Source organism: Glycine soja, chromosome 10, assembly GCF_004193775.1.
Source record: "Glycine soja cultivar W05 chromosome 10, ASM419377v2, whole genome shotgun sequence".
NCBI lineage: Eukaryota > Viridiplantae > Streptophyta > Magnoliopsida > Fabales > Fabaceae > Glycine > Glycine soja.
This window is the reverse complement of record NC_041011.1, coordinates 6,901,941-7,039,124: the sequence shown is the minus strand read 5'-3', so window position 1 is coordinate 7,039,124 and position 137,184 is coordinate 6,901,941. Positions and strand designations below refer to the sequence as shown.

General features: G+C 32.3%; 10 protein-coding genes and 3 pseudogenes across 14 annotated transcripts; 5 read left to right on the top strand and 8 right to left on the bottom strand.

Moving 5' to 3' along the window:
* Positions 1-9,038: 9,038 nt before the first annotated feature.
* On the top strand, positions 9,039-16,140 carry LOC114372004 (lysine--tRNA ligase, cytoplasmic-like). The gene is made up of 17 exons (XM_028329366.1): positions 9,039-9,196; positions 9,285-9,360; positions 9,521-9,589; positions 9,697-9,862; positions 9,951-10,044; positions 10,739-10,824; positions 11,327-11,445; positions 11,531-11,590; positions 13,098-13,223; positions 13,306-13,588; positions 13,683-13,782; positions 13,871-14,027; positions 14,675-14,818; positions 14,894-14,962; positions 15,057-15,200; positions 15,391-15,484; positions 15,820-16,140. Exons 1-16 carry the CDS (start codon positions 9,138-9,140, stop codon positions 15,427-15,429), a joined length of 1,791 nt encoding a protein of 596 aa, XP_028185167.1. The 5' UTR covers positions 9,039-9,137; the 3' UTR covers positions 15,430-15,484; positions 15,820-16,140.
* Positions 16,141-26,101: 9,961 nt separating this feature from the next.
* Positions 26,102-29,455, top strand: LOC114370904 (WUSCHEL-related homeobox 9-like). The gene is made up of 5 exons (XM_028328307.1): positions 26,102-26,578; positions 26,797-27,171; positions 27,510-28,382; positions 28,860-29,062; positions 29,170-29,455. Exons 2-5 carry the CDS (start codon positions 27,042-27,044, stop codon positions 29,173-29,175), a joined length of 1,212 nt encoding a protein of 403 aa, XP_028184108.1. The 5' UTR covers positions 26,102-26,578; positions 26,797-27,041; the 3' UTR covers positions 29,176-29,455.
* A 12,088-nt stretch (positions 29,456-41,543) lies between these two features.
* LOC114369160 (ras-related protein RABA1f-like) lies at positions 41,544-44,406 on the top strand. Its single transcript, XM_028326347.1, has 2 exons — positions 41,544-41,995; positions 43,749-44,406. The coding sequence occupies exons 1-2, from the start codon at positions 41,775-41,777 to the stop codon at positions 44,179-44,181; spliced, it is 654 nt and encodes a 217-aa protein (XP_028182148.1). The 5' UTR covers positions 41,544-41,774; the 3' UTR covers positions 44,182-44,406.
* A 4,963-nt stretch (positions 44,407-49,369) lies between these two features.
* On the bottom strand, positions 49,370-58,819 carry LOC114372358 (probable leucine-rich repeat receptor-like protein kinase At5g49770). Its single transcript, XM_028329864.1, has 18 exons — positions 58,127-58,819; positions 57,091-57,211; positions 56,911-56,982; positions 56,106-56,180; positions 55,940-56,011; positions 55,382-55,546; positions 55,234-55,308; positions 54,814-54,885; positions 54,635-54,706; positions 54,451-54,519; positions 54,160-54,234; positions 53,724-53,858; positions 52,917-53,404; positions 52,286-52,441; positions 52,053-52,189; positions 51,391-51,610; positions 50,504-50,739; positions 49,370-50,130 (listed from the first exon to the last, which is right to left on the bottom strand). Exons 1-18 carry the CDS (start codon positions 58,209-58,211, stop codon positions 49,657-49,659), a joined length of 2,799 nt encoding a protein of 932 aa, XP_028185665.1. The 5' UTR covers positions 58,212-58,819; the 3' UTR covers positions 49,370-49,656.
* A 5,584-nt stretch (positions 58,820-64,403) lies between these two features.
* On the bottom strand, positions 64,404-67,921 carry LOC114369854 (interaptin-like). The gene is made up of 8 exons (XM_028327121.1): positions 67,769-67,921; positions 67,612-67,681; positions 67,443-67,533; positions 66,810-66,871; positions 66,151-66,416; positions 65,954-65,990; positions 65,731-65,862; positions 64,404-64,935 (listed from the first exon to the last, which is right to left on the bottom strand). The coding sequence occupies exons 1-8, from the start codon at positions 67,814-67,816 to the stop codon at positions 64,745-64,747; spliced, it is 897 nt and encodes a 298-aa protein (XP_028182922.1). The 5' UTR covers positions 67,817-67,921; the 3' UTR covers positions 64,404-64,744.
* A 1,457-nt stretch (positions 67,922-69,378) lies between these two features.
* LOC114369360 (28 kDa heat- and acid-stable phosphoprotein-like) lies at positions 69,379-72,551 on the bottom strand. Its single transcript, XM_028326578.1, has 8 exons — positions 72,302-72,551; positions 71,039-71,076; positions 70,765-70,842; positions 70,549-70,632; positions 70,417-70,451; positions 70,044-70,129; positions 69,789-69,854; positions 69,379-69,665 (listed from the first exon to the last, which is right to left on the bottom strand). The coding sequence occupies exons 1-8, from the start codon at positions 72,366-72,368 to the stop codon at positions 69,631-69,633; spliced, it is 489 nt and encodes a 162-aa protein (XP_028182379.1). The 5' UTR covers positions 72,369-72,551; the 3' UTR covers positions 69,379-69,630.
* A 9,966-nt stretch (positions 72,552-82,517) lies between these two features.
* Positions 82,518-88,193, bottom strand: LOC114372472. Its single transcript, XM_028330037.1, has 8 exons — positions 87,754-88,193; positions 86,695-86,898; positions 86,054-86,545; positions 85,320-85,430; positions 84,816-85,001; positions 83,178-83,381; positions 82,961-83,081; positions 82,518-82,874 (listed from the first exon to the last, which is right to left on the bottom strand). Exons 1-8 carry the CDS (start codon positions 88,144-88,146, stop codon positions 82,762-82,764), a joined length of 1,824 nt encoding a protein of 607 aa, XP_028185838.1. The 5' UTR covers positions 88,147-88,193; the 3' UTR covers positions 82,518-82,761.
* Positions 88,194-93,058: 4,865 nt separating this feature from the next.
* Positions 93,059-95,153, top strand: LOC114369278 (transcription elongation factor 1 homolog). The gene is made up of 5 exons (XM_028326473.1): positions 93,059-93,204; positions 93,723-93,845; positions 94,018-94,088; positions 94,620-94,641; positions 94,741-95,153. Exons 2-5 carry the CDS (start codon positions 93,733-93,735, stop codon positions 94,805-94,807), a joined length of 273 nt encoding a protein of 90 aa, XP_028182274.1. The 5' UTR covers positions 93,059-93,204; positions 93,723-93,732; the 3' UTR covers positions 94,808-95,153.
* Positions 95,154-96,000: 847 nt separating this feature from the next.
* LOC114369196 (transcription factor VOZ1-like) lies at positions 96,001-99,651 on the bottom strand. 5 transcript variants are annotated; one of them, XM_028326389.1, is made up of 5 exons: positions 99,512-99,651; positions 98,786-99,036; positions 98,326-98,475; positions 97,344-97,833; positions 96,001-96,959 (listed from the first exon to the last, which is right to left on the bottom strand). In XM_028326389.1, the coding sequence occupies exons 2-5, from the start codon at positions 99,011-99,013 to the stop codon at positions 96,430-96,432; spliced, it is 1,398 nt and encodes a 465-aa protein (XP_028182190.1). In that variant the 5' UTR covers positions 99,014-99,036; positions 99,512-99,651; the 3' UTR covers positions 96,001-96,429. The 5 variants fall into 5 exon arrangements, with proteins under 5 accessions (XP_028182190.1, XP_028182191.1, XP_028182192.1 ...); XM_028326390.1 differs by having other exon boundaries at positions 98,786-99,032; positions 99,512-99,631; XM_028326391.1 differs by lacking the exon at positions 99,512-99,651 and having other exon boundaries at positions 96,001-96,392; positions 96,579-96,959; positions 98,786-99,239.
* Positions 99,652-101,444: 1,793 nt separating this feature from the next.
* LOC114369809 (OPA3-like protein) lies at positions 101,445-105,249 on the bottom strand. Its single transcript, XM_028327065.1, has 4 exons — positions 104,896-105,249; positions 104,663-104,797; positions 103,609-103,695; positions 101,445-101,959 (listed from the first exon to the last, which is right to left on the bottom strand). The coding sequence occupies exons 1-4, from the start codon at positions 105,022-105,024 to the stop codon at positions 101,801-101,803; spliced, it is 510 nt and encodes a 169-aa protein (XP_028182866.1). The 5' UTR covers positions 105,025-105,249; the 3' UTR covers positions 101,445-101,800.
* Positions 105,250-108,589: 3,340 nt separating this feature from the next.
* LOC114371283 lies at positions 108,590-114,766 on the bottom strand (annotated as a pseudogene).
* A 1,065-nt stretch (positions 114,767-115,831) lies between these two features.
* LOC114371282 lies at positions 115,832-123,768 on the top strand (annotated as a pseudogene).
* Positions 123,769-125,054: 1,286 nt separating this feature from the next.
* On the bottom strand, positions 125,055-129,688 carry LOC114371281 (annotated as a pseudogene).
* Between the last annotated feature and the right edge of the window lie 7,496 nt (positions 129,689-137,184).

The window sequence follows — 137,184 nt, the reverse complement described above, 5'->3', positions numbered from 1 at the left end:
CTTGACTAGGACTAGAAGCACTCATCTCTACAACAATTTAAAAAATAAAAAATTAATGTAAACAATTTCTAAATAAAAAACAAACAACAAAAAGCAATTTGTAATCAATGTTGAATGGGAATGTGAAAATAAATACGTTCCAAAAACATGTACATGAAAAATACATAACAAATTTATCTCCAGCTTAACCAAAAAGAATAATAAAGATTTAGAAGCTCCTCGTGCTGCATAGTTCATGTATGGTTTGTTTGAAATTTGAAATAAGATGGATAAATAACTAAATAGTGAAGTTGACTATTTCACAACAAAAAAGGTAAATGCATTTCAAAATTTTAATTTTCAGGGTGGAAAATAGAATATGTAAGTTTTGTAACTCTACAACTTGCCATGCACGTCCAGGTGGCACCACAGACAGTGAATTACTTGGCACACAGGTAACCCAAGTTTACTTAGAGCGGGAACAGCGTGGGACCCATGGAAAGGGTAAAATCATCTTTGAAACATTGTAACAAGGGTAGATTTTTCATATTGTGTTGGACAATAATGATCTCGCATTCACACATTATTCATTCATACGTACGAATACTATAAAACAATAATAAGAAGGAAAATCAGAAAAGCATTTTCATGGGGTCTTACACAGTGATCATGACGACGTTGGCGTATGTAGCAGTGGTCATATTCTAATGAATAAGTCTTTGGAGAGAGAAGGGAAAAGTGGTATGTGTGTGTGAGAGAGAGAAACAAAGGTCAAAGCGAGGCAGTTGAGTAATTGCAACACCGTGGGGTGGGAAGGATAGTACTACCCATTGCAATGCATAGGTGTAATCATTTCGTGGAAGGGTCAGTGCAAACAAGATCAGAAGCCTCCTCGTGATTTTTTTACAATAAAATAATATTTTTCTCTTAATAAATAAATAATTTTTTAAAATAACAGTTATCTTCAAACAAAGAAATCAGACTTTACTATTTATCCAGTATTTGCAATTCAATTACTACCTATATTATGACTAGGTTGGTGATGTAGTTATTCATTAATGAAAAAAAAAAAACTAGTACTAGTAACTCATGATCATCATTGTCTTCCAAGTTAAAGAGAAGGAGGGCACACAATACAGATGACAACTACTTAACTCCATGGAAGATTTTGAAACGAAGAAGCTGCAAGGGCAACAATAATTTGGAGTTGGTTTTTAAAGAATATTTAAACCATTACTAGAAAGTAAAAAAAGAGTGAAACAGAAAAGAAAATCTGGAATGCAAAATAAAGGGGAAAGAAAAATGAAAGTGGTTTAATTAACTTTACAGAACTTGCAAGTCACTTCCCCTATTATTATTAAAAAATGTTTGTATGTGTGTGCATGAAAAAAGATGCTCCAATGCGTGAGAAATTTCACTTGTGCCACTCCTTTACTCCTCAAAACCCCACCATTAGTGTCTCATACACAACAAACCAAAGCAAAGGAATCCTCATTCCTTCCATCAAAACAGTGCGCTTTGCTCCCTCTTTCCAAAACCAACACATACTAACTTCTCCTAAGATCAGAAGCCTCCTCGTGATTTTTTTACAATAAAATAAAGTGGGGTACATTCAATGGCCTACGTGCTTTTTACAATGAGAATCTTGTTTTTTACAATAAAATAAAAAAAATGGAGAAACATGTAATACCCAGCAGATAACAGCCAATGGATAACAACAAGAAAGAGAGAGAATGTGTAAATGTTTAAAGAATAAAGTGGAACACCACAGTCCACACTAAACGAAGGAAAACCAGAGGCATCAAGCAGCAAGAAAAGAAAAACCAGAGGCAGCAAGAAAAGAAAAACCAGAGAAGAAATAGGAAGCAAAGCCTACCTGCGCGGGGAAGGAAACGAATACGGCAATGGAGGCGCTTACGGGAACAAGAAGGAGAAGACACAGAATGATAGAAGAGGTATTTTTTTGGTAAGCATTTTAAAATAAATAATAAAAAAAAACCTAAGGCTCTTAATGGGCTGCGACGCGCGTGTCTACGTGGTGGGCCGTGTCCAACCAGAGGTGTCTTCCTGTTCAACCGCGTTCGGTGACGGCGGAGGCGACGGACATTGCGTCACACCGAAGTCGTACGCGCATGCGTGTCCAGTGCGAGTCCGATGCGGGACACACCGGTGATGAGCTGCGTCCGTGCTTGTTAGTATATCACTGAAGCATATTTATTTATTGTGGAATTGTTGATCTATCCCACACTTGTGATGTACATTACCTTATGTTAGGATACATATTGACTTCCCCAGAAACTTGTAACATTCCATCTAAGTACAGGTGATACAAAGGAAGAAATAGCTAGCAGAGGCAACAAAGATCATCAAAAAGAGGTTCAAACACAGAACAAACGGGTACAAATAGCAGCAAAGGCAAAGAGGACCATCACAAGGCCCTCTTACATCAGGGACTACGTATAAAGAAAAGTCATGGAGAGGAAGCTGACCTAGATTTGCGCTGATATTGCCAGATGAGGAATTGTTGGTCATGGGGGGACAGTGTAGTCATAATTGATGATCCAATGATTTCCTAAAAATATTCCTTGGCACAAAATGACAAAAACCGTTAGCAAGGAAACTAGTATAAATAAAGCAATTGTAATTCATTGAGATATATGGAAAATATCAAAGCTTCCTTCTTCCTTGCCTTTCTGGAGGTGCTGGCCTCGAATCCAGTTTCTTTAATCTAACAATTTTGGTGCTCTCGTCGTTTTCCTCCCTCTATGGGCTCCTCTGATAAGTTCGATGAGGTTCTGCTTCGACTTTCCAACAATCAGCTGTCCTTGGGCGAGTCTATGAATACCCTAACTTAGAAAATAAATGCCCTCCTTAACAGAGTCACCCTCATCCTCTCCCCATCACCTTCTCCAACTCCTTCACCCTCTTCACCAATACCTGCAAACAACCACCGAATGAAATTAAAAGTACCTCGATTTGATGGTACAAAACCACTTGGCTGGATTTTTAAAATAAATCAATTTTTTGAGTACCATGGCACTCCTGAGAATGAAAGGCTTACCATAGCTTCATTCTACATGGAAGGCAAGGCACTTGCATGGTTCCAGTGGATGACTGGAAATGGCCAATTTACTTTGTGGCCGGTTTTCCTTCAGGCCCTACAAACAAGATTCGCACCATCACAGTACGAAGATCCAACAAGAGCATTATTCAAGCTTACGCAGAAAGGTTCAGAGGCACAATACCTTTTAGATTTTGAAGACCTCGCCAATCGCATCGTTGGCCTGCCACCAGCCTTCCTCCTGAGTTGTTTTGTCTCTGGTTTGACGTCGGAGATCCGTCGGGAAGTACAAGCACACCAACCATTGATGTTGGTCCAGGCCGCCAGTCTAGCGTGCTTGCAAGAAGAAAAGCTGCTTGATGTCCATCACCCACCGTGGTCGCGAGTCCTTCTGGTGACGATAGTTCCGCCATACACTCCATCACCCTCTCCACGCACCGTGACCCTTCCACCACCGTTACCTCCACCTGGTCGTCCGGCACCACCCCCGTTGAAGTGCCTTTCCCTGAAAGAAATCGCATCCCGCCGGGAGGGCGACCTCTACTTCAACTACGACGAGAAATTTCATAGAGGCCACCATTGTGCCTCTAGGGTTTTTCTTCTGATCGCAGAAGAGGACGAGAACCCTGACCCTCATATAGTGTTGAATGACCCGCCCCCCGACCCGCCAGGCCAAGTGGACTCCCTTGACCTGTGCCCGACCCAAATAAGTTTTCATTCTTTGGCGGGTCAGCTCGCACCAAAAACACTACGTATGTTGGGCTCGCTTTTCGGCCACCAGGTCATGGTGCTGGTGGATAGCGGAAGCACCCACAATTTCATCCAACAAGAGCTGGTGACCCACCTGAATCTTCCATGTCGCATGACCTCAGTTCCCTTATGGGTCATGGTGGGAAACGGTCAACACCTTCAATGCACAAGCTTGTGCGAAGAAATCGTCATCGATGTCCAGTCTTCAAAGTTCACTGTTGACCTCCACATTCTTCCCATCTTCGACGCCAATGTGGTGTTAGGCATCCAATGGCTTAAATCCTTAGGACCAGTCCTAACGAACTATAACATGTTGTGCATGCAATTTATCCATGATGACCGTGTGGTAGAACTCAAGGGCGATACGGATGACACTCTGAACATCATCATCCCGTCACAATTCCGACGTCTAGCGCGATCCCAAGCACCGGGCCTGTACTGTCACATATCCCTTCTTTCGGAAGCCACGACCATCCCACAGGACCTTCACCCAGCCATCCAATCAATTCTAACTAAGTTCGAGCATTTATTTCAACAACCTAATTGCTTACCGCCGGAGCATGACACCGATCATCACATCCATCTTCTTCCTCAGATAGCTCCGATTAATGTGTGGCCGTATCATTACTCGCACTTTCAGAAGTGCGAAATCGAAGCTCAGGTGGACCTCATGCTTCAGAAAGGTCTCATACAACCAAGCACAAGCCCTTTTTCTTCCCTGGTGTTGTTGGTGAAGAAAAACGATGGGTCATGGCAATTCTGTGTGGACTACCGCACCCTGAATACCATTACCATTCGAGATTGTTTTCCCATTCCAACAATAGATGAGCTTCTTGATGAACTTGGCGGTGCCAGATGCTTTTCTAAGCTTGACCTACTTCAAGGTTATCACCAGATACGAATGCACTCCGAGGACATGTCCAAAACAACATTTTGCACCCACAATGGGCATTACAAGTTCAGAGTGATGCCTTTTGGGTTGTGTAATGCCCCGTCATCGTTCCAAGCAACGATGAACAACATCTTTCGACCATACCTCCACCATTTCATCATTGTGTTCTTTGATGACATCTTAATCTATAGCACGTGCTTTGACGATCACTTGCACCACCTTGAATTGACCTTCCAGGTACTGTCCGATAATCAATTCGTTTTGAAAATGACTAAGTGCTTCTTTGCTCAAAATCAGGTGGAGTACCTTGGCCACTTGGTCTCACATAGAGGGGTAGAGCCAGTAGCATCTAAGGTCAACGCCATTCACTAATGGCCAACACCGAGAACAATCAGGGCAGTACGCAGCTTCTTGGGGTTGGCCGGATTTTATCGCCGTTTTATTCGCGGCTACGCCTCGATCACAGCTCCCCTGGTTCACGTCACCACCTTGGCGAAATTTACTTGGTCTCCGCAAGCTCAGATTGCTTTTGACCAGCTCAAGCAAGCTTTATCCCAGGCACCGGTCCTGGCCTTGCCAGATTTTAACCTTCCTTTCACAATTGAGACTAACGCTTCTGGGGTAGGTATGGATGCAGTTCTCTCCCAAAGGAACCACCCCATAACTTTCTTCAGAAAGCCATTTCCTCCCAAACTGCTCCACGCCTCAGCGTATGTCCGCGAACTATTCGCCATTACAGCAGCGATAAAGAAGTGGTGGCAGTACGTGCTTGGTTGTCGCTTCACCATAATCACAGACCATCGAAGCCTCAAGGAACTGTTGACGTAGGTGATACGGGCGCTAGAGCAACACATGTACCTCGCACGGTTGATGGGTTATGATTACCAAATTCAATACCGTGTCGGCACTCATAATCAAGCGGCGGATGCACTCTCCAAGTGCTTTGATCAGGATACTGTTTCTTTGATAAGCCTTTCTGTCCCTTGCCCTCTTTTCATGGAGGAATTGCGTCGTCAATTGGAGAACCATCTTGCATACCACCATCTCCGACACGCGATTATGGAGGACCCCGACAAGCATTATGAATTCACTCTAGTTTAGAACTTGATTTTGTGGTAGGGCTGCATTTGGTTACCAAAAGACTTGGTGCTGATTCCTACATTGTTACTAGAGTACCATACAACCCCCACCGACGGTCACATGGGAGCTGTGAAAACGACAGCCCGCCTGATGGAAAATTTTGAGTGGTTTGGCCTGTGACAGGACATCATGAACTTTGTCTCCTAATGTCTCAATTGTCAGCATGTTAAGTATGAGACAAAAAGAACCGAGGGATTGCTCTGCCCTTTGCCAGTACCCCATCGACCCTAGGAAGACTTGTCCCTGGATTTCATCACCGGTTTGCCGCCATATCGTGGCAACACTGTAATCCTGGTGGTAGTGGACAGGTTCTCAAAGGGGATCCATCTTGGCATGCTTCCAGCAATGCACACAACCCACATCGTTGCTTCTTTGTTCATGAAAATAGTAGGGAAGCTTCACGGCTCGCCTCACAGCTTGGTCTCTAACTGCGACCCCCTGTTCGTAAGCAAATTCTGGCAAGAACTATTTCGTCAGAGTGGTACTCAACTTCGGATGAGCTCCGCCTATCACCCGCAGAGTGACGACCAAACGAAAGTGATAAACAGGGTCATTAAACAATGTTTGTGAGCTTTTATCCATCGTCGACCACAGGAATGGGGCAGGTTCCTCCTCTGGGTGGAGTGGTCACACAACACCTCCTGGAATGCGGTCACTGGCACTACCCCATTCGAAATTACATTCTGGTGCAAACCCTTTAACTTTCCCGAATATATTGCAGGTTCATCGACTTTGGGTGCTGTTGACGAAATGTTGACCAACATGGAAGAAACGTTTCAGGCAATACGCAAGAAACTTCTCAGGGCACAGGAACGTATGAAGCTAACTGCAAATGCCAAAAGGAGAGAGGTGTCTTATCAACCTGGGGAATGGGTGATGCTCAAGTTAAGACCTCGCCGACAAGTTTCGCTTAAAGGATCACTAGCAGTCAGGGGCAAGCTGGCTAAAAGGTTCTATGGGCCATTTCAAGTTCTCAAGCGCATAAGACCTGTAGCCTACCGCTTGAAGTTTCCAGAAGAAGCTCAAATCCACCCTATGTTTCATTGCTCCTTGTTGAAAGCTTTCAAAGGGTCTCCAGACCACATTCAGAAAGTAGACTTACCTATGCAATTCGTTCAACACCAACCAGTCATTACTCCCTTAGCCTTAATTGATTATCGCCGGTCATCGGAAAACGCACCCTGGGAGGTGTTAGTGCAATGGGATGGACTGTCACCTGATGAGACTTAATGGGAGAATTGGGAGCAATTGTGTGAGGACTATCACCTTGAGGACAAGGTGAATTTTCAAGGGCCAACGAATGATACAAAGGAAGAAACAGCTAGCAGAGGCAACAAAGATCATCAAACAGAGGTTCAAACACAGAACAAAGGGGTACAAATAGCAGCAAAGGCAAAGAGGACCATCACAAGGCCCTCTTACCTCAGGGACTACGTATAGAGAAGAGTCGTGGAGAGAAAGCTGACCTGGATTTGCGTTAATATTGCTAGATGAGGAATTGTTGGTTGTGGGGGGACAGTGTAATCATAATTGATGATCCAATGATTTCCTAAAAATATTCCTTAGCACAAAATGACAAAAACCGTTAGCAAGGAAACTAGTATAAATAAAGCAATTGTAATTCATTGAGATATATGAAAAATATCAAAGCTTCCTTCTTCCTTGCCTTTCTGGAGGTGCTGGCCTTGAATAATAAAGCAATCTGTCACTACAACGACCTCTTCCCCGTCGCTTCGACGTCGTCCATCGGTGCCACACACAGCCGATGTCGCCACTGCATCGAGAGCAGGTGGACCTCGAACCCGACGTGATCAAGAGGCAGCAGATTGTTCTGCACCAAGCGTCGTCGAGGTAAAACCACGCGATGTAGGAGATGGAGTGATGCATCTGCCTCATGTGTGCAACTGAGGTTTAAATCACTTAAGCTTTGTTTATTATTTTGTTTAAGATGAAGTATATCCCTTTAGGCTTTAGCAAAGAAAAAGAAAAAAAATGGGATGACAATGTATTTATGTACTTCACCATTTTCTTATATTTTTTATTCTGAAAGAAGAAAAAAATAAATGATATGACAGGGTATTTATGAATTTTATTTTATTTTATGTTCTTGTAAAAAAAATTATGTTGCTTGAAAGTTAGGTCTAAAATATATTTACTAACTTGATTATAGCTTTGTATTTTTAATCTCTGTAATGTATGAGTTGTGATTTTAATTCCTATAATTTTAATTGTTTCAATTTTGTCTGCATACATTTTTTTTTAATTGTTAAAAATTAATCTTTCGTTTCAAAATTCATCAAATAAATTTTCTTTGGTTTGTACTGAGAATATCTTCTAACTAACAATTTGAAGATTAATTTTTAAGACGTAAAGTTCGTTGAAATGAGTATTATCTTCTTTTTTTTTTTTTATATGATCATAAATTGAACCTTTGAAAATATACTTAAAAAACTCAATTATCTATTATTATGTTAGACTTTGTAAATTTCATCTTATAAATAACCAAAATATGACAAAAGTTTGATATGACATATATTTTTATAATTTATAATAAAAATTTAAAATATTTAAATAAATTTGAGAAAAACAAAAATATGTCTATATTTGATACATTTTTATTTCTTATTTCTTATTTTAAATATTTTATACATAGACTAACATTATAACTAAACACTAATGATTATGTGAATCAATTAATATAAAATTATTTTAATTAATTAATAATTTCAAACAAACTATATTAAAAATTCTGGAGAAAAATTTAGCTGCTAACTCAATCAAAACTTCGATATGATTCACTTTTACCAAAAAAAATTATCTCAAAACTTTAGTTACATAACTTTAAAAAGTTGAAACTGTTGTGTTTGGTGGAAGACAAGATCAAAGTAAGAAAAAAAGTTAAATAATTTTAACTCTCTATTCTTAAATCAAGATATTTAATTTTTATATTATTTTAAAAGATTAAATAAAATAAAAAATATATTGATACGAATTTAACCAATAAACTTTTATACAAGATAATATTGCTTTATTAATATTATTCTCATCAGAGAAAAAAAAAACCTTTTTAAGTTAGTGTTTGAATTTAAGTTAAAAATGCAACACACGTCATCTTATATAAATCCAACAAATAAAAATAAATTAAAAATAATAATAATTAAAAAAAAATATTGATGTTTCAACAAACATACGTTTGCAACTTTTTAGTCAAACAGACAGTAATACTTTAACTCCACCTCAGTTACAACAAACACGCGTTGGCAATTGGACTGAGTCAGTTAAACCCTAGTTGTTGTCCTCACACTCTCCCAAGCAATGGAAGTTCCTTCGGAAGCGCCGTCTACCGGCATCGCCGCCGAAACCATAAGCAAAAAGTCAGTGCTCCAAACCCTTTTCTCAATCAAATTTCAATTCGTAATAACCTTACCTCAACTGAATTGATTTTTATTTTTTTTTGCGCAGTGCGCTGAAGCGCGAACTCAAGAACAAACAGAAAGAAGAAGAAAGGAAACGCAAGGAGGAGGACAAGGCCAAAAAGGTAAATCAAAATTCCATTTTCCCCAACGATAGTGCAGTGTTTTTGTACGTTTCAGTAAGATTTTCCGGGATTTCATTTATTCATCGCATTAAGATCCCAATTTCTTGTAAAAAATGGAGTTTTATTTATAATGTAATTCATTTTATATATTTTTTTCTAGGCAGCTGAAATGCAGAAGGCTAAGGATAACAAATCTGCACCTGCTGATGAAGATGATATGGACCCAACTGTGATAGCACCACTTTTGTCATTTCAGTGGAATTCTTGATGAATTGCTATTAATTATTTATTTATTTTTCTGTTGTAATTTTTGGGGTGATCTCAATTTCATTGCAGCAATACCTTGAGAATAGGCTAAAGTATCTTGCAGTTCAAAAGGCAGAGGGGAATAACCCCTATCCTCACAAATTCTTTGTCACTATGTCTCTTGATCAATACATCAAGGAATATGGAGGTTTAAGCAACGGGCAGCACCTCGAGGATGTCTCTGTGTCTATGGCTGGTAGTTGGCAGTTTCCGCGTTGATGGTTTGGTTGTTGCTTCTGTTGCTGTATGCCGATGCTGATTCTAATAATCTTTCTGCGTTTCAGGCCGAATCATGCACAAGCGCACCTCTGGTTCTAAACTCGTCTTTTATGACCTGCACAGTGGTGGCTTCAAGGTCCAGGTTATGGCTGATGCGAGGTACCCAAAATTGTTGTTCAACTTTGTGTAACATTATGTATCAAAATAATATTAGATCAATTATTAGACTTCTTACACACGTAGGGATGTTGTTGAACCAGGTGAATAAACCTTTAGTATTAGACATGGTTGAACATTTTTGTTAAATAGTTAAATTAGAGGAATAATCTGAAAGAATATGTACGGCATATAATCTGAAATAGTCTCTCATGGAAATCCATTTGATTTTTTTATGCTCTAGCATAATCTGCACTATCCTTTTGAGGCTTTTATTATAATTTTATTACACAAATACCGTAGGCTAATATGTAGTGAAGTCTTTTGATATTGTACCATTGATTTTGCATAGTGTTCTTTATACTACTTTGGTTAGGTGCTACAGTGCATTATAAAAGGATAACTATTTAGTGGTAATAATTCAAATATTGAAAATGTAACATTAAGAGGTTACTTTGTATTGCCATATTCTATGGTACTCCTTGTTATAATGTCATGTTCTGTGGCATACCTTGCTACCTCGGTGTTTGACTTAGATGTAGCTGTTTGTATTTTCAATTTATGAAGATAGTTTTTTTGTAATTTTAATTCTTTCATAATGGTGCTTCTTTCTTATTGTTGAACCTCTATTTTCTTTTCTTTTATCCTATTTGATTCTAGTTGGACAGATGAAATAACTGATATCTTAGCAATGCAGTAAATCAGACTTGGATGAGGCTGAATTTTCCAAATTCCATTCTAATGTGAAGCGTGGGGACATAGTTGGTATCACTGGGTTTCCAGGTTTGTGATGTTATAAACTTTCAGTTTAATCTTTTTTTAACTGTCTTTCCCACATATAAGGTCTGTGTCCAATTCTATGACCTTGACAATAAATACATGCAATTAGGAGAATAGAGATTTTCTTAAAATGAATTAAGTCTAGGTAAATAGGAAAGTGTAAAAATATAAATTCTGTTATGATTATTTCAATATTATTAAATGATTTCTGTCTCAACTAGGAAAGTCATGTCACATTGTAGCAAGCAATTGGGAACCATTTTAAGCCCTAGAATCACTCTGTAAATATTAGCTAATTGCCAAAATTTAGACATTAGAACCATATTTCCTGTACGCTTGTGCTTTTTATTCATTACAAATGGCTAAATCCTGCTAATCATGCATATGTTTTTCTATTCTGATTCTCCATAGTTAGGATGCATTCTACAGTATTATATTCTGAATTACAAGTTTATTCACTCTATAGTCAGCAACTTTTTCAGTTCTCCCTTGTTTAATTATCCAGGCAAAAGTAAGAAGGGTGAACTTAGTATTTTCCCCAAGACTTTTGTGTTGCTGTCTCATTGTTTGCATATGATGCCAAGGCAAAAGTCTGCTGCTGCTGCGGATAATGCAAATTTGAAGGTCAATAGGATAATTCTTTTATTTTATTTTATTTTATTTTTTTGGTGATCATATGCAATGACATTGTTGCTTTAATGATCTGCAGAAAAATCCATGGGTACCAGGAAGTACCAGGAATCCTGAAACATATATTTTGAAAGATCAGGTATTAACCATATTACTGTTAGACACGTTCATTGTTTTTAATCTTTTAAAATGATTTGTATGTACTCTCATGTTGTTGGAACCAATCTTGGGACAGTGGTAATGGGGTGGATGCACTTTTGCAATTGAGAAAATATAGGAATGCAATTTACCTTACCCCTTAGTGGTTAGGGTTAAGGATAGGAAATGAATGAGATTGGTGGATGTTAGTCATTATTATTCACACTTATCCTGTGTGCAGTGTGCATATTTGTGTCTTTTCTTTTTGAAATGTATAGTTGTTGCTGTTAAGTATATTCTATATTTCTTCGATTCTTCTGATAAATGGGCTTTTTTATGTTTTATTCCATTCCTTCCTTTTGTGATTTTCTTTATGAATTAACTTTCTAGCAACTTGCAAGGGCCCCAGTGACACAAAATCCACTGTTTTTATTGATTTGTATGGCAGCTTTGATTGGCAAGCAATTTTCTAACTGGTTTGCTAAAATGAAAATTTTCATTTCATGTTGAATTAACGTAGAGTTTGAATGTAATCTTTTCTTCTTTTTTTTTATATGGTTTGCACATTGATTTCAACGTGAAATCAAACCAAAATTTCCTATGTTTTGGACCAGCAAGAGTGAAGTGAATCATATATTTTGATTGAATCACTAACCGATAACAAAGGCCCATATGATTGTAGGATCCAGCTCCTCTACAGTGAGTTTTCTCACTTTACAATGTAAATTGAGCAATCTTTGCCATTAAATATATGAATGGCTCATTTTGAAAATCTCACTAATAGCTCGTATTGAAAATCTTAGCCATTAGCAACCTTGATCAATTAATCTCGCTATTTATTTTTAATTGAAAATCTTATAAACTAAAAAAAGTTAATGATCTATGTCCCCAGTTTCCTGAAAAATTGACTCACAAATTCGTCTTTTGATATTTATGACTGGATTGTCGATGGGATCTTTATTGGAGATTTATCTCTTTTGGTCTAGACAACCTTGTGAATGTGGCTGAGGGCAATGTACTTCCAAAAACAGGCAAATGTCAATGGATTCTTTGTACATGAACTTTACAGCATCCCACATTGCATCAAATAAATGATTCTAACCTAAGAGGGTCGACAATGAGGTTCCTCATACTTGACAGTTGACAGGGAGAATAATTTTTTTTCTCTTTCAGTTTTTGAATTTTTAATAAAAATAGTAATGATGATGTAATAATCTGAACCATTCATCTATTCAATGATTAAGATTTCCTCTCACTTTAGAGGAGCCTGGTCCAAGATTGTACAAGGGCATCATAAATTGTAATTTTGAAACTTGTATTGTTTTCTTTTATGGTCTAGATGATCAGCTATATTTTCTGCTTGGTATAATAAACATTTTTTATTACTGTTATCTGCAGAAGCTGAAGAGACAATCTTCTTTTGCATTATCTCCTGTTTGGTTAATCTGTCTCTCAATATTCATGTACTGACAATAATATGTTTTATTCAATTAATTGTTGTTTTTTAGGAAACTAGGTATCGGTTACGCCATTTGGATTTGATGCTTAATCCAGAGGTTCGAGAAATATTTAAGACCCGGTCTAAAATCATTTGTTACATTAGGAGGTTCCTTGATGACCTTGATTTCTTGGAGGTTTGTTCTATGTCCGAGTATTCTGATGCTGGATTCTGTGGTTTATGTACTTCCATTCACCTAATTTTTGCATCACTTTCAGGTTGAAACACCAATGATGAACATGATTGCTGGTGGAGCTGCAGCCCGTCCATTTGTAACTCATCACAATGATCTTAACATGAGGTTATTCATGAGGATTGCTCCAGAACTGTATCTTAAGGAGTTGGTTGTTGGTGGACTGGATCGTGTTTATGAAATTGGTAAACAATTTAGGAATGAGGGCATAGATTTGACCCATAATCCTGAGTTTACTACCTGTGAGTTCTATATGGCTTATAAGGACTACAACGACTTGATGGATATAACAGAGCAAATGTTGAGTGGTAAGAATTTAATGGGTGTTTTAATTTTAATGTTGATATTGATTCTCTTTCATCATCAGCTTCTTAATCTCTTGATGTGAAAACCATTAAACAGGTATGGTTAAGGAACTTACCAAAGGCAGCTATAAAATCAAGTATCATGCTGATGGGATTGACAAGGAACCTATTGAAATTGACTTTACTCCTCCTTTTAGGTGTGTGGCATACATTATCTGGTCACTGATGGTCATTATAATTCTATTCTATTTTTGAATGATAGATTTGGATTTTTGATTGTTACAGAAGGATTGACATGATTGATGAATTAGAGAAGGTGGCAGGCCTAAGTATTCCCAAAGACTTGTCGAGTGAGGAAGCTAATCAATATTTGAAGGACACATGCTTGAAGTATGAGATCAAATGTCCTCCCCCTGAGACAACTGCTCGTTTGTTGGATAAAGTAATCTCCTTTCTTTAGTTATTATATACTTTGTTTTTAAATATTGTTTTTATCTAAAAGATTGTTTACATTCCTTTTCCTTGTCAGAATGTATCAAAATTTTTAATGGCCTTGTTTTCCAGTGGTATTTTCTCTCACACTTGTTTTGTTGTTGCTGGTCTGATTACGACCAGGACAAGAGTTCAGATGTTGGACGTAAAAGCATTAGTTTTGTGTGTTATGGTTGGGAAAATGAAATATATATATATATATATATATATATATATATATATATATATATATATATATATATGAAGGTTGGGAGGGGATAGAACTATAGTCTGTAGACATTCTAGGCTTTGTAAAACAACAGCTAGCCATTGTAATAATATAACTGTAATTTCCTTTCCAGTTACCCAACGTTTGTATTTAGTGAGCTGTAACATTAATTTCTATAATGTGGCTGCAGGTTTAGTGAAGCTTGGGTACTATTCTGGTCTACTATTATTTTTTCCCGTTTTATATTTTACCTCTACTTGTTACTTAATTATAGAACATAATTTCAGATTAAATTTTGCACAATTCTAATTAATGTATTTTTATTCGTTGTTTTGAGCTTCCTGTGAGGTGTCTGCTGGAAATATAATTATATTCTTTTCATATTGCAGCTTGTTGGTCACTTTTTGGAAGAGACGTGTGTAAATCCTACATTCATCATAAACCACCCTGAGATCATGAGTCCTTTAGCAAAGTGGCACAGATCAAAACGAGGCCTGACTGAACGTTTTGAATTGTTTGTTAATAAGCATGAAGTAAGACCATGACATATAGGTGATTATTATTTAAAATAAAATGGAATCATGCTTCTGACCACTGTTACTTTTCAGCTTTGCAATGCATATACTGAATTGAATGACCCTGTAGTACAACGACAAAGATTTGCAGAACAACTCAAGGTAATGAAATTTGATATGTACTATTCTCTAATTGTTGGGGTTTTTGATAGAAAAATGTTAGTAGTAACTGTTTGTTATTTGTTTTACATGTCAGGATCGACAATCAGGTGATGATGAAGCAATGGCCTTCGATGAAACATTTTGTACGGCTCTAGAGTATGGTTTGCCACCTACTGGTGGTTGGGGTTTGGGAATTGATCGTTTGACCATGTTACTGACAGACTCACAGAATATTAAGGTTTTTGCTCTTTCTCTATCTGCATGCTTACTTTGTTTTCACGATTTCTTACTATCTTTTGTCATTTTGGTGACAAGCTTACTTTGTTTTCACAGTTTCTTTTCACGATTTCTTACTATCTTTTGTCATTTTGGTGACAAGCTTACTTTGTTTTCACAGTTTCTTACTATTTTTGTCCTTTTGGTGACAGGAGGTTCTTCTCTTCCCTGCCATGAAACCTCAAGACTGAGCCTTCAGTCAAAGCTATGTTTAAATCTCAGCAGTAAAATCATACACTTCAACAGGTATGTTCTTCCTCAAACTGTTATATTCCACATAGCACTAACTAGGTTTTGGTATTTCTGTAAGCTTCTCAACCACAATAGTACTGCTATTTGCCGCAATTGATAAATGATTATTCAGCTCTGTACATATTTATTTTTAATTTTTAATGAAAATGACTGTAGAAAATTGTTATTATTTGATTATCCAGAGTTCAGGTGTTAATTCATATCTACTTGTATAATGTCAATGCTTCCTGTTGGTATTGATTAGTGTTTGATTTACTAATGTTGGTTATGACTTAAAATCTTCTCTTTTTGTGGAGTTCAAGTTTCCTTTTTCCTTTTAATGGTTTCAGGAACATGAGAAAGGCAAGATGATTAACATGGGATCTCAATTTTGATTTATGTACTTGATTAGGAGACTTGCCATCGACTGGTCATGCATTATCCACATTTGTTGATCTATTTCTTAAGGGCGGTTGGGAGGGACGTTATTCTAGATTTTTTTTGTTGTTGTGATCGCATTGAATGTGATGTCATATACCAGCTTTTTTTTATTACATACTTTGAGATTTGAGACAACAGAATGGCTAGATTTGTTATCAACTAACGTCCATATTGATGAAGCTCAAAATTAGTCTCTAGTTCCACAGATAAGAATGAGTGAGTTAGCCGGAGCCTACATTCTAAAATCTAAATGAGCTTATATTTTGTTAGGTTGGCTTTAATCTTCGGGATGGTAGGCCAATCCGAATACACTCTTTATTTGAAAATGAGGGCTATTCATACATAAGATAAAAAAAAAAAATGTTATAAATTGACAGCATAAAAGGTTTTATATGATAATCAATCATGTATGATAAATTTGTTAATTTTTAAAATAATTATCTTAAAAAGTATTTCAAACCATAATTTGTGATTGGATGATTTTATAAAATTGTTTATACTCTATTCATAAAGCTAAAAATGACATTCCAAATTAAAATGGTTTTTCTTAAATAAGAATGAAAATACATTTAGTTGATCTGTAAAATTTCGAGGTCAATCTGATTGACTCTTTTTGTTTTGGTTCTGATGGGTTATGCGGGTTAGTTTGTGTAAGCTCTCAATTAAATATTGTTTGGTTTTGCCTCAAGAACTAACGTATTTGACAGGGTTAAAGTAAAAAAAAAAAAAAAAAAAACGTGATTTTAAAGGCAAGCTGATGCAGATCCCAACATGCTCGAAGTGTCACTATTGTTTTAAGCTTTGGTTTGTAATTTTAACGGCATTTGTGGGCTAATTTGCGGGTCAAAACCCAATTAAGCCAATCAATCTGTCTGGCAGCAGCAAAGGCTGTGAAGTGTGAATTTTGAATTTAATTAGTGGCTTGAACCCTGTTTTTGCTAGACATGATTACAGTCAATTGTATATTGTTTACCCCAAATTTGTCTGAGAAATTTGGCGCTGACCATATTATTAGTTCCTAAGAAAGTAAAAATTCGATCCTCGTTCGTGAGGGCTACAAATGTTGGATATATCAGTTCTTAGGCAACAAGACACATTAGTTTTAAAATTGACAGTTGTGGTACTTAATAGATTTCGGGTAAAATTTCTGCATTTATATTTGGGTTTTCAATTTTCATCCAGTGAGGAGTTTGCCTGTGCAGGCACCCAATTTTTATTTTTTATTTTTACAAGAAATCACAGAATTTTCTTCGGATGAATGAATGTTGGATTTTTAACTTTTATTCATAATCAAAGAGATGTATATGGTTTTAATTCACTGATGAGAGCTTTTGAGAACTTAAATTAGCAACCTGCAAAACAAAAATGTACCTTTGCGCCTCCTCTTTCCAAAGGCCATCGTTATCGAAGTATCACATTCTAATTACATTTATTGATATATCATCATGTGAAATTTCAGCTCATTTAAAAAACTAACTAAAAATAATAATCAAGTATATCTGCTGTACATTTTTATAATTGGTTTGTGTATATGTTAATCTGATGGTGATAGATTTAGTTCTAGACTTCTAGCGTCCTAACTTCTAACAATAGCTTAGTATATATAAATAATTATGCCAATTTAAGATGATGAAAGACAAGATAGATCAATATACTTTGCATTTGCTGGAGACCTACAAAAGCATTGAAGTGACTTTTATTGGATAATTAAATATGTTTAAACCATTTGAACCAATGTTTGATTTTCGTATATTTAGAACTTACAAAAGAATCAATCATTACAATTTATGAAAAAGTTGATTCTGTCACGCTTATCTTTTAATTTTTCTTTTTCTCATCACCGAAAGGTCAAAATTAAATCAAATTACACTATTAATTTATTTCTCGTATACTTCTCTACATATCATCACCATCTTATGCTTCTTAGCGTAATTTTATGGGATCACCCTCTGCATCTTCTACCTTGGTGACGAACCTAGATCCTCTAGCCGCCTCTGTCCAGCATAAATTTCAGCCATTGATCACATTCTCTCGTTTTTTTAACCACTGTTGCAATAACTAATCAGGGGTTCAGATTTTGCAGGATGGTAGCTGGAGAGGATTCAAGTTGATCCAGTAAGGAAAATAATGAAGAAACATAATTCCTTATACTGAAACTACATTGTTATACAATAAAAAATAAACAGAGGATACCAACATTAAAATAGGGTGTGAAAGTGATTAATTTAAAGAGTAAATAAATAAGTAACTTCCTAATTAGTTCTACTATTATTCATCATCCGTATGCATTTTGTTCCTTATATGTATGTACTTTAAATTTACAAAATGCTAATATAAACTCAATCCTTTCAAAAAAAGAATTTAACGGTAATACACAGACAATAATAATGTAAATTAATTTTACACTAATGTATAATTTTTAAAATAATTTTATAAAATCATCAAACTTATCATACTATTGTATTTTGTGATTGAATAACATTACTATTTTACGAAATTATTACATAACCATTTTCCTCATCTAAAAAAGTGATAAGTACTTGGTAGTAATGTTTGTTTAAAAGAAAAAAGAAAAAGAAAATTGATTAGCCCTTTAATAGAATAGAATTACTTTTGTTTTCTAGTGTAACAACATGTTGGGTTAACACTTAACACCCTTACTCTTTTCATATTCACCTCTGAGTAAACAATGGACTGAGTTGGCAACTTCAAATTTTGTCTCCAATCATTTACAAACAACCAACTTGTATTAATTTGTCTGATACTGAAACTAAAATCATAATCATGGACATGGTTATCCCAGCAGTAAGAAACCTACAGAAAGCTTTTAACACAGCCCCCCATCAGAGGGTGGTCATCACAGCACAGTGACTTTGTCAGAGGGAAAGAAAGAAACTGTGGTCCAGCAAGAGATTACTTACTGATTTTCATCTCATTTTTGGTGAAGACAGAACGGTGGGAACAGACAAAAGGGAAAGATGATTAGAAAGGAAGAGCAATAAATAAACATACGTGGCCACTGGTACTGCAGAGAATCAAGCCCCTAGAACTACAACTGCAAATCAAAGAGATATAACTAATGCCATTATTATAGGTGGTAAGGGAATGGGGTATCTGCTGCACTGCATTCTGCAATGGCTTGACCTATGTATGTGGAATTGTACGGACACACTTACTATATATATAATATAATTTTTATTTTTTAGTAAGGTATTCCTAGACTAAAAGCCAAGTATTAAGAAATTGATTTCTTTTAAAATATGTTTTTTTCATACACATAATTATAAATTAAATTTATAATCATATATTTAAGGAATAAAGTTATTTATCGATCATATTACATCCTGTTGGTATTGTTGATTTTGTTTCATATATATATATGTGTGTTAGTTATTGTTCACAAATGTGCACTTGCTCGGGCACGTTGCTAGGGTTATAGTATTAATTAATAAATAAATAAGTGGAGTGGAGTTATGGCCAAAACGCCAAATAGGGTTTCCAAAAGTTGTAGCCACTACTACACTAATGACTAATGCAAGCACAAGTATAGTAATGCTACCACTCAGGAAGGTCTACTTCAGTTGCTAAAGTTGTTTGATGCGATTGTAGTCCCAATTTTCTGCCTAGTTTCCTGCCTGTCTGCCCTAAACAGAGAGCATGAGATGAGAGAGGTATCAGAGAAAGAAGAAAAAGTGTTGGCCATGCATGGTCCCCTTGTCATATGTCAGAACCTATGAAAAGATTTAATGTAGATACTATGAAAATATATAGTTTTTCTTGCTTTCTGATCACCTAACTTTGTATTAAATGCCATTCGATCATACATAAATAATGCTACCTAGCTAGCTAGCTTTTTTTCACTATGACTTGTTTATAAATAATCACTTATATATCTTGTGTTGTCTTGCATGAAACTTGAAATTTTCGTTCTGTGAACCTTCTTATAGGAACGGAGAGAAACTCAACCCATTTGATTTTGATTCTGTACTTGGGGTAGTTGCATGTGAGAGCTTCATGAGTTGAAGCTTAATGCTAAAATTGCTTGGATCCACTTTCCCATATGTTAAGAATGTTACATTAAAGTTGCATGAGTAATTTGAAGGTCTCAGTTAGTTTAATTGATTAAAAAAGAGTTGAAGATGAAGAAAATTACACTATTTCTAAAACGAAATCAATTATTGCAATATTGGCTATAAACTACAATTAAAGATTGAGATTCAAGTTTTATTCTCTTTCTATTCTCTTCCGTCCTCTCCTATACAGGCAAGATAGAGATCAAGTTAGCACAAGATTAATATATAACCCAACAAAGTTAATTAATTAATCAAGTATAGCCAAAAGCAATTGATTTAAGGGATGTAATATATAACACCAGCAAGTATAAGTTTAAAGCCAATAATTGAAGTTTTAAGAACGTTAGTTTAGGACATAGTACTAGTTGTTTTTCCGATCCTTAATTTAACTGGTATCTGCACTTGGGATTAAACTAGTGTTGTTTTTATATAATTAAAATTTATAATAAATAAATATTTTTAGATATATAGATTATATTTTAGATTTACAACGAATAATTTAAATTATAATATAAAATTATTTTTAACCATTAATATTTAATATATAAATATATATATATATATATATATATATATCAATTTAATTAAAAATAGAAATAAAACAGTGCAATAAATTAAAAAAAAAAGATGACTAAAAACATCGAGCATATAGATGAAAAAATAAAAGTAAAATTACATTTTTTTTTTCCATATTTGTCTCCAATTTTGATTTTAGTTCCCTTATGTCAAATCATGTAAATATGGTTTTCAAGTCCAGATTTAAATATTGACTGTCACAAAGAAACAAACGTTGACGGTCAGATGTCACGTTTTGATTGGACGATAAACAAAAAAATATTAAAATTAATTTTTGGACGTATTTTTTCATGTTCAATCAGAACGTGATATGTGATCGTTAACGTTTAAATCTGTGTTTGGAGACAACATTTACAAGATTTGACATAATTGAAGAACTAAATTTGTAAATAAATTTAAAGGGAGACTAAAATTGAGATTGAAAATCACTATCGGGACCAAAAATATAATTTTGCCAAAAAAAAATTGGGATGATTGAAATAAAACATTTTTTTGCCCGTTGCTGGGATTTTATGTGAAATGAAAGTACTTCCAAAAGAGATAAAAAGAATATCTAATTAAAATAGTGAAGAGAGTGAATTATATAATATAATTTATAATATAAGAGTGGATTATCCACATATTTACACCATATAACTTAATCTTTTAAAAGACATAGTTTATGACAACCAGCGGAGTTGATAAAATATCATTCATTTGATGGTTTGCATAACCATTTTTTTATAAAGAAAAAAACCTTGAATTGGCTATGTAATAAAAAAATTATTAATTAAATAGTCCACGTACATAACATAGGAGATAATATGGTGCAGAAGAAATATGTTTCTTCACAATATCTTTTTTCAAAGTATATCTTAATTAAAATTATTGATCGGTAACATCTCCATCTCAATTGATTAAACAAAATACATGCCTGAATTGTTATAAATCTAAATACTTGTCTTTGATGTTTATAAAAAAAATCATTGAGTATGTGAATTAGTTAACATCAAATTGTTTAAGCTTAATCAATGCAAGATAACAGTTTATTAAAAAAAGTGTATCCTAATTAATTAAAGCAGTGAGCTATTGAAACACTTTTTCTGCAAAATAAATAACATATTTTTTTATCTTTAATAATCAAAGACATGTATCATAAAATTTATAATAAGTAATTGACTCTCCTCAATCAACTCAGCTACATCTCGTTCTTTACTATTTTCCCTCCATTTCTTACCTAAAAAAATGTAAGTTGAATGCATAGTCCCATAATATATATACATTGTATCAAAATTAAATTGCAACTAATAAGTTTTTTTTTATATACACAGTACTTTTATAATTTTTAGTAAGTAGTAGCAATAAGGACTAATTCATGCATTATCAGTGCAAGTTTTTTTTATGCATTCAATCATTTAAAATCATTTTAGATATGACTTTTTATGTAATATTATAAAAATCAATTATATATATATATATATATATATGATAGAAAAAGAAAAAGTGTTTTCTCTTTTTGTTGAATAGAAGACAACTTAATAACTGATTTTTTAAAAAAAATATTTTTGTATTTCACATTTTTATAAATATATAGTTATAAAATAATATTTTCTTATTTTTCTTTTTCTTTTTGCAAAAAATTGCATAAAAATGTGAAAACAACGAAAATATGTTTTTATGTATAAATCTTTTAAAACACACCATATTAAAAAAAATATTTTTATAATTATTTGTAAAATATTTTGTCAAACTACTCTTATTATTTACTGTATTAATTTTGCTTTTCTTGGTAAGACATAAAGAAAGAAGAAAAAAGGTTAATGATGAAAAAAGAAAGAGAAGCAAGGTATGATTTCATGCTTGTGCCGATTCTTTTCTTGACGTCTATTCCATCTCATGCCACGATTTTGCATAAAGAGTATATATAGGGTCTTAATTAACCTACCTATGCATGCATCTTCCAAAGCCAGTGTATGGTCATTCAGAAAGAATGACAGCTGAATGACAACCTTGTATCATACATTCAATTTTTCTACAAGACAAAGACAAACAAAACTGATTAACTTATTCCCATAGTCAAAGAAGATGTGGAGTACTATATATGCATTCAATCTCTTAAAAAAAAAGGAAGAAAATAAAAATAGAAGTTTTTCTTTACAACACACCTTCTTTTAATATATCTAATAATAATTGATACAAATAATAATAGTTTGTGATTAATTTTAATTAAGTAGTTTAGGTTCAAATTTGAATCTTGATTATAAAAAAATTATATTAAAATAAAAATACTTATCTTATATGTATTTCTAATTTTTAATTTTAAAAAAGTTATTTCTTATGATCATCATAATTTCTAATTATGTACTATACATATTCATAGTTGCTTTTACTTCGTCAATCATGTTAAGTTAGCATCTAATAAATTAAATGTATTTTTTTTCCGAATATTCTTGCTCCTTTGAATTAGGACAAATCAATATGAAATATATCTACATTTTTCTGGTCTACGTCATATCACATTTGTCACGAAGTGTTCACTCCAGTGGATATCTTGGCGGGTTGTTTTATTTTGTACGTACAGAAATTTTCATGTATTACTTTTTTTTTTTACTTACATGAATAAAAAATTGTAAGTGCATATTAAAATGCATGTTTTTAATTTCATTATTTCAAAATCAGTGACTTAAAAAATGTAATGAAAATAAGATAGTTTATATATATTATGGCCCCAAAATCAAATTTTAATTTGGATAGTTGCATTTGCATATGTATAGTAGATTTCAGTACACTGTTTAAGATCAGGATTCAGGACTTATATCAGTATCATAAAACACTGATAATTTAATTGGATAAAAAGGAATGCATTACCGTTGCTAAACTATCAGAATGCACTGAACTCCGGATATAGTTTTGGGTATTGAAAGCTGTTATTATAGAATTTGTGAATGGTCTTGTACAATGTTATCAAACTCGAGAGTTTAGGCAGATTCGTGGGAGTTCTATAGACTCGACTCGTAGATTCGTAAGAATCTACTTCATATAAAAATAATAACAAAATATTTGTAAAAAAGATACTAATTAAATATTTCAACAATATAATAAAACAAAACAGTAAATCATAAAGTTCTGAATATTTAAACCAAGTCTAGTAATAATATATCACTAGTAGACAATAATTTGTAAATGTTATACTAGTGATAGATCATTCTCATCGAGGGTTTGATGTTATTAGAGAACAAGAGGTTTAATATTATTAAAGGTGAGAATTTTGTATTTGAGAATAACATGCTCAATGAAAATATGTTAAATGCTAAACACATATAAAACAATAAAAAATGACTTACATTTTGGTCTAATTTTTTTAACTTGTTAACTCGTTGACTCGGTGGTAAACTCGAGAGTCTATCGAATTTACTTAGAGTTTATAGAGTTTACCCAGAATCTACTAAAAAAAAAGAGTTTACTCAAGAGTCAACTCGCAGAGGACAAGTGGACTCGTAAACTCGTAAGAGTTAGCGAATTAACTCCAGAGTTTGATAACCATGGTCTTGTCTTCGTGAGTGCGAGAATGAAGTAATTTATTTGTTTAAAAATGTTTTCATATTTTAAATTCATGATCATTTAATTTGTTTGTTTATATGTAGTATTTTTATTTTATATAGACTTGTTCTCTAACACTCTCTTAAAAGTTTAATTGGTTTGGTTAATTGTTATTTATCTTTAATTTTCAATTTAGACTTATATATTATTTTTTCTTAAGTTTTTAGAAGTCTTAGTTCTATTTTTCGTATATAGCGAGTCTCATTTCCGGCCTTTAATTTGCACTTTTTTCGTTGGGTCTTTCAAATTCATTTATTATCTGTTTCTTTTCAATTAGGCTTCAATAATTTCTTGAATAAGGGTTCTGATATCGTATTAAAAACAGGTGAGTGATCTAATTTACATTTAAAAGTTAAATCAAATAAGGATGATTACTTTAGTTTTGTAAATAAATTGAATAGGTTTTGATACATATTAGAATTTGTATATGATTCCTTGTCTAAGATTAAGAGAGTGAGTTAGTAAACTTTAACATTGGAGATTACTTTTACACTACCCTCTTTTACTAATTAAATGGCATTATCACTTGTTTTTTTAAACTGTTATTCCAAACTTTTTCTTATTTAAATTAGATGCGTATGCCATATTTTTTTTTCCAAAATTACCAAGTCATCATCCCCCAAATTACGAATTAAACTTTCTGGAATTAAATTTCAAAAAAGAATTTAAAACATTTCAATTTCAAAGTGATTGATTCTAGAATTGAATTAATTAAATTTTTAGAAGAGAATAGACTAAGTTTTAGAATTAAATTTATGAATGTGACAAAGCACTTCCCGAATCATTTTCAAAATTAAATAGGAGTAATTTTGAATTAACTATTTAAAAAATAATAAAGAGCAATACCGTTTACAAAAAAAAAAAGTGCTGTAAAAAATAGAAATAGCAATCCTAACTATTTTGAATTCATAATCGTCTTATTTATATATTTTTGTTTATTTCTATCCAACTGACGTGGCACTTATCTCCGAAAGTCTAATGATAAAATAAATAAATACAAACCAAGTTCACACACAACAACTCATAATTCATGGACTAAATCTATATCAGTATTTTACAAACCATTTCATTTGTTATGATATTTTCTTTCCATCTTCTCGGTTTTGTGAACTATTTTCTTAAAAAAAATTATATAATGTCATAAATGTAAACTATTTGTTGATTATATACACCAATAATAAATCTCTACTAGAAAATTTAGATGATCGATCACTTTTTCTGATGCTTGTATTCTGAATCGTGTTTTTTTCCATTTCATATACCACTTGAACTTGAAAATTTGTTTAAAGAAGCCAAATCTACAACCACTAAGAGGGTTTAAGTTGTGAACCAATCCATTTGAATTTGTAGTTGTGGAAGAGGATTTTAATTTTGGCAAAATACAAGTGTAGTAGTATAATAGATCATAATAAATATGCTCCCTCGAGTCAATCAAAACCTCTTCGCATCCTTTATTTTCTTTCCATCTTCTCGGTTTTGTGAACTATTTTCTTAAAAAAAAATATATAATGTCATAAATGTAAACTATTTGTTGATTATATACACCAATAATAAATCTCTAGTAGAAAATTTAGATGGTCGATCACTTTTTCTGATGCTTGTATTCTGAATCGTGTTTTTTTCCATTTCATATACCACTTGAACTTGAAAATTTGTTTAAAGAAGCCAAATCTACAACCACTAAGAGGCTTTAAGTTGTGAACCAATCCATTTGAATATGTAGTTGTGGAAGAGGATTTTAATTTTGGCAAAATACAAGTGTAGTAGTATAATAGATAATAATAAGTATGCTCCCTCGAGTCAATCCAAACCTCTTCACATCCTTTCTTTGCCTAGAATAATAAGCCAAAAATACTTGCAATTACCACCACCGTTTTCCAATCCAAACACTTTCTTGACTTTGAAAGTTTGAATCACCCCATATCCTATCCTCCCAACCCCAACCCCTATTTATTTCTTCAACCAACCTCTTCCATTAGAATAATCCCGCACTTATTTCTCTTCACTCACCCCATTATTAATACTACTACACTGCTAGCACTCCCAAGTGAGCAAGAGAAACAAAAAAAAAAAAAAAAAAAAAACCCTTCCTTTCTCCCAAAGAAATTGTGGTAAAAAAAAGAGACAAAGTGATCAGAACCCCAACCCCTTCCCCTTTAATTTCCCTAGCATTAAGAGCCTTTTTTTTTCTGTCCCTTTCTCCCTGTGCCATCTCTGAGACAACAAGATTCCTAATTAAGTCCCCAGCATGTATTCCTTTCCATGTTTCATTTGCTTCTCGTCCGGGGGGGATTTCCTTGGACTTTAAAGAACCTCTCTCTCCACACACACACATAACATAACCTAACCCTTTTTTTTTCTTCCCACTATTAATGCAAAAGTTGTGTGCATATATGCAAAAGCTATAGCTACAAACATAGCAGGGGATGGGAGACATATGGTACTCTCCTCTCTCTCTCTCTCTCTCTCTTTATTTATTTGCCCCTTTCCTTTCTAGTCCATCTTTCTCACAGGCGATTCCTGTTGCCCTTTCCTCCATTTTTATGTATTTAATTTAATTTAACATAAGAACCCTTTTTTTAATTATCTTTCATTTTATTATATGCTAAGTTCTAATGCGTGTGAATAATTTATTTTGTACCCTTTTTTTTGTACTAGATGTCAAGATGTTACTAGTATTTACATTATGATCGATAAGATGGGTGAGATGCACAGTTACTTACACGGAGAGGGTAGTAGGGTACGTGAAGCTGAAGAGGCTATATAAGAAGGCACACGTTATGCTGGTTCAGTTCAGACCGAAAAGCAACAGCAACAAAAAGTTCTGATACTAGCTTCTAGATCATTGTTGTTTTTTGATATCTATCAAACTTTCAGTTCAGTAATTTCCCATCATCACCATCATGGCTTCTTCTAATAGACACTGGCCAAGCATGTTCAAGTCCAAGCCCTGCAGCCCTCACCACCAATGGCAGCATGACATCAACGCCTCCCTCATCTCCACTAGCTGCCACAGAAGCCCTTACTCTTCAGGTTAGTTTAATTTCTCACACTCATCAAAAAAATCTCTCTCATCACACTCACCTTCTACAACACGAAACCCTTTCCAGTTATATAATTCTAACCCTACCTATCATAATCTTCACATTCCATGCACTTTAGTTAATATCAGTTTGTATACTTTAGGTTAGGTCTCTTCTCTTCGAGTCACGACTTAACGATAAGAACAATTACATACATAAAATATAAGTAGCTAGCTAGACATCATATATATCATGCATGATTTCTAATTAATTAATTGTTATTTATATGTACAAATATATGTGTCCTTTTTTTAAATGTTGTTGTGGGTTAATTTTTAAACTTTATAGGAGGTGGTGGTTGTGAAGAGAGAAGTCCAGAGCCAAAGCCAAGGTGGAACCCTAAACCTGAGCAAATCAGAATACTGGAGGCTATATTCAACTCTGGAATGGTGAATCCTCCGAGGGATGAGATAAGGAAGATAAGGGCACAGTTGCAAGAGTATGGCCAAGTGGGTGATGCCAATGTCTTCTATTGGTTCCAGAATCGCAAGTCAAGGAGCAAACACAAACTTCGCCATCTCCAAAACTCATCATCAAAGAACATGAACCACCATCACCACATGAATGTTGATCAACAAAATCATACAATTCCCACTAATTCTTCTCTCCCTCAAACCACTACTACTGCACCCTCTTCCTCGTCATCTTCATCGTCTGAGAAATCTTCCCCAAAAGAACTTATAATACCTACCACCAAGGTGTTCTCCATTGGATTCTCCGATGCGGTGCCTAATTCTCCAACAGCTTCTGTAAACCAGACCCGGATTAATGACATCATGCTTCCACCACCACCACCAGTTGAGGCTTTCTTCTTCCCAGTGCAACAACAACATGATGTGCATCATGGAGTAACATCATCATCACAAGGGTTTTGCTTCTCTGAGCTGTCCAATGTTGTTCATGCTCAACAGAACAACGTTGGCCCTTGCACTAGCCTCTTGCTTAGTGAGATCGTAGGTCATGGTGCTGCTTCTGCTGGTGCCTCAAAGAAAGACAAGTCTCAGATGAAAATAATGCACCAGCCCTCACTGCTTAATTTCTGTGTCACTACTCCAACAACAGCAACAACATCAACTCCTACTACTACCACCACTGTTGTTGTACCTCCCATCACTACTACCTCTACTACTGTTTCATCCCCCCTCATGCCTCAGCTTCAAGGTACTTAATATATTTCAATATTTTCTCAAAAATAATTTATGATATTATAATTTTTTATCTAACATATGAATTGAGGGTTAACAAGATAATTTGTCAGAAGAGATTATAAAAACATTAATTACTAGCTAGTTAGTTATTTTATTATTGACTTTAGTTTTGCATGATGATTTTCAGAAATGTCATCCACAATGCTTTTTTTTTTCTCACCTTTAATTGCCAGTATTACATTCTTAACAGGGATTAGTTGCTTATCACTTTCACACACAAGAAAAAAAAAGAGTAGCATATTAATTAATAACAATAGTATTTTTATTTTTGAAACACTTTATATGATAGAGATGAGAAAAAGAAGAGGAAAAAATAGTAAAATAAACTTGAGAATTTAGGTTGAATGGGAGGGCACCATGGCATGGGATTTTGGGTCACGTGTGCATGACTTTAATTGCACATGAGAGATGATGTTCTGGTGTATCTCAGGTATTGGAGATCCAGGTGGTGCGGCGAGATCAACGGTGTTCATTAACGATGTGGCATTCGAGGTAGCTGTGGGACCCTTCAACGTGCGTGAAGCTTTTGGAGATGATGTTGTGCTCATCCATGCCAGCAGTGGTCAACCTGTGCTAACAAACCAATGGGGTCTCACTCTTCATTCACTCCAGCATGGCGCATGTTATTATTTGGTGCGCACTTTAGCCCTAGCCCTCGTTTAATGTTACTTTTGTCTTTCTTTTTTCTTATCATAACTTCTTTTTTAATTATTATTTAATTATGTTTCATCATTTTGCAGATATAGGAAGTGGAAAGCTAAAGAATGATGATGATGATGATGAATGCGAGGTTCTCTGTCTTGTTTTTTTTTTCCTTCTTTTTCTCATCTATATCTACGTGTGTTTACTATTAGGGTACCGGTTATTAGATAGGGGTTTGTAGACACCGCTAATTATGAGAATGACTAAAGATATGCTCTATGTTGTTTAAGTAATAGTATGGGAAATTATGACTTTCTTGACCACATCATATGTAACTTTTCTCTTTAATTTAGTTTAAAGCAAATTAATGATCGTATTATGACATCCCTATATGATATGATATTTGCGTGGGTTATTATGGATGTGATTTATTCATTTTTACATTCGGAAAAAAGTTATTGGTAACTCCAAAATGTAGTTAAAAATATTCGTATATTTTAATTTGCGCCGACGATATATACAGTGATTTAGCACGTGATGTACTGTTTCTCATACTAGTAAAAATGTATGATTAATTACTTCATGACGCTGCTTTATTCAAGCCAGCTACGGCACTGCCAATGCTACATCTCAGTGAAAATGTAAACTTGGCTTTGTTCATACATTGAAATTTTACAACGAAAGAAAAGAATCACTAAAATTGAAATGGAAGAAAATGTTTATTTAAAACTACACTATAATGTTTTTCTTTGTATCCAAAAATATTCAAAGATATTGAGTTTTGTCACCCATATATTAAGTCTCGTTGGATCGAACAAAATTGTCTCTATAAATTTGTGGTCTCTATAAAAAAAAATATAAATCAATTGCAAGATGAGAGATTTATTATTTTCACATAAACATGTTTTGGTTTAACGAGTATTATATTAGTAAGTTATAATTTTTTTTTTAAATGCACCTAAAAATAAAACTTGCCAATATGTTTTTTTATTAAAATAAATGAGTATATCGTGATTGCTAACATGCATCCCTTATTGTTTTAGGGAAAAAATGTATTTAGAAGTTATAACTTTATTTTATAAAAAAAACACTTGATATATAATGTGTTAAAATACTCTTTATAGAAAAGTATATATTAGCAAATCTTGAAAAATAATTGGAAGTCAGTCAAATATTTTAAGTACACATGCATACATGAAACTTTTAATAAATATTAAATTATATAAATTTAAAATTAAATAGATCAAGTTTATAAAGTTCTTTTCCTAAGTAAATTTATTTTAATATGTTTATGAATATCAAATTTATTTAAAAATTAATATATGTATATATAACATTAAACTATTATTATATATTTTTAATAACTACATTACTCCTTCCGTCCCAAAAATAAATGTCATATTAAGAGAAAAATAAGTGTTGATATTTTAATTTTTTAATATAATATTAATTATTTTTTTATTTATATCTCTTATAATATTAATGATAAACAATAAAAATTATAAAAAAAAATTAACGATGATAAGATTAATTTTAAAAAAATAATTTCTCTTTTTCTTTTATTTAGGAAAATACTTATAATGGGACAGAGAGGGAGTACAATTTATTATATGTGTATAAGTTTGTCAATTGGTGTAATCTGTCACTCGGTATATATTATATTATAATTTTTTAGGATATATATTACATTAGAATTCAACATACAGTGTTACAGAATTTTTTTAAAGCGATGAAACTTTGACTTCGTTTTATTGACCATATTAAACTATCAAAATTGTCCTTTATTAGCATATAAAATGATAACTTTTATAATTATATGTACATTAATATATAGTTTTCATTTAATAAAAATTAAGCATTTCATATAGATATAATTAATCTGTATTATATTAATAATATTATATATTATATTTTAATATTTGATATATTAATAATATTAATATATAAATTTTTATGCTAATAATATATATATATATATATATATATATATATATATATATATGTGTGTGTGTGTGTTATAATTTGTATTATATTATATTATTAATATAGACTTTCAATTTTAATATTATAATGAATGAGTAATCATACGGAGTTTTTTTACCCATTTAATAAAAAAAATTAACCTAAACAATACAAGTGTAAAACTATTTACACAAATCATACAAAACACTCTTTAAGTTGAGGAATCAATTCCTCAAGAAATCAATTTTCCAACCTCAACAGTGTTTTTTTTTTCCTTAGATTAAAAATTGATTTCTGGGAAACCAATCTCTTAAGCTAAGGTTTTTTTTTTTTTATACACGTTTAGAAATCGGTTCTTGAGGAATTAATTTCTAAACGTATTTTCTTTAAAAAAAATCGATTTAGAAATCGTTTATTCAAAATTGAGTTTTTTTTTTAAAAAATGTTCTTGTATTTTTTATTGTCTTTTATTTTAATTATTTTATTTTTTTAATTATCTATATTTATGTTTTGTTTAAACCGAAAATAATATTATTTTGTATATGTTGTTATTTTTTTGCATATTTTTTGTTTTATTATTTTTTGAAAAGTTGAAATCCTTTGTGTTATTGAAATTATTTTTAAAGTGAGTGATAAAATATCTCGGTCAAAAGATAGAAAGACTAAAATTACTAATTAGAAAAAATATGAATACAAAAATAAGCATGTTTTTATTTCTTATATCTTCATTTTGTAGTAGTTTTACCAAAAAATACGATAGTAACTAATAATAGTGACTAAAAATCCATACAAATTACCCACATAAAAATTATAGAATATTTTGATATCCAAAAAAATTAAAAGAAACAGAGTGAAAAGACAAAATAAACCAAAAACAATTCATAATTAATAAATAAGGAATTATCTAGAGTTGAAATCCTTTGTATTTTCATTTTATTTGATTATTAAAATAAATAATTGAAATTAAAAATATATATATATTTAACCATCAAGTTGAATTGGACTAAAATATTTAAATTACAAAATATATATAAAATTACAAACGATAGAACAAAATATTTAAATTTGAATCAATAAACAAAAATTTTAAAATACAAAGAATATGACATAAATTTAATGTTGGTGGCTTAAGCCTACATGGTGGGGGCAAATTTTCTTTGAATGGTCTGGGATGTGACACATGGAACATCGCTTTAGTTTACCCAATTCTTGGATATCCATTTCAGTGTTATATGGGAGGAGACAAGACGATCCTTAAAATTTCTTTTCTTCTCTGGGTCGAGGCAGATTATTGGCTTGAAACACGGTGACCAATACACTTTGTTGTGCAATTCTCTAAACAACCCTATGTATACGTTGTTGGAGACACTTCCAACATATACAAGGGATGTATATAGTTCATGTACTCATGGTGAGCTTCCTTAACACCAGCAATAACATGAGAACAAGACATGTGCAATTTTTGAAATTTGTCACAGTCACACCACCTTTCATCCAGTGTGACCATGAAATTTTTAGCAGGCCAAACCTCTCTTGGGTTAATTGTCTCCTAGACCAAGAACTGTGTGTTACATCGATCAAACTTAAGAACAATGTGAGTGTTTGTCTCTCTCTATGTGTCTTCCATGGCCTTGCTTAGTACCTACGTATAAACTTGATTAGATGTAAGCATTGTTGCGACTTCTCTCCCTCTTTGGTTGAATAATGCATTACACCTTATATATGTTGATTTTACTAACACACTTATTGGCAGATTTCATGTTTTTTTTAGTATCGAATTAATCGACTCAACAAGATTGGTGGTCTTGTTTTCAAAGTTTAATAAAATGCAGTGTCAAAGTTTAATAAAGTTCAAATTCATAACTAACATGTCATAATCAAACTAAAATAAACAATAACCAGGAGTCAATGGACCTTTGACATGTCGTGAGGATGATCAACCTGAGCATCGTCAACATGGTGTTTAGTTCCATCCGTTGTGGTAATTGATGGACTAGGAGTTGGCATGATAAACTGAATATGCAAGTGTTGTAATATACGTTGCATTTGCTCATTTTGTTGACGAATTTGCTCATTTTGCTTTTGCATATGTTGTCGCGTCTCCTAACTTTGCTGGTCATAATTCTCCATTAGCTGCAACATCTTTTCCTCGAGTGTCCTCTCCTTATTTGCCTTTGCCAAAAGCTCAGCATTCAATTTAGTAATTGCCTCATACATTTCCTCTATTTGGTCCTCCACAGGAGCAATAGGAGTAGATAAAGCTAATTTTGAGCAATTAAACCTTTTTCTCAAAGTACCTAGCCCATACACATTCCCCTTGTAATTTAGACCTCCAACAACATTCAAATATATTTCATTATAATTAATAGAAGTAGTAATATTACAGGAATCCTATGTAGATGTGTCTTCCTCTGTCGAATGTTGTTGGATTTCCTCTCGGTGATGTTGATATTTCTCGTGTAATATAACGTGAGATATAAAGATAAATTATTAAATGTGTAGACATATAAGGATTAATATTCAAGAAAATCACCACTAAAGGAAAAAAAAAAAACTGATTTTAATCTACTATAGTAGTCTTCAAAGTTTATACTAGCCAATCACAAACATTTAACATTAGCTAAAGAAAAGCAAACCAAAATATGTAAATAAGATCAAGAGATATTAACCAAAGGTAAGAGTTCATTTATAATATCAGCCACAATATATCAAATAAAGTGATATAATTAGAAAAAACAACTTATAACAAATGTGTGGGACTTATCATTGACCCATTCTCCTCACTTTAATTTCTTAGTTTTCTCCATCACCTCCCAAGCAATTGGTGGTCTTTGAAACTCCTTTGACTACATATATTTAAAAATTTAAAATTATAAAACATTTAATTAGTTACATTGAATTGAAAATCAATGAAGTATAACATATATATATATATATAAAGTGAAATTACCAGCTTTTTGAAGTGACCTGCCTTAGATATAGAACCACCACAATATGCTAAGGCTCCTTTATCAATAGTTCGATTCGCCTTGGCAGTGAAACTCTTGTTTAGGAAATATGTAGAAACCCAATGTTGGTCCAAGGTTGCTCAAACATTGGCTAGTATCCAAGTTCCTTTATCTTGACCATTTCTGATCTTGTTCATTACATTTTTCAAAATGAGCGAACCTTTTATCTCAAAAAAAACTCTAATGGCTCGCTCTTATATTGGGTACCACTTATACTCTTTGCATAAAATAGGAAACAAGAACTAAATTAGAAATGATATAAGAAACAAGACATTTTAAATTAAACCACAATTCAAATTACCTTAAACTCTCCAAACCACCTATTACGAAGGTCAACTAATACCTTTAACCAACTGGCAACTGGTTCATCAAACTTTGCCCTAATAATCCCTGATATATGATATTAAAACATCCATATATTGGTTAAAACCTATGTATAAAGACATTGTCAATACCACATTTAAAAAACATTTTAAGAAAAATTAATAGTTAAATAAAATGCACTTACTCTCTTTTATGTGCAAAAATGAAAGGCCTCCGATTAGCAATATGTTCACAATTTGAATCACGTGGGTACTTAGGTGTAAGAGAATCATCTGGTGCTAAAGGTGAAGCATCTCTAACAGGGGTAGTGGGAATTAACTCCTTTACAAAGGTCAAATTTGGTTGATCTTGAGTTGTAGGAAGTGTGTTTGGTTCTGGCGCAACGACATGAATCATCAACTCTAAGGTTGATATGTGAATGGAAGAGGTAGAAGGGTTGGTGGTAACTGAAGCTCCCAAAGTAACACCACATCTTCTACCACGATTAAATGTTCTGCGATCACCACCTCTACCTTTGTCTGCCATATATATATATATAGTATTCAATGAACATAAGGCATGAAATCAACTTTAATGTACGAATTACCTTAAGAAATATTTGTATAATCAAAATCACTTTCAATCTCATTCTCACTTAATATGCATTCATCCTTGTATGGTTCAACCAAGTCTAGTTGTTTAAGTAAATCTACATCTATCTCTTCTCCACCTCCATCAACATTCGCAAGAGATTTATTAATGACACCAAGATCAACTTCCAAAACTTCTTGAAGCCCTACAATCTCATCCATCTTGGTATGGAGCCTCTTGCTCAATTTCACTTACTATATTGTCAGTGATTCTCTTGCGAGCTTTAATTTGTCTACATTATGACCAACCATCCTCGATGTCCCTCGGGATATGTTGTGTAATAAACTTGTTCTTCTTGTAGTGCAAATATGAATGAGTCGTATACTTTAGTATATCTTTTCGATTGTCTTACTTCAACAATCTCAGACTTTTTATCTACTCATGTCTCTATATTAGGATTATTATCAAACCAATCACACTTGAATAGAACTAACTTCATCAATGGGATGCTAGTATACTCCAATTGAATAATATTAGACAACATTCCATAAAAATCATATTCTAGTTGGTCATTAGTTCCCCGTACATAAACATCATAATTAGAAGAATTCATGCCTTCATTCTAGCTAATTGTTTGAAATTTGTATCCATTTATAATGTAGATAGGCCATGATTCAACTTTTCTCTTAGGTCTCCATGCCAAATTAACCAATATTGAATCTTAAATATTATTTTCTAGATTTAGAACCTATAAAATTTAACAATTAACATCGTATATAAGACCATATCGTTATGGAAGAAATATTATTTGAATAATATACAAGGTGTTAACCTACATATTGCTTGAACCATGTAGGAAAGTTGGATGAAATGTCTTGGTTAAGTTAAGCATCTAAAGTAGTAGGATTCAACTCCCTCAAAAAATTCTCATAAATACTAGAAAGAAGAAAACAAATTACTCAAAGTACACAACATAACATCATTAAATTATTAATTAGAGTTATACAAGTACTAAAATCAACTTACTCTAAATATGGCTCAACCTCTGGACAATTTTGAAGAACGTACAAGTAAGCAACATCAAGATTAACTTGGTCCAAAAAATATGTTTTGGATTTACCATTCACTCTTCCTAAGTAATTGGAAATTGATATAGGAGGAGAAGATGAAGAACCTTCATCCGCATCAACATTCCGAGGCATCCTAGTCCTTCTCGTTGCAATTTGTTCAGGATAGTAAAACGAGGCAAAGGTAGATGTCTCCACTAAGTACGCTTCACAAATCGATCTCTCGACTCTAGTCTTATTCTTGACTTTATTTTTGAGGGAGCGTAAAAACCTAAAATTAATATGAATAAGTATTTTTTTTTTAAAATGACTATATAATACATTGGTGTATAAATGATTACTCATTTTATACCTCTCAAAAGGATACATCCAACGATATTGGACTGGACCATCAACTCTTACCTCATATGGTAGATGAACTGGAAGATGCTCCATTGAATTAAAGAAGCTTGGCGGGAATATTTGTTCTAACTTACACAACAACGCAGGTATATTATTTTTCATAACTCTTAGTTGTTCAACATTTATGTTGTCGAAGTTAGTTCTCTAAAAAATTGACTAAGTTCAACAAGTGACTTCCAAATAGGTTTTGGTAATGATTCAAATGCAATTGGAAGCAACCATTGCATGAAAACATGACAATTATGACTTTTCATTCCATGAATTTTTCTGGTGTTAAGATCCACACCCTGACCTAAATTGAAGTCATAACCATTTGGTAACTTTAGTTCTTTGGGTAAATAATTTTATACTTGTATTATTTGGACAATTTTTTTATTTTTTGTATTAAGTGGGTAAAAAACTCTAATCTTAAGTGATTAGCTCCAATGAAATTAAATTGAGCTCTTAAGCAAAATCTCAAGTTTGAATCATATGTTTAAAAAAATTGAGTTTGGAACAAGAGACCACACTAATTTAATTTCCCAACAAACATCACTCATTAAATAAGGATTCCACACCTAGTGACAAATCTATATATAAATAAGGGGTGCAAATGCACATGCCCGTCTTTAAAAAATTACGTATAAATATTTTTTTCCTAATTTTATATATTTGAACCCTTGCATTTAATTTTTCACTCATTTCATGGTAATAATGATTAATATTTTTATTTTTTAAATAGATTGTCCCATGATTTAGGGTCCTAATTAAGTTGGCTATCATTCACACCAATAACATAATAACCTAAATCCAATGCCAATTTTGCTGCTACATTTTTGCTTGGTGGGATAACCCCCTTCTTGAGCTCTTGGCTTCTCGAAGCTAGTTGAGCCATTGAGACCAAGTAAAATTGCTTATGATTTATGACTATGCAATAATTTTTTGTGTCAATCTTTGTTGGTAACCCTAATGTGTCATTGGCATCTTTAATACATGTTTTGTTTTCTGTTTGAATTTTATTACAATTTTGCTTTGAAACTCAATTCGAAATTGAAATAAAGAAAAATTTATTTTTACAAACTCCAACATATTTAAGTTGATAAACCTTAATCCAAACTGCTTTTCCCTTGTACAAATTTTATCTAGCAAAAAATATCCAACATGATATTTATCGGTGACACGAGTAAATAAGTATGCATATTTTTTCTTACAAAATTTAAGCCAAAGGAATCAAATTTAACAAGGTAGGTTCTAGATATTTGGTAATATGCTGCAGGATGTGTGATAATTACCAAAAAAAAAAAAGGAGGTGGTAACCTGAATCACTGTATGCCATTTAAAAGCGCATCTTATCTTAGTTTGTTTACACGAATTGAATCAGAAAGGTCTGACCCGAAACGGAATGGTACGTACCAACGTTTTCACTCAAACTGCCAAATTCAATTTTTGTCTTCAGTTATTATAGCTATAGCTGTAGCTGGTACCTGGTGTGGTGACTGGTGAGGAAGAAGAAAAATTAAGAAGGACACTGCAAAAAATGTGTTCCCAAAACTGTTTTTTTTTTTCCCTATAATATAAATTCAACCACATATCAAACAGAAGAGTGGTTGTTGACGAGAGGTCACAGATTGGTTTACGTGTTCTTTCATAACAACAGTGTTTCCTCTCATCATCTTTTGATGCCTCGATTTGACCCACCGATTTCGATATGTCGCTGCACACTCTTTAATTTCTTCTCTTATGCTATGTCACCCCCCAACATTATATCGCTTTTCTTTTCCTCCAATCTTTTTATGCTAAGTTACACCCAACACTCATCTATTAATTTAATGAATAATGATATATGGATATTTATGTTTTTTTATATATTTAATATTTTTTTCTCTATTTCTCTTAATATTTATAATATTTATATTTTTCTCACTTTTATCACTCTCACCAAGTGTCAATAAGGATTCATCTAAAAATAAAAGAATTAAAATTTACGTTCTTATATACACCAATAAAAAAATTTATTATTAGTATTTATAAAATAAAAATATTTCATATAAAAAAATGCATATGTTAATTAAAATCTAAAATATTTAAATAATTTTTTTTAAAAAATTCTTTAAATATCATTTATTGTTGCATTTACCTTGATATCAGTTCATATGTTGGTTGTCTATCTATAATTTTTCTAACTTATTCTCCTGCATGCAATGAACTATCGCGTATGTATGGTATATACAATCACAAAATTATAATCATTACCATGACGACTTTAATTCTCGCTAGCTATAGCACTTTGCAAATTCGTATGATGTGAAATTGTGAATGGTATTAATTTATCATTTCATTCTCTCTGTAGAGGAAGCATATGGTTAATTGTGGTGGTAATAAGAAGCGTGTGTGTTTGTCAAACTTTTTGTGTACAGACAGTTTCTTCTGACTTTGTTTGTGGTCACATTATTAGATGTGATATTTGGTTTGAATTGTACTACAATTCAGCATATTGTTAATATAAAGAGTGACTTTTTTGTGTACTTGCTACTGCAGCTATATATCCCCAACCAGGACGAGGGTGTTAGGTAAACAAACAGTCTCCTTGCTTCACGAGTATCAAGTGATTTAAAACTTCTTGATATCACTCTTTTACTTGATTCCTCCTCATAATATGATGCAACAGTAAATAATAGGCTCTAATTTAAATTTTTTCAATTAATTTAATTAGTCTTTTAAACTGTCATTGACTACAGGTGTCATCCAACTCTTTTTTTAAAATTTTTTTATTGATACAAAAAGTTTATTATAACATACTGTATTTCACTTTCAACTAAACAAACCATTGTTTTCTTTTACAAGGAAAAGATTGGATCCCTGGGCAGTGCAGTTAAATATTCTTATACCACATGCTTTTCTTTTTTTTTTATTAATGTTTTATTTAATTATTAATGAAAAATTTGAGCTGAGATATATAAAACTACACTCTTGGAGTAATTTTGTAACTTCAAGGTATCCAAATCTGAAAAGAATATATTAATATTGGGTGTGCTAGTGGTAAAATTAAAAGATAAAACAACCAATTGATATGTTACAAAATCAATACGCAAAATTCAGATCCCTCCTATAGCTATCGACCAAACCATAGCCTTGCTTTGTTCCAGATTCCCAAATGACACTTAAACTTGGAATTTTTAGAGTTTAGTCAACCTTAAGATAGAGTCAAGTTGTTATAATGATAAAATAATTAAAATTTAACCTTTAGGTCTACCAGCAATTGCTATTAGTATTTTTAAAGTAAAAGAGGTAACATATATTACAAAAAAGGTCAAACAGTTTTAAAAAAAATATTTAAAAATTTATTTTAAGTTTCACTTGTCATTATTAGGTCGGCTTTGCAATACCTCAACTTAATCAACTCTATAGTTTCAGATTTAGGCTCCATTGAGGTACTTTCTGATTTTTAAAAATAAAACTAGTTTTAGTTTTTAATTTTGAGTTTCAGTTTATTTTTTGTTTTTAGTTTTTTTTAAAAAATATTGCAAATTAATAATAAATAAAACGAAATAATGATAACGACAGAGACATTGGTGATGCTAGTGATAATAGTGGTGGTGACGAAATGACGGCGATAATAGAAACCATGACAATGGTGGTGGGGTTGAATAATGGTGATAGCAGTGATAACAGTTGAATAGTAATGATGGTGGTGACAATGACGATAATGAAGGTAATGAAGGTGGCAAAATGGTGACGGTGGTAGTGAGAGTGACAATGTTGGTGGAATGATGATGGTGGTGAAAATTTATTTTTTAAAACTAAAAATCAATTAATAATTTTTTTGGTTTTGTAAATGAATTTAAAATTGTTTTGAAATAAAATTAAAAACCATTTTAGCTCTATTATTATCAAACACATTTTATTTTAAAAAATACATTTAAAAATAAAAAATAAAAAATTCACAACAGATTTTAGAAACCAAGAAAACTTTGTATGTGATCTTTCGGTCCTTTCATTTCTTTGAATTTGGATTTATCCTTTCATGTCTTAAAATTTGAGTTTATATCTAATTTAATCTCAATCTACTTCAATAAATTTCCTACTTAAATATTTTTTGGACATATCTCTAATTAATATGAGTTTTCCAACCCCATCAATTTAATTTTTAGATTAAAATTGTTGCAAATGAGTCTCTATATTGTTTGATAAAACTGTGCTTAACTTAACCCCATCAATTCAGACATTCTCTCTAAAAGCTGTCAGCTACTATTCCTAGTATCCTACTATGTATTGGAAGAAAAGATGTTGAACTGATTCCACTTTATTAGAACAGAAATTGCAAGTTAATTATTCCTACCATTGAAATGTGCCCCTTCGATCTTCCACTGTTGTACCCATTCCAAATCAGCTTAAACACATTGTTTTGAGATAAATTAATGTATGTGTTTCCTCTGCTTAATGATTGTTTATGGAGATTTTACTGATCATCCATATATATGGCTCCCTTATCCATCATCACTTGACACCTATCTACAATTCTACGTGGTTAAAAAATAATAATTCAACGATCATTATGTTAAACAATGAAACATAATTTAAATTAGGTGTGTACAAATAGTAAAGCAACATACGATCATCTCATATTTGGGGAAGGGGAAATTTTTATTTTTGACGAAAAAGTGCCTTAAAATGTGTGTGTAAATCACGATTTGAGGCAACAAAATTCTTACTCAAAAGAATACAAAAATACCAACATTCCAAGTTTTTATTCCTTTAAATAGATTCATACGAAATTGGATCTCATTAAGTCCAGCCTCTCTAGTACAAAAGGCAAAAGCATGAAAGTAAAATAAATAACCAAATAGGTAAATAATAAAGAGAAAAAGAAAAATTAGTGAGATGCTGCAAAAAAAATATAGTGAGATAGAGAAGAGCTGGAAAAGGATGGGCTGTAGAAGATCCAAATCTGATCCATACAACTTAAATTAGTCAGAATTTGATAAAATATCAATTTTTAGATATCAAGCTAGGGGCTAAGACGTAATTTAATATTATTTTGTATTTTTTTCATTAAAAGCTTGGTTGGCAAATTAAATACTGAAATAAAGAAAAAAGACTCTTCCAAACAAATATAAGAATAAAAAATTGAAAATGATGTAATGTAACCACTAGCATGGAAAAAACAACTGGAAAATGGAATTAATTGTTTGTTTGGCACTTTATAGTTACACCAGTGTCATCATTATTTCATTCCCCGCTAACAATTTGCCAACTAAGAAACCCCAAAAGTTGTTCCAAATCTGGATTTCAAAACAAAATATAGATTCGCCGCAACCCATTTGAATCTCTGAGAGAAGGGGCATATCAAAATCAATTTTTTTTTTCTTTCTTCTTTTCCCTGAAGAGCAAATGGGGGCGTATAGAGCTGATGAGGATTACGATTATTTGTTCAAGGTGGTACTGATTGGGGACTCTGGTGTGGGAAAATCGAACCTTTTGTCGAGGTTCACCAAGAACGAATTCAGCCTTGAATCAAAGTCCACCATTGGGGTTGAGTTTGCCACCAGAAGCATTAGGGTTGATGATAAAGTTCTCAAGGCTCAGATTTGGGACACTGCTGGCCAAGAAAGGTCAATGAACCATTCATTTCTCTTGTTTTCTTGATGCTAGAATTGGTTAGCCATTGCCCATGATGTGTTTTTTTTTTTTGTTTCACTGTCTATGATTTGATTAATTTTAATCAATTATAATGGCCTAATGGGTATGTGGGTTGTAACTTGATCTTTGTTTTCCTGCACCTTTTATGCTGATAGTTGGATGAACTGATGAATGAATCAGAAGCTTTTCTGATCCTGGTGTTTGCAAAGGGAAAAATGCCATTGTAATTAGAAAATTTGCCTATTTTTTTGCAGATAAATTTGAATTTTATTTGCTGTAGCTGCTCTGTTACTGTATTATTATTGTTGGACCTCTATGAACTTTCAAACCATAAACTCTGCTTGTGGTCTCATAGACAATCCTAAGCCTGAGTAAAGGAGGGAGGGTTGTGTTAGGCACGTAGCAGCTAACGTTTTTTGAAATCTCAATGATGGATCGTCCACGACTTTCAAACCATGGTAGCATTTGTTGAAATAACCTGAACAGATAGCTCATAGCTCTTTTGTTACACACTTAGTATCGATATGTATTATGTAAACATGCCAATGTTATTATGAAAATCATACTCGTGGTGGCATCTTTGACAAAGCAAGGAGCATGTACTAAGCAATAAAATATTTGAAGTTTTCACTTGGCTAGTCTTTCCTGCATAGGTTACCAATGTCTCAAGTTTGTAATGTAGTAGTTAGATCAAAGATGTTCTAGTTATCTTTAAACCATTTTGTTGGTATGATTTACTATTTGATCTGGGATTTAAATTAGATTATTATATCAAAATGACTTGTAAAGTTCTTGCATTGAAGATTTCTGCATTTTAGAAATTTGAATTCCAGGGTTGCTAAAAATGTGAAGATTTTTCCCCCTTGTACGAAAGATTGATGTGAAATATTATCATTATTATTGTTATTGTTGTTGTCATGGCAGCATGATGAACATTTAGGCATTGCTGATAACTGTTTATGTATCATATGCTATGTTACTAGCTACTCAGAAATAGAAAAGGTTTAGTCTGTCTGACTATGATTACTCTTTACTAATGCCTGAAGTTTGTCTATTATATGGTGGCTTAAAAGAAGGTAACTATGCTAATGTTGTTGACATACTAGTTGGCTGAAAAACCATAGGCTTAAAGTTGTGTGTAAAAGTGGATGTCAGTCAGCTCTTCGAGTGTATTTCCTTCTAACGGAACACTAGTTTAGTGGAACGGATTAGTAACTGTTTCCTTTATTTGGCTATACTCTGTGCTACTAGAATTTATTTTCTATTCTCAGTTTAGCTGCCTGTTTAATTTATAGTTTTATAGGTGTTAATATGATTTTTTTTATTATTTGTTAGTTTTTTATATCAGATATCCAATACTTTTGGCTATGTTGCTTTATTCCAAAAGCACAGTTCTTGTCCATTCTGATTTAGTATATCTAAGTCGAAACTTGATGATTGTAGACAAGCACTTGAGGAGGATAAATTTATAAGAAGAATGCACAAAAGCATAAAACATTCATCTTCTTTTTCCGGTGAATTACATTGATCACACTCAATACATTGTGTTGTTTAGATGCCTGAATAATATGGATATCCTGTTATGAAAATCAGTAGTCTCGTTGATTCATAATCCCAACTAGAATCCTAATTTTGGATGATGCCACATGGAATAAAGATTTAAAAATGCTGTGTATGATCAAATTTTCATGTAAGGTATCTTAATTTGATTTTCCTTGACTATAGGTATCGAGCAATCACTAGTGCATATTATCGCGGAGCTGTTGGTGCTTTATTAGTCTATGATGTTACCCGCCATGTTACATTTGAAAATGTGGAGAGATGGTTGAAGGAGCTCAGAGATCACACAGATGCCAACATTGTGGTTATGCTTGTTGGGAACAAAGCAGACTTGCGTCATCTGCGAGCAGTTTCCACCGAAGAAACTACAAATTTTGCGGAACGGGAGAAAACGTTTTTCATGGAAACATCCGCTCTCGAGTCCCTGAACGTTGAAAGTGCCTTCACAGAAGTGCTGACACAGATCTATCATGTTGTAAGCAAGAAGGCCCTTGAAATTGGTGATGATCCAGCAGCATTACCAAAAGGACAGACGATAAATGTTGGGTCTCGTGATGATGCATCGGCTGTGAAGAAAGATGGATGTTGTTCTGCTTGATCATGCAGTAATGTATATGTTCTGTTTATATCCATGTAGAGTTTCACCCTTAAAGCATGAAAATGATTGTCTAGACCTTTACAATCTCAACTTTCTGCTTTGGTATGCAGAGAAATCTGTTCAATTTAAGTCAAATTTTTAGGAAACATGCACTTCCATTTTGCTATTTGGTTGTTGTTTCATGAAGGTGTTAATTTATCGAATTTTTCATAGGCTTCTTTATTCTTTTTGTTGTTTTTTATGCATGCAGATTCATGCTATCCAAATTTATTTTGACATCTTCTGAAAATTATATTCTGAATTTTAAAGAAGTAATGTGAGAGTTGGGCCGGATTTCTGAATTTACAAGGCATGAATGAGATAATATACAGAAATTGTTTGTTACATTTGTAGTTTAAAACCGAGAGATACTAAATAATAACTCCAAATAGTACTTTCTTTTTCTTTCCTTACTTTTATTGAGAAAGAAATCCTTTATTGTAGTCGGCTAAATGCTATCTAAAAAACTAGTTTGTTTTATTTTGCAATAATGTCATTCAGTATTTTAAATTTTAATAGTTTTGTACTTTTGTTGGTCTAACTGCTCTCTTGCTTATTTGGCAATTTCAAACCTTTTTATGCATCATTGATCAAACATAAATAATATTAGTGGACCCGTCAGATAATTCTTGTATTTGTTGAGAGATGATGATTAGATTAAACATTGATTTAACTAAAGTGAAGTTGTTAACCGGAAAAAAAGGAAGTTAATTGATAAAGTTTTTCAAAAGGATTTCTGTAATATTTCACATTATAATTAGAAGCTCCAACAAAGATGGTTAGTATTTACTAAAAAATAGTAACAACACACTCTAACACTATTCTAAAGTGTCATTGGTGGAATGAAAATTACAAAGTTTTATGAATCACATGTTTTATTTAATGAATCCCTCCTATAGTTTTCAATATATTTAAAATAATACTCAAAGAGTATTAAAAAATGTGTTTCTAACACTCATTTAGTAACAATTTACTAACAATCATGAACATTTTCACATCCTTTGTTTTTTTTTATGGTTGTATCTGTGATTGTTATGGTTGTGAATTGCATCGCTAAGTTTGAACATCAAACAAAACCAAACACAACTATGTGAAAACAATTCAAATTTCTAATTTTAGAACTCTAGAATATTGTTAAGATTTTAAAAAAATATTATTCTCTTTAGGATGTTGTTTAAATTTAAAAATATTATCTGTAAATTAAATATTTATTTCCTCTTTTAAAACTAAGATGCTTTTTTCCCCCACAACTTGAACCTAAATGGACCATAATCACCGATAAATCACAAGTTGGGATGAAGCATTCCAGGCCAAAAGCATTTGAATATGTACAATCTTTATCCTTACATCCATTCCATGCCAAAAGCATTTGAATATACACAATCTTTTGCCTTACATCCATATCGAAACAGGGACAAAAACTAGTTAAGAGAAGCAGAATAACCACTGTGTCACGAGACTTAATTATAAACATAAAAAATTCCTTATTAGACCATTGCAAGCAAGATGCCAGGGCATTGTCAACCAAAAGCAGATCTTGTGTGGCTTCATTCCAGTGAATGGTACCTGCAATTTGATTTTTCATGAACAAATAAAGGATGCAATATGGCCAAGAGGTCGACAAGGGTCTATCAATTTGACCTGTTCATTATTCCATTTTATAACGTATCTGTTAAACAAAGGTAGGCAAAAAAATTTAAAACTCCCAAAGCATGCAATCCTTTCATTAAAATCATGACATTTAGTATTATAGTATTCTTTTTTCCTATTTTATTTTTTTACAGAAAAAAACTGCCCAATTAAGGACAATAACTGCTAAGGGAGTAGGTACTATAGGAGTGCAATTTGCTCCAAAGATATGCATAGTGAGAGGTTTAGACATAAAAGTTAAACCTGCAGTTAAACTAACAGAATGAAAATACTGATGATACATGATTCCTAGTTTTACGAAAAACAGGAGAAAAGGCATACAAAAACAGAAATTATACTTAGAAATAGTCCAATTCCAGACAATATGCAGTCAAGTTCAATCAGCTCACAAAATATCAAAGACAATAATAGGAAACAAAATTGACTATAGCCTACAAATTATCTGTGATACTGTACATTCAAAGTGACAAAATATGATGAAAATTTTTGGACTTCAAATAACTATTGTACCACCAGAGGAGCAAAGGACCAAGACTCAATGCATGCAATACACCCAACACAAAAAGTAGAGGCCAAACATGCAATCTTTCAGAGCCTATTTTGATTAAATGACACTGCTATGAAGACTGGTGTATGCATCAATCCAGAAATTGTAGGTTACTCTTCATGGAACAGGACATGTTTGCAACAGTATGACACTGACTAAAGTCACAACAATTCATTAATACATAACAAAAGCTCTCCCTTCATAACTAAACTGTAACATCAGTTATCACCTTTATCTTCATTCATAGACCACATTAGTGTTGAGTCTTGACATTATAAATCAGAAGTAACACTAGACAAGACATCCATGACACCCAATTTTTCATCTTCAACTTCCTCCTCTTATTCTTGAGGGCCAACAAACTACTACACAAGAAGAAGCTGTTTGTACACTAATAGGACTAATTCAACAAAAAAGCCTTAGAATGGAATGATGGAAATCATTCAAAGAAATTGTTATACCTAAAATCAAAATATAAATAACACTGAAAACAAAAATTTAAACAAATGAAATTTTATCAATTATGAATATATATCCACCTTATATCTTACCGATCTAAAAGAATTAAATTTTCAATTTTGACGATGATTAATAATACATTCAAATATTTTCTTTCATATATAAAAATAAAGAATGAAATAATATTGATTTTAATTATAATCAATGACTATAAGTATTATTGATTTTAAAAATAATTTCATTATTAAAAGCTTTAATAATAGTAAATTTTTATAAAGAACCAAGTGGAAAAAAAGCAAGAAACAAACAATATATTATATTATTTTAATATATTATAATAATAATAATAATGTCTACTATTTTATTATATATAATAATAATGTCTTAGACAATTTTATTATATATTATTTTAGAGTATATAATATTATAAATATTTTTAGTTATTTTGTGAAATATATATACTTTAATGTACCTTATTTTTTTTTAAAATAAAATTAAGCATAGTGAAATATTATTTAATTTACTATTAATGTGAAAAATATTATTTAAAATAGTATCAAAATTATATAATTGGGATTAATACATTTAAATGAAGTTAATTAAAAATTATATTTCACAAATAAGTTAACTTAGATTTCAGATTTATTTATTTATTTATTTTACATTTACATAAAATTCAATCTTAAAACTCATTCATATATATAGGAATTGATATGCAATAAATATAATTTTGCTTACAATTTGGTTGCTTATGATTGGTACCTTGAAGGTAATGACTACTTCGTTTTGGCTTAGGAAGGAAGCATTGTGATTGTGTGATTTGGGTCTTTGGGGTAAAAGAAAAATCCAACCTCCAATCGTTGCTAAAGAACATTATAAGATTGTGCAAAAAGTTAAAGAAACTTTACAATGATACAATGTACTTTAAAATTTAAATGCTATCTAAATTTAGTGGATGAAGGCTTTATCGACAAATTTTTAGTCCATTGACTTTTATCTGATCAACAAGTCCATTACTCATTTGTTCAATTAAGTCATTGACTTAGCAACATACATGTATATTTTTTATGACATTTTAATCTAAAAGTATCACGTATGTAAAATGGTGAAGTTAATAGTAGAAATGTATTTGTCACACATTTTCAACATTTAGGGATTAAAAATTATTTTTTGATGTTTCAGAAATTGAAGTAGGACACTTTCAAGGATTGAAATAGATATTTATCCATTTATTTATAAGCTTATAAAATACTTCAATAAAATATTACACTAATTTTGAAGATGTATTTTAATTTATGTATTATAAGATGAATTAAATTTTTTTATATAAAATAACAAAACATTCTAAATCATTTGGTTTAACATTCTCAAACAATGAAAAGATAAATATTTATCAATGTGATCATAAATATCCACCAGTGTATTATTGCATGAGTTGAACATAATTGATGAGTTTATAAAATAAAAATCAAATCAAATTTAATAATAAAGTACAATAGAAAACAGACGTTTATAATATCTGCAGTAATATTGTAATAGAGTTGTTATATTGTTAAATTATATAATTAAGAATGCATTTGAAATTGAAGTATATTAGTAGATTATGTACGAGTCATTTAAATTTAGTTATATTTTAAAAGTATAAATTTAAATTTAATAATTGATTTAAATTAATTTAAATATTTTTTTTGAGTGTCATACATTAAAGAGAATGATAACGAAATTAAGGTTTATATTAAATTTTTATTGTGTAACTGGTAATTTTAGCATGATGATGTCATTACATTTTGTAATCAATATAATTTAGTGTGCCACTATATGTGAATCTCCTATCCTCCCTCGTTCCATAGGCAAAACCTATTTTCAATCATATGTATCATGTTTCCTTTGACTAAAAAATATAGAAAACAAAGGGTACATAGATATGTCATGTGTGGACGAAATAGCTAGTTTAAAAAGTTAAATCTGAAAAACAATCTAAGGAACGATTGGGGAGATTTTCACACTAGGCGGAAGGAGAGAGTTTTAGAGGAGACAAAGGAGGAGATATAATGGAAGACATAGGTAATGGACTGATATGTGGAGAAGGGCCTCATTTTGGTTTCTTTAACTTATAAAACATTGATTAAGGGTGTAACCATCAAACTTTGGTCGTTGTCTTAAATATGTGATGTGACAAAAGACACCATATTGAGTTGTAATAGTACTATTTCACAGCTCAGGATTTATAAATTATAAATAGATAATCAACTTCTATAATTATCAATTGTCACGACAGGAAGAGTTTCATTTGATTCACTCACAATATAAACTGTTAATTACTACATGAAAAAGATGCAACATGTGATGTCTAAGTGATCTTTGGTGATTAAGGGAAGATATTATTGGATTTTCAAGTATTTGTCTGCTGTCAAAGTTGTCTTCAATTGAATAGGGTCCTTAGTCAGAGTGACTTGAATCAAATTGCAAAAAAAAGAGAGAAAAACAGATGTGTTTTGTTTGGAAAATTCAAAGTTGAATATCATACTTACATTCATTCGAATATTACAGCAGTTCAAAATTCACAAACTATTTTACATGTGAAGAACAAAGATATAAGTACAACCTTCAAATAATCAATTTTTAAAAAATTCAACTTGAACCTTCACCATTTTCTACAAAGATAGCAAGTTTTTTTGGAAGCACCCGCCTGATTTGAATCCAAAATTGACACAGCAGATCTTAGACATTGCATTTGAAGAGGGGAAAAGAATTACAAAAAGAAAAAAATATACCAAAGCCTATTGGGGTTCTACCCTTGTTGATGGAAAAATTCCACTATAGCTAAAATCTTCTTCCCTGTAAGGATGTTGAGCATTTCCTGCATTTGCTTCCTCGTAAGTTTCTGATGTTGTAGCTGATTCAGAATTGGGGTTCAATCCAACTAGCTCAATTATGCTCTCGATCTCTTTTACAACCTCAGCCATTGTAGGCCTCTCTGCTGCATATTCTTTGACACACCTCATTGCCAACATCACAAACTTCTCTAAACCTTTTGGTCTTGTTGCTTTCATTATGGTTGGATCTAGAATGGAATGAAGGTTGTATAAATCTTTTGATGTGTCCATTACCCTCAGTACCTCTCTTACAATATACTTTCCTTGCTCTATTGGCCTTCTTGCTGTTGCTAGTTCCAGCATTAGCACTCCATAGCTATATACATCACTCTTTTCAGTCAACTGCTGGGTCATGTAATATTCAGGATCCAAGTATCCCTGTGTGAATAAAAGGAATTAAGTTTGCATCAGATATCCCTCTGGTAAATATCAAGTTTAAAGCTAGGTCTCAACAAATCATTAAGTTTGCTTATAGTCTAAGCGCTATGCCAAACATACTTTATAAAGACAAATCAACTTAGGTGAAGGTATGCTTCTGTTGTACCTAAAACTTCTTAATTTTTTTTTCCGTGAGAAATTGGTTTGATTGTGTGGCTACATAGCAAAAGCTGAATTCATGACTATGAAATTTTAAAGGTGGAGAACCATTTGAATTATTAAAAGTTTGGTCACTATTATTAAACTTAATATCTCTTTTAAACAAAGATGTGCGCTGCTTCATAAAGTAGCAGTCAAAGCATTCTATACAAACCATTGTCCCTTTCACTTGAGTAGTGACATGGCCCCTTTCACTATCAACAAGAAGTTTAGAGAGACCAAAATCTGCAACTTTTGCATTGAGGTGATGATCAAGTAGGATATTGCTTGACTTGATGTCCCTGTGTATGATAGGTGGGTCAGCAAGTTCATGAAGATAGGCCAGACCCCTGGCTGCACCTAATGCTACTTTAAGCCTCCTTATCCAATCCATCCAGATTCCAGACTTTCCTGCATTGGCAAAATCAAATGAAGAAAAATAATTTAAGTAATGTGATAGAGTTAATAATTTGTGACTATTGGCATCAGAGCTATATTACTATTTTGTGTTATGTTCCAGTTAACTCTTATCAGAGTTTCTCCATGACACACTGATTTCTAGTCTTAGAATTGGTAACGAAGAAGAAGCCATTACTTTGTATTTCTAACTATTGAGAATATGTTTGATATCTTTAGTTTAGGAAAGAATAATTGACAAGAGAAATGAGATTGTATTAAAATCTCAACAGTATGTCCATTGTTATTCATCTACAAGTTTGTATTAAAATCAGGATCTTAACAGGTCCATTTTAGTACACTGATCTGATAAATAGATATGGGGCTTATAATTGACAACTGAATGTTAAACCATCTTAGTATTAAGAATAATTGTGTTTTACAATGAAATGGGCATATAAGAGGTTTGCTTGTTAATAGTCAAGAGAAATGAGATTGTATAAATTTACAGAAAAAAAATTCTCTTCACTCCATCCCTACTTATTTATATATTTGAGTCTGATACAGTATGTATGTTTTTTTTTATCGGGTAAATGTTAATAGTTAATTTTTTAGTTTTTGTTAGCATGCATGGTATATACGGAGTAGTGAAGGAATTGAAAGTACCCGAGAGACTATCCATCAAAGTGCCATTTGGAATGTGCTCATACACCAGCATTTGTTCACCCTTCTCAAAACAGAAACCAACAAGACCAACGAGATTCTTATGATGGACCCTTGATAGAAGTTCGATCTCGGTTTTAAACTCAACGGCACCCTGCATAGACTCTTTTGCAGCCCGTTTGATGGCGACCAACTCCCCAGAGGGAAGAGTTCCTTGATAAACCTTGCGAAAGAGGACTAATTAGATCATGCAAAGCAGTAAATAAGAAGAGAATGAATAATTTGGAAAAATACTGGATATTTCTGAAGCTAGTGCTAGAAAGGAAATTTTGTAAAATAGTTTTACACGATCATCTAATCACAATCATCGCTTGAATGATTTTTTAAATAATCTTATAAAAGTCAAGAAATGCATAGTCAAAAATTGTTTTAAACAATAAAAAATGGTTATCTAAAACATTATAAGAGTAAAACAAATATAATTTATAAGAATTAAAAAAAATTACAAGAACAAAAAACAAAAAAAAAACACTACATTACAATTACTAAAAAGATATTTAAACATTTCTTTTAAGAACATCAAGGGAATAGGCCAACGGGTATTCTTAAATTAAAAGAAGAAAGAGAAGGATAGGCATAAAATGTCATTAGTAAAAAGTAAAAACCTTTCCATAGCCTCCAGATCCAATAGTATTGGTTTCTGAGAAGTTGGTGCTGTATTTCCTTAGGTCATCAAAAGAAAACCATCGCGCTCCTTTCAACTGAGGAGCAGTGCCACTATTCGTATTCTGTTCCCAATTTGCTGCATTTATAATGGCATTGAATCAATAAAAGACTACTAGAAAAATTCCTTGCAAGGAACAAAATTCATCCAAAGGTTGCACCAATCACTTCTTACCAAAAGGGTTCAACTCTGAAGATCTTCTTGCTCTTGTTTTCTGGCGAAGGGCATACCTCCCTGCAAAGAATGCCAGTACAACAAAGACCACAACAGCAACTACTGCACCAACTATAACCCCTACATGTGATGATGACTTTGATCCTTTTGGTTCTCCTAAATGACATAAGAGTGAGAGTTAGGGAGGAGAAAAAACCTATAAGCACAAACTCTAACACGGACAATAGATACGACACAGACAGATTGACATATAATGTCTCAAATACAGAACACGGGACACTACAAACACACAAGAAGAGAAACTCTAATAAAATGAAATATAATTAATATATAATAAAAATATTTAAATTGGTGATATATTCATCTTTTTAAAACTAACAGGCTATGTTTTATCAAGGGTCTGAGTTGTGTAAAGGTATTCATTTAAGTGTTCAAGCCAATAAAAAGTCATTTCTAAATTGAAAACTTAATAAGAAGTGTCAAACAAGTGTCAGGATGTTTCGGTGTCAGAATACGACGACAATTTGAATAAGAGAGATGTTCATGTTTCATAGAAAAGAACACTACAAGATAGAACAACGGACAAAGAGTTCAGTATTGTTAGTTCATAATGAGAGACACAAAATCTCACCTCCATAGTATTCATAACTAGCACCCTTGAAGAAGTAAGGGGAGAAGAACTCTGGGGGTTTGTAAATTTGATTGCTTAACAGAAAAGCAATAGTTAAAACTCCAGTTGTGTTGAAACGATCGGTTTGCGAAGGGAAGACATCAAGAGTCAATTCAAAATTATCAGAAGTAGTATTCCTGAAGGGGTTACTAAGAGAAACTGAATCCACTGGAATGCTTTGGTTGCGAAAAGTATCCATCAGAGACTGCTCAAGCTCCCGATAGTAACTTACATTGCTAAAGTTTGAGAAACTAAGAGCTCTTGAAATGAGAAGTCCAGAATAGGGAAATGCACAATTACAATTTGGACTTGAAACCTGATCTGAACCGCAAGATGAAGGTGAACAATTGTTTGGTGGTGTTGAATAAAATGAAGGATTGGGTACTGGAACTTTGCAGTAACTCTTTTCAGAAGCTCCACTTTCACGACAAAGTGGATTGTTAGCTAGTCTGCAAAAACAATAGATGGCTGTCTCAGTTTTGAATCCATGCAAATAGCTGAACAATTTTCTTTGTTTTGTTTAATTACTCATTTGGTCTTTATACATTTTAGACTTTACACATAGAAACTACATTTTTTAGTCTCTACCATCTGAAATTGTAAAAACTAAAACGAGTTAAAAATTGTATGTATAGAGACTAAAACGAGTAGTTTCTAGGTATAATAATGTAGGGACTAAAATGTAAAGATTATACAAGTATAGAGACTAAATGAGTAATTAAACTTTTTTTGGAGAGAAAAAGTCATATTATAAATAATCAAGCTTACCTTAGCTCAAAATTTGGTAGGTTGTTTTGTGGATCAAGTTCTGTTATTTCATTATCCTCCAAATTAATGAGTTGCAGACTGTTGCTGTAGCCACTAAGATTTAATGTGCCACCGAGCAGGTTCTGCCCAAGTATCCTGTTAGCACATTTCAATATTCATAACCATCATTTGTTCATAAAGCCGACGAATAATTTAGCTACATATGAGCATATATCAACATCTTTTTTGTGCTCTAATGTTTTGTTTCACAAATAAAAGGACAAGTGTTTCTCATCTAAATTAAAGAAGAAGAAAAATATTACACCGCAAGAATGAACTTTCTCTCCCCTTTGATGTTTGTACATTTAAAGAGTTGTTCCGACTACTAGTTAAAATGAATGACTTTTTTTTTTTTTCAATTAGAGACATGTAATGTAAGAATGAAGGAACAACATACACCGTTGTCAGTCCTGGCAGAGTTGTAACCCATGAAGGAATATTAGAAGCATTCAAATCATTGTCACTCAGGTCCCTGCAGATAGTTTTCCATAACAAGACACAGTAAACAATCATTGTATTATGCATGAATCATATGCATATGTTTTCAATGTTGTATAATTTAAGTGGAGAGAAAATACTGTTGTAAGCATTTCTTCTAGGCAACATGATTAAAGTTTTACAACACGCTTCATCTAAACTTTCGTTGCAATCAATAGAATATAATAGAGTATCACTATTTTATACTTACACATAGGTGAGACTATTCATTCCAGTAAAATCGGGCAGAAATCCATTCAGGTTATTGTGAGATAAATAGCTGCAAAAGTAAAGTCCATGTCTTGCCTTAGCAAAGTTGATTCTTTAGGAAAATAGAGACAATTTTTATATATAAATATGAAGTTTAATAGGGCATGTTTATTTGGCTTTCTTACATCTCACTTAGATTTCCGAGTTTGCTTAAGTTTGCAGGCACTCCCCCAGTTAATGCATTCTTATCAAAGCGCCTATAGTCAAGAGAAAATATTCAATATAAAGAAAAGCCATTGAAAAAAAAATGAGATAGCATAATTTTGTGAATATAGTAACTTGACACTGTCCACAATATACTTACACTACTTCCAATGTGCTCACAGTACTAAGGGAGACAGGAATACCACCCTCTAGTTGATTGTGGTCGAAAAGCCTGGCAAAAAGAGTGCAAGGGGTGATTAAGATTCCATAACAGTAGTCAATATTTCATGTTTAACAATTCAAAATCAATTCTACCAATATTTAAAATAAACAGACACTAAGTCGTCTTAAAAATAAAAACTATGTAGTTGAAAATTATACTTTCGTTCACTTTGCTGTGACATGAGGACACTTAACTCTCCATGCAATTATTTAGATTGCGAAATTCCAGAAAAAGAAATAGTACTACCTCCGGTCTGGTCTTATTTATAAGAAACAAGTTATAATGTAAAATACACAATCACTTGTTTCTTATAAATAGGACGAGAGGTAGTACAAGCTAAGATGCAACGAGACTTACAGGTGTTTTAGATGCATACTGGAGTTAAAGAGTTCTTCTGGTATTGTACCAGTGAGCTTATTGCTCCCCATATGACTGCAAGCATTGAACATAATATTAGGTCATTTAATCACGCTGCTGTGATAATTGACAATGAGAGTTGACATACAAGTGTTGTGCCTTAAGGAGAAGGTCAAGGCCTGGTCTTCCTTGGTCATCAGAGACAGGAATAGTCCCTTCAAGCTGGTTTTCAGCAAGATCAAGCCAATCAATATTTGATAGATTGCCAAGAGAGCGTGGTATAGTTCCACTGAACCTATTAGAATTAAGTGCTCTGCATGAAAAAGCAACACATAGTTTACCATGAATTATTCCATTAAAGAAATATCTTTTTATGTTAATTGTTAATTTGTTAGTTTTTTGTTAGCCGGAGGAATGGAACTCGCAACCTTTCCCTCCTTTTCTTCTTTCTTAACCAACCAACCTTATATCTCCTCCATTAAAGAAACATCGATGAGCTTCGAAATTAAGTTGGATAATTTTAGGAAATGAACATTATATCAAGGGTTGCACACTGCACACCCAACAGAAGATGTTCCATACTTTTATATGAAGCATCATCCTTTGTTAGTTGCATTGGAATAAGTTGGACTCCAATAATTTTTATGTAAGTAGACCTTCAATTCTCATAAAGGAATTAGCAGAATCGCTAAGATGGAATCCTTACAGAAATGTCAGCTGCTTTAAAGACCCTATTGAATCCGGAATAGGACCAGAGAAACCACAACCAACCAATGATCTGCAAAAAACAGATAAAAAAGCATGCTAAATTTGTTAAGGGAAAAATTGTGTGTATTCAAATTATTTAATAGAAAACAAACTGCCTAGCTTACAGGGATTTTAGCTTTTTCAAGTTCCCAATTTCTTGTGGAATTGTTCCTGTCAAGCCTGTGTTGTAAGAAAGATCCCTACATGAAAAACAACACCTTGTTATTAAGTGAGCTTTAACTGAGTATTGCATGTCATCCACAAATAAAATGTCCTATTTGGGTGGTTATTCTGTAGATGAATTTTGTTAGAGCAAAATTACAGCAACGCCTCCTGAACTTTTATCAAATTACACATAATCTCATCTGTTTTTTTTTTTTCCTACACTAACATCTCTTTAAGTTTGAAAACAATACACTAGCATCCTCTTATATGTTTGAAAAATATTACATTAACACTCCCTCAACACCCACTCAAAATTTACTCTAACACCCCTTACAAGGAAGGTGTAATGGTTAAAAAAACAGAAAGTGTTTGTATTATTACACGAAACCTTAGGAAATGTTACTGTAATTTGTTCATTTTGTTATTATAAGAGAAATGATTTGGCAACTTTTATAGCAAAATTCTTATGACTAAAGGAGTACCAAATCAGGACAATGCTCTTTTAATTTAACTATGTAATTAGTAAAGAAGTATCCATAACACTTTAAATCATTTATTGGATTAATTAAGATTTAAGATGATAATCTATGTTTAGATTAAGGGTGTATAGTATATATATATATATATATATATATATATATATATATATATATATATATATATATATATGCTTTTTCACTTTAGAGATAAGTTCGGTTTAGAAGAATCTTATCCAACAAATCACAAGTTCACAAACATATAAGCATAATAATAATTTTAACTCACAAAGTATCTAGTTCGGATAAAGACTGAATTGCCGAAGACAGTTGTCCTGCCAAATTCAAGCCTGGTAGTCTCCTGAAAATGATAGCAAAAATTTTTCAGATTTTATTTTATTTCAAATAAGTAGAAAGTGTGAAACAACCTTTGAACTTTGAAGAGAGCAAAGAAACCAAAAAAACTAACAATTGGGTAATTTTTGAATTGCTGCAACGAATTCCATCCCATCCACTGCCACAAGGATCTGGACCCACCCAATTTTGTGGCTTGTTACTCCAGGATTCCGTAAGAGAATTTAGGCCAGAATCTGCAGCCATACAATTTAGTTACATAAACAATTGGGACCCACCCAATGTTGTAAAAAAAATGTCAAAAAGAAATTGAATTCTCAATTTGCAAAACTACATAAACTTCTTAGTGTTCATTAATCTATCTCCTCTCTGAGTGATTGCATATGTCCCTAGAGTCTAGAACTACAAATTACTATGAAAAGTGAAAACTATAGAAAGCAATATATGTAGTCAGTTCACTATGAAGGAAAAGCTGCTACAAGAGTTAAGATATGATGCTCATGTTTTTCTTTTTTTTTTTTTTGTACAACATGTTTTTAATTTTAATAGATAATAAGGTAAACATTATTAGCAGCATCAAAAGGTGCTTCCAGTATAAAAACTACAGTTTTGCAGTTTGCACATTAGTCAATGATATGAACAGGTCAACTGTCAATTTTTTAATAGCAATCAAAATTCTGTTTTAGCATCTTCATGATAGAACTGTAAACACTTCCCTTATTTACAGGTATAAACACAGTTTTTCACTTTCATTATGATCAGATGAAGATTAAAGACATAACATAACCTAATTTCAACTGCATATCTGTATTTTCTTGAATTATACTATTCCTACAATAAATTCTTTCAACCCTTTCTAACTGTTTTTTTTTCATCTTTCAGCACTTTGTAAAAAAAAATTGCACAGCCTTGTTGTACAAATTTAATTTCTCTATTTTCTATGTTTGGTGTAATTTATGATGTACTGTTGCATAAAAGTGAAGTACTCCTAAATACAAAGTTACAGAGCTAAATCTCACCATATACAAGAGCAACCCCAAAAAAATTGGAAAACATTCCTTACTTCTTTTCATGAGATGTGAAAGAAACTGATAAGTATACATCAAACACCAAAGTAAGAAAAACATAAAAAAAAGTATAATAGAACTTACAATCTTGACTATCTGTCTGAGATGCTACAAGCAGAACTTGGAAAAGAAGCAGCAGCAGAGGAATCACTTTATGTTGTTGGTCCATTATTACTCAATATTTTCTTATGTTGGATCAGAAATGAAACAATGAAACTTTTGGATGGGAGCAATGATCACTAAATAATCAAAGTGGATCAATAATCTATAGCAATAATCTTTTAATGAGAAATCAAAGCCTTGATAGTATGACAAATCTGAATCAACAAAAGATGGCAAGACCAAACGCGTCCTTGAGATGGCTAAGGCTATCTATTAACTAATACCTTTTACTTAGTCAATGACTTTTGCATGTAATTTTCAACGGTTAGAATGGATTAAGTCTCAAAACATAAAATTAAAATATATTGCCACAAGGAGGCCACCAACCGTCATTCATCACATATTCTCATTCTTTATATATTTCAACAAAAAGATGGAACAGAACAGCAAGGATATATGTCTAGGAACTTTGGATAGAGTCTTTCTATCAAATATTCTAAGGAAGAAAACTTCAAGAAAACATGAAGTGTTGGAATAGACAACCACCTTTTGCTGCTTTCATCAGCACCCTTTCAATATTAAATAACTCAAAAAAATTGGAGGTAGTTAATACTAGTTAAAATTATTGATGATGCAAACAAGAGGGAATGAACAAGGGACACTTCTGGAGTGGGAAGATGAGCAATATCATTTTGTTAGTATAGTAGATTGCCACCTGAATAGGGGTCTTGCTTCATCTACAAACTCCCCTTCTGCTTTTTGTTCATGACAAAATGAAAATTAAATGGTCTTGTACTATAAGACAATTGGCCACCAAGCTTGCCGTCCATGATAATTAATGATGTTAATAATAATAAGTTTTATATCAGTTTAATGTCTGTGTAATTACAGTACAAAAAAGTTATATTGTGAATCAATTACAAATTGTTGCTCATGTGATCACTGTTACTCTAAAAGTCAATAAATTTATTATTCACTATGATTTATGATTAGATGACAATATAAAAAATTCTTTACAGAAACTATCTACTCCTATATTATTATTTATCACCATGTCTAGATATTCTAAACAAATCGCTTTGTACACAACTATGCAAGCGGAATGTAGAGAATATACAAAAAGTTTTCCTTTTTTTTAAGAGATTCGAAGTATAGATAATTGCATAGTTGTTTGGACAGGCTTTAAGCAGCTTCAGATCTTTGTATTTGAGCGAGTTGGAGGGCCAACCAAAGTGCATGCGAAGGAGACATGTGGTTATGTACTAGACAATAATAACGAACAATTTTTTAACAGAAACATAGGTCTTCTGTTTTTAAGAAAAAACAAAAGTTAATGGTTTTATTTATAGCTGTTACATAGTACCGTTTACTTAACATATTGTCTCAGATTAACAGAAAAATAAAAAGGGTGCTGTTTCTTATGTAGAGTTGACATTATTATATAATCAAACAATTGGGAAGTACAATGTTACAAAAATAAGATTACAAAGTACGTCAATTAACTGTTATGCGATTGTTTTATCTTAATTAGTAATTTTAAGTTCTAATTCTAAGTATGCATGTTAAATATTTGAATAAAAAAAATTAAACATTATTAGATTGTTTTTAATGAAAAATACACATGGTTTCTTAAAAAAAATTATAAAACTAAAGGAATTCTACCGTAGGAGCTGGTAACTCAGTTAATTGATTTTCTTGACATGATTTTTAATTAGATGCAAAATCGAAAAGAAAAAAGTATCGAACTTTGAAAGTTCCTACAAAACCTCTAACTATTTTTCATGCCTACTACTTCCAAGTTGACAATTAGATATATATTATTTTCTCCCGTTCACAATGGAGGATAAATGTGACAATTTAAAGCACAAATTTAATTTCTATATCACATGTTTTATATAATTAATTCCTATTATTTATATAAATTACACAAAAGTTCCCCATTAACAAAATAACAAGAGAGTTGGTAGTTCATGGAAGAAAGTGGGAAAGCTGACTTTCTCAGGTTTGCTCTTATTGGCTAGCAATGGAAAGAGACAGGGTGTACCAAGAAAAAGAAAGTTATTATTAGGTGATGGTGATTGGTGAACCTCTGTCTTATTAGTGGTTATGTGAACCCTAATTAATATTAATACAATTATACAAGTGGCCTTCTGTTCAATTTTGACGGTAAATACCAATTCTTGTTCAAAAATTGTTCGGAAATGGAGGAGGTCAAACCTAGTAAACTACTCTTTTAAAGTTGTCGATGTCTATAGCTTGTGATTGATTATTCTCACCACTTAAGAAATTTCATTGGTTATATTTATTTCAATATTGTAATTACACATAGTCTATTTGTATTCAGTTGTGTTAAACATTAAAAAAAAAAGTTTCTTTCCTCGTAAATTTGGATGTCTTTTTTAGATTAAACATGATTGTTTCCTAAAAAAATAAACATGTGATCCTGATACTTTTTTTGTCATAATCAAAATATAAGAATCATAACTAAATTTGAGATAAATTATAAGAACTAAAAAGTATTTAAATCAACTTTTTTATATAAGAAAACATTCATTTATGTTTATAATTTTTTATAAAATAATTTTATATTAAAAAATTTGGTATATAATTCAACTTATTTAAAAATTAATTTTTTTAACAATTTTAAAAAAAATCTCAAAGATGTACCGATAAACATTGATTCTATGTGCGAATGAGAAATAAAATAAAGAGAAAAGAAATAAAAGAAAACATAAGAATAATAGAAGTAGAAGGAAAAGAGAAATAGAATATATGAGTTTGTTAAAAAGATATATATATATATATATATATATAAAAGATGTGTTTGATGCATGACATGACTTGTTTGAATAAGTAGAAGAGTAGTTAGACGTGCATAAAAATAGAGAGATGTGTTTGATGCATGACTTGTATATCCTATGACTTTTGAGGGATTATTTCGTTTCAAATAAATCTATTTTAGTCAAACATTAGGATGTTGCATAAAAATGGTATTGTTGTTGATTCAAATATGCGAATCACAATTGACCACGTGTATAAGTATGATAACAATAATTGAATTATGTTGCTCCTGATTCAAAATTCTGAACCACAATTGACCACCTATGTGAATGTATTTTATTTTTTAAAACTTGTATGAATGTAATTATAGCTGAATTTGATAGATATCTTACACATGAATATTATTATTCTGTTGATGTGTCTATTATTTGCTAAATTTGATTTAATTTATTTTAATAAAAATATAATGTGGTTAGTTTTTATATAAAAAACATGATTTTGAGATGATATTATAAATAACAAAGAATTTAATTGAAATATATTCATGGTGTAAAAATTTACATTGTTAATGAATCATAAAATAATAGAAAGAACTTAATTTGCATGCGAAATTTCTCATCTTTTTATGGCTTTCTTTTATGTATTTCTAATATAAATATCTCTTTATTGTTTAATATTATTGACAAAAAAAATTGTCTAATATTAGGTATGTTAGGTTTGATATATTTTTTAAGGAATGATATTTTGAGCGTTAGTGCAGGATTATGCAAAATAAATAATTTTTCGTAGTTATCATTTATACGAATAATTTTGTCACAATTTCTAATGAACTAAATCTTTAGACCATGATTGATAAAATTCAATTTATCTCTATTATAACAAGAAATGTATACCTAGTTTAGGAAAATTTAGCTTGATGATAAATATTTTTAAACACGTTTAACACACTACGCTACAATTTAATAATTCAGGTTCCTAACTTGTGAAACCTTACACTTTCCTTTTAACATCTCGCGCATACACATTTTTTTTAAGGTAAACCCCAATCAGATTATTGTATAATTCACAACTCACAAACACTTATTTACAACTATATTCCATGTCCACAATTTAACATCTCATAATGTCACAATCCACCATCACATGTTCATGTGTATCTCACAGATTAACATATGTTCAACTTGTCACTTACACTCAATGTAATTCATAATTTTATAATCTTAAAACGATAAGTCGTTACGCTACACACACAGAGACACAAACACACATGCACACAGACACAGACACATACATAGACACACACGCACACGCGCACACACATACAGAGACACACGCAAACACACGCACGCATACGCACGCACACACACATCCTTGATCGTGCCTTCCCCTGGCTGCGCTTGCCCTCCGTTCCTAACTTCTTTGAGCCCTTCAGGTTTCATTTTTTGTATGGGCTTGGAGGAGAGGGCCCGCAGGCCCAGAAGATGATCCGGGCTTTGTGCGGGTTTTCCCATAACCTTGCCAAGGATCGCAGCTATGAGGTGGTGGCCACCGAAGTCTTAAGCCAAGAACCGTTACGGTGCGTTATCTCATGCGAAGAAGATTTGTTGTGCATTAAGAGATTAGGAGAAGATTACAATGATGGCTCTCTCGGTGATTGGACTAAAATGCTTCCAGGATTCTCAATTTTTGTTGATCCAAGAGAAGTTTGATTTCAGAATTTTAGTTAACATCTAATTAGGAAAGTAGTAATTAGAAAAAGGAAAAATATCTGTAGTTTTATATTTTTGTAAAGAAAGAAGGAATATGAATATCCTATCTTCTTTTTTTTTTAGAATTTTGTAAATAGAGAAATGAATTTGACTTTCTAGATCCCTTTGTCTGGTAGAACAAATTAACCCTTTTGTTTTCTGGTGTTAATATCTTGTCTATAATAATTTTGGATTTGGACATGCCAATGCAGTGTTATGTTCTTTTGGTAGAAGATGGGAGTGAATATTGAAATCAGAGTGAGAATGAGATAGATATTGATGCGTGATGAGATCATGTGTGAATCCGAATATACGTTTGGGATTGTGCATGTCATGGAAGCTTTTCTTAAAGGAGAGAACCCAATTTACTAAATTTCGTATAAATTCAATTATTAATTGCATATAATTTGAATACGCATTATTTGAGTACAAGAAAATCCTTGTGAACACGATACTCAATCTTACCGTTTTAAATTACTACTTGGACGAATTAGTACACTTGTCAATCAGTAAACACTTAATCTCATCAATTCATGCTAATTAGAAAAAACCCAATTTCTAGAGTTCACACTCAACACAAGAACATATCCACAATAATTTCACATCGAGACATCAATTGGTCCGTCAAACATATATAATTCAACAATGGAAATGTGCAAAGATGAGTTGCGAAGGTGGTGTCCAAATTTCACGACAATTTAATAGTTAACGAGTTTAGGATTGTAGTTTTACAATGACATGTTTGGATGTACGCGAGAAAAAAAGAAAATTTTGAAAGAAAAATAAGGGAAAACGAATTTGAAAAGAGTAGAGTAAAATGTAAAAAACTGAACTAATGTCTCTATTTATAGTTAGAATACTCTCAGGTTATTATTTATTCCATTTTTTTTATAAAAACAAACTCTATTTTACTCTTTATCAAATGAATAAATAATACATTTCTTTTTATTTTCTGAAAATATATTTTTATTTTACTTACCTTAAAAATATTATTTTAATTAATAAAACTATTTCTCTTTATTTATTTAATTATAAAAATCTCATTATTTTTCTAAAATTCTGTTTATTTTTAAAGAAAATCTTTTTTAATTTATTTTATGAAAAATCATGTTACAATTTGTACCTTATAAACCATAGAATAAGATTTACTTTCAATCTTTTTACACATGCAGGCCTTCGTTCTTGTTACCGGCCAAGCCTACTTTCGTTTCATCGTTGTCCTTTATCATTTTCCTAATGAAAGCCCACAACAATAAACTAATGCCAAAAAATAAGTGGCAACTATATATACGTCGAACAAATGGCAGTTTCTTGTTTATATTCGTAGAGTCAAGCATATGGTCCAGGAAGAGATGAAGTTAAAGTCTTGAAAAAGGAATTAATCGTTGGTTTTTTTTCCCACAAGTCTCTCGAGACACTTCTTTTAACCGTGAAAGTCTACTCCCTTCCACGGTTCCCTTAGACACGACCCCCGTTGGTTTAATTGTGGGCTTTTTTGACTTTATTTATCTCCTCTAAAGATTTGATATATACATCTCTTTCAGCCAGTGACTGTAAGCTAATACACTCGTAACATCCGGAATTGGCAATAAGGAAATCGGCCACCTGGTTTGCTTCCCTTCTAATATGATTGCAATGAACATAATCTCCAAGACCCATAAGCTGGCCTAATTTTCTTGAACAAAGGGAAGCATCCTTGATTCACCATGTGAACAGCTGAGCGAAACAGATTTAACAGTGATCTTCCTAAACCCTCTATTCCATGTCAAGTGAAGGACCATGAAACATAGCTCATGTGCAACCAAATTAAATTTATATAATGTAACGGTTCAAGTAAATGATATAGTAATACCGGATCCCTAGAGTATGCTCATGTCCTCACTTGACCAGATTATCACCGGAAAATTGGCACAAAACTTGCCCTCTCTAGACATACGGTCCCAGCAAACATCAGAACTAGTTTAATCAATCATGACTTGAGGAAGTTGATATTTTTGAAAGGGAAATACCACATAGCCAGATACGTACAGCAAAAGGATTGGGGGAATAAGCAATCAATGCTACAAAAACATTAGTGGTTCAACTTGATAACACGATATACCCTTTCAAAGAATATGGGGCACATGCTAGGGCTGAACATGATGTCCTCCCTCATCCATTCTGGGGCCACTCTTTCAAATGTACCTAGAGATAAAACATGGTACAGCAGTTCTGCTTCCTCATCAGGGGATTTGCTAATCCACGATAAACTGAAGGAGTAACCTATCATCGTTGCAATAAAAGAAACAAGTTAACCGAGCAGTTACATATCTGCATTCTGCAAAATGTTAAATTGCAAGAATTTTGTTTAAAAACTAAAAAATGAGATGTAGCTGTAAAAATACTCTATGAACTGTGACCAAGATCAGCTTTGCCAAAGAATGACCCACAAATGAAACAAAGGTCTTACTAAACTAAGAATAAAATAACTTTGCATTCTGTGTAATCAACCAGTGACCAAAAACTGCCATTATGTTTAGCACCCCCACGAAATCCTGTCTATCTAAAGAGCAATTGTGAGAAGGCAGCAAAATTTAACTGGCAACTGTGTCCCGTTTGTGTCTTGTCAGCTCAGCCCCATTCTATCACCATCTATCTGTCTGAGGTACACATAAAGTGCAAAGTATCTTCAGCACTTCTCTCGATCTTTTCCCGCTGTGTTTTTAGGCTCATTGAGCATCTATGATCTGTCTATCTGTATTCTGTTTTCATGCTCTATCTTAAATAAATAAAAAAACAGTAACCTTCTCTCCCTACTTTTACCTTTTTATAAGGGTATTTTTTGTTATTTTCAAGCAATTTATATTACTATATGTTAGGTTATTTGGTGTCTTACACACTTGATAGGATAAGAGCTAATCACTTTCATTTCCTTTTCTACTTTTATCTTGCTTATCTTATCTTGACCACCAACCTAGCCATCAAAATTCCAGATAAATATCTAGATTTAAACAATGTGTAATAAGATTAAGAAATAATAAGACAAAGAAATCAGTTACAACAAAAATTATGAATTACCGCTTGATTGATGCACTGCAGAAAGGCAAATTCCTTCAGTTTGATAGTCAGTGGATAATTTCATGCCCAGTGCATACTCAAAAAGAACTTGAATAAGCCAGTTACGACGACCACTTTCCTGTACATCAATGCCTGTAAAATGCAATGAGGATACATAAAATATACCAAAATTCCAACCAAACAAGTCACACACCAAGCATGAATAACAATTGCTAACACCAACCTGGTTGATCATTAGCCTTGGTACAGCCCTCCAGCAGCTTTTTCACAACAAAATGTCAGCATATAAAGGTGATTATGTTTTCCACTCAAATGAATTAAACGAAATGTTACATGTGTGTGTGTTTATACATTCATATAAGTATAAATAAACACATACTTACACTTATATATTCCATGTTTAGGGTTTTAAAAGCTCACCTTACCAGAAGCGGTCTCCTTGCAAGTGTTTTCAGTTGACTCTCTCTCCACAGAATTAGCTTGATCATTTTCAAAAGATATAAGCCTTGCTTCTTTCTCCAAAGCATTCTGCCTTGTACGTTTTCTTGTCATTCTTACAGATGAGCTGTAGTTAGCCTTAAACTGATCATCTAAGGTCATGATCTTACTGTTATAATTTAAATCATGAGATGTTCCTTCCTGGCGAAGCTTCAGCAATTTCTCAACTTCTTCAGAAAGAGCTTCATCTGCCAAAATTTCACACCCAAATCATCAATAGACGAGAAGAATAAATGAAATTGAGATACATTAGAAGACATGAGCATGGAAATAGATGCAATGAAGCATAATCAAACTCCAACATTGCATAGATTCCCACAAAAATTGCCAAGAAAAAGATTAACTAAACAGCTATCATAATGGTAAGCCATAAACCCCTGCCTTCTGTTTCAATAAGGAATTGATAAGAAAAATATGAAAAGTAACTAAACAGTTTGAGACTCAGAGCAATAAACTAGTAATTATGCTGAAAAACATCATAAGACAAGCACAACAACTTAAGACGGTGTAAAAAGTATTGTTTTTGAACAATTACACTTACTATTATTATTAATACCCAGAAAATCGATGGATAGACTCACTTTTGCGGGTTTCCTCCATCAAAAGCCTCTGATAATCAACAACCTGGTTGTCTTTGGCAGCCCTGAAATTTAAAGAAACACAACATTACATTTGCGTAAAGGAGTTATAGCATCTTTAGATACCCTTTAAAATCATGGTGGCTACCTCAAAACCAGTGTCACCATGATTTTTCAAAAGCAACTATATGTTGCTTCACATTCACCTTGGTTTCATAATTGATTTTGGCTCACCTCACTGTCACCCCAAACATGTTATTATAAGGTTGGCTTGGTGGCTGAAGCGAGAAGGGGAGAGAGAGAGGTTGAGGGTTTGAATAACAAAAATACTAACAAACTAGCATCAAACATTTTCCAATAAAAAAAACATTACATTTGCATAAAAAAGCAAAGAAACATTCCCTGAAAGAGGAAAGACTCTCCCTTGGTTATAACTTATTGGAAATCATCAACAATTGGCAGGTTTTGCTTCTCATTGAATATAAATCAGGAGAAAAAATCATTAAATGAGAAACAAAATCTACCAAAAATTGTGAATTCCAATATATTAAACCAATCATAGAGAGTCTTAGAAAGAAAGTGTGGCTAGCATTTCTCTTCCCTGAAAAGGGGTTTGATTGTGGGAAACGTGGGTACCTAAGGGAAGCGAGCTCGCTTCTCAAGTGATGAACTTGTCCAAGAAGCTCTTCCTTTTCGGTCATCAAGTGCTCTATCAACTCTTCCGCAGCTGCAACACTCAAATGTTAAAGAAATTGACGCGCAGCAGAGGAAATAATAAGGGATAGAGAAGAAAAAAGAAAGGTACCGGACGAGAAGTTTCTGAATTTGAGTTCTTGTTCTTCGTTGAGGTGATCCAAATCAGAAAGTTTGTTAGACTAAATAAAAGGAGAAAGAAAAAGGAAGAAGAATGAGTAATAAGGTGATGAAAGAAAGATGAATTGCAGAAGAAAGAAAGAAGAAACCTTTAGTCTGGTGTACTTGTCATAGAGCTTCCTGTACAGAACCTCCATTGCACTGCACTGGTTTGTTCAATTCAAATTAGGGATTGACTTGATTTGAAGTTTTGATTTTGAAGAACCAAAGAGGGTTTTAAACTTAAATGGGACGTAATAACGTCATATTATTCAAAATTCAAAATATTATATCCTCGTCTTTTTTTGTCCTGCTTACCACATGTGTCTCAACCACGTGCTAATAATAGACTAATTTCGTTGCCGTTAATTGAAATAAAATTTTCATTCTGCTAATTACATCATTTTCAGTTTTTACACATGTGAACAACGCACCACAATCTTACACTATGTGTTAATCTTATGAGTTATAATGTCATATTATTTGTCATTTTTTTCATTCCCATTTCATCTTTTCCTATTAGAATAATAATTTTATGTTATTTAAAAGATTTAATTATATAATTGGTCTCTTGATTATTCTTAAAAATTTAATTGGATCTCTTAATTATTAAAAAATTCAATAAAATCCGTTAATTATTTTAAAAAATTCAAATCTTTCAATTATTAAAAAATTCAATCAAATTTTTATATTTCATTATACAAAAGAATCTAATTATAATATTTTAAATATTTAAAAGACCTAATTGAAGTTTCAAATAATTAAGAGATTCAACTAAAGTATTTTAAATAATTAAAGAATCAAATTGAATCTTAAAATATAATTAAAAAATCAATTATATAATTCAACCTATACAAATTATAATTTTTTAAAACATATATTATTATACTTAAATATATTTTCAGTATCCTGTGACCTTCATATTTTAAAAATTCATAATTTTTATCAAATTTTTAATTTTATTTAGGTTTTATTTCTTTGACTTTGATCCAATTAAATCTTAATCTTAATATATTTCTTTAAAGTATCAAAATAATTTAATTAATTAAAACATAAAAAATAAAAGCAATAAAAACATAGATAAAATGAGAATTAGACCAAAATGGTAAATTTTTTAAAATACAAAAAATATCTCTATTTTGAAATAAGAGATCAAAATTATGGATTTTTTAAAATAGAAAAATCAAATGTCTATATTTTAAAATAAAGAACCAAAATTAAGGCTTGAACAAAATAAGACCAGAATTGCATTTAAGTCATACTATTACCTCTCTCACCGCTAAAATATATTATAAACTTATTAAAATAATTCTAAAATTAAACATGTATATTATTGAAAGAATAAAAAAAAACGAAACAATATTTTTGTTATGAACGAACTAGTACAGGAGTTTCAATCGGTGCTTCTTTTGTCTACTTCCCTAGAATTCTACCTCACGTGTCAGGAAAAAAAAGACATACTTTTAGAAACTCTGATGTTTGTTATAATTGAGAGTAACAATATTAGTGTATGAGAGATGGGTACTAGTTTGAGGTTATTCTAGGGTATTTCATTTGAAGTTTGAAAATAAACTGGCCAAATGGAAATGATTAATGTCACAAATGTGCAATGAAAAACTAACGAATAGGTGGGAACCGTTGATTTAATATGCATATCAGCATATCCTACAGTTTAGAAACATCTAACGCAACCACAAACACTATGTGCAATTTCAGTATCTGGATAGAAATATCAACCTTCATTTCAGAAAAAAGAGCATATCCTAATGTGTAATTTTTAAAAACGTTTATATATAATCACGATTTTAAACCACAGAATATGAAAATATAATTGCATTACATGTTACCAGCTTGGTGTGGTAATACCATAATATAAAGCCAAATGGACATAATGTTTTAAGTGTAGTAGGAGCAACCGTTCCACCTTACTAATTGGAGCAAATTTTTGGTGGCATGACATTTTCCAGGAAACTCACTTGCGCGCCTCAGCCTTCTTCTGCTCTTTCGCTGAAACAAATTAACTTACTAGTTTCAAGCTTTTGGATATAAAAATAGAATAACATTCTAACAAACTAACATTTGCCAATCGAAAAGAAAAAATAAAAAAACCCAACAGTTTTTAGAGCTAACCAGCTTTCTCTTCTTCTCGCTTTTTAGCAGCATCTTCCCTTTGCTGACGTATAAGAGCTAAACGTTCTGCATGACAGAAACTAAACATTAATCATTGGAAAAACAATAATAGCCTTCATAAAAGATCATGTCTCCCGGCAGAACTCATACAGCTTAGTACCTACCATATCAACCAATCAAGGCAGAAAAAAGATGTAAAAAGGGCAAAAGCACATAATTAGAGAAACTATTTCAATTTTCAAGAGCTAGCGGTACCTAAATCCTTCTTTGCTTGTTCTGTTTTTCCTTGCTCTTGCAGCCTCATATAGCGCTCATGGGCTCTCTGTTTCTCTATCTCCTCTCTGCAAACAGGCATGAAAATTTAAATATATTAAAAAACATGTTTCAGAAGTTTCACTTTCAAAATTCCCCTAATATAGAACTGAAACTGAAATAGTTAGACATAATAGAATGTTCTGCTGATCAGCTCCCCTTTTAACAATAACTTATTAGTTGTGTTAGACCTTCTTATGCATTTACAATCCCACGATTTACACATTCCCCTCCCCTCTTTTCTGATGCTAGGTGGAATCTCAATTTTGACAACCTTGCCCACATTTAAACAACAAGAAAATGAAAAGTAGCAAACCTTTCACGCCTTGAAAGTTCTGTTGTTTTTCCAACCTGCATCCACAAGAAAATAGCATTATTCTTCCAACCTCTATAAATATGTCTATGTAACTGTAAGGAGTAAGGTCCACAACAGTAAAGTTGAACTCACATCAACATCTCTAGCTTTCAAGCTCTTTGGCTTTACCAAGTTAGGATTTTCAATCTCAATAACTCCTTGTGTTCCTTTTTTCTTCTGCATACATTATATAGTGACAAGACAACAAATTTCATATTGATGGGGTAAGACCATAGAAAGAAACAAAGCCTTTTATAAAAGCAAAAAAATGCAATCCATCTATATTAGTAATTACTACAAAATACTAACAGAAGTTTCCTCTTCTGATTCTTCTCCAGATTCATCCCCAGATACTTCCTCAGGCTCCTCTTCATGCTCAGCTTCTTTCTAATAAGTTGGCAAGATAATGAAAAAGATATAAAGAAAATGGGGAACAAATTAATTCATATCATGTGCATATAAAAATGAATTGTTGCCACAGATACTTTATCTAAACAAAACTATTCTGTGTGTAAGTGATCACATGTGTGTGCTTTGAGAGAGAGGTGCAAAATGAAGAGGGGGAAAGGATGCAGAAGAAAACCTGTCTAAAAGTTCGAGGACGGTTAGAGGTTCCAGCAACTGCAGTAACCACAAGCAACATTTAAGTTTTCAGAGGCACTTTTTTCCTTTTCACCATTACAAAATATCATATTTTCTGTTTCTTTTCTTAGAAGGGGAAGGGGGCCAAAGGGTGTTGGCATCAACAAGAACCTTTACTTCAGCTAAGCATCAACATAAAGGAATTGGCTTATAATTAAACAAACAGTAATCCCTCCACAAAGTATTAACAAACTGGACAAGACCTATGGTGAGTGGAAATCACGTCAAATAACAAAACATTAAATTTCCCAATATGCATGTTACTACGTCAGACCAAAAGATACTAGAAAGGAAATGCATCTGGCATTGAACTAAGGTATTAATTTAAAAGCAATCACAGGGTTGAACAAATAAAGATGTCAATTTCTTCCGCATGTGTCCTTTGTCAAACCTACAAAGATCCACTAAAACTTTTTAAAATAACCACACCTTTGTGTGTCTGCCTGATGTATCAGTCCCACATCCACAATCCAATCCATTTTCTCCCCAATATCCACAAAATGTAATGTTAACAATTCTTGAAAGAAAAATAAATTGTATCCACAAAACAGGCTGTTCATGTGCTCTTCTCTTTCCTCATATTCACAAAACCCACATACACAACAGACATATTCATGAGTTATAGTCCATACTCCATAATAAAGGATAGCCGAAATAGAAACTCACCAAAACCACAAACAGCAAAATGACAATATCAACAAATTAAAGGAGTAATTAGTACAGTTTTCTCTCCACCATTGAAAAAAAAACACATACAATTTCTCCCATTCATCTAAGGTCCTGACTCATGTCTATTTTGCAACTGTAGCTCACTTTTAAAGCTTCCGAACAAAAAAATCAAACAAAAAGGCACAAAACTCAACAGTTAAACCAAATAAATGAAAACAGTGACTCAAATTCAATTCAAAACAATAACAGATAGATATTCAGAGACTTCACAAGCCAGATCTAACAATCCCAACAAATTCCAAACACACATCAAAACATCCATGCACCGCCCTTCATCCCATTCTACAGCTTCAACAAAACACAAAAAAAAAAAAAAAAACAATAACAAAATTGAAAAACCATTATTTTGCAACAACAAAATTTCTTGGATTCAGGTGACATAAAAAAAGACCCACAAAGAATAGTAAACAGCAATCGAAATTCAAAGGGCAAAGACGTAAACTACAACGAAAAGTGAGAAAAAGGGGACACTCACGCATATCTTCCGGGGTGGAGAACTGGCGGCGACCGGTGGGCTTGCTCTTGAATTTTCCTCTTCCCATCGTACCGTTTCAATCGCAACCAACGCTACGCTACGATTTTTCGAATTCAATTCTTCTTCTTCTTCGTTCTGATTATTTATTTATGAGATTGTTAAAGTTTGAGAGAACAACAAAAAGAAGATGCACTTTGCACCCTCTTTCCCTTTATTCGAAATTCCAAAAACCCTAGTTAAACTGCACACAAATTTGCGAGATAAATTATTTGTTATTTATAAATTATTTAATTTTGAAGGACACGAATTTAGATTATTGACTTTTTATTTTTTATTTTTTATTTTTTATTTTTTATTTTATCTCTTGTCTTATTTATAGGGTCCCTAATTTTTTTAATAATAGTAAAATTCATAAAATTTTAAATTTCAACAAATTAGTCCAATAAAAAATTTAATCTTAAATTAATTTTTAAATTTTACAACTTAATATTAAATTAATCTTTAAAAATTATTGTAAAATTAATTATTAACCTTTATAATTTAATAACAAAATAATTTTATAAATTTAATGATGTTATTAATTTGTCCGCATTTTTTTAAGGACAAATTTATCATCATATTACACTTTTGATGGGAAAAAAATTTTATTTATCTTTTTTATTTTTTAAAAAATATATAGGAGTTAACTCAATGACCCATATATGTTTATTTGGGCTAATCCAAGTGGGCCTGTTGGGCCCAAATTAGCCCACCACCATGATATCCAACCAAAACCTAAAAATCTCATCTTTTCTTGCACTCTACAACTATATCAAATCTTGGAAATTGAATTTCTTTGTATCCTAAGTGCACAAATTTTTTTCTTTTAAGTTAATTTGAAAGCTCAATTTTTTTGTTCGTTGTAATTTTACATTTTTTTAAGGTCTACAAGACACTCACATGTACTTTGACTTACGTCAACCCTTCATGTTAATCTTGACATAAAAGTATGGACGTCCGACCGTCGGACTCTCAACTCACAACTTATCTCTAACCACCTAATTATTTAAATATATTGTCATCTCTTTATCTTGTATTCAAAGCTACACATTATCAGTAAGTAACCATTGTTTATTAGTTTTTATTTCTAAGCTATACATTATCTCTAACTTTATCTATAAGTTATCCTTATCTATTGATTATTATCCATAAGCCGATAACTATCAATCAAGACTGTTATGTCAACATAACACCCCATCAACAAGGACGTGCACCTCCCTCTCCACACTATTAGGTTCTCTCTCGTACTCGTTACAAACCTATTACACACGCTCACATCTCCTCATGTATTCACTTGGGTTTCCAAAATAGTGTAAAGTGCTTCGAATCATTGCTATTTGACTCGAATCTATTCTAAAAAAGTCGAGGTATTTTGAATTGTTTGTTGACACAGACAAAGTCAAGGAAAACCTCAAAAATTCTTTTCATATTGGACCTTGGACATATCGTAGTTCCAATAGTATCCTAATTCATGTACCTACTTGAGCACACCTTAGCTATGTTCATCTGTGTTAGCTTCAGATTTTGATAAGTACAATTTTTTTTACATATTATATATTTTTTGTTACATGCAATTTTACATGAAAGAAGGGGAATTCAATTTTATTTTATTTTAACGAGTTGCCATGAAATTTGCTAACTTTTAGACTCTCTTTTTTATACTAACCCAGAAATTGTTTTGTTTGTTTTCCTTTCCTCTGGGTTAAATGTTGAAATGAAATTCAATTTTTTTTGTCATGCCTTCCAAGTGTTTGATGAAATATGTGAGTTGGTGATGAGGTTGCAAATTGATAGGAAATGAAGAAGGGAGTAGACATGGCAAGAAAACTCGTACCCGTGGGTACCCGTTCGAATCCGTCTCGACTTTGACGGGTAATATCTGAGTCGACTAGGTATGGGTTTGGGTTTGGATTTTTCCGATAACCAAAAGTTGGGTACGGGTACAGGTATGAGATTACTACATCCGCCCCAACCCCAAACCCGGACCCGCCTCATCACTTAAAATTTTTAAAATTTTTACATAATTTAATCAAAAGGCTTAGACTTTTTATTACTAGTTAATTTTATTTTAGAATTTTTACATAATTTAATATTCTTTTCTTAACAGTTTTTGTAGACACATGCGCTATAATAAATTTGTTGACACATAAGTGATTAAAAATAAATGTTTAACAATCAATTTATTTTTTCTAAACTCAAATTTTTAATATTTTCTTTAAAAAAATTATTTTTTTAATTTGAATCGGGTACGGGACGGGGTTGGGGATACCCAATACCCAACGGGTACGGGGATGGGATAATAAACTTTAAACCGTCGAATATCGGGTACGAATATGGGAACATGTTGGGGAGTCGGAGTCGGGGATTGGAGAGACAATACCCGTCCCTGCCACACCCCATTGTCATGTCTAGAAGGGAGTTCATTCACAAAAGCAATGGATATCCTATGTTACACAAATAGGTAGGTTAATGCATGTGATGATGACAAAGATACACCCTGGTGGGAAAGTTTACCACTTTCGGGCGAAGCGCCAAATGGCCGAGAGTTTAGGACAGATTGCCAAGTTCAGACGTCACTTTGGGCTAGAAAATCCAGAGGGCAATGAAAATTGACTTGTTGTTCAATGAGTAGAGGGAGCTTTGCCTTTTTTTTGTGCAAATTGGTGGAAAATAACTAGGAAATTGTTGATACTCTCAAGCAGGTTTTTTTGTAGCATTCAATATCTATAGTTTAACTGCATATATGTTTCCTTCTTCAGTTCTTATAAAGTGATATTTGCTTGTGGGTTTATTCAATGCAAGTTCAAGCTGAGGTTCTCTTTGCTGTGACTTTTGGATATTACTGAAAGAGAAACTTTGATGTTAGGGACTAGGACACACTGATGTTTATGTTGAAGGATCAAATTAATAGTTTGAATTGAATAACCATATGGAGTGATTGCTTGGTCCAAGCATAAATTTTGTCTGAAACAGGTGCAATCATCAAAAGTATTATTCATACATTTTTGTTTGTGATTATCGTTATCTGCTTATATGTTTTAGAGAAGTTCAAGAACATAATTATGCTAAAACACTTTACACTTGCTTGTTTTACTTGGATACACTAATATCCCATAATTGACACATGAGGAAAATATAAAATTTGTGTGTCATTTATATAGCACGGATAAGTTTTCGAGCAGCAGAATCTGATTTTGGTCTACCATCAAGAAAATTTCAGCTTGTGCACCCAAAAAAATTATCATCAATATTTATTCTCTCGTAATACTTAATGCTTTTTTCATTTACCTAGCCACTTCCAAAACCTCTAACTCCTTCTAAATCAAGATTTGAGCAAACAATGCAGCATCTGATTTAAATGGTCCATATAATAGTTCTCCATCCTTTTACTGAACAAATCCAGAAGAACAACTCAAAGATAGAGAAGTACTATTAATTTCTTCATATTTGTTTCAAGTTCAAAGTACCATTTGTACAAATAAGAATATTTCTGTCACATGATTTCTTCTTCATATAGATAGATATAAGATCTATGAAACAATTACTTAGAAGTATATTTTGTGAAACAGTTCTTCCTATCTTATATATGTAAACAAATTAATTATTAGATAAAAATTAATTGTCACAAAATTTATTATGTAAATTTATATGTGCATTAAATATATATTAGAAATTTTAGTATTATATATAATGACATTAATTATTTTACATAATATCTTTGTAAAAAAAAAGGCAAAAACTTATTTTTTTAAAAAATAATTTGGGTTGAATGGTTCATGCTATAATATCTTTCAAAAATTCTTGAAGGTAATATAATTGGTTTTTAGAAGGTTTGAATTACCAAATTATGAAGTTTAATTCCTTCAAAAAAATCCCATTGTGTAGTTGCTAGAATTTTTTGTCCTTGTTTTAAGCCTTTGTTAGCCTAACCCTAAGCCTTTTCCTTGTCACAAATTGATGGTTGAACTTTGTGTAAACTTTCTCTTGAATTGCTTTAGAACTCAAGGAGAATTCTAGAGTGGAAAAAGGCAAGAGTGTACAAAATTTAAAAAAAAAAGTCATATTTGAGAGATACACTTGAGTGTGGTGAGATTCTATTTTCTTTATAACTATTATTATTTTTATTTTGAACATGTCAGGTGGTGGTGAATATCAATTGGATGGGGCACAAAGATTCTTGTTGGATGCTCTCAATGCTCAAATGCAAAGATTATTGAGAGAGAACAACAAGGAGTTGTATGAAAGAATTGAGCGATTAGAGAATCGTGAACGTCATGAGGACGAAAGGAGAGGTGGAAATGGTGGTGGTCCAAGGCCAAAATGAATTGAAGGAGTCAAGCTCAACATTCCTCCCTTTAAAGGCAAAAGTAATCCGGAGGCATATTTGGAGTGGGAGCTCAAGATAGAGCATATCTTCTCATGTAACACCTATGAGGAGGCCCAAAAACTAAAGCTAGCAGCCGCAGAATTCTCAGATTATGCTCTTGTGTGGTGGAACAAATTGCAAAGGGAGAGAGCTAGAAATGAGGAGCCTTTGGTGGAAACTTGGGTTGAGATGAAAAGGATCATGAGGAAGCGGTATGTGCCGACAAGCTATACTAGGGACTTAAAATTCAAACTTCAAAAGTTGTCCCAAGGTAGCAAAGGCGTTGAGGAATACTATAAAGAAATGGAGGTGCTCATGATTCAAGCCAAGATAGAAGAGGATGAAGAGGTAACTATGGCTAGATTTCTTAATGGTTTAAATAGTGATATCCGTGATGTTGTTGAGCTGCAAGAATTTGTTGAAATGGAGGATTTGCTTCACAAAACAATCCGGGTAGAGCAACAATTGAAGAGGAAAGGTGTGGCCAAAAGGAGTTTCACTAATTATGGTTCTTCTAGTTGAAAGAACAAGAGTAAAGGGGCTGCCACCTCTAATGTAGCACCTATACCATCAAAAACTCCTCCAAAATTCCAAGAACAATCCTAAAAAAAGAGTTGGGATGTGAAGTGCTTTCGGTGCCAAGGCTTGGGACATTATGCACATGAGTGCCCTAACAAGAAAGCCATGATTCTTAGAGATGGAGAGTACATTAGTGAGTCCGAAGTTGAAAAGGGAAAAGAGAGTGAGGATGATGAGGAGGAAGTGGAGAAAACACCGGAGGGAGAATTGTTGATGATTAGACGGTTACTTGGCCATTAATTGAAGTCTATGGAGAAAAGTTAAAGACAAAACATTTTCCACACTAGATGTTTGATCAATGGCAAAGTTTGCATGGTGATCATTGATGGAGGGAGTTGTACCAATGTGGCAAGTGCAAGACTTGTGTCTAAATTGAATTTAGTCACAAAACCACATCCTAGGCCATATAAGCTTCAATGGCTTAGTGAGGATGGAGAGGTGCAAGTAAGGAAGCTAGTGGAGTTTGATATTTCCATTGGAAAGTACAATGATAAGGTGCTTTGTGATGTTGTTCCTATGGAGGCCATCCACTTACTCTTGGGGAGACCATGGCAATTTGATAAGAGGGATAATCATGATGGTTTCACCAACAAGATCTCTTTCATGTATCAAGGCAAAAAGATAGTGCTCAAATCATTGAGTCCACAAGAAGTGTGTGAGGATAAAAAAATGAGAGAGAAAATTCTTCAAGAAAATAGAGAAAAAGAAAAAGAGAGCTAAACACTTGAGAGTTCAAAAAGTGAGGACAAAAAGAGGGAAACACAAGAGAGGAAAAAGATGAGTGAAACACTTGAAGTGAGGGACAATTTTCTAGCTACAAAGGGAGAGGTCAAATGGTTGTTTCATTCAAAACAACCCTTATACTTGTTAATTTGCAAAAATTATGTTTTGACAACTAACACTTTTGATAACTTTGAATTGCCTTCTAGTGTGAAAACTCTTTTGCAGGAATTTGAAGAGGTGTTTCCATCAAGTGTTCCAAGTAGGTTGCCACCATTGAGGGGAATTAAGCATCAAATTGATCTCATGTCGTGAGCTTCTTTGTCTAATAGGCCAACTTATAGGAGCAACCCTTAAGAGACCAAGGAGATCCAAAGACAAGTGGAAGAACTCATTGGTAAGGGATGGGTAAGAGATAGCATGAGTCCATGTGTTGTACCGGTAATTTTGATTCCAAAAAAAGATGGTTCTTGGAGGATGTGCTCCGATTGTAGAGCTTTAAACAATATTACCATTAAATATAAGTATCCAATACCTAGACTTAATAATGATTTGCTTGATGAATTGCATGGTGCTTGTTTCTTTTCCAAAATTGATTTGAAAAGTGGTTACAATCGAATCAGGATTAAAGAAGGAGATGAATGGAAAACTGCTTTCAAAACTATATGGATTATATGAATGGTTGGTTATGCCTTTCGGTTTGACTAATGCACCAAGCACTTTTATGAGATTAATGAACCATGTTTTGAGAGAATTCATTGGTAAATTTATGGTGGTGTACTTTGATGATATCCTTGTTTATAGCACAACCCTTGATTTGCATGTTGCACATTTAAAATCGGTGTTGTGTGTGTTTAGGAAGGAACAATTGTATGCTAACCTTGAAAAATGCATCTTTTGCAAAGACCATGTTGTGTTTCTTGGTTTTGTAGTGAGTTCCAAAGGGGTTCAAGTTGATGAAGAAAAGGTCAAGGCTATCCAAGAGTAGCCTACACCTAAAAGTGTGACCGAGGTGAGAAGTTTTCATGGCCTAGCAAGTTTTTATAGGCGATTTGTGAAGGATTTTAGTACTTTGGCAGCACCTTTGAATGAGGTAATTAAAAAAAATGTTGTTTTCAAATGAGAAGAGAAACAAGAAGAAGCTTTCAATGCTCTTAAGCAAAAGTTAACCAATGTCTCCATACTTGCTTTGCCAAATTTTTCAAAATCTTTTGAAATTGAATGTGATGCTTCAAATGTTGGGATTGAGGCTATATTGTTACAAGAAGGTCATCCAATTGCTTATTTTAGTGAGAAATTAAGTGGACCTAACTTTAACTATTCTACTTGTGATAAAGAGTTGTATGTCTTAGTGAGAGCGTTGAAAACATGGCAACACTATCTTTATCCCAAGGAGTTTGTGATCCATAGTGACCATAAGTCCCTAAAATACTTAAAGGGACAAGGCAAGCTAAACAAAAGACATGCAAAATGGATGGAATTTCTTGAGCAATTTCCTTATGTTATTAAACATAAAAAGGGAAAAGGAAATATTGTTGCGGATGCCTTGTCAAGAAGACACTTTTTGCTTTCTATGCTTGAAACAAAAATGATTGGATTTGATTGCTTAAAAGAAATGTATGAAGGAGATGACACCTTTGGTGAAATCTTCAAAAATTGTGAAAAGTTTTCTAAAGATGGTTTTTATAGATATGAGGGCTATCTTTTCAAAGAAAATAAATTATGTGTGTCCAAGTGTTCTACTAGAAACTTGCTTGTGTGTGAAGCCCATGAATGTGGGTAGATGGGGCATTTTGGGGTCCAAAAGACCTTAGATACATTGAAAGAACATTTTTATTGGCCTAACATGAAGAAAGATGTGCAAAAATTTTGTGAGTGTTGTATTGTTTGCAAAAAGGCCAAGTCAACGGTAATGCCTCATAGTTTGTATACCTCTTTGCTAATTCCGGATTCTTCATGGATTGATTTATCAATGGACTTTGTTTTAGGGCTGCCTAGAACAATTAATGGTAAGGATTTAATATTTGTTGTTGATGATAGGTTTTCTAAAATGACTCATTTTATCCCTTGTAGGAAATTTGATGATGCTAATCATGTGGCGGATTTGTTCTTCAAAGAAGTGGTGAAACTCCATGGATTACCAAGAAGCATTATTAGTGACAGGGACTCCAAGTTCCAAAGCCATTTTTGGAGGACCGTATGAGGAAAGTTGGGTACTAAGTTACTATTTTCTACTACTTGTCACCCTCAAACGGATGGACAAACGAAGGTCGTGAATAGGACTTTGGGTACCTTGCTAAGGACCGTTTTGAAAATAGAATCTTAAAAATTGGGAAGTTTGCTTACCTCACATTGAATTTGCTTATAATAGGGTTGTGCATAACACCACTAGTTGTTTTCCTTTTGAGGTTATTTATGGTTGCAATCCACTAACTCCTCTTGATTTGTTGTCAATGCCTAATATTTTAGTTTTTAAGCATAAGGAAGGACAAGCCAAAGCGGACTATGTGAAAAAGCTCCATGAAAGAGTCAAGGCCCAAATTGAAAAAAGGAATGAGAGCTATGCTAGACAAGCAAACAAAGGCGCAAAAAGGTTATTTTCCAACCCGGAGATTGGGTTTGGGTTCACATGAGAAAGGAGAGGTTTCCAGAGCAAAGAAAATCCAAGCTTCAACCAAGAGGGGATGGTCCATTTCAAGTACTTGAAAGGATAAATGAATATGCATACAAGATTGAATTGTCCGGTGAGTATAATGTGAGTACTACATTTAATGTGTCTGACTTAACTCTTTTTTATGTAGATGGAGAAGCTGATTTGAGGACAAATCCTTTTGAAGAGGGAGAGAGTGATGAGGACATGGCAAGGACTAAGGGCAAAGAACCTCTAGAAAGACTTAGAGGACCTATGCCAAGGACTAGTACAAAGAAGGCCAAGGAAACTCTTCAATAAGTGTTAACCATGCTATTTGAATTTAGGCCCAAGTTACAAGTGGAGAAGTTTCGGATTGTCAATTGCACCATGTTCCAAGAAGAGTAGAGGGCGCCACCTTTGTTGAGTGGTTTTATTAGTATTTTGTTAGTTGAAATAAAGGCTCAAACTTGTGTTAAAGTGGTTGTCAATTCTCTTTGAATTTTCACCACCTATGGGCTTGTTTATTTTTAAAGAAATTAAGGTTTAATAAGGTGGAAACTCTAGACTTGCGGATGCCTCTTGGCTGACCAAGAGCTAAGCATTATGTTTTTGTGTCTTAATTCTAGTTTTAATTAGGTATAATGACACCATCAATTGTTATTTTTAGTGATCATTTCATCCTCTCACTTGTGTAACCAACTTGATGTCATTCTTATTTATGGGCTGCACATTTTCTAATAAAAAACAGACCTTGAATTGAGTTTTAATCACCTTTTAAAGTGTGAGAGTGAATCTCCTTAGTTACTTGAGTGATTCAAGAAATTGATTTATCAAGGAACATCACTTGTGTATGACATCCGAAGGAATGATTCTTCCAATCACCTTCTTCATTCTCCTTATCCATTCTATTTTCTGAATTTCATAAAAAAAAATAACCTTTGAAGATCCATCCTTAAACCTTGTGCAAATGGATTTACATTACATAAATGATCTATTAACTCAATTGGTTAAAGCATCGTGCTAATAACACAAAAATCACATATTCAATTTTTGCTTAGATCATTAATTTTAAATTAATTCGTAAAATATATTTTTGAAAAAAAAATTAAAAAAATCGTATGGATCATTTATGGATTCACTATCTGAAAGTCCAATAAGATTGCCCATCCTTATTTTTATGGAAGGACAAAACTAAAATTACACATAATGTAGTAAATGTACCAACAATTTGCATGGTGCTCAGAGAAAAACCCAGTGATGCAAGGACAGTCTAAATAAAAACATCAAAAAGCACCCACTTCGGCGCAGCATAGTTCCAAAGAAGTTTTAGTTTTTGCTATAGCTGGTTTAGTATTTACGTTCCCAGAAATAGTAATATGAAAATAATAAGTTTTAATGTTTGGTAGAAAAGAACACAAGTAATTTTCGGATATAATTCTTTTAAAATATTAATAAATAAATAATAATTTTTTCTACCTTTATAGGTGAAAAAAATTAAGTAATTGACAATAAACAATATTCCTAGAAATTTTAAATAATAACAAACATTTTATAACTTTTTGTAATAATCTCATTCTCATGAGAGTGATTTAACCTTTTTATAAAATACACCAAGAAAACTGAAAATACACCATTTCTCGTTTTCACCCTCCATTTCCCCAATCTTCCTTGCATAAAGGTAAAAATGTCTATATCTACATTATCTTCATTTTTTTCTACTCTTTTATTTATTCAAATAAGCAGAATTTTTTTCCATTTTAATTTCCACTCATCCAAACGGTACATCATATTCACTTCACTTTGTTTTCTTTCTCTCTCTAATATATTTATATCTTCATTTCTCTCTTGTTTCCACCCCCTATCTGTTTTCTCAGCCAATCAATGCATAAATGATGTTCCAAGTAGATTCATATTGAGAAAGGGTTATGAACTATCTTGAAACAATGTGCTAAAGTATTCAGGATGCCTATTAAAAAAAGAAACGGATAAAAACTCGAGGTGGTGCCAGAAAATTTTCACTTAGGGGGAATATAACCTTAAATCTACAATATTCTGATTGGTTAATCAACCAGTAGAGTAGGAGACTAACTAGCTTCTAGTCTTACAATTACCCCAAGAAAAGGGTCACCGGAATGGCCTGGCTAGAGCAAAATATGCATCTGGATTTATTGACATTAATAACTCTACAACGATAACTTTTTCAGGAAGGGACACCTTGAGACCTGGTTCAATGATACCTGCTTGAGAAAATCCAAGAGAAAAACACTGAGCAACTTTAATAGCGTTATGATAAAACAAAGTATTAAAAGTAATTAGATCCTACTTGGAGAAAGCTTTTTCCCTCCATATAGCTCCCTTGCTAAAGGATTAACAGACCAATGATTGACAGCCACACGACTCAAAGGTTGGAAACCAACTATCTTTCCCTCGCTAGAGAAAACCACCTGTTTTTTGAAAACAATTGCAAGGGCAAGAAAATCAATAAATGCAGTAATAAGAGTTGCCTGACAAAATTATAATATTCTGAAATTCTGGAGTACCTGGTAACTAGCAATGTCTTGTATGGACACTTTTGCATCTGCATCTATATTCTCTGAAGTAGAAAGAGTATCGACACCTTCACCTCTCAAGTAAGCCGGCAATTCTCCAATCCATACACCAATACCATCCTCCACCTTAATTTCACCTGACCAGCCAAAAGTGCCCTTTGCCTTGGCAATAGCTAACACACAATACTCTTCCAACTATCCATGTAAAAGATCCAAACAAGTTCTCAGAAAGAAGTATAAGGCGCTATAAACTACTAAACAAACAGTACAAATATGCCAGGAGGAACTCAAAAACAAAGCTACTACAAATGGCCTATAACCTTTGCACTGAAGTGTCAGTGTTACAACATAGGACAGCAAACAATAGGGCACAAGCCAGTGCCAAAATTCAGTCACCTTTTCAGTATTATAACTTAGAGATCAAACCATTTCCTAGACAAGCCTTTTTCCATAATGTGTCTTCATTGTCTCAAATATGGTATCTTTTGTATATAATAAGATAGATTTCTTGGGCAGCCCATTTTGAATGTGAGAACATTCAAGCCTATCCAACCACTTGCTAAGTTTTGACATTCAAGAATTAGGGTTCTAAAATTTTAACATTATATAATGCCTTTCCCTGTAGGAAATTCAATAAGGCACTTTTGAGTTGTGAATTTTTTGCTGGTGTATGGTGCATTTTGCAGGCGTGTAATTCCAGAAATTTTCATTCTGAAAGGGCAGTTGTTTGTCTGAGATGCAAAGGTAAGGCCTGGGTCTTCTGAACAAAAAAAAAAAATTCACACACGCAAAAACGAGGTGGAAGCCTTGGGCACTAGTTACCTCCCCTTTAATAAACTTAAATTTGTAGTGTCCTTTGTAAAGTATTCCCAGGTTTCTCCTGGTTTGTAATCTTTTCTTTCTAAATGAAATCTTCATTTATCTAAATAAGAAGGCATATTTGTGGCTATAAGACAGTAATGCTAATGTGGTGATCATAGTAGTTAATAGTCCCCAATAGCAGTTCTACTCCAGACTCTGGTGGAGTGTTTTTGTGTAGCAAGAGTTGTGGCCCCAAATAGCAGCTGCTATCCCAAAAATCATGGCCATTGCGGCTGCTATTGTTGACAGAAAAATTCCATCAATATCCCAGTTATTGTGGGACACTGGTCCTATTTATTTATTTTGGGGGGGTATATTTCATTCTTTATTTGAGAGATAAGGAAAGCCATACTCTGTTTCTGCTTCAAGTAGTTGAGAATGAGGTTGAGGAAAAGAAAGGCACTGTTATTGTATATTTCATTCTTTATTTGAGAGATAGGGAAAGACACACTCTGGAATTGATAACTATGATGGTGATAAGAAGTCTAAAATGCTAAACAAAAGGCACAAAGAGGTCTACAACAAATTACCATTTTGTTCAGATCTAAATAGTTGTGAGTTGTCAAAAACTTCAAATAATATGGACTATTTGGAAGTACAAATGAAAGGAAAGAAGCACAATAAGGAGGTAGTTTAATAGTAAACTCTGTATTTACTCATTCCTAAAAAGTGGACGCAAATTTTGCATGAACTACTTGTGAATATTCTCAACATAGCAATCAGTATAATTGCATAAAAGAATAAAAGAAAAAAGGATAGAGTGCAAACCTTTTGTGTATCAAAAAAGTCATTGATTGCAACATCGACTTCAGATGATGGTAGAGATCTATGTTCTACTGAGTGTTTCCTTTCCTTGCATAACCAAGGCAAACAAAATTGACCCAGAGCACTAATTGCTACAAGAAATATACCACTTGCAAGGGCAAGTGACAAAAATTTTGGAAAAGAATTCCCCTACAAAAATAATTAAAGAATAAAAAAAGTTAAATAATGTACTCTCCTCAACAGTCATATTAAAAAACCAATTAATACGAAGAAAATATAACTATTAACTAATGAAAAAATTCAATGAGAACTGTCCTTGTTTACTTATTTGTATGAGTACAAGAAAACTATATCTTTGGCGTTTATTTCAGCATCAGCATCGAAGTTTCTACACTGTTCCTCCTGTAAAGGAAATTTGGTCCTCCGCATTTTTGGTCCACAACAATGGATGCCACGAAATAAAGTTTTTCAGATTTAAAGAAAGAAAAAAAAGAGACATTAGATCACCTTTTTATTGGACACATTTGCAAACTTGGCAGCCACACCGCAGGATAATTGTTTATTAGGTAGGGAATAAGGATCCACATAGTATATATCTAGTGTTTCAGCCAACTGAACCTGCAATTTTGTTTGTTAAACTTACAACTGAATGACATCTATTGTATACATGATATTAATGACACAGTTATCACATAACTTCAGGTGACCCAAGTACAACCCTTCTATAGCATAGGTGTATATGCAATAAGTAAATCTAAATAAACAGAGCAATAACTAAGTAATGAACTAAAGACATCATATTCAAACTTACCAACGAATTGTTACAACTGGTTTTAGACAATAATAATTTAAAGAGAAAATTCAGATGAAGTTATACCTATGTTTTAGTGGTTTTTATGAGATATACTTTAAGGACTTGCTTTGACCCCATAGACCCATTCAGTCCAATTAATCACCAACAATTGTAGCCTACGGCCAACTCTGAGGTGGTTAAAGCAGACTGTCACTTGGATATCTAATAACTTGAAGTGAGAAAGAGGGAAGGCTACCCACAACTCAAACAAGAATATTGAGCCAAAGGTCTTGCTATCTTCTTTTTCTTCTCTTTTTAATAAAACTGAATACAAAAACAAAGCCCACTGCTAAGCTTACTAAAATAGTTGAGCCACAACTCCCAATAATTGAAAATAAAATTTAACATTAAAAATAAAAGGCCAGTGCAAAAGGAAAAGTCAAAATACCATTTGAGAGTGGGTCAAAAGAACTTCCCACCTATTCTCTGCAGACTTCTTCCAGCCTCCAATTTTGGAATCTCCCAATATCTTGGTGTCAATCTCTAACCGATATGCAGGTACATACTCACTTGCCCAAGCACTGAAATCAGAACCACCAATTTTCTCTAACTTTTCATAACATGATGACTTCCACCAATGATGCCCTGACTTAATTTTCACAGGCTTGAAGCCATCCTTCATTAAATTATAGTTATCCAATAGACTCCTAGCATTTTCAACTATCTCATCTTCAAATAATTTGGATAAGATAACTGCAGAATCTTTTGATTGCACACTTTCAGGCTTTCGAAACCAGCGAAAGAAACCACCTCTATTACCACCTTTGACTTTCTCAAGAAATTGTATTTGGGTGCTTTGAAGTGCAGAGATGCAAATCGCTTCTGCAAGCACTGAGATAAGATATTCATCAGCTGAGCTAAGAGCAAAAGATGCAGGAACCTGTTCATATGAAATGCATAAAAAGAACTCAATGCATCAGTATCAGGTCCACCTGCAGGACAGACATTATAATATGAAATTACAACTTACAATAGCAACAGAGATATCAAAACTCAAAAAAACTTCAAAAGAAATGAAAGGCAGCGAACCTCTCTCGGTGTTTCAAGATCAACCATCTTCCGTTCCTCTCCCGGTTGAAAGACAGTTAGGTCAAAGCTCCAAATCTGCTGCAAAACTACTTGCCTAAAGGTCATAGCAAGTACATTCTTAGACCCAGAGCCGGAAAATAGATCTTTAGGGAAAGAATTCCTGAGCTTAGCGGCTTTTTCTTTAACTTTCCTAGCAGGTAAGAACTGTCAAAACAACAAGCTTTGAAATTCAATCCTCATATTGCATTGCCACAATCTCCCACCAAAACATTTCAATAAACTAAATTACAAACACATCCCACAATTGCAGCCTAACACATACAAGCACCTCAAACATGTTCACAATTTCCTCGTCACAACATACACCATGTGTCATCCCTAATGCAATCGTAGCTCAATATACAAAATTATAGTCCCGTTCCGATAAACTTCTTCATAAACACTTATATTATATAAGAGAGAAATAATAAGGTAAAATGAGTTAAGTTTTTCTCATGAACTAACTTATGGAGTTAACTTTTATAAAAGCTGAAATGCATAAGTGCATGCTTGATTTGCATTTCCAAATGTTGAGGCATGCATTCCAATGCAAATCCAATGGATAAAAGTAAAATCCAACGGATAAAAGTAAAATCCAACGGATAAAAGCAAAACGAACACAAAAGCAAGGATTCCCAAATATGCTCTTCTAAGTTGATTTTAGCTTAGAAGAGAAATTCAATCCATTTTACCTTAGTTTTGTTTTTTTTTTCTTTATAAAGAAGTTTATCCAACAACGCGTAAGTAACAGAACCTTCAAGTACATTTATCACATTACGCCATGCTATCTCCTACGTGCACGATACAGAACGTGCAATGCAGAGAATTCCTTAAACAATAATCGAATAATAAAATTAAAAAGAATATACAGTGTGGCTTTGACAAATTCGTAACATTTTATGATTCTCCTTTTTCAATTTCACGAACCAGTCAAGAAGGGAGAGGGGAGAGGTCTCGAGTTCGAGTCCCCAAACTGAAATTTTTAACAAAGCTAACATTTGCCGATAAAAAAACACGAACCAGTCGAGTGGAGACAGTGGCGTGGTCGCATGAAGGAGCAGGGAACACGGTTTCGACGACCATGGCGTCCAAGCCGGCGTCGATGTGGTCGGTGGCGACTTCACCGCCGTCGGCGGCGGCGGCCGTCAGAGCTTGGTGGAAATCGACGGTTCCGACGAGAGTGAGCTGAGACAGGTCGGTGTCGTAGGTTCTGACGCATGGGAGGTTCTTGCCGTCGGAGTCGGCTATGGCTTGGAGCACTTCCTTCTCCGTCACCGGAATGCTCTTCGGAGAAGAACACGAGAGGGCAAAGATGGAATTTTTTGAGTTCGTGAAGCGCGGAGTAGGGTTGGAGAATTTGGTGTAGGAGAGAACAGGGGAAGACAGTGAGGAAGCGGCTATTGCCATTGTCATCGCCGTCGGTGACAATGGTTTCCTCACCACTCTCCGCTCTTATCATTCAACGTATAATAATGATATGGACTATTTGGGTTGGGCCATTTCTTCAAAACTGGATCCCCTTGGCCCAAACAAAATACTTGAAATTTGTTTTGTCGTTTCTGAACATTGTAGTGATATAATTATATAAAGTAACTTGAACGGATCAAGCAAGTTGAAATTCACCTAACATGAAACCTATCAATGCCAATGTTCCGTGGAGAGCAACAAACAAAAGTTCAGATACTACCTAATTGACACCAACGGGTAAAATCTCCCGGTGCTTCAGGACCCCATAATAACAAGAATAGACATGACAATGGGTGGAATAGGTACAGATATTATCTCCCCAATCTCTTATTCCGACTTCCCAACATATTTTCACACCTGTATCGACCTGTTTAAGTTTATTATCTCATCCCCATACTCGTCGTGTATCGGGTATCCCGACTCCATCCCATACACGATTCAAATTAGAAAAATACTTTTTCTGTAAAAAATATTAAAAATTTGATTTTAGAAAAAATAAATTGATTGTTAAACATATATTTTTAACTACTTATATATCAATAAATTTATTATAACGCGTGTGTCTACAAAAATAGTTAAGAAAATAATATTAAATTATGTAAAAAAATTAAAATAAAATTAATTAGTAATAAAAATTCTATGCCTTTTTGATTAAATTATGCAAAAATTCTAAAGATTTTAAGTGGCAGAGCGGGTTCGAGTTCGGGGTCAGGACGGGTCTAATAATTTCATACTCGTACCCGTACCCGTATCTGACTTTTGGTTATCAGGAAAACCCGAACCCGAACCCATATCCGGTCAACTCGGATATTACCGGTCATAGTCAGAACGGATTCAGGCGGATACCCATGGGTACAGGTTTTCTTGCCATGTCTAAACAAGAATGTGCTAAACTATTAGCGGAAGTGAAGACTATAGCTGTTAAGATGTGAGTTTTACTTGAATTAGTGATTAATCTTTGTTAAAGTAAATATTTTTTTTTAATAAGATTTATTTCATACCTAAAATTAAGATTCGAATCTTAAACCGCTTGATTTGATTTTGTGAATCATACTAATTTAAATAACGGTGAATCATAATATCTTACTAACTCAAATCGTGGTACTTGATTAATTTGGCTATTTTTTTATTATTAGTAGTAGACTAGTAGTAAAATAAGAGAGCCTCTACATAGAGTTGGGTCAAATGAAAGGAATAATTTTTCACAATGTGATCAGCTCACAAAATATAGTCTTTGTTGCAATGTCAATGTTACCTCTGCTATAAAAAATAATAAGCAGAAAAAAGAAGTGAGAAAATAAAGGAATGAGACCAGATGACAGAGAAATAAAGAAAATTCAAAAAGATAGAGAGGTTCTGGAAATGTTGGCGGCAGAATAATTATGTCCATGAACTGAAGGATCAAATTTTCATTCAAGACAAGTGCTAGAAATGTTGTGGTCTTGTAGAGATGGCGATAAGGTATCCATTAATATCTCAAACAACGGTGGGACAAAAAAAAAAGAAAAATAATATCATAATTATTTCGGTTTCTTTTATAAGAGTCGATTAAATAAATAAATTAACTTAGGTAGTAACTTAAATTTATCTTATATTTACATATTTTTTTAAAACATTCTTAAAATTTAAGAGACAAGCTCTTTTTTTTCAAAATTATTTTATTTAGTTTAATTTTTTTAATCTCTCTCGTCAATAATTGGTTTTCTGTTGGAGTATTTTATACAAAAATCAATCAAAATGATTTTTTGCTTATGTGTTTTACACAAAAGTCATTCAGGTGCAAGATTAAGTGAAAAAATTCATTTGTTGTGATACAACCAACACTTGAAAATAAAGGTCTATAAATATAATAAATTTTGAAGAAAAGGAACATGAATCTAAGTGCAAGAACATTCATATTCTCCATGTAAAAGTCATTTGTATATTTTTTATATAGAAGCTCTTAAAATCACAATTCAATTTCTTTTGTGATATTTATTTTTTTCTAGAATGTTTGAAAGGTAATCTAATGATACCCTTTTTTCTAACAATTTCAAATCTAATAGCTCTAATATAAGTATAGATGGAGAGTAAATATAGACCATTCATCGGTATCCAAAATCTTAAAACCTAAATCTATTTTCTCATTTTTATCTCTTTCTTCTTTCACAACTATGTCAAAACCTTTTGACTTCACCATTTTTCTTTTTTGGTGTTGATGTCATTTCCAACCTCTCTAGGTCGAGAATTGAGAAACTAATTCGACTAAAACGTTTTTTTACTTTTCCTTCTTTGTTTCCCTTAAAAAAAATTAGAAAAATCACGCCTTGGTGAAACCCTAGTTTGTTAGTTTTACACGATTTTTTGTCACCATAGTTATTATCTTGCAAAATCAAACATACTAATTATATCCCTTTATCTTTTGTATTTATTTCCTTTTTTCTCTCCCCTTGGCACATGTATGTTAGTGTGTATGTTATTGGGTATTTCATACTACATCTTTAGATGGGATTCAATCAAGGAGGGTTCGATGGGTGTAGAGTGAGAAGATTCCTCAATTTATCAACAAAATGAACCAAAAAAAGTCTTTTCACTATTACATTTGTGAGTTTTGAGTCTCTATAAGTATATTTGTTTTGCTTTGTTTTTTATATTTTCAAGTGTCTCATTATGCATTAAAATAGTGCTTCCGTGTTTTTTTTTTATTACGTGTGATGGAATTTAAATTATGCATATGTAACAATTATATTATTTTAAGAAAAAAGACTACTGAAAATATTTTTCTTTTTTTGTGCAATGATTGCATTTTTGCATTGTTTAGTACTGTCTCCGTTTCTTTTTATCCGTATTTTAAGGTTTTTAAGTAAAAATAAAGAAATGTAATAAATTTTCATGATCATAATAAAATAGTTATAAGATTTCTTATTTTATCTTTTTTTTATTTCTATTTCACAATAAAAACATATGTATAAATTAGTTAAAGATTAAATAAAAACTAAGGATATAATTGATAAAAGAATAATTAATGTTATTTTGAACTTAAAAAATGAAAGATATTTTTTTAAATAACAAAGATTAGTACATTATATATTAGAATGCATAAAACAAGTTTTGTGTTCTCTAAATAACAAAGACTAAAATGAAAAATTACTCTCATTAGTACATTATATATTAGAATGCATAAATTTGTAGTTCGGACTCATTCTTGACTATCTCATTGGTGCATTGTCCTATAAATTTGTTTCATAAGCATGTTACTCTTGAGTTTATCTTTAGAGTTGAGTGGTCTCTATTGTCCATTCTCTTAGAGAAGAAAATCAATGTGTTGATTTCTTAACAAAGATGGGGACAACATTCAATGTTATTTTTACTGATGTTAGTGACTCTCCATTTTGAATGTGATTTGTTATCGAGGATAGATGCCACAAGGCTTAAGTTTGTGTTGTGAAACATGTGTATTTTTCTTCTTTGGTTTTTGTTATCTTCAATTACTAGAAGAAATACACAATATTTATAGTTTTACATATATTTTTATAACCATGTTATTATTATAAAATATTTATCTATTTCATCGATAATTAATTTCTGTCAAAAAATTTGACTGACCACTAATATCACTCAAATCAATAACTTTTTTGGTATATAATACTGCATAATTTAAAGAGTATTCTTTTAATTAGATTCTCTCTTCACTTGTTGGAAAACATGTTTCTCTCATAATTATATTATTAGTCAAAAAAAATTATTGTCTCAACAACCTCAAGTTATCTTCATTTTATCTTTACTGGCATGATCTTGTTAGCTATTTATCTATTTTAATCTACTTTTTGTTTATTTCTATCTCTACACTGAATTTTAATAGTTTTTCTATTTCAATCAATAGTAAAAAATAACTTTATATCATAATTTAAATTACTACTATAAATCTAAAATATAATTTATATATTTAAAGATATTTGTTTATTATAAATTTAATTAATACTTATAATACAATTTACATATTAGAAACCATTTTTATTATGAATTTTAATCCTATAAAAATCATTTCTATTTTATTATGTATTAATTAAAATATTAATTTTTTGTACCTATAAGAATTCAACACGATATCAAAAATTTATATTTAAAAAAATTAGTTTTAGAAATTATAATGCTAATTAAAATTAAACCAAAAATTTGAATAAGAATTGAAATAAATAAAAATTTAAAAGAATGAATACAAATATAGACATAGAGACAGAAAAACATGTTTAAAGCTATTTATACAAAATATTGAATATTGTTATAATTTTTTTTAAAAAAATTGCAAAGTAGGGGTGATTGAATGTTTGTAAAGGTAAAGAAAAGGGTAAATTATAATTTGATTTTTTTTTAAATTTGTCGTCCCTATTTTTTATTTTTTTTGCGATTTTAGTCTTTAGGTTTTTAAAAATCTATAATTTTAGTTCATTATACAATTTTATATATGTTTATTTTTTTTAACATTTTAATTAGTTAGACTATATTTTAATTGTTAAATGTTAATGTTATTTTCCATTTCATCACAATTTACGTCATTCACAGTCAAGTTAAATCGAATCAAAATTGTGTATTTTTTTAAATTATGGATAAAAAATTAAATAAGACCAAAATTACAATATAAGCGAGAAGAAAAAAGGTTTAATTGAAAAAAGAGTTCCTCTATTCTTTGTATTTTACGGTTTCCTTAATTTTTAAGTCTTTCTATTTTTTTTAAATTGACTATTTGAATCTCTAGGAAAAATTAAAATTTTGAAAAATAAAAAGACTAGTGAATTAAAAATAGTGAATTTTGAAAGAAAAAAAAATAGAAAGACGGATGAATTAAAAGAGAGAGAAATCGATTTAGTAAAATAAAAAAAATATAGAGTAACTCTTTTCTCAAAGAAGCCCAAAACAAATAGATAGATGAATTTGCCGTTTATTTATTTATCCCTCTCTTAGCCATCGTTGTTCATAATCATTACACATCATAGGCTCTCTCTCTAGGGTTTGATCAGACTCAAGGTATGTTTTTTCCTTTTTTCATTCTGCTCCAATTTTTCTGGGTTTGCTTACTGTTTGATTTGATTTCCCTTTTTTCCTTTCTGCCGTTTGGAACATAATGGGAAAAAAGGGCATAGCTTTGTTCAGCAAGATTCTTCGTTTTCTATCAAACCTGCAACAAAAAATTATTGAAAATTCGATGTAAACCGTTGTTTTCTCCTCAAGTTTTCATGTTGCGGGTGCAACGGAGATTGAAAGTTTAACACTTTTACTTCAAATTGTTTGTTAACCGAAAGTTATAACAAAAAAACCACAATTAATTTTATCGCTTAGATTTGTTAATTTGTATGTTTCACATTGGTTTGGTCTTTTAAAACACATGAAAAAAGGATTGCTTGCTTGAGTGAATTGCTGGAGATGTTTGATTGTTTTGATGGGATGTGACTGTGGCTTGTTTTATGATGCATATATTTTCAATTTGTGGAACAAGGAGGAGTTTTCATTTCACTGCGTTGTTTTATTTTTTATATGAAAAACAGGGTTTAAGCCATGGGAAAAAGGAAGGCAAAGGCAAAGCCTCCTCCAAAGAAGCGAATGGATAAGCTCGATACCGTCTTCAGCTGCCCTTTCTGCAATCATGGCAGCAGCGTCGAATGCCGCCTGTAAGCACTTCTTGATTACTTGTAAAGGATGTGACCGTGTGTGTGTGATTTCAATATGCATCCAAACTCCAAAGACATTGATGCATATATTTCTGTAAAATCATTTGGGTACCTTCTGTTTTGCATGTTAGAGTACTTAGTTTGAAGCTCATTTTTGGGGTTCTTTTGGCAGTGACATGAAGAACTTGATAGGGGAAGCTATTTGCGGGATATGCCAAGAGAGCTTTAGCACTACCATCACAGGTTTATTTCTATGGGATGTGTTTGGCATTTGTGATATTGACTCTGAGTGAAGCAGTTAGTTCCAAGTGGTTTATCTTGGCTGGCAATGGATATTGAAATGGGAAAGAGCTAGTATATTTGGTGATATATAAAAAGCAACTAGACATAGATGATGTTCCCTTAATTCTTGTTTTTGACAATGCTTCTTAACTAAAATGAAATTACTGGGATGTGCTACCTAGCTTGACATTTTGAAAATGCAAAAAGAGAAGAAATGTTTACTCCTGCCAGGGATAAATTACCATTTTTTGTGGTGTTTGACAGAACATCAGGAATAAATTTATCTCGACTTCTCATGTTCTTGTTTGTGGCTATTTGAAAGAAAATTGAAAGTGTATTTCCCTTGTCATACTCAGGTTGAAAAAGAAATGTTTTGCTTTTTCATTGAAGAGATTTGAAAAGTCAGATATTGACAATTTTATATATCTGCTGATAGCATACATATTACAAATGTAGCTAATAATTATAATTATTCTTTTCTTGTGTTTGCAGCTTTATCAGAGCCAATAGACATGTAAGTTAAATCAATATGTTGTAAACATATCTCCATCTCTCTCTCTCTCTCTGTGTGTGTGGCATTCATGACTCAAGGAGCTTTTTTTCAACTATGCAGATACAGTGAGTGGATTGATGAATGTGAACTGGTAAACCACCCGGACGATGATGGTGCTGAGCACTGATGCTCAGATTCCTGTTCTTGTGGTTGTGAACGGATTAACTGGCCAATTTTATATCTTCAACCTGTAACTATGTCGGTTCCTGATGTGAGTGAGCACTGGTGCAACTATAAGATGCATGTAATAGCTTAGTTATGTAATAGCATGTGCAAGAACATGAGAATAATTGTCCTATTTAGATGAAGCCCCCTGGATTAGAAGCTAGTCTGTAATATCTAATACTATTATACTGTTTCTGTATGTGTGCGCTGGTTGCATATGTAAAGAGTGTGTTTTTCTTCTCCTTTGGAAGTGACTTGGGAGAAAGGGGTTAATATATAGCTTGATGATGGGCTTCAGTTTGGATTAACTAACATTTAAAATTTTCCCTACTCACCATTTTTCTGTTTGATATCCCATTTTGCTCCTGGTGGGGCAATACTATTTTAAAAATTGTTACAAATTATCAGACATTTTATAACATAAGATTAGCAATGCTAACTTGAAACTCAAGCATTTTTCAAGAGTCCTAAGTCAGATTCATTGGTGCCTCGCCAGATTCTCATGGGGGTATTGATGACAAATTAGCATTGGCAATACTTATTGCCTTGTTTATTACATAAGAAAATGGTAGGAAAAATATTGTTTTTTTCTTTGTTTGGGTACACACTAGAAGAAATGATTAAAATACAAATGGGATTCACACGTTTTATCCTTTCAAAATCCGAAGAAAAAAAGAGAGAAATGTTGTCTTATATGAATATAAATGATCAAAATGGCTTTATTTTTGTATGTTTTTTTATCAAGGTTATTTATGTTATTTTATATTTATACTTAACTTTTGTTATTTTTTATTAAACAATTTATCAAATCATCTCACTTTTCATTTTTTTCTCTTTCTTTCTTTTCAATTTCTTTTCTAAATTATACATTCCATAGAAATTTCATGGACAGATATTTAGACTACTGTTAATGCCATGGAATGGCATAATTTAATAATTTTTTCATAGATAAGTCAGCTGTTTTTTTTATATTATTATTAGAACAACATTTAAATTTAATATTATAGATATTTTAAGTGCCATTTTTTAATCAAAGTCGCAATAATAGATTATCCGCAAGAATCAAAGGCAAGTACCAAAAAATTTACAGCAATTGAGAGATCCTGTGTAACCAACTTTCAACTGAGATAAATTGAATTGCAACAACCACAATCATATTTAAATCACTCCAACATTAATCGTATCGGATGCCTATTGTAATGTCTAGATAGAAGTGGCCTTGTAACGAAAAAAATAAAACAAGGCACAATGCTGACTTTCGAAGATTCCGTTTCTTTTATCGAGTTATGATAGATTCTCATGAAGGGACACAAACATTTTATTACACAACCAATATTATGTGCCCTCCATACAAGTTTCTTACATTAGCATGATTAAGAAAATAAGAGTCAGGAGGACTGAATTGCTGCAACTTTGTGCTGATGATTCTATCACTCACTAATTGTTGGTGATCTTCCCAAGCAAGCCTCTAATGCAGCACAATCTTCCTGTGAGAATGAGCTATTCACAATGTCTTGACAAGGATAAAAAATCACCTTGTCTTGTTCCTAAGAAGAAAAAGTGAAAAAAAAGGAAAGGGATCAATCATGTCACATAATAGTCTCTTGTGTTGTCAACAACATAGTCATCATATGGTGAAGAAGTTAAGCCGTATTGATAAGGTGCATTTAGTTGTAGAGCAACTCTGTTAGAAGCTGAATAAACACCACCTCCTATGCCAAGCTTGGTTCTACCTTTAGCAGAGAGGCTTCCAATGTGCTTCTGCAGACCAGCAACTGAATCACTTGTTACTACTATCTTTGCCTTGGAGCTCTTCTTCCCGTCGACGAGCTTTAGTTCCAACCGGTATAAGGCGCGCGCATCGCACTTGCTGATTTCATACTCGTAAAGGTGCCACTCAAAAAGGTTCAAAGGTTGAGGATCCATGTAATAGGATCTCTTCAGCCCTCCAAACTCGTTCATCACTTGCTTTCTAGACTCGTGCCACCCTCGCCCGCTGTAATCCGGCAGTGACCTCTGCTTTCTGTTTCCACTCTCAAATGCCCTTCTAGGCTTATCAAAGAAAAGCCACTCCCTAATAGTCTCACCCTCAAGAACACAAGTATCAAAGAGCTCTGCAATCAAATGGAAATTGTTTTAATTACATAAAGAAAATGAAAAGCAATATTCTCAACTGTTAAATTTCACAGGGTCTAACTAATCAAAAATCATGTCAGGCATGACTTTTAAGGTAATTATTGCAAAACTCAACAAACTTATCATACCTGACGGATTTTAATTGATTGACAATGTAAAAACTCTAAACATTGTCAGGACATAGTGTTCTAATCAAATTTTATAAGGAGGAATTATAGTGTTCGAATTTTATAAGGAGGCATCAAATTTCAAGGTATTCCGTAGTCACTCTTTAAAACAATCATTACAAAAATCAATGATTGGATGGCAGACTTAATAGTGTTCTAATAAAATTTTATAAGGAGGCATCAAATTCAAATTACCAGGTGCATTCCATGGAGATTTTGCAGTTGCTGCTCCCTCACATTCTGGGATTCCAACAACTTTTCCTTGTGCCTTAGCACCAAGAGCAGCAAAAAGTAAATTATCCTTGAGTCCAATTCCCCCAGGTCTTAGAACTGGGGTCATGCCTGGTGGTCCTTCGTTTAAAGCTAGAGTGGCGTGAAAGCTACTGCAATAGTCTTGACACCAGTCCAAGCCTTGAACAGGTCTTGGACAGTCCCAAAGCGCGCATTTTGGGCCTAAGAAAGCAGAAGGAGGAGGGCACACACTTGGAAGATAGCTAGATATGTGAGGAACACCACCTTCCTCACAAAAACCTGTACCGGCATAGAAGCTGTGATCCAAGTCCTTGATATCAAATTGGTGATACTCTAAAGCAGTTCCATCCAAGTTATTTGCTGCTATGTTGGGAACTCCTACAGTGGAGTGTTTGCATTCTTTAAGTAATCGGAATTCCTGTTGATGTTGGCCCTGATTTACAGTTAAACCAAGAAATTCATTACAATTTGCTGTCATATCCAAATTGCTGACAGGCATTGAAATGATGATTAAAACTATAATGCATAAGAACTAAAATTGGTCTTTGAGTGGGGAGAAATTTAGTATTAATCCTAAGATTCTACTAACAGGATTAAACCATCAAAGCCATACATGGAAGATTAAAAAAATACAGTAAAGAAAAAGCTTACCATACATGGAAGATTAAAAAAATACATTAAAGAAAAAGCTTACCACACATGAAAGATAATATATCAAGTAACAATCTTTTTCATTAGAAGATATGAATCATTCTGAAGCATTCATTCTACATAGGAATTGAAATAGGGCACCCAACAACAAGAGAGAAGCTTCAAAATCAATAATTGTAGAGCCACGGAAAGGAAAAAAATGAAAAAAGGCACAAAATAGATTAACTATGGTAAAAATGGATGAATAATCCCCCAAAATAAAAAGGGCACACACCTCTTGGACTATCACCTTAGCCCCAGCCTGCATAATCTGATCATTAGGTTCAGACTTAGGTGCAACTAATGGACTAGTGGCATCATCTTCCTCCTCGCAGAGCTGCAATAGCCTATAGACATCGGTTGAGAATGAACCAAGACTACCACCCTATAGTCAGCCATAAATACTGTAAGAATTATTTATGTTTTGTGTCGTCTTATCAGACCACACAAAATACTCTTATTTATAATGGAGGAGGTTTACAAAATAAGGAAACTAAATAATGAGTAATAAGGGAAATAATTCCATACTAAATTGTTGTAATCAAAACATATCAAATCGTATATTTCACAAATACAACTACACAAATGGAAATATTGTCATTCAAAGTTCACACGTGTTCACCACAAACTCACAACAAAGTCTGCAAGTTACAATCAAGGAGATGTACATGTACTACATGAGCTAGCTAGCTTACTTGCTGCAAAGAGGAAGCAGGAGATGTCTCGTTAAGCTCGGCCTTCCACTCGCGAAGCATCTGATGGACTTGCTCCTCGAGAAGTGCAGCATCGATAGTACGGCTCTCCTTTCGGGCAAACTGCAGATCCAAGAACATCACCTGCAGGTCATCAACATGGTTCCTTGCCTTGTCCTTAAAGAGCCTGTGTGATGCTGACTTGCAGCTGCTCTTGGAAATTTTCTTCATCACAAATGAACTTCAAGTCCTGTCTACAAGACTGAGTTTCAGTTCACCACAAATAAAAACTCGGAAAAAGAGAGATAAAACGTTTATGATGCAAACAACTTCCAGACAAGTTTATCATGATCATTGTCATTGATCATGAGCATATTCCAGCTCACCCTCCACCCCAAAAGTCCAGAGATTCTAAAACCAATATTCCAACATCCCCATCAGAAAATTAAGTCAAATCATAGTAAAAGATTCACCCCATTTTCAATTAATTAACTAAAAAAAAACAGAATCATAAATAAAGATAAAAATAATCAAATTATTTTGAAGCAAAGTAACTTTAAAAAAATGAAACAAGAAAAATAAATAAAAAAGATTAACTAAAGCCAATCAAAAGCATTGAACATAACTAAGACACTGGAAAGCAAAACCAACCAAAGTCATGATCACAGTTTTCACCCAAGAGATCCGATTTATAAAGAAAAAAAAGAAGAAGAAGCCATGCATGCTCACCTGAGACTCCAAATTTGGCATTAAAGACACAATGTTCAATGCTCTCTCTTGCTTCAGAAAAAGATTTAAGGTGAGAAGGTCATATAAAGAGAGATGGAAAGGGAGAAGAGAGAGAAAATGCTTCTCTCAACTGAAGAATATATGTTGTTGGATAAATAAATATTAAAAAAATGTACCCAATGTCTTACCCGAAATAACGGTTATAACCTCCTTCATTATTTTCTTTGTAATTTCAATAGTTACAAAGGAAAAACATTTATAATGTTTTCTATTGTTGAGTTGGGTTGAAAAATATAATTGGTTTCTTATATGTAATATTAATATGGAGAGAATCATAATAAAATCTACTGTTATATTAATGTTGTTTACATATTGTTTTCATGTTATATGTCTTGTATCTTGCAATTTTACTAATTAGTTTAGGCTTGACAGTAATTTGGGGCCAAATGTTCATATTATCAATGATAAATATTATATTACATATATTTAAAAAATTATTAACAAGTAAAACACTATCAATTATCACCAAAATAAATAAAGCAAAAAGAGGTATAAAATTAATATATTATAAAATTTGCATTGTAAAATTAAAGAAATACTTTTCAAAGACAAAGTATTTTTTTTCTTGGAATATAGGATGTCGTTGTCTCATAACTACCCTAATATTGTGCCTTCTCGAATATAGATCACATAGAGCCATAGATCACCAGAGTGGTCCTTCAATTGAGTGTTACCAAGTTGAGAATTTGTTGTTAACTTTTCTTCTTCTCAACAAAAGGAATTATATATATATAAAGAAAATGCTTTATTGTCTTAGTCATGACAAACAAATGTAACAATATAAACCAAACTTTTTCTTATATGTATAATAAGAATAAAAAGGTTCATACTTCAAAGCTGATTTTTGTCTAATTTGTGAAGAAGAAATAAACTCATGAAACACGTTTTTTCCTTTTACTTCTTTATTCAATTTTCCCCATTGGTTTTACAAAATAAATTTTGGCAACAATTTGATGGCGGTTCAATCAAAACACTGCTCCAAAAGGGATTCCTTTTACTTCTTTATTCAATTTTCCCCATTGGTTTTACAAAATAAATTATGGCAACAATTTGATGGCGGTTCAATCAAAACACTGCTCCAAAAGGGAGAGAAGAAATGGAGGAAATAATAGAAACTGTACAAGAAAAAAAAAAGTGATTCCTCTTTGCTTGCCAAATAGTACAAATTAAGATGAAAATTTTCTTTTGGATGAATAGGTGAAAGAAATCAGGGTAAGGAAGGAATAAAGTACTCTTCCACTACCGTTCAACATATTCCTGTTTTGATGCCTCTCTTAATGGAAGAGCTTTATAGGAGGAGGCTGCTGAATAGATATCACATCCACCTGCATCCCATGATTAATCATTCGGACCATCCACATGTCATGCCCACAACCCTCTATTTTCCCATAGGAAACATAGAAAAGGGTATATAGTGGGGTTGGTAGTTGTGCTCCAAATCAACTAACCATTGTCACTACTAAACTTGATAATAACTTGAATTGCTTCACTATTTTAGCCAACCAAAATGGTTACCATCATCTCAAACACATCATTGCTTACCAAGGGAATCTAGGTCAGCTAATTGAACAAAATATATGAATTATTGTAAATCTTCAATACTTGTTTTTTATTTCTATAGATAAAAAAAAAACATTGTCTGCAATAGATTCCATGACCATGATTAAATGAATAAGGACATGAGGTCCTTGTCACTCTGCAATGCAGATCAATTGGAGCATGTTTGAGCATCCAGTGACTGGCCTCCAAAGTATGTTTTGCAAACAGATCAAAAAATAGGAACGTGTGCCACCACAGGTTGAATGGGAATCCAAACAGGCATTTGGTCGTTCGTGGAAAGAGAAAGTGAATACATGAAAAACAATAACAAATGGACTTGAGAAGGCAAAGGGTGAGATGACACATTTCTACTCAGCTGATAGCGTCACCTCTTAAACGCTAAGAATTACATTGTACAATCTCTGCAAATTATATTGGGCAACACAATTTCAATCTGAGAGTTATCCTTAATACAAGAGAATGTGAAATCTGAAACTAAAAGCCAATGAATGTGTAAAAAATAGGCTCTTCTTGAAGAGACCCTCATAAATCAGAAATGAAGCCTGAATGTGTAAAAAATAGGCTCTTCTTGAAGAGACCCTCATAAATCAGAAATGAAGCCTGAATTACATTCATCCCAAAGATGAATGTTAAAAAATATGATAAATAATTATACTACTCTTCATCAGCTCAAGCAGTTTTCTCTGCCTTTCCAATTTCTGTATTACCATTTCTGAAGTTTAGTATGCCAATCAATCCTCGTCCCCTCGCCATCTGTTCCAGTTCTTGAATTCTATGCTTAAGAAGTTCTACTTCTTCTGCCAAGTTTTCATTTTTTTGCTTCACGTCCTAAAGAAGAATAAACAATGGTTGGAGAAGGTTAAATATGAAACCTTGTCTATTAAATAACTTTTCTCAGTTAGCCTGAATTGAGAACCAATGACAGTGAATATACAGAGTTGTTCAGTGTAGTTTTATATATTCTAGAGCAAAAAGAAGGACAAATTGCTGTGAATTATTAAAACAAACCATTTTTCCTTAACAGTTTCAACAAAATCCCAGTTCGAATAGCCAAAATTAATCTACCAGGCCTAAAGTCAATCCTCAATCTTGTAACAATATCTAACACAAAACACATTGAAAAAAGCCTTGAGATTGTCCTATTGCAGCTTTTTACACAAAAGTTTCTACTACGAGCCACTTGTAGATTTATGTTTTCATTCTCAAATTTAGTAATTAGTATGACTCTGTATGACAGTCAATTTAACCATTCCAAATAGAATTTTTAAAACAAAACATATACATCACAAAGCATTAAATGCAAACTTTGGACAACAATAATGTAATTAGGAATTGATGACACCAACTGAGAAATATAAGGATTGAATCAATCAAAAGCTGAAGAAGTTAGGAATTGTGTCTCTTGATATCTTAAAATACGAAGCCATATCAGTGTCATCAATGGCGAATGGGCGAACATGGTGTGTTAAGAACCCACGTTAGACAATGGAAGAAAGGAAAGAAAGATGCAATTTCTTGATTGTATAAGAACAAAAAATAGGAGAGATAACTTTCCTCCAAGGGTTTCCCCTTCACAAAGGATTTCTCCTTTCACAAAAAGCTAATGCTCAATTTACAAAATGATACAGAACTGAATCCCCCTTTCCCCTTACATCCTCCTATCTATTTATTATTTAACTCACTAACCCCCTAACTAATTAATCAGTATCCTAACTGTCTTAACTAACTCCCCTTTCTCATAGTCCTAACATGGCGGAAGGCCAAAATTTCGCCATATAAGCACGCCATTGTGGGCCTCCCTTCACAAATTGTCTATGGCGGTTGGCAAAAAATCCGCCACACCATTCTGCCATGGCGGTGCCATGGCAGCTATTTAACAACTCTGAGGCCATATGCATCATAACCTATCATAGCCTCCGTTCAGCTGCTCTAGAAATTAACTTTTAATTCACAAAGTGATACTAGGCAAACAGTTTAGCTGTTTCTACCCAGGGTATATAAGTAAAGTTGTAAAGTAGACAGTTAGGTTTGAACTAGAAGCATTTTGTTATTTATTTATCTGAAAGATTAATGATTATTATAAGTTAAAAATAAAGATGACAATACATGAGCTGCCAGATGTTTTTTGAATCTTCGGCATAAAGTGGAAATAATGCTCCAGAAATAGTAGTAATACTAAACAAAATTATTCATGTATTCAATTTTGTCAAGTTGTTTCAGTAAAAAAAAAACGTGAATATACATATAAACATCCCTTGTATCCGAACATGGGAGCATGATACTTGATAAGAAAGTTAAAGTTAGGCGGAAATAACATATAAACAAAAGAATAAAGTAAATTTGAAAACAAGGGCTGAAAGAAATAAACAACCAAAATTGAAAGAAAAAGAAAACTTGACAGATTTGAAACCAAAGGAAACATATATAAATATATAATGTTAAAGTTATTAGCACCATATGATTTATTTTGAAATTACCTGCAGCTCTTGCTTTCGTTGCTCCTCCTTTCTTGCCTCAGATCTAGCACTTCTTTGTACCTCAAAGATCAAGAGAACTCCTGCAACCTATGAGTATAGCATACAAATTATTTTGGTGCAAACATGTAATGTATACATAATAATTTACATTCTCATGTCATGTATTTGAGAGTTAGTAATAAATTCCCAACAACAGGATCTCTTTTTCTATGAATAACTTCAATGAAATCTTTCAATTTCTTATTTTACTATGTTCAACTCTACGTATTCCTCTATCCGTAGCGTAAATTGAATGTACAAAAATGGCTATAACAGAGTTTCTGTTATTCATATTAACAACTACTCTAGGAGGAATGTTTTTAATGTGGCGTTAACGATTTAATAACTATCTTTGTAGCTCTAGAATGTTTCAGTTTATGTTCGTTTCTTACTATTTGGATATACCAAGAAATATGTACAGTCTAATGAGGCTACTACGAAATATTTACTCATGGGTGGGGCAAGCTCTTCTATTCTGGTTCATGGTTTCTCTAGGCTATATGGTTCATCCTGGGAGGAGAGATGGAGCTTCAAGAAAGAAATAGTGACCGGTCTTATCAATCAATACACAAATGTACAATTCCCCAGGAATTTTAATTGCACATGACTATGCAGGGCATATATCATATTCGACCTGTAAAAAGGGGCTATAAGGTGGGTTCAGTGGTGAAGGGAGAGTGGGAGAGGCCATAGGTTTAAATCCTCCCATTAACAAATACTAACAACTAGGAGATATAAAGTGAGTTGCAAGATTAAGGCAAAAGGAAGAAGGGAAAGGCCACAGGTTCCATTCCCTCTACTGACAAAACTAACATTCTAACAAAGACTGACAAGCAAGAAATATGAGGAGAGTTAGATGGTTAAGGAAGAAGGAAAAGGTCACATGTTCGATCCCCCTCTAACAAACTAACATTCTAACAAAACTAACATTTGTCAATAAATAAATAAATACTAACTGAGTAACAACAAACATTTGGCGATGAAAAAAGAAAATAGAATGAAGTTGGTTGGTTACCGAGAAGACGAAGAGTTCTCCGATAAGGTCAACGGCGGCTTGAACGGCCTTTTCCTCGTTCAAGGGGCGAATCTCAACGTCTGTGGCGTGGCCGTAAATGCGCCTTTGCATCTTAGTCGTGATTTGATGATTAGACTGAAACATACCCCCAACAAAAAAATTATTAACAATTTGCAGTGATGAGAGAGTTAAAAAATGAAGAAAGAAAAGGGAAAAGGGGTACATCACATCACCTGAGCCATTCTAACGATGAGTTCGCGGAATCTGGGGTGAAGAGCGGCCTGCTGCTTCAGTCTGCTCGCCACGGGTTTGCTTAGGGTTTTCACGGCCAGCGTTCCCAGCTTCAGCAGTGGCAGCACCATCCTTATTCTTCTTCTTAGATCTTAATCGATTCAAATCAAATGCCAAATACTAATATTATTATTGTTATTCTTGATGAACACACAAGCTGAAGTCAATAGGTATTGAAAAGGGGAAATATTACTGCATCTTCCACGAAATTGATATCATTAATTCATTATATTGCCTTGCCTTAGGTTGGTTGTTCCCACAAACAAACTCCGTTGTCGACAATATAATTGACTTCCCATCTGTTGGGACGCTTTTTTTTTTCTCTTTTGTTTCCATTGATTTGCTTTTCCCTCACTATGTGCATAAATGTTAAATAGTTATTTTTGTTTTAAATTTTTAAATTTATAAAATGCTGATAAATTTATATTTGAAAGATGGAAAAATTTTAATCTTCAAAAATGATAAAAATGTGATAAATTTATTCTTTGGTTAACTTTAGGATGTTAGTGTTGATGAAAGAGCATATATAGCATAAAGGGACGAAAATGTTACAAAAATAGTTGTCAACATGTTTTTTGAATAAATTAAATCAAAATATCAAATAAGTTATTATTAGACAAAAATATCTATAATTAGACTAAAATGTTAGTAATTTTTTTTATTGAATTAAAATGTCAATAATTTTATTTTACCAAATGTCAGTACATTTTCATTAGACTAATTTGTCAAACTCCAAATTGTATTTCATTTAAAGTTAAAATATAATTTAATCGTCATTTTCACCTTTTGAATCATTGCAATCATAATATTACAATAAATACTTAAAAAAATAGGAAAACAAATATAAATTAGAACAACACATGATAATAAACATAATATTGATTAATAAACATAATATGTTTGTTGTTATGAAATTTCTTATGTGATAATACTTTATCCAAAATATGATACTCAAACAAAAATGTGCAGTCATTAAGTTAATTCTTACAAAAAAATAAGATCCAACTTGATTTTGTCACTACCTAATATTATCGTAATGGAAAATTTTCAAAATAAACATTCTATCAATGTACAAAAATAATCATTGTAACAGTGTACCAATCATTACAAATTTATTCAAATTATAATAATTAGTTAGAATCTACTATGAACAAAAGACAAACATATCTCATATTTCACTTCTTCAAATTTTGGCAGCGAAACAACCCTAGTGTGGGTATAAAGCTCATGTAATTCAGTTGGTTCATCCTATGAGATGGTACATCTAGAAATATAATTGGAATTGATGCTGAAGGCCTAACTGGAGGTGGGCTAAACCCAGTTGACAATGAAGAATGTATGAAGCTTGTTTCCTACAATAATTATAAATAGTGACTAATTATACATAATATAATTTAACAATAAGTAATCAATTATATGTAAAAGTCGCAGTTTCAGCATTAAGAGTTTCAGTACTTTCAAAATTAGCTGGAGGTTATTCAACTTGTAGGCAACAATAAAAATAATTAATCAAATTTTAAAAAATATGTTACTGGTGTTGTGGTGATTGCATTTGAGTTATAATGTTTGTTAAAGTAATTATGTTTATCAATAAATATTATATTTATTATTATTTTTGTTCTAACTTATGTTTGTTTTCCTATTTTTTAAGTGTTTATTGTAATGTTATGCTTGCAACGATCAAAAAAGAGAAGATGCAGATTAAATTATGGGTAAATAGTCATTTTCACCCCTGAATGTGTAAAACGCTAACAAATTCGTCCTCGAAAGATAGAAATTCAAATTTTAGTCCCTAAAAGTGGAAAAAAATATGATAAATTCATTCATCTGTTAACTTTCGTCTGTTATCGTTATTAAAAGAACATATGTGGTATAGAGGAACGAACATGTCACAAAAATGATTGTCAACATGGTTGCTGAATAAATTAGACCAAAATGTTAGTAAGTTTCCACTAGTCCAAAATGTTAGTAAGTTTCCATTGAACTAATTTGTTAGACCCTAAATTTCGTTTCATGGTAAAATATAATTTAATCTTCATCTTGCTTCCCTTTTTTTATCGTTACAAGCATAACATCATAATAACCACTTAAAAAAATAGAGAAGCAAGCATAAGTTATAATAAACACAATAATAAGCATAATATTGATTAATAAACATAATTTGTCTGTTGCTCTGAAATTTTTACTGTGACAACATTAGGTAGTGACAAAATTAAGTTGTGTCTTTTTTTTAAGATTAACTTAATGACTGCACATTTTTGTTTGAGTCTCATATTTTGAGTAAGGTATTGTCACATTAGAAATTTCAGAACAATAGATAGATTATGCTTATTAATCAATATTATGTTTATTATTATATTTGTTCTAACTTATATTTGTTTTCCTATTTTTTAAGTGATTATTGTAATGTTATGCTTGCAATGATAAAAAAAAAGGAGGGGTAAAGATTAAATTATATTTTACCCGTAAATGAAACAAAATTTGGGATCCGACAAATTAGTCCATGGAAACTTACTAACATTTTGGTGCAATGGAAACTTACTCACATTTTGGTCTAATCTATTCAGTAATCATGTTGCTAATGATTTTTGTGATATTTTTATCAATCTGTGCCACATAGGTTCTTTCATTAACTGTAACGGACGAAAGTTAACGAATGGATGGACTTGTCACACTTTTTTCACTTTCGGGAACTCAAATTTGAATTTTCATCTTTCGAGAATGAATTTGTTAGCGCTCTACACATTCAAGGGCAAAAATGATTATTTACTCTTAAATTATATCTTACCCTTATATGAAATGAAAATTAGGGTCTGACAAATTAGTCCAATGAAAACGTACTGACATTTTGGTCCAATTTATTTAGTAGTCATGTTGGCAATAGTTTTTATGACATTTTCGTTCATTTGTGTCACATAGGCTTTTCATTAACGATAATAGATAGACAGATTAGTCACACTTTTTTCACTTTTGAGGACTAAAATTTGAATTTTCATCTTTCAGAGACGAATTTGTCAATGCTCTACACATTTAAGGACCAAAATGACTATTCATCCTAAATTATATAAAACCTGCTCTATTGATTTTCTCACTAGATACGATTAATTTTTTATGAATAAATTAATACTAAAAATTGTATATTATGAATTTATTGATTTTCAAAATAATCTATTTAAAAGTCTATGTTATCCCTGATTTATTTTCATTTTTTGGAAAAAGTTTGAGAAAATGCATTAAGTTAGACCTAACATTTTAACTATGTTAGCACCTTAGGACTTAGATCCTTCTCATCCTATGGAGTATCAAACCTGACCATGTCAAGGAAAATTTATTAATGAACACAAAAGGATAATTACATAGTCATGGAGGATCGAACTTGACTATGTCAAGGAAAATTCAATCTACACTGGGAAGACCGATCAAATGGTGGGAAAAAGGGAAAGAACAAAATTGAGGATTTGAGTTCCACCAATAGGAACCATAGTTGATGATAGCAAAATTGACAAGAAGGTCTACCAGGGGCGGATCCAGACAATAAATATCAGTGTGGCTAAAATATAAAAGAAATTATAGACTAAAATAAATTGAAAATAAGAAATAATGTTGTTTAATGAAATGTATTTACAATGAAAATCGTCAACTACCCATTTTTTGAAAATGAGCTAAAATAACATCATTGTTGATTGTTCCAAGAACATCTCTTTTTATAAAAGTTACAAGACGATCATTTAACCACTGATCACCCATTTTGTTACATAGCTGACTCTTCACAAACTTCATAGATGAAAAAACACGTTCCACGCTTGCAGTTGCTACCGACAAGACTAAAACCAACTTCAGAAGCCTATAAACTATATCAAATGTGTTGCACTTTTTTGTTTCCACAAGCTTTGCACAAAGGTCTGAAAGTCCTTTTAACTTTACAAATTTTGGATCACATCGAACATTTCTAACATAGTTCTGAAGTTGATGTCGCACCACCACTTTCGGCACATCTACAAAATCATTTGGATAAAGTTCAACCATCCTCAACAATTTTTTCACATCAAAAGCTTCAAATGATGACGAGGGACTCAAACATGAAACACATTGTAAAAGTTCAATATTCTCTTCATCAAACCTAGCATTGAGCTCATGCAACTGCAAATCTGAAACACTAAATAAACAATCATGCTTATAATGATGCAAATTAGAAACACTAGAAGTGGTGGCATGTCGTCTAGGTTTCTTCCCTTGCACATACGGTGCATCCAAATCAAGCACATCAATATCATGCTTATTGCAAATTTCCATAACCTTAGATATAAGTTCTTTCCATCCACCATTCCTCATTTCTTGTAATTCTTCTTTGGTGGCTTTGACAAGTGATAAAGCATTCAAAAGATCTTGATCACGCTTTTGTAGCGCTACACTTAAATCATTTGTAAATCCTAAAATCTTAACCATCATGTATAACATGAAAATAAAATCAAAGGACTGAAGCATATCTAGCAAAAGCATAATTTCACCATATTTTTCAAATGACGTATCTTTCCCGACTTTTTCAAGTACCTCAATAATGGCACCATATATAGTCATCAAACTAGTGAGAGTTCTAAAGTGGGAACCCCAACGAGTGTCACCCGCTCTAGCAATAGACGATTCTTGATTTAATCCACTACCAGTCTCTATCTGACCCTCTTCAATCAATTTAGCAAATTGAGATACTTGTTTTTCCCGAAGAAATTCTTCTCTTATTAGAAGACCGTATGAAATTAACAAGCATATTGACCTTACCGAAAAACCACTAACATCTTTGTGAGTCTTAGCACATGCAACAAGTGCCAATTGAAGTTGATGGGCAAAACAATGCACATAATAAGTGGATGGATTTTCATTTTGAATAAAAGTTCTCAAATCACCAAACTTACCTCGCATATTGCTAGCTCCATCATATCCTTGCCCCCTTATGCTCAATAAACTCAAGCCATTAATAGACAATAACTTCTCAAGTGCCTCCTTAAGTGACTTAGCACTTGTTTCTTTAACACTAACAATCCCAAGAAACCTTTCTTTTACCAAACCTTCACTATTAACATAGCGAATAACAACAACCATTTGTTCTTTACCAGCAACATCACTAGATTCATCAATCAAAACACAAAATACATCATCCACAATATCACATACAATTTGTTAAGTTATTTCACATGCACAAGCAGCAGCAAGATCCTTTTGAATCGTAGGAGCAGTCATAAAGTTATTGCCCGGAGCACAATTTATTACATTAGCTATCTCTGGGTTAATTTCCTTTAAAGTGTCCACCAACTCAAGAAATGGCCCCTTAAATAAAGAGTTAAAGGACTTGTCACTCCCTCTAAATGGCATGCCACACCTCAAAAGAAACTTAGTAGCTATAAGAGATGTGTTTACACAAACATGATATTCAGAATTCATTTGTTTAGTTTGATTAACAAATGTAGCCTTAATACTTTGGTTTGGGTTCATGAGAGCATAACTCATATGCACACAATCAACATGACTATTGGAAGAAGTAGCATGATTAGCCAATCTTTGAGAATTCTTCCAATCACTAAACCCCTCGGTCACAAAGTGATCTCCCCTGTATTTAGAGACATTCTTAAACAAAAAACATGGTAAGCAAAATGCTAGGTCCTTAGATTCACTATAATCAATCCAATCATACAAATCAAACCAATTTTTGCCAAATCTACGTCTTTGATTACCTTTAAGAGACCAAGGGTAAACAAAATTATGAGGAGGTTGATGACGACCTATTTTTAAATAAGCTTTCCTTACCTCATTTTGGATGTCAGGATGATAGCTTGAAATTGGAGGCCTAATTCCTGGATCTGTTTCCAACAATTCATTATCAACAACTTTAATACTCTCACTTGGATGTTGAGTTTCTGATGCTTCTAGATTTACTGAAGAAGTAGCTTTGTCTCTAGAAAGCACAGGAAAAAATTTCTTCATCCTATAAAGAGACAATGAAACCACTAAAATTAGTTAATTATCTAACTCAAAGCCACTGTTATCTTTAGCTGTGCATTAATAATTCATTGCAAGAAGTTGAATTTTGAGGATTATCTGGTGAAAAAGGAAAAGGACCAAGTCCCTGAAAGAGGAAGGAAATAGAAACAAAATGGACAGAGCAAAAGCAAAGAAGGTCTTTCATGGAAACCTTACCTCAACAAAGTCGTGGAACGGTGGAAGGGAAGAGGAGGAGAGGCCGAGAAGGACAGCGGCGGCGGCAGCGCACAATGCAATGGAAGAAGAGGCACAGTTCACCGTTTAGCATTCAGATTTCAGAGGAAGAGGAACCCTAGGTCAGGTTCAGCACAACAGTAGTGAACGGGAGAGAGAAGGAAGTTTTGTTTAAAAAAACCTACTAATCAAAACGACGTTGTTTTGAAACAAAAAAAAAACTCAAAAATTCTGGTGTGGCTATAGCCACACTCTGCCTCAACGTGGGTCCGCCCTTGAGGTCTACACATTTGTTTGCTTCTCTGAAACTTTAAAGTTCATGGCTTTGGTGATGAGAAGGCAATTGTTCCACCTATTCTTGAACTTTGAGGGGACCAAATATGGAGAGGAGAAGGTTTGTACTAGCAGAGTTGAAACACATTCAAGTCAAAAGTTAGCCCAATGTTTATTATTGGTTGTTTCTATCGCGAACGTTGCGCCAAGAAGTTTTGCCTCAAAGGCGAAGGAGATACTTGAATACATAACAAAACATCATAAGGAGATCCCTTGAGTATTACAAAAGATGTCTCTCTCTCTCTCTCTCTCTCTCTCTATATATATATATATCAAATGAGAATAGATCTTAAATGAGAGAAAGAGAAGAAATGCACGTGAATTTTTTTAGTTGGGTTTTAATGTCATCCATTATTATTTTTTAATTGTGATCCAAAGACTAAAAATAATTCTTCTCATTTCTCATTTAAAATCTATTCTCATTTTGAAACATCCTGTCTTTATATGGGTCTTATTAGTTAAGAGAGAGAAGTATAGATAGAGATGTTGAGCTGCAAATAGAAAAAGTTTAAACTACTTCCAAAAGCTTAATTGTGCAAAATTGGATTATTTTTTTAAATCCAAATTGATCCATTTTTTATCCACCGGATCGGTTAACCAAAACTGCTTTCATAAAGTGAATTGATTTTTTTAAAACAAATAGTTTGATTATTTTAAAAATCCAAACTGATCCACTTCGATACAAAGATTTTTTCACAACAACACTATAATTACATAATTATCAATTATTACCTTTATTCTTATTTATAAGACTCAATTACCTGAATAATCAAGATTTAAAAAATAGTTAATTTAATCTATAACAATAAATTTATCTTAAATATATATTTTTCTAAAAAAATATCATTGTCATTAATATTTTTATCTATTCTAAATGCATGTTAATATAATTTTTCTCTTATTTAATTAAATGTATTTTTAGTCTAAAATAATTAATGCATGAAATAATATGGGTTTAGTCTTATACAAAACAACAAATAAATTTAAAAACATGCATGTTGTTGGATCTTATAAATAAAAATGAAGAGATCATATATATATATATATCATCCAATTAGCATGAAACTCTTTAAACATCCAACAATACAAACACATTACTTCATTTTATTAATTAGCTCATTAAATAACATATTTAAATTTAATTTCTCTTATATCTTAAATCAAACACTTAATCCTACACTATGAAAATCACAATGTTACATAAATTACTAGATATATAAAACATAAATTTATAATTAACACACGGAGATGAATATTATTTTTATAAAATCAAGTAGAAAAATTTACAATGAATCCGCGTGATAAACTTATTTACTTAAGATTTTTGTTCAATCAAAATAAAAAATTATTTTGAACAATTAATATTTATATAATTACATAACAAAAATCCAATCAAATAAACATACTATTATGTTTTCCGAAAAAGTAGTGTCTAAAATTATTTTTCAAGCAAATAGTTATTCTTTTTCATTTATTATCTTCTTACTTAAATAAATTATTCAAGATTTTCTTCTACTTTAAATATTTTTTTATAAAATGATATTTATATGTCAATATATATATATATATATATATATATATATATATATATATATATATATATATATTGACATATAAATATCATATATAAAATATAACACATAAGGATAATTTTCTTTTCATAAGGATAATTTTCGTATATAAAAGAAAGTAAACAATTTCCACTTAATTGACGAAGATGAATAATTTTCCTGAAATCACATTATTAATATCTAAATTGTTACAGTAAAATTATATTTTATTATAATAATTTTAACTTAAATGTATTTTTATGGCTCTTTTTCATAACTTAAATAATTTATTGAATTTTTTATTTAATTAACACAGAAAGTATGAACAAAATATAATAAATGAAGATGAATATTGATTCAAACTTTTTTTTAAAGTATTCTGTTTATCCGTAATGTTAGTTAATAATAGATGAACAGCATGCCAAGGTGAAACTCATACACGTTGGATACCAAAACAGGTCCGTGATACAATCAACAGGTATTAGAATTATTATTTTTTGTTAAAATAGGTAGAATATATTTAATTATATATGTAAAAAAAGGGGGGGAATAATGATGTGGTAGTGAGTCAATGTGTTCATGCCAAGAGACAAAAATCTTGTCCGAAAGTAATCAATGAACAAAATCTGTCAGAGAAGTTGTGTTGTGGTGTCCTCAAAATTTTGAGTTAATGTGCCTACCTGCTACGGTACAAGAACACCCATGGTCGATGCAGCAAGGGCATGTCTCTATGAACCTTAGATTGTGTCCGAGCTAGCACACAGGTTCATCGTGCCCTTAGGTTTAACTTTGTTTAATTATGGCTTCCTGCATTCATTCACTTTTCGTTGCTGCATTTATCTGGCAAATTGATCAAAATGAGTTCCTTTTAGAAACTTATTTCTAAAAAGGGTCTGTTTTAAAACTTTTTTTGGAGGGGGTCTGTTTTTGGAGGGAACTCGTCAGTGGAGTTGGCGAGTTGGACACGTGACAGTAGCTGAGGGAACTCGCCAGTGGAAATGGCGAGACACGGTCCACGTGGTGGGTCCTGTCATTCGTAATGGCGAAATGTTTTTTTACGGAAATTTTTTTTAACTTGAAACGAGTATAACTTTTGATAGGAATGTCCGTTTAAGGCTCATAATATGTCAAAATGCTCAAAATTGAATGAAGAATCCCCTTATAAACTTCCGAAGGGGGTTTGGTCAACTCATTTTTCCAAAAAACGCCTCTAAGTAGCTCAAAAATAGGATTCTTTATTAAAAAATGGGTGGTTGAATTTTTTGGAAAAATGAGTTGACCAAATCCCCTTTGGAAATTTTCCAGGGGATTCTTCATTCAATTTCGAGCATTTTGACATATTATGGGCCTCAAACGAACATTCCTATCAAAAGTTATACCCGCTTCAAGTTTAAAAAAAAATTCCGTAAAAAAAAACATTTCGTCATTACGAATGACAGGACCCGCCACGTGGACCGTGTCTCGCCATCTCCACTGGCGAGTTCCACCAGCTGCTGCCACGTGTCCAACTCGCCAACTCCATTGGCGAGTTCCCTCCAAAAACAGATCCCCTCTGAAAAAAATTTGGAAACAACCCCTTTTAAGAATAAGTTTCTAAAAGAAACCTGCTTTGATCAATTTGCCGCATTTGTCTACCACCGAACTAAATTAGGATGTACCCGTGTTTTGTAACCATATGATGTTGCTGTATATGAACAGGGTTTTTACTGGAACGCCTTCTCATCAATATTCCAAGTTGAAACCAAACAATGTCTGATTACTTGATTGCTGATATATACATAGAGAGTGAGAGAAAGACTTGAGACAAAAGTTTTTTTTTTTTATGTGGGAATTAAATGAAAGAATTACTTTTTTGTGAGCAATAGAAATAAATTATAATCATTAAAATTTATCCCAAATAATTAAGATTAAAAATTAAAAATCATGATAATTTTAAAAGATACTTAGCTTTTTTAATTCATCCTAAGATTTAATTAATTAGGTGATTGCCTAATTTATCTCAAATAAAAAAAAAAGATCAAGAATTGTATGATTTTTGGATATGCTTCTCTATCCTATCATTGGTGTAATTCATAATTATTGGTTGCAAGTATTAACTCCATACCCATCATATATAACGAGATTACTTTTAATCCTATTTTTACTAGAAATAATTTTAATTACTATTTAAGTTAGTATAATTAAAATTTATTACTTACACTCTTATTTTTTTTATTAGTATTTCATTCTATATATCACCTAACACATAGATCAACTAACACAAAATTATTTTAATTTAACTAAAAAAAACCTTGGATCAATTTTAAATACACAAATGTTTTAAATCTTCGGTGAAAAACTTTACTTACAATAATAATCCTATCTAATTCAAAAAATGCAATTATCTCCAATAAAGACACTTTCGTTAAATAAATAAAAATACTATTATATCCTTACTATTAAGTTACTAAAATATAATACTCTTTTATGTTTGGTATACCAAATATATAAACTTATCTTTTTTTATCCCTCTCAGAGTTAAAACTTTCCTAATAAAGTTTTGTTTATGAGAAGAAAAAATAAGAAACCTGATGTGCATCTTGTGTGTCAATCAAAAGTCATCCCAAATTCTCAATCCATAATAAAATAACAATTGCAACCAAGGTCAATCCCACTTGTGACTAAACTTGTCCCCTCTCATTGCATATCTCATTCTTTCTTTCTTTTCTTTCTTTCTTTCCATATTCTTAATCACATATCCATAATTTTCACTACCCTCGGCCTCTTCACCTTTAATCCTCCATCAATAATGGAACTCAAAAAACCACCACCTACCTCTTCTCCGTTATTGCATTTCTTCATCAACCACCTTTGTTTTCCTTATATACTCTTCTCACTCTTCTTCATCTTCCTCATCATCACAATCGTGCTTTTGTTTCATCAAAAGAGCTTTTTTTGAAGTTGTGAAACATGTTAGACATACCTCACTTCATGCAAGTTGGTCTAAAACCTTTAACAACCTCTGCAACTGGTACACTTACCTCCTTTGAAACTCGTCGAACAAAACCATCCACATCCACGTGTTGCGGAACACGATCAATGCCAACGCGGAGAACATGGAATACATGCTCAAGACTAATTTCAAGAACTTCCCCAAGGAGAAAAACTTTTCAACCATCCTCAGAGATTTTCTTGGCAAAGGAATCTTCAACGTCCATGTCGACACATGGCGATTCCAGAAGAAGATGGCGAGCCTGCACCTCAACAACCACTCCTTGGTAACCTCCCTCGCCGTCAAAATCATCAACAGTAAAATCAAGAACATGCTCACCCGCTTCTACAGAAAAACAACGCCCTCGGCGTCATGTTGGACCTGCAAGACGTGTTTCAGAGATTCTCTTTTGACAACATCTACAGATTCTCCTTCGGGTTGGACCCTGACTGTCTAACAAGACAATCGGGGTTCACGCCCGTGTTTGTAAAAAACTTCGACCTGACATTGAAGCTTTTCGCAGAAAGGGCGACAACAGGATCGCCCTTTGTCTGGAAACTGAAGAGGTTGTTAAACCTCGGAAGCAGGAAACAGCTCAAGAAAGCAGTCAGAGTGATTAACGTGTTGGTTAGAGAAGTTATACAGCAAAGATGCAAAAAGGGTTTCTCCAAAAACAAAGACTTGTTGTCAAGGTTCATGAACACGATTCACGATGATGACACATATTTATGAGACGTTGTTGTGAGTTTTTTATTGGCGGGTCGTGACACCGTGGCTTCGGCTCTCACGAGCTTTTTTTTATATTATAGGGAAGCACCTGAAGTTGAATCGAAGATTCATGTGTAAATCTTAAGGGTTACCTAGATTAAAGATTATAGGAAATCAATAAGATTTTGAAACCTATGATTCTCACAAATAATAGATAAATAGTGTGTACCTTTCTCCATAGTGAGGCTTCTCTCCGGTACATTTTGATTCCTTGGAAGAGGAAAGAAACAAGATTTTGCTTCCTTAACTGCTTTTTCTATCTCTCTATGATTGTGATGCTAGGGGTTAGAGAGAACATTTTTCTGTTAAGAAGGGGACCTTGTTTTGCGTTAGTGAGAATTAACTCCTTTTATAACCACTACCCCCATCAAGTAGCAATTACCTCTAGAAATTTCTCCTATTTAACCCAATTACAATTTAGTCCTTAAATATTAATTATTTATTTATTAGTCCCTACATAAGTCACATGCCTATCACATGAGACATTAATTCTAACATTCTCTCACTTGGCTCATGTGACATTACTAAACATTATGGACTAAATAAATAAATAGATTAAACTAACATAATGTGCATTAAAATGACTAAATTGTTCTATACATTGGATACATCATAATTTCATGATTAAGAATGGGAACCAATTCGAGTCATGGTGATTGTATATCACTCAATCGACATAGTCCCTTCCATGTACTACAAATTAGTCTTCTCCTTAATATGACCATTAGTTAGGAATACATAATTGGTCCAACATAATGTCTTTATTCAAGACAAAGCCTGTTAACATTACTCTAATACAAATGTGCATGCAAACATAGAGAACAAGTAATAAAAAACATATCATAAATGAGCTTAGAGTGTCAGTAAAATACATTAGGTAAATTACATTTAATGATCATTAATAACAATAATGCCCATATTTTCAACATGTTCTATAAATGTCTTGGGCGATAATCCCTTTGTCAAAGGGTCAACTATCATAAGGTTTGTGCTAATATGTTCTATTGACACTCTTTGTTTCTGAACTTCTTCCTTCACGACAAAGTACTTCAATTCCATATGCTTAGCACCCTTAGAGTACTTGTCGTTCTTAGAGAAAAATATTGTTGTGGAGTTATCAAAATATATTTTTAGTGGCCTAGCAATACTGTCAACAATTTCAAGCCTTGAAATAAAGTTCCGCAGTCAATTAGCTTGAATTGTAGCCTCAAAACATGCTACAACTTCAGATTCCATGGTAGATGTTGCAACAACTGATTGTTTTGCACTCTTCCACGATACTACTCCTTCGCCTAAAAGAAATACATGGCTAAGAGTGGATTTTCTCATATCCGCACATCCAACAAAGTTTGAGTCTGAATACCCAATCACCTTAAGATGATCAGACCTCCTATATGTAAGCATGTGATCTTTCGTTTCCTATAAGTATCTCAGAACTTTCTTTGCAGTTTTCCAATGTTCCATTCCTGGATTACTTTGATATCTTCCAAACATTCCCGGATTACTAAGCATACATAATACTCCCAACAAATGATGCATATGAAATTGCTTCCATTTGTTTTCGTTTCAGATCATTTCTATGATATTGTGCGAGACTAAATTTGTCTCCTTTATGAATTGGAATAGGTGATGCTGAGCATTTTCCCATCTTGAATCTCTTTAGTACTTTATTTATATATGTTTTCTGAGACAAGCCTAACAATCCTTGTGATCTATTTTAGAATATTTTTATGCCTATCACATAGCTTGCCTCACCCATATCTTTCATTTCAAAGTTGCTAGAGAGGAATTTCTTAGTCTCATGAAGAAGACCAAGATCATTAGTTGCAAGCAAGATATCATCAACATACAGAATTAGAAAAATAACCTTACTCCCAGTAACCTTTAGATATATACACCGACCAATAGTATTTTCCTTAAATCCAAAGGAAACAATGGTATTATTAAACTTCCAATACCATTGACGAGAAGCTTGCTTAAAACCTTATATTGATTTCTTTAATTTGCATACCATGTGTTCCTTTCCTTTAACTAAGAACCCCATTGGTTGGTTCATATAAACATTCTCCTCTAAATCTTCATTAAGAAAGACAGTTTTCACATTCATCTGATGTAGCTCCAAGTCATAATGGGCTATTAATCCCATGATAATCCTGAAAGAATCCTTTCGTGAGACCGATGAAAATGTCTCTTTATAATCAATGCCATCTTTCTGAGTAAATCCCTTAGCAACAAGTCTAGCCTTGCAATGTTCAAGATTGCCATGAGAGTCACGCTTAATCTTGAAGACCCACTTACAACCAACTCTCTTACAACCCTTTGGAAATTCTACAAGGTCCCAAACACCATTATGTTCCATGAAATTTATCTCTTCTTTCATGACATTTAACCACTTCTCAGAATTATCACAACTTATAGCTTGTAGGTATACCACATAGTCATTCGAAATAGCTGGTCTCTTTTCTCTTTGTGACCTCCTTAATGCTACTTCTTGTGGTTCTTCCACAAGGTTCATTGTGTATCCTGGGCTCATTATTATGTTGTTGTTCTTCATTATTGTTTGGAACAACAACTAAAGGAACAATCACTTTAATGCTAGAGGCAAGCTAAAGGAACTTGCACTCTAACTTCTTTAATTGCCACATCTCGTGGAACTATACCCCCCACTAATTTCACTATTTTCAATGAACCTTGCATTTCCAGTTTCGACAATTCTCATGCTATGATTAGGACAATAAAACATATACCGCTTTGACTTTTCTAGATAACCAATGAAATATCCACTGATTATTCTTGCATCCAATTTTCTTTCTTGCGGATTATAAATCCTTATTTCTGCCTGACAACCCTAAACATGCAGGTGTCTTATATTAGGTGTCCTATTCACCCACAGTTCAAAAGGTGTCTTTGGAAATACCTTACTAGGAACCATATTCAACAAATACATGACAATTTTCAAGGCATACATCCACAAAGATATGGGTAAAGTTGAATTGCTTAACATACTCCTAATCATATCCATTAAAGTTCTATTACGCTTTTCTGATACACCATTTTATTGTGGTGTACCAGACATTGTGTATTGCGCACAAATGCCACGTTTCTGAAGGAGTTTAGCAAATGGATCTAGGTGTTTCCCAATTTCATTGTATATTCCATAATACTCACTGCCTCTATCAAATCTAACAACTTTCACTTTTCTATCTAATTGTCTTTTTGCTTCATTCAAGTAAATTTCTAAGACATCCACTGCCTAAGATTTCTCTTGCAGTAAGTAGACATAATCGTAACATGAATAGTCATCAATAAAGGTGATAAGGTATTTTTTCTTTCTGAAAGAATTAACATCAAAAGACCCACAAATATCAATATGCACAATTTCCAGAAGCTGAGGGCTTCTTGTAGCTCCTTTCTTTGTATGTTTTGTTTGTTTTCCCTTAATACAATCCACACAAATATTTAAATCCGTAAAATCTAGATCAGGAAGAATTTCATTCTTTATTAATCTTTCAATTCTTTCTTTAGAAATGTGACCTAAACCTTTATGCCACAAGAAAGTATATTGTTCTCACTAAACTACGTTTAGTGCCAACACTATGATGCAGAGTTAAAACAGTTTCGGTATACAAATCATCTAATTTCAATTTATATAAACCATTACAAAGAACATCAATACCAATGAGATGATTATGCTTAAATAAACTGAAGCATCCATTACTAAAATTAAAAGAGTATCCAGTAACATCAAGTTTAGATAATGAAACTAAATTGCTAGATAAACTAGGTACATAAAGAGTTTCTAGTAAATCTAAATGATGTATAGTGTCAAGTTTTAAACGATAAGTCTCGACTACTTCCACTAGAGTTTTCACTTTATTCCCTATAAAGACGAACTTCTCATTTGGACTTATGGTTTGGATTGTAAGGAATCCCTACATAGTATTAGAGACATGAGTCGTACATCCAGACTTAATTCACCATGTATTATGGGGAACTTCAATTAAGTTTGATTCAAAACATACAAGAGCATTAAGCTCACTTTTCTTTTCGAACCAAGACTTATGCCTAGGGCAATCCTTCTAGAAGTGTCCAGATTTCCCATAAAAATGACAATTATTGCTCTTTGATGCCTTCTTCTGGATTTGCATAGGTTTTCATTGATCTTTAATGGCTATTTTCCTTTATCATGCTTCTTCACAAATTTCTTTCTAGCTCCTTGATTCCCTTGGTGGCTTACATAATGGATTGAGTGACTTCCGTGATTCTTAAGCCTCGTTTCTTCCTAAACTAACATACTGTGCAATTCATGCACATTCCATTTATCTTTCATGGTATTATAGCTCATTTGGAACAGGCCATACTCAGACGATAATGAGTTCAGAATAAATTGAACAAGGAAGTTCTCATTCACAGCCATTCTCAAGGTCTTAAGTCTTGCTGCAATATTTGTGATCTTAATGACATGTTCATGCATAGTACGCGAATCATCAAACTTCATGGTGGTCAATGTACTCATTAATGTCCCAGCAAAAGACTTATCAGTTGTTTGAGAGTGCTCTCCTACTAACCCCATAAACTCTTTAGCACTATCGGTCTTAGGGAGAGTTGTCTTTATACTATCTACAATAGTCATTCTCATGAACATTAGACTGAGTCTGTTAGATCTTTTCCAAGATTTATAATGTATTTTCTCTTCATTGCTACTAGCATTAGTAATAGTAGCAAGTTTCTCTTCCAATATAGCAAGATCAAGATCCAAAACACCAAGATGAAATTGGACTTGCTCATTCCAGTCAAAGACGTTAAGCCATTAAAAATTGGCACAGATGATACATGAGAATTCAATGAATTGAGAACAGGTACTACATAATAAAATTCATATAAGCATTTTGAGACATAAAACACATGTCATACATTCATTCAAATAACAATCAATGTATATTGATGTTCTCCTTTGGGTGATACACCAACACACAACATACAAACATGATGATGCTAATAAAATTCTTAACACTATTTGGAAATTAAATATGCACCAATTAGTAGTACTTATTTCCTTTGGGTATATAAATAAAACTAATGATACACACAAATCACTTACAATTATATTCATAAATTATAAAAACAAATAATCAACCTTTGGGCGATCCATAAATGCCTTATAACAATAAATTTCAATTATCTATAAACCAATAATCATATAATTTAGCATTCATTATTCTATGAGTAATTGAAATAACCATTAATTTGGAATTAAGTAACCTTATAGATTTGACCACTTTGGTGACTAACAAATCCATTATACACTTAATTCCAACCAAATATATGTCTTGCACATACTTATTGCTATTCATAATTCATAGTCATTTTATTAATTTCATTCTAGGCCAAATAAATACAATACATTCACATTATAACCAATAAAATAATAAAAATCCAATCACGTTCAAGCAAATATATATCATATACATATTTATTGCTACCAACAATTTTAAAGCATTCACGTTAATTTATTTACAAGGCATAAACTTTCAATCCTTTAATCACGTTTAATAATAATATTGAAAAAAATGAGTACATGGGATTGAGAATGGCAAAAAGTGGGTTGGAATAACAATTCCAAAGAATTCCTTTCAATTAAAATAAAAAACGTACATGCCGGCAGAGAGAGGAATTTTGATTTTCATTCCATTCATTCCCCAAAAAAAGGAAGAATCGTACATGGCAAGGAGACAACTTTCATTCATAAGAAAATTAGAATTTGTGCAGTAATCAAAATCATGAAAGCTAGCAATATAAAATTGATTTCTTTCCCCAATATTATACTTTCTCGGGAAAAAAAATCAACAATCTCCCTTTTTTTATTTACAAAAAACCATATTTGCAGCGGAAAAATAAAATCCTTAAATTTCATAATTGTGGTTTATGCATAATTGGGAGAAAATAAATCATTATTGGAGAATCATAAATTTCATAACTCATGCTCTGATACAACATATAAATCTTAAGGGTTCCCTAGATTAACAATTATAAGAAACCAATAAGATCTTAAAACCTATGATTCTCATAAATAATAGTTAAACAGTGCGTATCTTTCTCCATAGTGAGGCTACTCTCCGGTACACTTTGATTCCTTGGAAGAAGAGAGAAACAAGATTTCATTTCCTTGACTGTTCTTTCTATCTCTCTATGATTGTGATGGCTAGGGGTTAGAGAGAACATTTTTTTGTTAGGAAGGGGACCTTGTTTTACGTTAGTGGGTATTGACCCCTTTTATAACCACTACCCCCATCAAGTAATAGTTACCTCTAGAAATTTCTCATATTTAACCCAATTATAATTTAGTCTTTAATTATTAATTATTTATTTATTAGTCTCTACATAAGTCACATGCTTGCTACATGAGACATTAATTCTAACATCATGATGAAGCAGATCGTGTAATTGGACACAACAAGGATCTCACAAGCTTCCAAGAGCTTAAGCAATTGCACTATTTGCAAGTTGTGGCACACAAAAGCATGAGGCTTTTTCCACCAATTCAGTTTGATTCAAAGTTTTGTTTGGAGGACAATGAGTTACCCAATGGAGACAAAGTTGAGAGTGGAACTAAGGTTACTTACCACCCCTACGCAATGGGGAGGTTGGAGGAGATATGAGGTTGTGATTCTATGGAGTTTCAGCCACAAAGGTGGCTAAAGGATGGGGTATTTCAACCTATGAATCCATTCGAGTACCCAATTTTTCAAGTCGGGTTGAGGGTGTGTGTGGGGAAGGAAATGGATCTAAAGGAGATGAAAAGTGTGGTGGTTTTGTTGCTGAGGAAGTTCCACATCGAGTTGGTGTCATCGTTGTCTTGTGGGATTAACCCTCATTTCTCTTCGAGGCTTACTACCACATTTAGTTCTGGCCTTCACGTGATGGTTCATGAAAGAGAAATTATAACAACCACTGAATCACAAAAGAGATCTAATTTAATTGGTTAAATAATATGTATGAGTGTCATAAACATTTTAGTATCATGTTTGATTCCTACAGGGGGGAAAAATAACAACCACTGAACCCTCTCATTAGCCTAGTCTCATGATATACATAATAACTAGTATTCTACCCGTGCATCCACACGAGCATCCTTTATATTTATACATGTACACATTTTTTATTATCATTTGTGTAGTACTTTTAAGAATTTAATTGACTTAATTGATAATAATATGTGTAGTGTCTTTAACTCAATTCAATTAGATGTAGACTCATATTTTTTATTTGGAAAGAATATATAATATACTAAGGAAGTTCGCGATACAACGATAATAAGTGGCAAACCAAAAGAGATACAATGATAATAAACACAAAATGTAATAATAAGTGAAACTATTGTTGTAAAATAGAACATTAAACCCAAACTCAATAACTCTTAGTTAACTTTTGTCACTCCAATCACCTCCTGTAGTTTGTTATATTTGCAGTAACGCTTTCAACATTTTCCAATCTTCATTGTGTTATTATGAAGTTGATGGATCAGACCTTTGCATTCAGTAATAACTCCACCCAAGAACTCAAGCATGATTGAATCAAATTTAGCTTGCATTAAGAAATTCACAACATGGAAGGGTAAGTTCTGGCAAAAATGAAATATAATAACCACCAAAAATTTTGGGTATGCAAAGAATTGAAATAATTGTATTCCAAATTAAAAGTGGAAATAAAATAAGTGAAAGACAAAAAAATTTAACCATATGAATTGGCTTCCTATTGCTTTGTACTTGGTCAAGGTTGCTTCAAATAAGATCTCTTCTTAGTTGGTTGCATCAGGTGACTGAGGTTTGGGAAACTAATCACATTCTCCACCTTCTTGAGGTTGAAGCCATTCATTTTTTAAAATAATAATTAGGAACAATGAGTGAAAAGATATACAACAAAATAAAAGATTGAACCTTAATAGTTGTTCTATTATGAAAATGTAACCCAAAAAATTAATCATTGTTAGTCTCGTGTTTTGATTTCCTAACCTGCAAATTCAGTTACCTAATTGAGTAAATTATTGTATTGATCAGATTCATAAAATCTTATGAGTAATCTTTTAGTGGTAGTTCAAGATGAGAACTAAAATTAAACTTAATTAAATGAAATAGAACTGGAAGTTGCAGTAGATGTTTAGAACAACTTACATTTCTAGAAGAATGTCAAACTGATGAATTGGACAAAACATCTCCAAAATCATCCATCACATTCCTAAAAGTAGAACTTGAGAATTGAAGTAAGACTTAATTCAAAGTAGAATGTACACCTCAATATTAGTTTGAACTAAGTAAATTCCAACACATTCTAGTGATTGATCCTGGGATTTGTTTATTGTCATGGCATATGATAGCATGATAGGAAATTGTCTCCTAATCAATTTAAAAGGACATGGTGACTGTGATAGAGACATACACATTCTTGGAATATATATCATATTTCCATTTTTGTTTCCATCAATGATTTTTGCTTGGAAGACATGGTTTGCTAATCTTGTCCCAATTAGTCTTGTGTCATTACACAAACCTTCAAATTGATCTATATTTCTTAAAACCATGATTGGACTTCCTACTTTAAGTTTAATTTTATCATTAGGAAGTCCAGATGTCCTAAGAGAGTTTAGAAATTCAGGAGTAAGTGCTTCCCATGCTTGGCTAACAGCTGCATCTGATTTATCTACCATATCTAAACTTAAATATTCTTTTTCACCTCCTACATTTATTAGAAAAATGGACAGACTAATGTAGGATGTTTTATGTTTGCAGCATTTATTTCTAATTCAATTATGCATAAACTATAATAAATAAGTTAGTACCTAACACTAATGATAGAACATAATCATTTATCTCATCAACAATAACAGTTGTAGAAGCCAAAATAGCTTTACATTGCAAATACTCCTCTTTATTGTATTGGTCCATTAGATTTGGGTAGGTGCTACTGACAATGCCATGTATAAGGTCATTAAAATCTAAGATGAGAAGCTCTTGCGGGATCTCTATTATAGCATAACCATCATTTGGTTCAAAAAATATTCCATCTCCAATATCAAGTATCCACTGGGAAAAATCTATTGAGTTCACTTGCATATAAGTTGTCCATACTAGACTGTAAACACATGTTTTTTTTTAAAATCAACATCTCATAATGATCCCATATATATGATGCATTAATCGTTGAATGAATAATATAAGATCGGCTTCCTCTTGGAATGACCGGTAATATTTGATGAAAATCTCTACCAAAAGCAATGACCTTTCCTCCAAATATTGTAGATGATTCATTACCAAGTCCCATGATGTCTCTCAGGCTTTTATCCAGTGCTTCAAAGCAAAATTTATGGGCCATAGGTGCTTCATCCCATATAATCAACTTTGTCACTTTCAAAAGCTCAGCTAATTCACTACCTTGGTGAATATTGCAAATTGAGTTATCAAAAGTAGGAACGAGAACCTTGAATTTAGAGTGTGCAGTTCACCCTCTAGGTAACCATAATGATGCTATTCCACTTGAAGCCACTGTTAAAACACAATCTGTCGCTGACTTCTTAATGTCGAAGTTAATGTTTTCCACATGAAGGTTTTTCCTGTACCACCGTAGTCGTATAAAAAATATATCCTACATTCCTGCCTATCCACAACTGTCATAATTCTATCAAATATATTTCTTTGCTCATCTATAGAAGTAGTTAAATAAAATATATAATATTAGAGAAGAAAAAACAGTACTTGAAATGAAAAATTTAATCAATACATCCTTTATTTGTACATTTAAAAGTTTTCTTTTACCTATAAGAGATTTAAAGTAATTATCAAATTTAGATTTCAATTCATTAACATCATAATCTAGCTCTTCATAAATCGGCCTATTTCCCAAATGTGTTGTGACATAATGTTGTGGATAAGGTATCGATGGAAAGTTTTTTATGCTTTTTCTATTTTTTCCAGTAATTTCTCAATCTCAATCAAAGTTAAATTCTATAACTCTTGATCAACAAACTACAAATATATACATATAACACATTATAATAAGTAATCAAATACAAATAGTAAAACATGACTCGTATTTGTCAATACTTGATTCAGTATTTACCTTGAATATTTGACATTCTTCTTTGCTGAAACAAAATCCCATCTGAAAGCCAATGTCAGCCTTTTATCCAGACATCTTCGGGTTTATTAATGTTATTTGACAGCAGCATAGTCACAAACAGTTTCCTCAAAAAGTGAACCCCAATAATAAGCTTCTCTAATTGCCTCAATGTATTCCTTATTATCTCCAATGAAACCCATAGCAAAACATACTTCCTTGAAAGTTGGATATTTAATGTTTCCCACAATCTTAATTTCTTCATAACTACATGGTCCTTTTGCAACAGTTAACATTAATCTAAGAAAATATAACTCACCTGTGCTTGGAGGAACCCACATCAACCTTCCAATTGTATAACCTGACTTGCATGGTTTCCAAGTTCTTCTAGCTTTGACATAGACAAAATTGAACACAAACTGAGTATAGGTTGGATTCTTTGCCTCTGGATATTTTCTATTTGCATCCATCCAGGAGGTGAATATCGATTCGATAACACTTGGGTTTAAAAGAACATCATCAATCATTTCGTTATCTTTAAAATAGACTGCTTGTTTTCCAGATAAGTGAAAGAATAACCTTTCAACAACTGGTTTCCTGCTATGAATAGGAAAAGAAAAAAATTCTCCAGCAAGCTTCTGTTGGTGATATATATCTACAATCCAGGTATTGCTGAATTTCATCAACTACCCTACCAGAACATGATACTTAGTGCTCAGTTGGAACGATGGCTGCTGTAATCCTATCATAACCCTTGTTGATGTACTTGAATAAGTACTTAATTGATGTACTCTGGTTACACCATTCCATGTTAATATGTGCTTGAAACTTTAATAATAACATGGGATTGTAAGGGACAACAATACGATTGTCAACTATTACACTATTTTTCAAAATAGTATGACCATTGTCTCTTCGCCTGTAAATCGGATAACCATCTTGATCAACAATGGTTGAATTTTGGAACTTCTTAGGATAATACCTAGAACACTTTCCACCTTTCATGCATGGTGATGATTTGTTGGATGAACCACAGGGACCATGAATCATGTGAGCTTTCACTAAATTGTATAACTTAGGTTCATCTTGTTCACTTGGAATTTCAGCTAAAATGATTCGGTCTATATCTTTAGCAGTTGGGTATTTGCTCTATGGATGTAGGAAGATAAGCAAGTGAGCATGTGGTAACCCTCGCTTTTGGAATTCAATTATGTACATATCTGTAAAGAAAGCAAAATTAAACATATTTCAGTAACTTATAATTCTATTGTCTAAAAGGTCAATGAATAATTTTTAATTTGTATTGAAAGAGAAAATGTGACATACATGCAACCACTTTTTCCAAAATATGTTTCTTTGTCAAGTCTACCAAAAGTTCTTCAAATTTGATTTTGAATACTCTTGACACTATATCAGGCCGGTTAGGTGCTTTCAAATCCATAGACTTCAAGAACCTTTCAATTTCTGGCCAACAAGGATTACATGTAAAAGTAACAAACAAATCTGGAAATCCAAGATGGCTACATATAGTCATTCCATCAAAATAAAGTTGATCCATGTAGTGTCAACCTCCTATGGATGATGAAGGTAAAATCACTCTTTTTCCTCTGCTTGAACCTTAAGTTTGGACACCTTGTTGTGATTCAATCAAGTTACAATATTTGTCAACTCTTAGTTTTGCTTGATTCCTTCTAAAGAAATTAAGTCTCTTTGCCTATAGTATTGCATAACCATCTACCAGGAACCGTTGAAAAAGTCTCCTAGACCGAAGTAGAGTTTGTGCCTCATTTGCTCTAGTTTGGATTCTAAAACATAGCCACTCCTTGATTGTAAGTTGAATCCTTTTTTTAGAAGTATGTGTTGATCGGTGAAGAACATCGTGTCTGTAACCATCTTCATCGTAAGGAAACAAAAGAGGGTATTGAAAACTTAAATAGCAAGTATGCAATTCATCAATTCGTTGAAGTTTTCCACTATGCATCTCCATAATAATATTTCTCTTGGAACCTGTATCAACATCCCCAACAATTAGGGTAGCAACTTTAGATACAGATGGTATGTTATATATTCTACCATCTTTATTTCTGTTAGAAATTAGCTTCAGTTTTAGATCATGAACATGTTCACTTTTTAGACTTTCCTTCGCCATTCTAAAGAACTTTCCATGTACATTGTATTCATCTAGCATGGCTGATAACTTAGACACAATTTTAGCATCGATGTTCTTTTGGTTCCTACATTAATTAAAGTACCATTAAGGCATTGCTAGTATAGTATCTAACACTAAGATAATAGAATAAACTACATTAAAATTTTAATTATTGTTATCAGAAGGTTTATACATACTCGATTGATTGAATCCGATTATGTATCTCATTTTCTATATCATAAATGTAAAGTTGTACAAACTTAGGCGCATGGCCAGAAAGAGGTAACAAACTCCATATTCGGTGACATGATTGACCTTGTATCCATATGGTTGGTGGTCCTGCACCATTTGCTAATAGATCTATCAAGCTTAGCCCCTGGTGATGTAAATGCAAACATCATATTATAAATCCTAATATGTTGTTGATAATTTCTGCTATCATTAGCATTGTTATCAAATATAAGATGCTGGAGCAAAGGAGGTGGATCTTTCAAAAGAGGGAGTTGAACTTTTTCATCACCACAACAAAGATAAAATTTGGGGATTGTAGTGTGTTTGTGTTTTTGTGTTCTTTCTTGAAACCACATATAAGCTTGGCAACATGTACATTGGATTATTGGATCCCCGATATCAAAATATCCAACAATGAATAAAATTCATATTAGATATTGAGACTGAGTTAAATTGATAACCAATATACAATATACAATACCTTTTAGTAGGTCATCAACAAAAACTAGTGTGGGATTGGTAAATAGGTCATCTTCCTCAAAATCAAAATTCTTTTCAAAAATTAAGTCTGCATTACGTTGAAAAAAATTGTTTGTAACATGGATAAACTAATCAGGTGATAAAAAGCATGCCAAAGCTCTTAATTATTTTCAATCTTATACCTTGTATCTATTCCAACTGAGGAGAAGATTTGGTATATTCTACATTGTTATCTGTATCAAGATCAGTGCTTTCATCTAAAAAATTGGTATTTGTTGTTCCTTGAGAAGATCGCAGTGCTGATGTTGAATAGTTCAAATTTGACAAATCTTCCACCAAATTGCAGGTTTTCTCAATGTAATCAGTAGTGGAGTTATTCACATTGGAAGCATCAAACTTTGACATTAAATTGACCCCTGCCAAGTGCATCACAGTTGTGCATCGATGACTTTGAAAATAATAAGTGTGACTTGGTTGAGTGCACACTTGATTAATATGATTATTAATCTTAGACTGTTGGCTGATTATGTTTAGTGTTGTATCACCTAGTGGTGTCCTTCTTCTAGAATATGTGTCAGCACATAACTTTTTACTTTTTTCTCTAGTTGAAGGTTTACAAACACCTTTGTCACATAATATAATCTTCATTTTCAGTTTGCTTGAGCTGCATCATTGTTCCTGGAATTATTTTCTTTATCCATTATCTTGGACAATAAAAGTATATTAGTTCACTTGGTTTAGTTTATTTTCACATATGTTCAATCTTAATTCTAAAATGCAGGTTCTTAATCTTATAAACAATGAAAAAGAATAAGAATATAAATCAAAAGGATGAAATAGAAAAAGAATAAGAATATTGTAATCAAACTGGTGTATAAACACCCAAAATCATAAGCAAGCAAAGAAAAGGTACATATATACGAACCATTGACTTTTTTAGGCAAAAATAAATTTCATGTTTGAAACAAACCGGTGTGAAGTCTGAAAGAAACTATTGTGAAGAAGCTTCTCGAGTCCTTCAAGCTTAATAAGATCCTTTTCAAACGAAACACAGAAATGCAACCCAGTCAAGCCCAAAAAAGGAACAATATACAAAAACTGAAACAAAAAAATTGAACCAAAAAAGACCTTGATTCTATTAGAAATATTTTGTCGAACACCTCATAAGCAAAACAAATTTCAACAATTAAAATAAGCAAAAGCAAGACTAATTTTAGGTAAAAATAAATTTCATGTTTGAAACAAACCAGTGTGAAATCTGAAAGAAACTATTGTGAAGAAACTTTTCGGGTCCTTCAAGCTTAATAAGGTTTTGTTCAAACGAAGCACAGAAATGCAACCTAGTCAAGCCTTATACCAAAAAAGGAACAATATACAATAACTGAAACAAAAAAAAATTAAACCAAAAAAGACCTTGATTCTATTAGAAACATTTTTTCAAACACCTGATAAGCAAAACAAATTTCAACAATTAAAATAAGCAAAAGCAAGACTAAATTTAGGTAAAAATAAATTTCATGTTTGAAACTGACATGAGTCCCACAGGATACATGTAATGTTTTCAGCTTAGGTCGGTATCATGACTAAGTGTTATGTATTAGCAATAAGCACAAGTATTATTCCATTAACTACAAACATATCTTCACATATGCAAAGTTATTTTCATGACATTCAAAGCCCATATACCTTAAACGACGACTTTTCCCGCTGTAAAATTTTCACGTTCCTTGAAGTCAACGCAAACACCAAGTGAAACAAAAACACCTCAATCCCCAAATTCGTCAGCCAAAAATAGATGAAACTGAAATAGGTATTTGTTTTCAAAACAACATAACCACGAACGCCGAAAAAAACAGAAGAAAGAAAAAAATGTATTTCTCACACCGATTTCAATCACAACAACATTCGGTCAAGTCAAAGATCTTTGCTTTGTTCCTCTACTTCTTTGCTCTGCTATTTAACTTCTGCAGTTCTAAATTTTGAATTTTAAACAATTATGAGTAGAAGAAGAAGAAGAAGAAGATGAAAAGACAAACACCAAGGGAAACAAATACACCTCCATCCCCAAATTCATCAGCCAAAAATAGATGAAACCGAAATAGGTATTTATTTTCAAAACAACATAACCACGAACGCCGGAAAAAAAACAGAAGAAAGAAAAAAAAGGTATTTCTCTCACCGATTTCAACAGTAACAGCATTCAGTCAAGTTGCTTCGTTCCTCTGCTTCTTTGCTCCGCTATTTAACTTCTGCAGTTTATAATTTTGAATTTTAAACAATTATGAGTAGAAGAAGAAGGAAGAGTTGAAAAGAAAAAGTTGGAAAGACCAAAAAGTCCAAAAAAAATTTACGGCCTAAAAAATGTATAGATAGAAAGTAGACTAGCTAGTATATATTTTTACATTTAGGATCTAGTTGGGTGTTTATTATTTATCATTCATAAGTATATATATAGGCTCAGATTGTTTGAAGTATGTATATATATAAGACCTTGCAAAAACTTAGGCCAACCTCATCAAGGGCTAAATTATTAGACTCTAGAATACTAAACTCTTGAGTGAACCTCAAGTCCATGGTGAACTAAAGCAAGTCAACCTTCTATTAGATCGACCTTGTACCCTCCCAAAATTAGGTCAACCTTATATTCTTATGTAGGATCCTAATTTTTGAATTGATGAAGATTCAAGCACTCATTCATAATTACATGATTAAATGATGATATGACAATTATAATATTCACTTGGAAAAAAAAAACATATTAGTGGAGTGGAACAACCCATATATAGGTAAGTGTTCCTTAATCTTAATATTAACTTCCTCTACAAGGGTATGGAATTAAACAGTCTTGAATGGACTAAACATAAATGATCATTGTGTTGATATATCTTTGAGAGTAAGTATTTATATTATTTAAATATGAACAGCATGAGATTGTAGCGTATGTAATGTAAGATATCCTAGCAAATTACTATAGATGATGTTGGTGATGCTATTATAGATTATAGAAGGAAAATAAAAAGAAGGCATATTTGTTTGTGCACCACAAGTTATGGAAGTGATTAACGAGAGGAAAGTGACTGGGATGTGATTAATGGCGTACGGGGATGCAGCAGGCCTTGTTTTAATTTGCACCACTAAATTAAACCAGAATGTCTTGGTGTCGGTGGATTCTCTCGATTATTCTTATTGATGTGTTCATGAGCTAGATTCTTCTTCCCGCAGCTAGTTAGCTAGCTGGTGGTTTTTGACCGTGTATATGTGGGTATTTCTGAGTGGATCCGACAATATAATTTAGTGCGCCACAAAAGCTGTGGCATAAATTTCTGTGTGTGATTATTTTTCTGAATGTATAAAAATTAAACCTGGAATGTTCATAAACAGCTTTATATATATGATCTGATTGTTCAGGAGTAAAAATTTACTCCTATTTTATTTCTTAAAAATTACTCTTATATATAGAGGTTAGTTATTTAAATTCTTCATTTTATAAAATTATTCATTTTAATTTTATATATTGTAAAATAATAATAATAAGTATTTAAAACTGAAAACAATGACATTTTCAAAAATTAAAAGGACAAAATGATTGAAGCTTTGCAATATTGAGGATATAATGTGTAATTATTTTGTTGTTTTTGGTATTTTTATTTTATTAAAATTAAAATTTTACTTCCGTGATCTATTCAATAAATGTTTACATTAAAGATCCAAGCTAATTATTTAAATAAAATTTAAATTTTAAGTGAAATCTTTTATAATCGATTCGCCTAACTCTTCATGTGTAATACTATAGATTAATCTGAAAATTCCAAGTTTCCTTTGAAGAGGTTATTTAATATGTTATAGGATGTAATTACTTAGTACTCTTGGTAATCGAGTAAAATATGTTTTTTATTTTTATAAATATTGGTAAATTTTGTTTTAATGTTTAATTTTTACAAATGTTATTTTATTTTTACTTTTTTATTGATAAAGAACTTGAGGGAAAATTATCTCTTACCGTGAAATATCTATCAATTTTATTAATAACTAATCTTTGCCGAGAAATCTGACTATCTATTTTTAGTGGGTCTCTCTTCCCAATTACTTTTTTTCATTCACAAGATTTGAAAGCCAGATCTTATTTAAGAGATTGAGGATCACTCCAACCCACGACTTTAGTGGTCTACATATATCATATGAATAATAAACTAATTTTGTAAAGTATTAATGATTTTATATATAGTTAAGTTATGTTTGGGCAAACCATTTTAATTAGCTTCTAGTTTTTTTTACTAATTGAATTTTTTTTACTATTTGATAAATAATTTAATAACTTCTAGCATTTTTTGAGACATTACTTGAATAAACATTTTTGATACAGTTAGTTTCTATTTTTTAGTTTTTTTATATTTTTTTTATTCTTATCATTTTACATTTTTTAATTACTTAAATAATTAATTTTACTGAACACTTGTAATTTAATAAATTAACTTCTCAGCTTCTATCTTTGAGTTACTAACTAAATTTTTAATTTTTAATTAATTTTTCAGTTAATTTTATCAAACATAATCTTAATGTTTAATTATGATTTTTTTCTATTACAACAAATTTAGGGATAATGGCTTTTTAATTTAAAATAGCAAGGGAGAGACGGTGGATATGAATTAAAAGGACAAGTCCTATAACTAGGAATTCACATACTGTGTGGAAGTAAAATAAAATAAAATAAAAATAAACATCGTGTACTTGTTACATTGCTTTTCTTTGAATCAAATATATTTTTATGCTAGATCGTTTCAATTCTCTGAGTCCATCGATAACATAATTAATGATTAAAGCCATTAATATGCCAAAACGAATCCTTTATATATCACACGTTGTGCATTATCATATGATCACATGCATCATGTTTGAGGGAGACAAGCTTAAGAGAATGAGAAAAATATATGGATGGAAATGATTTGTGTGGAAAGAGGGGAATTAAGTTGCTAAATAAATTTAAGGGGATATTTTAACTTGAATTCTTCCACACGTGGAAATTTACCAAAAATTAAAATATAAAAAAATACATTATTCCATGTGGAGAAGACGTTTCAATAAAGAATAGTCAAACGTTAACAACGAATTTTGTTTGTGAGGAAAGAAATATGATTTCATCCACATGCAATGATACCAATTGTATAATTTCTGTGCTAGTATATATAACAGTGACATGAGCATGGTGCATTAGCCTTTTGGAGGTTCCAAACAGACGAGCATTATAATGTTAAAATTATTGATTTTTTTAATTGATAAAAATGTTTCTCTACTAGTACACATAGTTTAAAATTTTTAGTCAATCAGCAAAGAACTAAAACAGTGCTCTGATATGGCACATTGACAAAATGATATATATATAGTAGGCATGTCAAATTATGAACCATGTTAGTTATAATTGATTGTGATTTGCATTGACTAGAAAATTTACTTTATCATGTATTTATTGTCGTATTAAATATTTTACATGTATATTATATTTATAAGATGTATTAATAGAATATAAGTATACAATTTAAGTAAGCTCAATGATTATAATTAGAAAATTAATATATATTTTTATTTATGTTAAATCAGTTACATATTATGAACTTATAAAGTTAGAAACTTTTTATATTGCATTACTGTTTGAAGGTTTAATCTTGTAATTCACTCTCTTGTATTCCATCTCAATCATATAAATATAAATAGAATGTTTATCTTTATAGTATGTTACATCATTACATAACATATCTTATCATGTCTCTTTTAAATGTCGAAAGATGCCAATACTTATCAAATAAAGGGTATGTAAGGTATGGTCGAAGAAAATAAATAGAAAATAATTAAAAGTAAAAACATTTAATAAGAGAATAAAAAATGAGAGGAAAATAATGAAGAAAAATAAATAAATAAGATATTAATTTACCAATCATTTCTTCTCTATTTTCATCAATGCCGAATCTTTGCAAGAATGCCACAATAGGTAAACAAAACTAAACAATAAGGCGTGCAGGCGGAGATTGAAGAAAAATGAATATATATATATATATATATATATATATATATATATATATATATATATATATATATGACTTATTTTAGGATATTTTTTTATGTGGGAACATGAGAAAAATTAATAACAACCATTATATTATGATTAAAACTAATAGACAATTGAAATTAAAATATTTAAAAATTTAATACAACCATTGAATCTCTAAAAGATTCATCAAGCAAATTATGTTTTAAAATATCTCAACTATCATTAACTCATCATCATCACTATGATTGTCACCACATTCACCGACATAACTGTTGTCATAGTCAAAACTACCACCACCATTGCCACAGTCATGGTAGCAACAACGGTAACAGTTGATGATGGTGGTGACAACGACGACGAAGAAGGTCATAGCGATAGAGGTGATGACAATTGATGACGATGGTGGTGGCAGTTGATGGTGGCAACAATTATGGTGGTGGTTGCGGCGGTAGTCATGGTGGTGACAACAACAATCATGATAGTGATGAGTTAATTGAGATATTTTAGGGAGAGATCTTAATTATTTATTTGTTGTTTTTGGTTAAACTTATAGAGATTTGATGATATATTAAATTTCAATTTGAAATTTTATATATTTTAATCTTGATCTAATAGTTAATATTAGTTATTTCGATGTTCTCACATGAGATAATCATAGTAGTCGTACTCTCTCTCCCTATATAGTGACAAATCCATAAAATTTTCTTAGTGACGACAAGAAACAGTTTATAATATTTTAATAAAAGAAAAATAATATATTTTTATAAAATGCATAATGTTATGATAAAAAAAATCCAAAATATTTAGAGATGAAGAAGAATGGGATCAAATTGAACTCATTAAAAAATAAAAAACCTAAATGAACCTTTTATAATTAAAGAAATCAAAGTGAATTTTTTTAAAATAAGAGGACCAAATTAAGCCTAAAAAGTAAATTAGAGAACCAAAATAATAATTAAACCTAAAAATTAAAAAAATAATAATAAAATTAGTATCAATTTATTCTCACTCTTTTTTCTTATATTTCTTACATATATTTTTTAAAAAATATATCTTATGGGCTAATACTTATTTTTTATGGGGGTAAAAAAATTACATAAATACAAATAAAATAAAATAAAAATCTTGTGGGAGCAATTGTCCCCACACCCCAATGAGTGAATCTGCCATGTGTGTGTGTTTTGATCATAATTAATTTAGTTATTTAGAATGTTAAATATAAATATATATACTTATCATAATTACCCTAATTACTATATTTACGTAGTTTTATGAATTAAAAATATATAAAATATTCTCTAAAAATTTATGTCTTGATAATAGTTAATTTAATTATTCATAGTTTTAAATTATATATATATATATATATATATATATATATATATATAT

Coding starts and splice junctions, on each gene's coding strand:
- LOC114372004 (XM_028329366.1), top strand. CDS start 9,138: ATGGAAGTTCCTTCGGAAGCGCCGTCTACCGGCATCGCCGCCGAAACC. Junction 9,863..9,950: donor TGTCTCTGTGTCTATGGCTG/GTAGTTGGCAGT, acceptor TCTGCGTTTCAG/GCCGAATCATGCACAAGCGC. Junction 14,963..15,056: donor GATTTGCAGAACAACTCAAG/GTAATGAAATTT, acceptor TTTACATGTCAG/GATCGACAATCAGGTGATGA.
- LOC114370904 (XM_028328307.1), top strand. CDS start 27,042: ATGGCTTCTTCTAATAGACACTGGCCAAGCATGTTCAAGTCCAAGCCC. Junction 27,172..27,509: donor CAGAAGCCCTTACTCTTCAG/GTTAGTTTAATT, acceptor TAAACTTTATAG/GAGGTGGTGGTTGTGAAGAG. Junction 28,383..28,859: donor CCTCATGCCTCAGCTTCAAG/GTACTTAATATA, acceptor GGTGTATCTCAG/GTATTGGAGATCCAGGTGGT.
- LOC114369160 (XM_028326347.1), top strand. CDS start 41,775: ATGGGGGCGTATAGAGCTGATGAGGATTACGATTATTTGTTCAAGGTG. Junction 41,996..43,748: donor GACACTGCTGGCCAAGAAAG/GTCAATGAACCA, acceptor CCTTGACTATAG/GTATCGAGCAATCACTAGTG.
- LOC114372358 (XM_028329864.1), bottom strand. CDS start 58,211: ATGGACCAACAACATAAAGTGATTCCTCTGCTGCTGCTTCTTTTCCAA. Junction 56,983..57,090: donor AATTCAAAAATTACCCAATT/GTTAGTTTTTTT, acceptor TATCATTTTCAG/GAGACTACCAGGCTTGAATT. Junction 54,707..54,813: donor GTGAGCACATTGGAAGTAGT/GTAAGTATATTG, acceptor TCTTGACTATAG/GCGCTTTGATAAGAATGCAT.
- LOC114369854 (XM_028327121.1), bottom strand. CDS start 67,816: ATGGAGGTTCTGTACAGGAAGCTCTATGACAAGTACACCAGACTAAAG. Junction 67,682..67,768: donor ACAAGTACACCAGACTAAAG/GTTTCTTCTTTC, acceptor CCTTTTATTTAG/TCTAACAAACTTTCTGATTT. Junction 66,417..66,809: donor GATGGAGGAAACCCGCAAAA/GTGAGTCTATCC, acceptor AAATTTTGGCAG/ATGAAGCTCTTTCTGAAGAA.
- LOC114369360 (XM_028326578.1), bottom strand. CDS start 72,368: ATGGGAAGAGGAAAATTCAAGAGCAAGCCCACCGGTCGCCGCCAGTTC. Junction 71,077..72,301: donor CTCCACCCCGGAAGATATGC/GTGAGTGTCCCC, acceptor TGGTTACTGCAG/TTGCTGGAACCTCTAACCGT. Junction 69,666..69,788: donor GCGAGAAGAAGAGAAAGCTG/GTTAGCTCTAAA, acceptor AATTTGTTTCAG/CGAAAGAGCAGAAGAAGGCT.
- LOC114372472 (XM_028330037.1), bottom strand. CDS start 88,146: ATGACAATGGCAATAGCCGCTTCCTCACTGTCTTCCCCTGTTCTCTCC. Junction 85,431..86,053: donor TTTTGACCCACTCTCAAATG/GTATTTTGACTT, acceptor ACAAAATTGCAG/GTTCAGTTGGCTGAAACACT. Junction 82,875..82,960: donor AGGGAAAAAGCTTTCTCCAA/GTAGGATCTAAT, acceptor TTTCTCAAGCAG/GTATCATTGAACCAGGTCTC.
- LOC114369278 (XM_028326473.1), top strand. CDS start 93,733: ATGGGAAAAAGGAAGGCAAAGGCAAAGCCTCCTCCAAAGAAGCGAATG. Junction 93,846..94,017: donor AGCAGCGTCGAATGCCGCCT/GTAAGCACTTCT, acceptor TTCTTTTGGCAG/TGACATGAAGAACTTGATAG. Junction 94,642..94,740: donor TTATCAGAGCCAATAGACAT/GTAAGTTAAATC, acceptor TCAACTATGCAG/ATACAGTGAGTGGATTGATG.
- LOC114369196 (XM_028326389.1), bottom strand. CDS start 99,013: ATGAAGAAAATTTCCAAGAGCAGCTGCAAGTCAGCATCACACAGGCTC. Junction 97,834..98,325: donor CTAAGGTGATAGTCCAAGAG/GTGTGTGCCCTT, acceptor ACTGTAAATCAG/GGCCAACATCAACAGGAATT. Junction 96,960..97,343: donor ATCTCCATGGAATGCACCTG/GTAATTTGAATT, acceptor ATTTGATTGCAG/AGCTCTTTGATACTTGTGTT.
- LOC114369809 (XM_028327065.1), bottom strand. CDS start 105,024: ATGGTGCTGCCACTGCTGAAGCTGGGAACGCTGGCCGTGAAAACCCTA. Junction 104,798..104,895: donor TCATCGTTAGAATGGCTCAG/GTGATGTGATGT, acceptor GGTATGTTTCAG/TCTAATCATCAAATCACGAC. Junction 103,696..104,662: donor GAGAACTCTTCGTCTTCTCG/GTAACCAACCAA, acceptor CTATACTCATAG/GTTGCAGGAGTTCTCTTGAT.